Genomic DNA, 144,179 nt, shown 5'->3' on the forward strand with positions numbered 1-144,179 from the left:
TGTATGAGTGTTAGGGGTCAGTATAGATCAGTACAGGGGGGTGTGTGAGTGTGAGAAGTCAGTATAGATCAGTACAGGGGGTGTATGAGTGTGAGGGGTCAGTATAGAGGGTGTATGAGTGTGAGCTGTCAGTATAGATCAGTACAGGGGGTGTATGAGTGTGAGGGGTCAGTATAGATCAGTACAGGGGGTGTATGAGGGATCAGTATAGATCAGTACAGGGGGTGTATGAGTGTGAGGGGTCAGTATAGATCAGTACAGAGGGTGTAAGAGTGTGAGGGGTCAGTATAGAACAGTACAGAGGGTGTATGAGTGTGAGGGGTCAGTATAGATCAGTACAGAGGGTGTATGAGTGTGAGGCGTCAGCATAGATCAGTCACCAGAGGGTGTATGAGTGTGAGGGGTCAGTATAGATCAGTATAGAGGGTGTATGAGTGTGAGGGGTCAGTATAGATCAGTACAGAGGGTGTATGAAAGTGAGGGGTCAGTATAGATCAGTATAGAGGGTGTATGACAGTGAGGGGTCAGTATAGATCAGTACAGAGGGTGTATGAGTGTGAGGGGTCAGTATAGATCAGTACAGAGGGTGTATGACAGTGAGGGGTCAGTATAGATCAGTACAGAGGGTGTATGAGTGTGAGAGGTTAGTATAGATCAGTATAGAGGGTGAATGAGTGTGAGGGGTCAGTATAGATCAGTACAGAGGGTGTATAACAGTGAGGGGTCAGTATAGAGGGTGTATGAGTGTGAGGGATCAGCATAGATCAGTCACCAGAGGGTGTATGAGTGTGAGGGGTCAGTATAGAGGGTGTATGAGTGTGAGGGGTCAGTATAGAGGGTGTTTGAGTGTGAGGGGTCAGTACAGAGGGTGTATGAGAGTGAGGGTCAGTATAGGTCAGTACAGAGGGTGTATTACAGTGAGGGGTCAGTATAGATTAGTCAGTCAGCAGAGGGTGTATGAGTGTGAGGGGTCAGTATAGATCAGTCACCAGAGGGTGTATGAGTGTGAGGGGTCAGTATAGAGGGTGTATGAGTGTGAGGGGTAAGTATAGATCAGTACAGGGTTGTATGAGTGTGAGGGGTCAGTATAGATCAGTATAGAGGGTGTATGAGTGTGAGGGGTCAGTATAGATCAGTACAGGGGGTGTATGAGTGTGAGGGATCAGTATAGAGGGTGTATGAGTGTGAGGGGTCAGTATAGATCAGTACAGGGGGTGTATGAGTGTGAGGGGTCAGTATAGATCAGTACAGGGGGTGTATGAGTGTGAGGGGTCAGTATAGATCAGTATAGAGGGTGTATGAGTGTGAGGGGTCAGTATAGATCAGTACAGAGTGTATGAGTGTGAGGGGTCAGTATAGATCAGTATAGAGGGTGTATGAGTTTGAGGGGTCAGTACAGAGGGTGTATGAGAGTGAGGGTCAGTATAGATCAGTACAGAGGGTGTATTACAGTGAGGGGTCAGTATAGATCACTCAGTCAGCAGAGGGTGTATGAGTGTGAGGGGTCAGTATAGAGGGTGTATGAGTGTGAGGGGTCAGTATAGAGGGTGTATGAGTGTGAGGGGTCAGTACAGAGGGTGTATGAGAGTGAGGGTCAGTATAGGTCAGTACAGAGGGTGTATTACAGTGAGGGGTCAGTATAGATTAGTCAGTCAGCAGAGGGTGTATGAGGATGTGGGAGTGAGTATAGATCATTACAGAATGTTTCTTTTATGTTCAGACACTGGATGACACCAACGTGGCTGAGCAAAGCTTGTGCTGAGAATGTTACTATTATTATTACCACCAGTTATTATATAGTGCACACGTACTCCTCAGCGCTATACAGAGCATTTGGCCATTCACATCAGTCCCTGCCCCAGAAGAGCTTACACTCTATATTCCCTGCCACATGCTCACACACACACAGGATAATTATTTTGTGAATAGCCAAATAACCCAGCAGTATATATTTGGGGAAACCCAGAATGTTCCTGAGTGCTTCCCTGGAGTCATGGTGAAGTGATATGGATAACACTAATTCCGGCATGAATGACCATAGGACGACACAGGGAGGAATGAATGAGCTGCAGGTGAGATGAGCAGAGTCAGTGACGTGTGTACTGTGTATTAGGTAGAGACCGCGCTGCGTCACGGCCACCTTAGGCTGCACCAAGCTTGTCATTTATATATCAGCCGTTACCGCTGTCAGGTGCCACCGTATCTTGTCCAGTTATCGCTAGTGACGCTTCTTCAGCTATAACGTCCTCCTGGTGAGGGGGGTGGAGAGTATGAGGGACCAGTGATGTCATTGTACTGTGACAGTATGAGGGCACCAGTGATGTCATTGTACTGTGACAGTATGAGGGCACCAGTGATGTCACTGTACTGTGGCAGTATGAGGGCACCAGTGATGTCGTTGTACTGTGACAGTATGAGGGACCAGTGATGTCACTGTACTGTGACAGTATGAGGGCACCAGTGATGTCATTGTACTGTGACAGTATGAGGGCACCAGTGATGTCATTGTACTGTGACAGTATGAGGGAACCAGTGATGTCATTGTACTGTGACAGTATGAGGGAACCAGTGATGTCATTGTACTGTGACAGTATGAGGGCACCAGTGATGTCGTTGTACTGTGACAGTATGAGGGAACCAGTGATGTCATTGTACTGTGACAGTATGAGGGACCAGTGATGTCATTGTACTGTGACAGTATGAGGGCACCAGTGATGTCATTGTACTGTGACAGTATGAGGGCACCAGTGATGTCGTTGTACTGTGACAGTATGAGGGCACCAGTGATGTCATTGTACTGTGACAGTATGAGGGCACCAGTGATGTCACTGTACAGTGACAGTATGAGGGCACCAGTGATGTCATTGTACTGTGACAGTATGAGGGCACCAGTGATGTCATTGTACTGTGACAGTATGAGGGACCAGTGATGTCATTGTACTGTGACAGTATGAGGGACCAGTGATGTCATTGTACTGTGACAGTATGAGGGCACCAGTGATGTCATTGTACTGTGACAGTATGAGGGACCAGTGATGTCACTGTACTGTGACGGTATGAGGGCACCAGTGATGTCACTGTACTGTGACAGTATGAGGGAACCAGTGATGTCATTGTACTGTGACAGTATGAGGGACCAGTGATGTCATTGTACTGTGACAGTATGAGGGCACCAGTGATGTCATTGTACTGTGACAGTATGAGGGCACCAGTGATGTCATTGTACTGTGAAAGTATGAGGGAACCAGTGATGTCACTGTACTGTGACAGTTTGAGGGCACCAGTGATGTAGTTGTACTGTGACAGTATGAGGGAACCAGTGATGTCATTGTACTGTGACAGTATGAGGGAACCAGTGATGTCATTGTACTGTGACAGTATGAGGGCACCAGTGATGTCATTGTACTGTGACAGTATGAGGGCACCAGTGATGTTGTTGTATTGTGACAGTATGAGGGAACCAGTGATGTCATTGTACTGTGACAGTATGAAGGCACCAGTGATGTCATTGTACTGTAACAGTATGAGGGCACCAGTGATGTCATTGTACATAGGAGGGGCAGATTATTTAGGTATTATAACACAATAGGGAAGGGGGTTATTCCTACTCTGTGCTAATGTGGGACTTTTCCACATTGCGGAAGCGCAGATGGATTAAACACGCTGGGCCTGATACTCGTCAGGGCGCTTGGCCGTGGCATCCGGCTTATTAACTTATGCTAATGCCTGTATCCGCCGCCAAATATCCGATCGTCTTCTTATCCACCTCTGGTTTTCCACCGGCAACCGTCATCATTAGTACTGGGGCTTACACCCACCCGGTGGTGGGTGCAAAAATGTGGCCAGAAACAGGAGCCCCATCCAACTCTGCGCCCTCTACACTCCCACCGGACAGATCTGATCTGTGCGCGCGCCCTGTAACCGCCCAGAGACAGCCATTCAGAGAGAGAGAGGGGGTGGCTCAATCCGTCCGCACTGTCCATCGCCGTCTGTGTACGTCTGCCTGGTAAGAATGCTTTCCGCGGCGCAGACGCAGTTTGGACAGATACCTGCAGGATGCGTTCCGCATTTGGACTTACGTCAAGTTCAGAATCACACCTGCTGTTTCAACTGGCTGATAGTCTAGCGCGCAGCTCCATGTATAGGGAGTCGGGGCAGTGCTGGTTCCGCGAGAAGCACCCTAGACATGGCAGGGAGGCCAACTGGACCATCCGTGCACCATACTTAGCTTATTACTAATTTATTACACTACAGACTGATGGTTACCGGTAGCACAGGAAGACTCCGTTACGGTGGTTTTTCTAATGACAGCCGTTGGAAGCTACTACTCCTCTTGGTGAGGTCCCTGCATGCAAAGTACTAGTATTATTTCCAGCAGAATAACTATAGGGCAAAGCTTAGACACCACAAAGTCAGGAGGAGAGCCTAAGCCAAACCGTACTGCGGCTGCACGCATGGGAACTGCACTCGGCTGCGGTGCTGACACATAAACATGACAACAAGCCCCCGGCAGGACAGAGATCGGTGGTCGCCCACCCACCTTGGGATGCTCCATGCAGCTGGAAAACCCACCAATCTCCATTCCCACAGGGAACTCTCCTGTCAGACTGTGCGTTCAGAGCTGGACTTTTAGCGTCTAGAAAATGTGTCACTTTTCTGGCCACAGAGTCTTCCAAGTCAGTTTCCGACGCTCTACCAACCTCTGATGTGACTTCTGGTGGCCGAGGAGGCTGGTCTTTTGCCGGAAGCTCTTCCCGCATTCAAAGCAGACAAAAGGCTTCTCCCCGGTGTGAGTCCTCTGGTGGACCGTGAGGTGTGAGTTGACACTGAAGGTTTTGTGACACACGGGGCACTGGTAAGGTCTCTCCCCAGTGTGCGTCCTCAGGTGGACCTTGAGATGGTAGGATTTAGTGAACCTCTTACCACATACCTGACATCCGTATGGACGCTCCCCGGTGTGCGTCCTCTGATGGACTTTCAGGTGGGCGCTTTTGTGGAAGCGTTTCTCGCAGACAAGGCACTTGTATGGCCTCTCCCCCGTGTGAATCCTCTGGTGGATTTTCAGTTTGTACGAGTTGGAGAAGCCTTTGCCACAGTCCCCACATATATACGGAGCCGGGCAGCTCCTAATGATGGCAGGAGCTGCCTGCGGCGGCACGATGTAGTCCTCTCCCTCATCTTGCTGCTCACAAGCCCAGGTGGCGTGGACAGTCTGGTGGAGGAGAAGGGTCTCGCTCTCGCTGAAGCTCTGCTGACACTGCGAGCACTGGAACGGCCGGGCCTGGGTGGGGCTTGATGGGTCGTTGAAGTCGTAAGCACATTCTGATATGGGCTGACCGATCCTAAATATGGACTGGCACTTTCTGGGGCGCGGGAGCCGGATCGGCGATGGGTTGTCCCACTCCTCGAGGGAGCCGTTGTCCAGCGACAGCTCGTGTGGCTGATGATTGGTCAGGCCGTCCTCAGCTGGGCTGCTTATAAAACCGTTATCTGTGAAGGTAAAAACAACCTGTTATAGCAACTACATGAAATGTTGCGATACGGATCTTTGTACATACCGTCTGTGACCGTCGCCATGCGTTACGGCGATTCCTCAAAGTCACGGGTCAGGACTGTATGCACTGTGGGCCTGATTCAGACCCGGACGCTCTGACAGAGCGCTCGCTCTGAATCAGGGCCGGTCTTTTTATTTTTAGGATCGGCCACTCGGCCGCTCGCATAGCTGTGGGTGACCATCGCGACCACCGGGCTTGCGACGAGACCCTTGTGGTAGGGTCTCGTGGCCGCAAGCCGCCAAGAGAGATTTCGGCTCTTAACAGAGCCGTAATCTCTCCATTGACATCACTCGTGATGTCAGTGGTGCCGCCTCCAAACGGCAGGTGTTCTTTTGGGAACGCCTCCGTTTGGGCAGCCACCACCCCGGCCCGCCCACCAAAGGGGGCGAGCTGCCACTCAACATCGACAGCTTGCCCCCTTTGGTGCGAGACCCGGAGCGATGGATTGCCCGTCGCTAGCCGGGTCTCGTGCATGCGCACGACGGAGCCGACTCCGTCAGGCTCATGCGCTGTGGGCCACCATCGACCCGGTTGCGAGCGCTCAGATGTGGATTATTATAGTTCCCACCCCCCACCCCAAAATGTATATTTCATGAATGTCCGTTTGATATGAATTGGTGGCCAAAACTGTGAGCCTGATTCAGAGCCGCTCATAAGCGACCGCTCGTTCGCTCTGAGCGATGTTCGCACAACTGCGCATGAGCAAACCTGTCATTGCTGTCGGAAATCGTGCGCTCGCAAAACAGTGAGGGGTTGCTAATTTGATTGACAGAATGTACCGTTTCTGGTGGTAACAGGGGAAGGTGCTTGAAAACGGAGGAGTGGAGATCCGAACGCAGGCGTGCCTAACGGTCAAAAGGGCGTTTAATGGGAGTGCATAATTAGTAAAGCAGCGTCATCGGCCACGTCACTTGGTTGTCTTTTAGCCTGAACTGCTCGCAGTGATAGCGGTAAGAAAAACCTACCACAAGCACTGTGAGCAGTTCCGACGCCTTTCGATGTACCCGATTAATCTAATAAATACCGGAGATGACGCGTGATGCGAATGGCAAAGGGGCGTCTTTACAAAATAGCGAGCGCATTTTTCGTTCGCTCGCTCAGACATAGAGGCGTCAACAAACCGCAAAGAGCGAGCGCTCAATTTAAATAGCCGGCCCCTTTTTTGGAACGACCGGCCGCAAATAGCGTCCGGCTCTGAATCAGGCCCTGTGTCTGCATTGCATAAGCCACTTGATGAACCATGGGGCCAGGTGTTACCTACAGTAGTCTTTTGAAGACAAGACTTCATGGAAAGAGTGTTTGCCTTTCACTGTAAGGGGCCCTTGTTCAAGCCCTGCGCACAGACAGGAAAGCTGCATTTTATCAGCTTAGTTACAGTACTACATCTTTCCTGCCATAAAAACAAGAGATATGGTAAGAACTTACCTTTGTTATCTCTGTTTCTACGAAGTCCATAGGGTCCACAGGGTTGACCTTGGGGTATAGCTGGATCTGGATCCATGGGCACCACGCAGTTAAAGCTTTAGCTGCTCCCAGGATGCACTTGGGTCCGTCCTCCTCTATACCCCGCCCCCGGCCACAGCACCTCAGTTGGTAAGCAGCCAAGGCCGGAGGAGGAGACTAAACAGAGAGAAGGAAGACTGGAACACACAAGAAACCATACTCACAGAAATGGGAGACGGAAAACCGGTGACCAGCCACACAGCCCATTTGAAGCCAGGTGCGTCAGGGCGGGCGCCCTGTGGACCCTATGGACTTCGTAGAAACAGAGATAACAAAGGTAAGTTCTTACCATATCTCTTGTTTTCTACTTCAGGGTCCATAGGGGGTCCACAGGGTTGACCTTGGGGATGTCCCAAAGCAGTACAACTAAGGGCGGGGACGCTCCTGTGCTGAAAGGAGAACCCGGCGCCCAAAGGATGCATCCTGAGAGGCAAAGGTGTCAAACGCATAGAACCTCAAAAACGTTTGAATTGAAGACCAAGTGGCCGCCTTACACAGCTGAACAGCAGAAGCGCCACGTCTAGCAGCCCAAGAGGGACCCACAGAACGAGTGGAATGAGCCTTAACAGAGGCTGGCACAGGTAAGCCCTCCTGTGCATAAGCCTCACAAATAACGGAACGAAGCCAACGGGCTAACGTTTGTTTGTTGGCAGGCCAACCCCTCTTGTGAAAACCAAAGAGGATAAACAAGGAATCAGACTTCCTAACCGAAGCCGTCCGGTCTACATAAATTCTAAGCGCCCGGACCACATCTAAGGAAGTCTCACCAGCTGAAAGATCAGGGGACTGAAAAGCTGGCACAACAAGTTCCTGATTAATATGGAACTTCGAGACCACTTTGGGCAAAAACTCAGGACGAGTGCGGAGCACCGCTCTGTCCTGGTGAAAAATCAGGAAAGGAGGGCGACAGGAAAGCGCCCCCAATTCAGACACCCTCCTGGCCGAAGCAATTGCCAGGAGAAAAACCGTCTTAAATGTCAGCCACTTGAGCTCCACCGCCTCAAGAGGCTCAAACGGAGGACCCTGCAGGACCCGTAGCACCACCGCCAAGTCCCAAGGAGCCACAGGAGGCACAAAGGGAGGCTGGATCCTGAGAACACCTTGGAAAAAGGTGTTAACGTCTGGTAGTATTGCAATCCGCCGTTGAAACCACACGGACAAGGCGGACACATGAACCTTCAGAGATGCAAGGCGTAAGCCGAGATCCAATCCTGACTGAAGAAATTCCAAGATCCTAGAAACTCGGAACACCTGAGGATCATAATGTCTGGACTCACACCACTGAAAGTAAGTGTGCCACACTCTGTGATAAATCCGTGCTGAAGCAGGCTTGCGTGCCCTGAGCATGGTACCAATAACCGAACTGGAGAAGCCCCGAGACCTCAAGACGGCTGTCTCAAGAGCCACGTCGTCAAAGACAGCCGACCCAGATCCGGGTAAAGGCAGGGCCCCTGAGACAACAGGTCCCGACGCTGAGGAAGAAGGTACGGAGCGTCGATGGAGAGGCTCCTGAGATCGGAGTACCAAGGACGTCTGGGCCACGCCGGAGCTACCAGCACGAGCATGCCGCCGTCCTGCTTGAATTTCCGCAGAACCCGAGGAAGCAGGGATATCGGAGGAAACAGATACGCCAGGTGAAACGTCCATTTCACCGACAGCGCGTCCACCAGACTTGCACCTGCGTCTCTTGTCCTTGACCCGTAAACGGGCAACTTGTGATTGTGACGGGAGGCCATCAAGTCCAGCTCCGGCAGTCCCCACCTGTCCACGAGTAGCTGAAACACCTCTGGGTGAAGCGACCATTCCCCGGGATGCACGTCGTGACGGCTGAGGAAGTCCGCCTCCCAATTGAGGACTCCGGGGATGAAGACCGCCGAGATCGCTGGAATGTGACCCTCCGCCCAAGTCAGGATACGAGACACCTCCGACATCGCTGCCTGACTGCGAGTTCCGCCTTGGTGATTGATATACGCCACCGTGGTGGCGTTGTCGGACTGCACCTGTACCGCCCTTCCGTGAAGAGCGGGGCCGGACGACTGCAGGGCCCTGTATACTGCCCGCAGTTCCAGGATGTTGATGGGGAGAAGTGCTTCTTCCGCTGACCAACGACCCTGAAGCGACAAAGAGCCGGTCACTGCCCCCCAACCCCGGAGACTGGCATCCGTCGTGAGCAGGACCCAGTCTGGGATCCAAAATGGGCGCCCCTCGACCAGATGAGCTGTCTGAAGCCACCAAGCCAAAGATAGCCGAACGTCCGGAGACAACACCAGCACCTGAGAGCGGATCCGGTGAGGTAACCCGTTCCATTCTGATAGAATCAGCCCCTGCAGGGGCCGGGAATGGAACTGGGCAAATTCCACCATGTCGAATGTCGACACCATGGACCCCAGAACTCTCATAGCCGAATGGACCGACAGGCGGCAACGGCTCAGGCAACTGCGTATCCGCAGCTGTAGGGAGGCGACCTTCTCCGGAGTCAGGAAGATCCTTTGCTGACGCGAATCCAGCAGGGCTCCCAAATGAACCATCCGCTGTGATGGAATCAGGGAGGACTTTTTCCAATTTATCAACCACCTGTGTGCTTGCAGGCAAGCGATCGTCAGGTGGAGATGTTGAAGCAGTACCTCCGGGGAGCTCGCCAGCAACAGGAGGTCGTCCAGGTACGGCAGCAGCCGTACATTCTGGTTCCGAAGATGTGCGGCCATGACCGCCATAATCTTCGTGAACACCCTCGGTGCCGTGGAGAGACCAAAGGGTAGCGCCCGGAACTGATAGTGGTGTTGAAGGATAGCGAACCTCAGATACCGCTGATGTGAAGATGCTATCGGAACATGGAGGTAGGCGTCCTGGATGTCCAGGGACACCATGTAATCCCCCGGTTCCATCGCCAGAATGATGGAACGTAACGTTTCCATCCTGAACTTGGGAACTCTGAGGAATTTGTTCAGAGACTTCAAGTTGAGGATAGGGCGATGAGAACCATTGGGTTTCTGCACCAGAAACAGAGACGAATAATACCCCATCCCTCATTGTGATAGAGGAACGGGAACAATGACCCCTGCTTTCAGCAAGGACTCTATAGCCTCCTGAACCTGTAACGCCTTGGTCTTGTCCTGAGAAGGACTTGTGCAGAAAAACTGGTGGGGTGGTCTGTGCCGAAAAGACAGGGCGTACCCCTGGGAGACCACTTCTCGAACCCAGGCATCCGTGGTGGTATTGTGCCAGCACTGGGCAAATAGAAGAAGTCGGCCTCCCACTCTGAGGTCCCCCAGAGGGAGGCCCGTCCCATCAGGCCGCAGGTTTATCTTCCTGCTTGGAAGAAGGGCGCCGAGCACTCCAGGCTTGCTTCTTGGGTTTAGAGGCCGTCTTACTCGCAGACTGTCTCGGGAAGGACTGACCTTTCGCCTTACCCTGAACCCGAAAGGAACGAAAAGCCGAACTCCGAACCTTAGCAGGCAGTGCCGCCGAAGGGAGGAAGGCCAACTTGGATTTAGCCAGGGTGTCCACTATTTTGTCCAAGTCCGGACCAAATAGTAATTCCCCATTGAAAGGTAAGGCCTCCAGACCTTTCTTTGAATCAGAGTCCGCTCTCCAGGACCGCAACCATAAGGATCGGCGGGCAGACACCGCTGCAGCCGATACCCGCGAGGTCAGCAGACTAGCATCTAAAGAAGCTTCTCCAATGTAAGAAGCAGCGTCCCTCATTTGTCCCAACAACGCCCGCTGGACATCCGGAGCGTCGTCCGGGAAGGTATCTTCCAATGCATTGGCCCACCCCTCAATGGCCTTGACCACCCAGGAGATGGCCATGGACGGTCGGGCCACCGCCCCGGAGAGGGAGTAAATAGACTTTAAGCAAGTCTCAACTTTCCTGTCCGTGGGATCCTTCAGCGAGGATATCGACGGTAATGGTAAGGTGGCGCCCCGAGTTAAACGGGTGACATGGGAATCCACCGCCGGTGGAGTTTCCCATTTTTTACAATGTGCCTCAGGGAAGGGGTAATTAGAAGCCAACCGCTTCTGAGGAAGGAATCTCTTACTGGGCGCCTGCCAAGCTACCGCCATATGATCCGTCAACTGATCCGACAGGGGAAACACCGCAGAAGCCACCTTAGTTTTTTTTGAAACTAGGAAACTTCGACTTAGGAACCGGTGCCTCATCCTCTATAAGAAGAATAGCTCGCACCGCCCTAACTAGTGCTCGCACATTAATGGACGACTTGGTATCCATTTCCTGGACCGAGGCGTCCGAGTCAGTGTCATCAGGGACCTCCCCATCATCTGAGGAACCCTCTGAGTCCGATACCTGAGCAGCCCGTGTCATGAGTGGGCGTTTTGAAATCCTAGAAGGCATGTCAGTCTGCAACATTGACTGAAAAGCTGAGGAAGCGGCCGCCAAATTTTGCACGGAGTTGGAGAGCACATCCACCCAGGGTGGAGGAGTCACCATAGGGGCCTGAAAAGGTACCACAGGCTGCTGCGGCACAGGGGAAGCCTGTATATACATAGGCAACCCCGCATAGGGACCCACCGACTGAGACCCAGGAGGACTCCGCAATAACTGCGGGACACCCGGGGAATGGGGGATGGTCGGCTGGGACAACGACCTAGTAGGGAGAGCAGTCGGGACCGACAGACGGTCCGCAATAGACACCAGCACTTGAGAAAACATCGCCCACGGTGGTTCCTGCGCCAGAGAAGGTCTGGATGGGCCAGGAGCCACCTGGCATCGACTACACAGGCCATCCTGTGACAAATCCTCCCTATCTACTCCTGCAGAACAGCGTCCGCAGGAGGCCAACACCGGAGCCACTGAGCGCTCAACCTCCTCGTCTGACATGACAGAATATATTATATATCTGGCACCAGGGTAGAAGTAACTCACGCACTCACCGGTGTGCTGAACAACAGCCCACAATATGGCACTGAGTAGCACACAACTGTATGTGACGGACCTCACAAATACGTGATCTATATAAGTGAGGTCAGTAGAAACGCCCCTCCCCCACACACCTGTAGGGCTTGTAGGAGAAGTAAAGGGATAGGTATAAGCTGACAGTAAGTAGAAAATAAGCACAGACAGGCAGCACTAGCAAAAGTCACATACCATGCAGGAAGATATACTCACTGCACCTTTCCACTACAATCAACCTGCCCAGATTCAGTGTCTGGGAGGGCTATAGTGCTGTGTACGCTGTCCTTAATCAGGGGAGAGGTACACAGGGGGACCGGTCCGCGTGCTCCCTGAAGATCTGCGCTGCCACTGTGAGAAAATGGCCGCTGGAGACCTCAGAGGAGGAGTGGCCGAGTAGCTGCAGCTCAGCGACGCCAGACTCCGTGCTGAAAGGCGCGCTGAGCTGAGGGGAGGAGCCACTGACAGGGAAGGCGTCCTCCCCTGGCTAGCATATTAACCCCAGGGCTTGCCGGCATCCCGCTTGCCATATATCCCTGGTGGTCTATTCCTCCTCAGAGGGGGAGCCCGCCGCCACCGCTAGCGGCCCCCGGTCTGTCCCCTAGGACCGGGGGCAAAGGACTGCATCTGCAGGCAAAACCCGCGAGCCGCCGCTAATCGGCGACTCGCGGCTTACCTTGTCCCCGGCGACTCCGGCAGCAGTCCAGGGAGGGACCCAGAGTCCGGCTAGTACGGACTCTGGCCTCCCGCCGCGATCCCCAGTGCAGTACTGGCGTCGCGGCGCCAGCGGGGAAGGAGAGCGGCAGCGTGGGCGTCTGCATAGACAGCCCGTCGCTGCCACACTAGAGCCTCTGTTTTAAAATAAAAATCTAACAGGCTCTTTTTTTTTTTTTTTTTTTTAAATAAAAATAGAAAGCTTTTGGGGGCTGCTCCTGCAGCCCCCCTGCGCAGGTGACCCGACTCCGGCCGGGCACCAACTCAAACTGAGGTGCTGTGGCCGGGGGCGGGGTATAGAGGAGGACGGACCCAAGTGCATCCTGGGAGCAGCTAAAGCTTTAACTGCGTGGTGCCCATGGATCCAGATCCAGCTATACCCCAAGGTCAACCCTGTGGACCCCCTATGGACCCTGAAGTAGAAATACCCTTTAAGATAGGTTCCTGGGGACGTCCTAATTTACATCTACACAGATCTTGTGGGAACAAAAGAATAGTTCTTTTTTGGAAAGGGTGAAGGCTGCTGGGGGAGAGGTTAGTGTGGAACTATAAGGATCAGCAACCCACATTACTCTGGTATCACTCTACAAGGGAGTAGCTTTGTGCTAGGAGTGCTCCTCATCTTCTGTCTCCTGTGGTCTCCCTCCACGCAGATCACCTAAACCTCAGACAATTTAGGGTTCTGACTTTTTATCCTTTTCTTTTATTTGAAATCATTATGCATTTATATCTGTGTGTCTCGTTTATGCACCTGTTTTTCCTTGTAACTTACCCCTGGAGATATTTTTCAATAAATCCTAAGAATGTATCAGCGTTATCTCTGCTCTATGAATTCCCGGCCTGGAGAGGTCCATGCTACATCTGTGTAATAACTGGGAATTGTTAAGTATGATTTAGGTGTCTAGCGTTCGCAAGAGCGCTATTCTTGATACTCTCTGTGGTGGCAGCTCAAGTAAAACCCATGTCACAATCGCCCACATGTATCAGGTTGGCGTATCTAAGCGCAGACTGGGGCGTGGTGCTGTGACACCGTCAATAGGCAAGATGAATCCTGCCTGCAATCGGGGGCCACGATATCCAGACTAGAGAATGTGCAATGTTTTGGGGGACTGCATCTAGCTGCTCCAGCACATGAGAGGCTCTATATCAGCAGGTGACTGTCTGCCGTCTGCAAATGTTTTCTGCTCTTTAGTTAGGAGATCACCAAGGCTTAGCGGGGCACCATGGAGGCTGCACCAGGTGGACTGGCAGTGGACAATTCAAGCACCATTTGATGGGGGCATCCATGACAAACATGCCTCAGCAATGTGGAAGTAACCAGCCTGTGGCATTAAATATATAGGGCTACTCCCCAAGGGTACGACCATGAGTGACAGATGGAAGTTACTACTGCACACTGGATTCAGCATCACTTTATTACGATGGAACATGGGGAACAGACGAACTGCACCATCCCAGAGGAATTGCACCAACCCAGAATAACTTCACCAACCCAGAGGAACTGCACCAACCCAGAGGAGCTGCACCAACCCAGAGGAACTGCACCAACCCAGAGGAGCTGCACCAACCCAGAGGAACTGCACCATCCCAGAGGAGCTGCCCCATCCCAGAGGAGCTGCCCCATCCCAGAGGAGCTGCACCAACCCAGAGGAGCTGCACCATCCCAGAGGAGCTGCACCATCCCAGAGGAGCTGCACCAACCCAGAGGAGCTGCACCAACCCAGAGGAGCTGCAGCAACCCAGAGGAGCTGCAGCAACCCAGAGGAGCTGCACCATCCCAGAGGAGCTGCACCATCCCAGAGGAGCTGCACCAACCCAGAAGAACTGCACCAACCCAGAGCAACTGCACCATCCCAGAGGAGCTGCACCATCCCAGAGGAACTGCACCAACCCAGAGGAGCTGCACCATCCCAGAGGAGCTGCACCATCCCAGAGGAGCTGCACCAACCCAAAGGAGCTGCACCAACCCAGAGGAAATGCACCATCCCAGAGAAGCTGCACCAACCCAGAGGAACTGCACCAACCCAGAGGAACTGCACCATCCCAGAGAAGGTGCACCAACACAGAGGAGCTGCACCAACCCAGAGGAACTGCACCAACCCAGAGGAACGGCCCCAACCCAGAGGAGCTGCACCAACCCAGAGGAACTGCACCAACCCAGAGGAACGGCCCCATCCCAGAGGAGCTGCACCATCCCAGAGGAGCTGCACCATCCCAGAGGAGCTGCACCAACCCAGAGGAGCTGCATCATCCCAGAGGAACTGCACCAACCCAGGGGAGCTGCACCATCCCAGAGGAGCTGCACCATCCCAGAGGAGCTGCAAGATCCCAGAGGAACTGCACCAACCCAGAGGAGCTGCACCATCCCAGAGGAACTGCAACAACACAGAGGAACTGCACCAACCCAGAGGAGCTGCACCAACCCAGAGGTGCTGCACCAACCCAGAGGAGCTGCACCAACCCAGAGGAGCTGCACCAACCCAGAGGAGCTGCAGCAACCCAGAGGAGCTGCAGCAACCCAGAGGAGCTGCACCATCCCAGAGGAGCTGCACCATCCCAGAGGAGCTGCACCAACCCAGAAGAACTGCACCAACCCAGAGCAACTGCACCATCCCAGAGGAGCTGCACCATCCCAGAGGAACTGCACCAACCCAGAGGAGCTGCACCATCCCAGAGGAGCTGCACCATCCCAGAGGAGCTGCACCAACCCAAAGGAGCTGCACCAACCCAGAGGAAATGCACCATCCCAGAGAAGCTGCACCAACCCAGAGGAACTGCACCAACCCAGAGGAACTGCACCATCCCAGAGAAGGTGCACCAACACAGAGGAGCTGCACCAACCCAGAGGAACTGCACCAACCCAGAGGAACGGCCCCAACCCAGAGGAGCTGCACCAACCCAGAGGAACTGCACCAACCCAGAGGAACGGCCCCATCCCAGAGGAGCTGCACCATCCCAGAGGAGCTGCACCATCCCAGAGGAGCTGCACCAACCCAGAGGAGCTGCATCATCCCAGAGGAACTGCACCAACCCAGGGGAGCTGCACCATCCCAGAGGAGCTGCACCATCCCAGAGGAGCTGCAAGATCCCAGAGGAACTGCACCAACCCAGAGGAGCTGCACCATCCCAGAGGAACTGCAACAACACAGAGGAACTGCACCAACCCAGAGGAGCTGCACCAACCCAGAGGTGCTGCACCAACCCAGAGGAGCTGCACCAACCCAGAGGAACGGCACCAACCCAGAGGAGCTGCAACAACCCAGAGGAACTGCACCATCCCAGAGGAACTGCACCATCCCAGAGGAACTGCACCAACCCAGAGGAGTTGCACCATCCCAGAGGAGCTGCACCATCCCAGAGGAAATGCACCAACCCAGAGGAGCTGCACCATCCCAGAGGAACTGCACCATCCCAGAGAAACTGCACCATCCCAGAGGAACTGCACCAAGCAAGAGGAACTGCACCATCCCAGAGGAGCTGCCCCAACCCAGAGGAGCTGCACCATCCCAGAGGAATTGCACCAACCCATTGGACCTGCACCATCCCAGAGCAACTGCACCATCCCAGAGGAGCTGCAACAACCCAGAGGAACTGCACATCCCTTTGGACCTGCACCATCCCAGAGGAGCTGCTCCATCCCAGAGGAGCTGCACCAACCCAGAGGAACTGACCCAACCCAGAGGAACTGACCCAACCCAGAGGAACTGACCCAACCCAGAGGAACTGACCCAACCCAGAGGAGCTGCACCAACCCAGAGGAACTGCACCATCCCATAGGAACTGCACCATCCCAGAGAAACTGCACCAACCCAGAGGAGCTGCACCATCCCAGAGGAGCTGCACCATCCCAGAGGAGCTGCACCATCCCAGAGAAACTGCACCATCCCAGAGGAGCTGCACCATCCCAAAGGTAGCTGCACCATCCCAGAGGAGCTGCACAACCCAGAGGAACTGCACCAACCCAGAGAAACTGCACCAACCCAGAGAAACTGCACCAACCCAGAGGAGCTGCACCATCCCAGAGGAACTGCACCATCCCAGTGGAACTGCACCATCCCAGAGGAACTGCACCAAGCCAGAGGAGCTGCACCATCCCAGAGGAGCTGCACCATCCCAGAGGAGCTGCACCAACCCAGAGGAGCTGCACCATCCCAGAGGAACTGCACCAACCCATTGGACCTGCACCATCCCAGAGGAGCTGCACCATCCCAGAGCAACTGCACCATCCCAGAGCAACTGCACCATCCCATTGGACCTGCACCATCCCAGAGGAGCTGCAACAACCCAGAGGAACTGCACCATCCCTTTGGACCTGCACCATCCCAGAGGAGCTGCTCCATCCCAGAGGAGCTGCACCAACCCAGAGGAACTGACCCAACCCAGAGGAACTGACCCAACCTAGAGGAACTGACCCAACCCAGAGGAACTGACCCAACCCAGAGGAACTGCACCATCCCAGAGAAACTGCACCATCCCAGAGAAACTGCACCAACCCAGAGGAGCTGCACCAACCCAGAGGAGCTGCACCATCCCAGAGGAGCTGCACCATCCCAGAGAAACTGCACAATCCCAGAGGAGCTGCACCATCCCAGAGGAGCTGCACAACCCAGAGGAACTGCACCAACCCAGAGAAACTGCACCAACCCAGAGGAGCTGCACCATCCCAGAGGAACTGAACCATCCCAGAGGAACTGCACCATCCCAGAGGAACTGCACCATCCCAGAGGAACTGCACCATCCCAGAGGAACTGCCCCAATCCAGAGGAGCTGCACCAACCCTGAGGAACTGCCCCAACCCAGAGGAACTGCACCAACCTAGAGGAACTGCACCAACCCAGAGGAACTGAACCAATCCAGAGGAGCTGCACCATCCCAGAGGAACTGCACCAACCCAGAGAAACTGCACCAACCCAGAGGAGCTGCACCATCCCAGAGGAACTGCACCATTCCAGAGGAACTGCACCATCCCAGAGGAGCTGCACCAACCCAGAGGAGCTGCACCAACCCAGAGGAACTGCACCATCCCTTTGGACCTGCACCAACCCAGAGGAGCTGCACCATCCCAGAGGAACTGCACCAACCCATTGGACCTGCACCAACCCATTGGACCTGCACCAACCCATTGGACCTGCACCATCCCATTGGACCTGCACCATCCCATTGGACCTGCACCATCCCAGAGGAGCTGCAACAACCCAGAGGAACTGCAACAACCCAGAGGAACTGCACCATCCCATTGAACCTGCACCATCCCAAAGAGCTGCACCATCCCAGAGGAACTGCACCGACCCAACGGAACTGACCCAACCCAGAGGAGCTGCACCAACCCAGAGGAGCTGCACCATCCCAGAGGAGCTGCACCAACCCAGAGGAGCTGCACCAACCCAGAGGAGCTGCACCAACCCAGAGGAACCTCCCCAACCTAGAGGAACTGACCCAACCCAGAGAAACTGCACCAACCCAGTGGAACTGCACCATCCCAGAGGAGCTGCACCAACCCAGAGGAACTGCCCCATCCCAGAGGAGCTGCACCAACCCAGAGGAACTGCCCCATCCCAGAGAAACTGCCCCATCCCAGAGGAACTGCACCATCCCAGAGGAACTGCCCCATCCCAGAGGAACTGCCCCATCCCAGAGGAACTGCAATTTTTCCATGAGCAAACAAATGTGGCTAATTCAAGGGAAAAACCTGTAAGTGTTCAAATGATCAACTTGTATCATCTGAAAAACTAAATTAAGGGCTTCGGGAGGAGACACATGTGTCAATACTCCATCAAGCATGGCAGAGGAACAGGGCCGCAGGATCAGCACCGGAAGCACCAAAACTTAACCTTAAGGTCTGATTTTGGTGTGGCCCAGGCCAAAACATGCAGAAGAAATAAACTGGGTATGGAAGGGCGCGCTGAGCACTAGGAAAGGAAGGCCAAGGAGCGCACCGGAGATGGAAGGCCGAACGGAGCACTGGGTATGGAAGGGCGCACTGTGCATCGGAGATGGAATGGAGCGCTGAGCACCGGGGATGGAAGGGCGCGCTGAGCACCGGGAATGGAAGGTCGGGCGGAGCACCGGGAATGAAAGGCCGAGCGGAGCACAGGGGATGGAAGGCCGAGCGGAGCACCGGGGATGGAAGGCCGAGCGGAGCACCGGCGGGGATGGAAGGCCGAGCGGAGCACCGGGGATGGAAGGCCGAGCGGAGCACCGGGGATGGAAGGCCGAGCGGAGCACCGGGGATGGAAGGGCGCACTGAGCACCGGGGATGGAAGGGCGCACTGAGCCCCGGGGATGGAAGGGCGCACTGAGCACCGGGGATGGAAGGGCGCACTGAGCACCGGGGATGGAAGGGCGCACTGAGCACCGGGGATGGAAGGGCGCACTGAGCACCGGGGATGGAAGGGCGCACTGAGCACCGGGGATGGAAGGGCGCACTGAGCACCGGGGATGGAAGGGCGCACTGAGCACCGGGGATGGAAGGGCGCACTGAGCACTTGGGATGGAAGGGAGCACTGAGCACTTGGGATGGAAGGGAGCACTGAGCACCGGGGATGGAAGGGTGCACTGAGCACTTGGGATGGAAGGGTGCACTGAGCACTTGGGATGGAAGGGAGCACTGAGCACCGGGGATGGAAGGGAGCACTGAGCACCGGGGATGGAAGGGTGCACTGAGCACCGGGGATGGAAAGGCGCACTGAGCACCGGGGATGGAAGGGTGCACTGAGCACTTGGGATGGAAGGGAGCACTGAGCACCGGGAATGGAAGGGAGCACTGAGCACTGGATTGTGGGCGATTTTTGGAGAGGGCACAATATTCTCCTCACTCTGCCTCTTACTTGTTACAGAGGAGATCGATGAGCGAGGCACAGAATCAATCGTATGGCAGCTGTAAACATAGGACACAGACTCTTAGGGGCTCATGTGATAGCCTGCGAGCTGCAACCTGCTTTTGACTTTTCATTGACTGATGCTTTAAAAATACAAGCAGATTGGCCGGAACAGCGGCCGTGCCCACGTCTTGCAGGCTATCATCCCGCATCTCGCAGACTATCATCCCACATCTCGTATCCTGCATTTTGTAGGCTATCACTAAACCCCTTACTCTGCAACTATCTGCCATCAATCTATATGAAGGCCATACAGTATATTTGTTGTCTGAGTAATATGTCTGAAATATAACACGGTTGTTTATTTTTAACTAAATATGTCCTCCACAGTCTCTTACTCCTCTGCAGCAGGAAGCCATGTTGGGGGGGGGGGGAGGATTCTTTAACTTAGCAGGCAAAGTGTGACAGCCTGGCAGACTTGCAGTGCAGGGATCTGGGATGTCACAGACCTGGACATAAAGAGGAGTTACAGCCGTTTGTGAAGGAGGGGCGATAACTGATATACACTGTAACACTTTTACCTTCAGGGTTCATAGCTGAAACTTTAGATTTCGGGTCTAAGTTGTCCTTCAGGGGTTGCCTCTGGAGATTACGTCACCGCAGGAGAAGACAAGGTGAGTCGATCACTTGCCTTTCAGTATGTAATATAATGGATGCGTACCTCCCTCTTACTGTCCTCACTACTGCAGGTGATAACAGAGAATAATACAGGGGATGAGCAGGGGTCACTTACCAGTGTGCTGCTCATTCAGGATCTCCTCATCGGTTTCCTGGACATTGAGCCAAAACGGTTCAGCGTCCCCACCTATAGTGACAGAAATACTCGACCTCACGTCATCTTCGCCTGAGAAGGAGAACAAAAGAGGGATTTCACCATGTCTATCTTACGTCCATTACCTCCAGTCATTAGCACAGAAGACCCCTGTCTATAGTGTATGAATAATCAGGGCCACTGCCGCCTTACTCCTCTCTGCAAGTGGCAGTGACCCATTGGACTGAATGATAGGGAGATAGGATCCCCCTCACTTACCCAGCTCCTTCTCTCCGTCCGCATGTTCTGGGTCAGGGCAGGCCTCGAACACCAGCTCGTCTGGCTTTATGCGCAGGAAGATGTCCGGCTTTACCATGGGAACCTCTGTATGAAGAAAGAGGAGTGAAGACTTTCCCAGAGAGCTCCATATTTACTGTGATATCCGAGAGGGCTCAGACATTGGCACGCGACGTATATAATCTCTCACAGGGACTGTGGTGGTCAATAGTTGGGTGAGTGTCAACCAACAATCTCCACTCAGTAAAGTGGACCACAAACCTTAATGTTAAACCTCAAAGCTAGGGTACATCCTACAATAAACCTCTGTGGTCTATACCAGCGATGTGCAAAATATGGGACCCCAAAAGGGTCTCAGAATCTGTCAGGTGCAGAAAAGTCTCTAATTGGAGCTGGCTCTTCTAGGGGGCCAAAAACAAGGGTACACTGTCATTGGGGGTATCAGCTCAGAAAAGGTTGACTACCACTTGCCTAGACCACCTCCAAGGGTTTTCTGCAGTCTAGTCTGTCACCTGAACAGTGAGGTGTCTTGTGGACTTTGAGACGTCTCCAGAGATATATGCAGTTGCAAGCACCCCGGAATGTCTCCTACATAGTCTGCTACATTTGTGTCACCAGAGATGTGTGGTATCTATCATGCTTTGTACACACTGAGATGTCTTCTGCACTTATGTCTCTAGAGAAGTTTGGTTTCTCCAGCTGTCTGGCTTGTCTACTGCACTGAGAGGTGTCTCTTGCACTCTTGTCTCCACAGATGTAGAGTGTCACCAGCAACTGACTTCTGCTATTCTCAGGCATGTATGATGTCTCCAGCACTCTAGTATATCTCCTGCATTTATGTCTCCAGATATGCATTGGTGTATAGGCGGTCTAGAATGTTTTATTCACAGGAAGAGGTCTCCCATACTTGTGTCTCTAGAAATCTATGGCATCTCTATCAACCTAGAACACAGGTTCTCAAACTCGGTCCTCAGGACCCCAAACAGTGCATGTTTTCCAGGTCTCCTCACAGAATCATAAGTGAAATAATTAGCTCTACCTGTGGATCTTTTAAAATGTGTCAGTGAGTAATGAATACACCTGTGCACCTGCTGGATGACCTGGAAAACATGAACTGAACTGTGTGGGATCCTGAGGACCGAGTTTGAGAACCACTGATCTAGAATGTCTTCAGACATGTATAGTGTTTGAGCATGCTAGAATGCCTTAGTTATTTGCAATAAGATGTCTTCCACACTTGTATCTTCAGAGATGTACGGTGTCTTTATCCCCTTATAATGTCTCCTACACAGTGAGATGTCTCCTTTACTCATGTCTCCAGGACTCTAAAGGCCCCCATACACCTACGCGATTTCTAGACGATCACATGATTTTCGACTCAATGTACGTTCAGTCTTGTTGAAATCGTGCATTTTTTCATCCTATGCGCGCTCCCGTGGGTCCTTCAATCGTATCTTATGATCATATGTGCAGCACATATGTTCCATCGTATCGCGTTCAGAACGTGGCATTTTTTTTTTCATGCGATCCATCGTGTGGCAACACAGTCATTTCAATGACTGCTTGTCCCTATTCCCTAATGAGCGCGTGAGGCCCAGGATCGGTCATACAACAGAACCAGTGCTAAGAACAAAAAGAAATGGTGACGACGGGACTGCAGGGTAATCCGATGTGAATCGGATCGGATGCGGATCGCGTAGGTGCATGGGCCCTATATGTCTCTTACACAATGAGATCGGTATGATTTACCGCCGGACCCATGCCCGACGGTTCAAATCCAGACAGCGGCAGCCCCACAAGGATGAAAATCCTGATCGTCCCCAGGTAAGTATTCACTAACCTATTCTACCCCCTAACCCTAACCCTCCCTTAGGGGTGCCTAACCCTAATCCCCCCTCTAAGTCCCTAAACCTAACCCCCCGTCCCCGCCACCTAAACCTAAGTGCCTAACCCTAGCCTCCCCCCGGTGGTGCCTAACCCCCCCTTCCCATAGCCTAAACCTAACCTCCTGAGGGGGATGCCTAGCCCTAAGTCCTCCCATGGGAACCCTAAACCTAACCCTCCCACAACCCCCCCCCCCCCCCCGCGGCTCTCCACGCTCGGCGCCTAGAGTTAGACGCCTGTCATTTAACCATCGCCGGGATTAAGCAGTCGGGAAGCCGGCTGTCAGGATTAGGTCCGCCGGCTTCCCGACTGCATACCAGAAACTTGTATCTACATAGAGCTTTACTGTCTCAAAAGCTCAAGAATATCTGCTGACCTCATGTTTCCACAAACATGTTTTTCACACTCTAGAATGTCTCCTATACAGTTATATGACTCCTGCACTCGTATCTCTAGAATATGTTCTGCATTGTAAGGTCTCCTACACTTGTATCTCCAGAGATGGATGGTGTCTTCAACAATGTAGAATGTCTCTGGCATTGTGAGGTTTCTCCAGAGATTTATGTCACCAGCATCCTAGAATGTCAACTACACATTTAGATGTCTCCTCCAATTGAGTCTCCAAAGATGTATACACAGTTGTCTTCTAGACTTGAGATGTATGATGTCTCCAACACTCTAGAAATTCTCTGGCACTGTGAGGAGTTTCCAGAGATTTATGGTGTCACCTACACCCTAGAATGTCTGCTGCACAGTGAGATGTTTCCTGCACTTGTCACTAGAGATATATGGTGTAGCCAACACTCTAGAACAGACGTTCTCAAACTCAGTCATCAGGACCCCACACAGGTCACGTTTTCCAGGTCACCCAGCAGGTGCACAACTGTAGTCATTACTCACCGACACATTTTAAAAGTTACACAGATGGAGGTAATTAATTCACTTGTGATTCGGTGACGAGACATGGAAAACATGCACTGTTTGGAGTCCTGAGGACCTAGTTTGAGGACCTGTGCTCTAGAATGTCTACTACACAGTGAGATGTCTCCTGCACTTGTGTCTCCAGAGATGTATGGTGTCTCCAACACTCTATAATGTCTTCAATACATTGAGATGTGTCCTGCATTTGTGTCTCTCTAGATCAGGAGTCTTCAACCCGTGGCTGTGCCCGGTGGCCCGCCGGTGGTGTGAACAGGCACACCCTAATGTCACCAGTGGCGCGGTCCAGGTCTGTTTCAGTAAGTGTAGTGCGGCTCATTCATACTACCTGGCGGCGGTGTGTTTGATTTAGCAGCCAATGAGAGTCAGACAGACTCTCATTGGCTGCTGCACCCACAGCTGGAGCCAGGCTAGAGCTCACTCATGAGCTACACTTTTCGGCTCCCATAGTGGGTGAAGTGAGAAATGTCATGATGTCTCTCCCATAGTGTCCAGTGAGCCGGGAGGATGGAGGAGTGGACAGCGGCGGGCGCAGGAGCGGGGATTCACGTAAGTGTTGTTTTTGTTGTTGTCTGTGTATATGTAAGCGGCACTACATAATGGGGACCACTACTGGGGGCACTACATAATAGGGACCACTACTGGGGGCACTGCATAATGAGGACCACTACTGGGGGTACTACATAATAGGGACCACTACAGGGGGCACTGCATAATGGGGACCACTACTGGGGGCACTACATAATGGGGACCACTACTGGGGGCACTACATAACAGACACCATTACAGGGGGCACTGCATAATGGGGACCACTACTGGGGGCACTACAAAATGGGGACCACTACATAATGGGGACCACTACTGGGGGCACTGCATAATGGGGACCACTACTGGGGGCACTGCATAACAGAGATCATTACTGGGGGCACTGCATAATGGGGACCACTACTGGGGGCACTGCATAATGAGGACCACTACTGGGGGTACTACATAATAGGGACCACTACTGGGGGCACTGCATAATGGGGACCACTACTGGGGGCACTACAAAATGGGGACCAGTACTGGGGGCACTGCATAATGGGGACCACTACTGGGGGGCACTACAAAATGGGGACCACTACATAATGGGGACCACTACTGGGGGCACTGCATAACAGACATCATTACTGGGGGCACTGCATAATGGGGACCACTACTGGGGGCACTACAAAATGGGGACCACTACATAATGGGGACCACTACTGGGGGCACTGCATAACAGAGATCATAACTGGGGGCACTGCATAATGGGGACCACTACTGGGGGCACTGCATAATGGGGACCACTACTGGGGGCACTGCGTAATACAGACCACTACTGGGGGCACTGCGTAATGGGGACCACTACTGGGGGCAGTACAAAATGGGGACCACTACTGAGGGCACTGCAAAATGGGGACCTTGCATAATGGGGACCACTACTGGGGGTACTACATTATGGGGACCACTACTGGGGGCACTACAAAATGGGGACCACTACTGGGGTACTACATAATGGGGACCACTACTGGGGGCACTACAAAATGGGGACCACTACATAATGGGGACCACTACTGGGGGTACTACATAATGGGGACCACTACTGGGGGCACTGCATAATGGGGACCACTACTGGGGACACTGCATAATGGGGACCACTACTGGGGGCACTGCATAATGGGGACCACTACTGGGGGCACTGCATAATGGGGACCACTACTGGGGGCACTGCATAATGGGGACCACTACTGGGGACACTGCATAATGGGGACCACTACTGGGGGCACTGCATAATGAGGACCACTACTGGGGACACTGCAAAATGGGCACCACTACTGGGGGCACTGCATAATGGGGACCACTACTCGGGGTACTACATAATGGGGACCACTACTGGGGGCACTACAAAATGGGGACCACTACTGGGGGCACTGCATAAGGGGGACCACTACTGGGGGTACTACAAAATGGGGACCACTACTGGGGGCACTACAAAATGGGGACCACTACATAATAGGGACCACTACTGGGGGTACTACATAATGGGGACCACTACTGGGGGCACTACAAAATGGGGACCACTACATAATGGGGACCACTACTGGGGGCACTGCATAACAGAGATCATTACTGGGGGCACTGCATAATGGGGACCACTACTGGGGGCACTGCATAATGGGGACCCCTACTGGGAACACTGCATAATGGGGACCACTACTGGGGGAACTGCATAATGGGGACCACTACTGGGGGCACTGCATAATAGGGACCACTACTGGGGGCACTGCATAATGGGGAATCCTACTGGGAACACTGCATAATGGGAACCACTACTGGGGGCACTGCGTAATGGGGACCACTACTGGGGGCACTGCATAATAGGGACCACTACTGGGGGCACTGCATAATGGGGACCACTACTGGGGGCACTGCATAATGGGGACCACTACTGGGGACACTGCATAATGGGGACCACTACTGGGGGCACTGCATAATGAGGACCACTACTGGGGACACTGCAAAATGGGCACCACTACTGGGGGCACTGCATAATGGGGACCACTACTCGGGGTACTACATAATGGGGACCACTACTGGGGGCACTACAAAATGGGGACCACTACTGGGGGCACTGCATAACAGAGATCATTACTGGGGGCACTGCATAATGGGGACCACTACTGGGGGCACTGCATAATGGGGACCCCTACTGGGAACACTGCATAATGGGGACCACTACTGGGGGAACTGCATAATGGGGACCACTACTGGGGGCACTGCATAATAGGGACCACTACTGGGGGCACTGCATAATGGGGAACCCTACTGGGAACACTGCATAATGGGAACCACTACTGGGGGCACTGCGTAATGGGGACCACTACTGGGGGCACTGCATAATAGGGACCACTACTGGGGGCACTGCATAATGGGGACCACTACTGGGGGCACTGCATAATGGGGACCACTACTGGGGACACTGCATAATGGGGACCACTACTGGGGGCACTGCATAATGAGGACCACTACTGGGGACACTGCAAAATGGGCACCACTACTGGGGGCACTGCATAATGGGGACCACTACTCGGGGTACTACATAATGGGGACCACTACTGGGGGCACTACAAAATGGGGACCACTACTGGGGGCACTGCATAAGGGGGACCACTACTGGGGGTACTACAAAATGGGGACCACTACTGGGGGCACTACAAAATGGGGACCACTACATAATAGGGACCACTACTGGGGGTACTACATAATGGGGACCACTACTGGGGGCACTACAAAATGGGGACCACTACATAATGGGGACCACTACTGGGGGCACTGCATAACAGAGATCATTACTGGGGGCACTGCATAATGGGGACCACTACTGGGGGCACTGCATAATGGGGACCCCTACTGGGAACACTGCATAATGGGAACCACTACTGGGGGAACTGCATATTGGGGACCACTACTGGGGGCACTGCATAATAGGGACCACTACTGGGGGCACTGCATAATGGGGAACCCTACTGGGAACACTGCATAATGGGAACCACTACTGGGGGCACTGCGTAATGGGGACCACTACTGGGAGCACTGCATAATAGGGACCACTACTGGGGGCACTGCATAATGGGGACCACTACTGGGGGCACTGCATAATGGGGACCCCTACTGGGGGGACTGCATAATGGGAACCACTACTGGGGGGACTGCATAATGGGAACCACTACTGGGGGGACTGCATAATGGGGACCACTATTGGGGCCACTGCATAGGGGGGACCACTACTGGGGGCACTGCATAATGGGGACCACTACTGGGGGCACTGCATAATGGGGACCCCTACTGGGAACACTGCATAATGGGAACCACTACTGGGGGGACTGCATAATGGGGACCACTGCATAGGGGGGACCACTACTGGGGGCACTGCATAATGGGGATCACTACTGGGGGTACTGCATAAAGGGGACCACTACTGGGAGGACTGCATAATGGGGACCACTACTGGGAGGACTGCATAATGGGGACCACTATTGGGGCCACTGCATAGGGGGGACCACTACTGGGGGCACTATATTAGGGGCAGTTATGGGACATAATTGTTTGAGGATGGGGGCAACTATCTGACATAATTAATGGAGGTGGGACGGTTATGGGGCATAATCAGAATTGTGGGCCTGATTCAGCAAAGAACACAGTTGCTAATACGCACACATTTGGTTGATTGTTGCGTTTTGCGCATACCAGCAATTGCGATCGGAACTGCGATTGCAGAGGCAACACAGACCCAGAGCAGAGTGATTGACAGGAAGTGCCGTTTGTGGGTGGTGATGGTCGAGCGAATGCAGGCGTGCCAGTGCGTCTCAAAGTCGTTGCAAGGGCGTGCATATATTATCCACTGCGTGGCCATAAGCAGCCATAGCACTGATAGCGTGCGTGGCCATAAGCGGCCATAGCACTGATAGCGTGTGTGGCCATAAGCGGCCATAGCACTGATAGCATGCGTGGCCATAAGCAGCCATAGCGCTGATAGCGTGCGCGGCCATAAGCAGCCATAGCGCTGATAGCGTGCGCGGCCATAAGCAGCCATAGCACTGATAGCGTGCGTGGCCATAAGCAGCCATAGAACTGATAGCGTGTGTGGCCATAAGCAGCCATAGCACTGATAGCGTGCGCGGCCATAAGCAGCCATAGCGCTGATAGCGTGCGCGGCCATAAGCAGCCATAGCACTGATAGCATGTGTGGCCATAAGCAGCCATAGCACTGATAGCGTGCGTGGCTGATAGCAATTTCTGAGTAAGGTCAGGGTTTGTGCAAGTGTGCATATGGGTCCAATGTTACTCAATGTTACCGATGGTTTCGCTATGTTCCCCTGGTATACGGATGTAAGGGGAAGTGGGCGTCCGTATGTCAGGCTGCGATCGCAATGTGAATGTAAACATTTGCATATCCCCGTTGATATTAGCACCTGCGCAGCGTGCGTATAAGCAGACTAGCGATCCGTAGTAAATCAGGTCCTGTGTGAGGAGGAGGCAGCGTCTAAATACCGCAGTATAGCTTAGTGGCCCTCGGGCTTCGTTGAATTTTTTAATGTGGCTCACACTGTCTTAAAGGTTGAAGACCCCGGCTCTAGATGTATGGTTTCTCCAGCACCCTATAATGTCTCCTACACAATGTTATGTCTCTTGCATTTGTGTCTCCAGAGATGTAAGGTGTCCCCAGCACTCTATAATGTCTCCTCCAAATGAGCCTCCAGAGATGTCTCCTACACAGTTGTCTTCTGTTTTTGTGTCTCCAGAAATGTATGGTGTCACTTACACCCTAGAATGTCTTCTGCACAGTGAAATGTCTCCTCCAGTTGTGTCTCCAGAGACATACGGTGTCCCCAAGCACACTATAAGGCCTCCTACATTGTGAGATTTCTCCTGCACCAGTGTTCCAAAGATGTATGATGTCCCCAGCACCCTATCATGTGTGATGTGTCCTCCACTTGTGTCTCCAGAGACGTATGGTGTCCACAGCACCCTAGGTCTCCTACACAGTGAGATGTCTCCTGCACTCGTTTCTCCATAAACGTATGGTGTCTCTAGCACTCAATAATGCCTCCTACACAGTAAGATGTCTCTTGCACCCGTGTCTCCAGAGATGTATGGTGTCTCTAGCACTCAATAATGCCTCCTACACAGTAAGAAGTCTCTTGCACCCGTGTCTCCAGAGATGTATGGTGTCTCTAGCACTCTATGTCTCTTGCCCCCGTGTCTCCAGAGATGTATGGTGTCTCCTACAGATGAGGACCTTGCTGAGGTAACATAGGTGAGTTGGTGCTTAGACCTGGAACGAGTCACACTATGACAATTATATATTTCCCAATACTGCCTATTTTACACCATGTCCTGCTCACATGTCACTCACATTAGGAGGCCATAGGGCTTATGCAAGTCTCCATGGTGCATCCGATGGATGCGTCTAAACCTGCACTAGACGGTAATACAGGCTCTATGTACGCTGACAGTGGGCGTGTCAGTCCTTGCACACTCATACGCACGGCTGTACACCAGAGAAGGACTTGTAGCAACAATGACATAAAGCGGCTACTGCAAAAGACACGCGGGCGGCCACCGCTGGCATCAGACCCATGCCGTCACTATGTCTGTATAATGTCACCTATCCTTCCCTTTAATTAAAATGTTTCTCGGGTTTCTGAACTATCTCACGTTCACCCATATCCTTCTTCCAGACAGGTGTCCAAAACCTACGTGGTCTGTGAAGGAGGTTCCCACGCTGTAAAGCTGGGCACACACTATACTGTACAATTATCCGGCATGTAGTGTGTACACACACTATACTGTTCAATTATCCTGCGTGTAGTGTGTACACACTATAATGTACAATTATCCGGCGTGTAGTGTGTACACACTATACTGTACAATTATCCTGCGTGTAGTGTGCACACACTATACTCTACAATTATCCGGCGTGTAGTGTGCACACACTATACTGTACAATTATCCAGCTTGTAGCGTGTGCACACACTATACTGTACAATTATCCGGCATGTAGCGTGTGCACACACTATACTGTACAATTATCCGGCGTGTAGCGTGTGCACACACTATACTGTACAATTATCCGGCGTGTAGCGTGTGCACACACTATACTGTACAATTATACGGCGTGTAGTGTGTACACACTATACTGTACAATTATACGGCGTGTAGTGTGTACACACTATACTGTACAATTATACGGCGTGTAGTGTGTACACACTATACTGTACAATTATACGGCGTGTAGTGTGTACACACTATACTGTACAATTATACGGCGTGTAGTGTGTACACACTATACTGTACAATTATACGGCGTGTAGTGTGTACACACTATACTGTACAATTATACGGCGTGTAGTGTGTACACACTATACTGTACAATTATCCGGCGTGTAGTGTGTGCACACACTATACTGTACAATTATCCGGCGTGTAGTGTGCACACACTATACTGTACAATTATCCGGCGTGTAGCGTGTGCACACACTATACTGTACAATTATCCGGCGTGTAGCGTGTGCACACACTATACTGTACAATTATCCGGCGTGTAGTGTGCACACACTATACTGTACAATTATCCGGCGTGTAGCGTGTGCACACACTATACTGTGCAATTATCTGGCGTGTAGTGTGCACACACTATACTGTACAATTATCCGGCGTGTAGCGAGTGCACACACTATACTGTACAATTATCCGGCGTGTAGTGTGTACACACTATACTGTACAATTATACGGCATCTAGCGTGTGCACACACTATACTGTACAATTATCCGGCGTGTAGCGTGCGCACACACTATACTGTACAATTATCCGGCTTGTAGTGTGCACACACTATACTGTACAATTATCCGGCATGTAGTGTGCGCACACACTATACTGTACAATTATCCGGCTTGTAGTGTGCACACACTATACTGTACAATTATCCGGCATGTAGTGTGCGCACACACTATACTGTACAATTATCCGGCGTGTAGTGTGTACACACTACACTGTACAATTATCCTGCGTGTAGTGTGTGCACACTATACTGTACAATTATCCAGCGTGTAGTGTGTACACACACTATACTATACAATTATCCGGTGTAGGGTGTACACACTATACTGTACAATTATCCGGCGTGTGCACACACTATACTGTACAATTATCCGGCGTGTAGCGCGTGCACACACTATACTGTACAATTATCCGGCTTGTAGTGCACACACACTATACTGTACAATTATCCGATGTGTAGCGTGTGCACACACTATACTGTACAATTATCCAGCGTGTAGTGTGCACACACTATACTGTACAATTATCCGGCGTGTAGTGCGCACACACTATACTGTACAATTATCCAGCGTGTAGTGTACACACTATACTGTACAATTATCCGGCGTGTAGTGTGCACACACTATACTGTACAATTATCTGGCGTGTAGTGTGTACACACTATACTGTACAATTATCCAGCGTGTAGTGAGCACACACTATACTGTACAATTATCCGGCGTGTAGTGCGCACACACTATACTGTACAATTATCCGGCGTGTAGTGTACACACTATACTGTACAATTATCCGGCGTGTAGTGTGCACACACTATACTGTACAATTATCCGGCGTGTAGTGCGCACACACTATACTGTACAATTATCCGGCGTGTAGTGTACACACTATACTGTACAATTATCCGGCGTGTAGTGTGCACACACTATACTGTACAATTATTCGGCGTGTAGTGTGCACACACTATACTGTACAATTATCCGGCGTGCAGTGTGCACACACTATACTGTACAATTATCTGACGTGTAGTGCACACACACTATACTGTACAATTATCCGATGTGTAGCGTGTGCACACACTATACTGTACAATTATCCGGCGTGTAGTGTGCACACACTATACTGTACAATTATCCGGCGTGTAGTGTGCACACACTATACCGTACAATTATTTGGCGTGTAGTGTGTACACACGTAAAATCTCCGATTATGGAACATAAATCTGTCTCAGCACAGGACGGGATCCCCAAGCTCACAGTATATGAGGAGAAAAAGGTATTGTGCACATCTTACAGTGTGTATCGCCTAACCACCTACAGAGCTTCCAATAGCACACATGCGAATCTCCATCCTTCCATCACTAGGACAGATAAATAGCGCGGACTGGACGGCACACTTGTATAGGGCGTCCGCACAATACTGGAAGTTTCCTCCAGAATAAAGGGGCCCATACTGTACATCAGCAATCACAACAAAACCATAACCAGGGGGATATTTACTAAAGTGAGTGTGTTTAGACGTGGAGAAGCTGCCCATAGCAACCAATCAGATTCTAGCTATTATCTTCTACAAGGTGCTAGATAAATGTTAAGTAGAATCTGATTGGTTGCTATGGGCAACATATCCACTTGTAAAGACCTGCACTTTAGTAAATATACCCCACAGAGTCTGATTCTTTTCCCCAATGTACAATTCTGCGCCCGTACATTACAGCAATCTACAGCACCGATTGGTCTGTGAAATCCAATATGTTGGACAACATGATTTACCAATAACGATGACTTATTGGTCAGAATCGGCGATTGGTGAGCCCCATACATTGCCGATATTTATTACCCCAATCATGTGAAAAACGGGGAATTGCCAAAATCCAATTGCAGGTGTATGGAGGCCTCTACATCACATCTGACGGGAGCATTGTATAGTGCGCACTCACCGACCTCCATTTATCTGCACAGCTGTCTCACATATCTGCCAGTGGTCTCTGCTGCTGTCCCGCTCTGTATCCTCCTAATCTCCCCTGGTGATTGAAAGGCCGGAACCACAATTTCTTCATTAAGGTGGAAACGAGAAACCACCTTGGGAAGGAAGCCTGGGCACATTCTAAGAACAGCTCTGTCCTAATGAAAGATCAAAAAGGGGAAGCGATATGAAAGCGCCCCTAAATCCAATACCCTACGGACAGATGCCATAGCTAGAAGAAACAGTCTTCGCAGTGAGCCACTTGACATCTACCGATTTCAGGGGTTCGAGTGGAGGTTCCTGAAGTGCGTGGAGCACCACTGACAAATCCCACGGAGCCACAGAAGGGACAAAGGGTGATTGTATACATAGAACACCTTGTAGGAAGCTGTAAACATCCGGTAGAGGAGCAATTCTGCGCTGGAACCAGATGGACAGAGCAGAGAAATGCACTTTCAGAGATGCTAGGTAGAGTCCAAGATCCAGTCCAGCCTGAAGAAAGGCAAGTATTCTAGAAACCTTAAAAACTTGAGGGTCATAGTTTCTAGAGGGCACACCACTGGAAATATGTATGCTATACCCGGTGATAAATCCTGGCAGATGTCGGTTTACGTGCTCTGATCATGGTCTGGACCACAGAGCTATAAAATCCCTTAGACCCTAGGATGGATGTCTCAAGTGCCAAGCCGTTAAAGACAGACGGGCCAGGTTCGGATGTAGACAGGGACCCTGAAACAACAGGTCTGGTCGAAGAGGAAGTTGAAGAGGAGTGTCTATGGAGAGACTGTGCCCCCTTCCTGTTTGAACTTCCGAAGAACCTGAGGAAAAAGGGAGACTGGAGGGAAGAGGTACGCCAAATGGAAGGTGCACCTCACAGATAATACACCCACTCCCCTGCATGTACGTCATGACGGCTGAGAAAATCCGTTTCCCAATTGAGAATTCCTGGGATGAACACTGCGGAGATGGCTGGGAGATGGCATTCGGCCCATGTAATAATGCGGGACACTTCTGACATTGCTGTCCGACTTCGAGTGCTTCCTTGGTGATTAAGGTAGGCCACTGCATTGCAGAGTGAATTGACACTCAATGACTGTGCAGTAGTCTGCGCACCAGGTGCTGTAATACCGAGATTTTGTCTGCTGTTAGGAAGATTTTCTGAACCCGAAAGTCTAGGAGGGCTCCCAGATGTACCATTCTTTGAGAAGGAATCAAGGAAGACTTTTTCCAGTGTTTCCAGTTTATAACCGTGCGTTTGTAGAAAGGCAATGGTTATTTGTAGAGGGCGGTGAAGAATTTCTGGGGAGCTGGCCAACAGCAAGAGATCGTCTAAGTATTGGAACAGTCCCTTGATGATGAAGGTAAGCTGCCATAACTGCCATGATCTTGGTAAAGACCCGAGGAGCCGTAGTAAGGCCAAAAGGCAGAACTTTAAATTGATAATGTTGCTGTGTTTAGCAAACTGGAGATATTGTTGATGAGAAGGCGCTATAGGTACATGTAGCTAAGCGTCATGAATGTCCAGAGACACCAAAAAGTCCCCAGGCTCCATAGCTAGCATAATAGAGTGGAGGGTTTCCATACGAAACCTGGGCTTGAGGTTGAGGATAGGCCGATGAGACCCGTTGGGTTTCTGAATTAAGAAAAGGGTAGAATAATAGCCCTTCCCTCGCTGTACGGATGGGACCGGAATTATTACCCCCGAGAGCAGTAAGGACTGAATGAACTTTTAGAGCAGCAGGGCCTTGCTTGGATCCAATGAAAGTCCTGTGCAAAAGAACTGCTGGGTGGGGGGGGGCTCAGGAAGGATAGGGCATATACGTAGAAGACCACTTCTCTTACCCAGGCGTCTGATTTGGTCCGACGCCAGAACTGGGCGAATTGAAGAAGTCGGCCACCCACCCTGGAAGCTCCCAGGGAGAGGCCTGCCTCGTCAGGCTGAAGGTTTTTCCTCAGGTTTGGTAGTTGGACGTCTTGTAGCCCAGGTCTGTTTGGTCCTAGGCTTGGAGGCCTTAGTGGATGCCTGATGCCTTGGAAAGGACTGACCTCCTGCTTTTCCTTGAGGACGAAAGGACCGAAAGGATGACATCCGAGGATTTGCATTATATGCAGAGGGCAAGAACGCCGTCTTGGAAGCTGCCACGGTAGTCACAATTTTGTCCAATTCTGGGCCAAACAGGATCTCCCCACAATAAGATTACAATGCCTTTTTAGAGTCCGAATCTGCCTTCCGTCAGCAAAGCCAAACAATACAGCAGGATACTACTGAGGTGGCAGATGCCTTGGAAGCTAGGAGAGCCATATCCAGAGCTGCTTCACCTAAATAGGAGGCTGCATCCCTAATGTGAGATATATAGGACAGCTGTTCCCTCGAAGAATCAGAGGGAAATGTATCTTCTAGGGCTCTAGGGCCCAACTCTCAATGGCTTTTGCCACCCAGGCTGTAGCCCTAGCAGGACGAGTAATCGCTTCTGTAAGAGAGTATACAAATTTGAGACAAGCTTCCATCCTTCTATCCGTGGTGTGTCCTTTAAGGAGGAAGTTACAGTACGGATAGGTAAGGTAGCGTTCTTAACTAGACATGTCACGTGGGAGAGATCTGTGTCTTCTGCCTCTCCAGATGATAACTCAGAATCTGATAGCTGGGAGGACTGGGAAGATAACACAGAACGCTTAGTAGGGTTACTAGGTAAGGGTCTCTCCTTTTACAGCATTTGGTGAAAGGCTGTAGATGTACTGACCAGACTCTGCACTGAGGTAGAACAAAGGCCCTCATTCAGAGCCGTACGCTCTGAGCAGAGCGCACGCTCTGAATGAGGGCCGGCCTCCATGAAAATGGAGCGTCCTTCTGGACGCTCGTATAGCTGTGGGTCACCACCCACAGGCTATACGAGCGTGCATTTTGATGGCCGCGATGGTCGAGACCATCGCGACCATCGAAATTGCGAGCCGGAGCCTGCGGTTGAGGTTTTCAACCGCAAGCTCCGGAGTGATTTTGGCTCTATCAGAGCCAAAATCACTCCCACTGACATCACTAGTGATGTCAGTGGGCCGGCTTCTGACGGGAGGCGTTCCCGTGAGAACGCCCCCGTCAGGGAGGCACGCCCCCGGCACGCCTACCAAAGGGGGCGTGCTGTCAATCAACATCGACAGCACGCCCCCTTTGATCAGACACAACGAGCGAAGGACTTTACTTCGCTCATCGCGTCTGGCGCATGCGCACGACGGAGCTCCCTCCGTCGTGCGCATGCTCAGTCCATAACATCGACCCACTTGCGAGCGGACAGCCGCTTGCGAGTGGGTCTGAATCAGGCCCAAAGTGTCTACCCATGGGGGAGGCAAAGGATTTGCAGGGAGCACCATCCCATAGGGGGAGCTACCACAGGGACCGCTAGGTGGTCCGCAATTTTTGCCAGTACCTGTGAAAAGGTAGCCCAGGGTGGGTCCTGAGGAGAGGACTGCGGGGCTGATGGGCCCATGATGCACAAAGACCACCCTGAATGAGGTCCTCTGTAGCTAAGCCTGCTGAGCAGGATGTATAAGACACCAGAGAGGGAGCAGCAGGCTGCTTGTTATTCTTGCCTCTGCCAGACATAGCTGCAAGAAAAACTTTAACACACAATCTGGCACAGTGCAGTGAGCAACTCAGATGTATGTGTAATATGGCACAGTGTAGTGCGCCACTGCAATGTATAGTATGTGATAGCCCTCACACATATAGGGAGATGTGAGGTACAATGAACCCCCTATACCTTAGTATGTCAGGGTTATAGTGGAATAAAGGGAAAGGTATAAGCTGACAGTATAGAAAATAGAGATCAGCGCTGGCACAAGTCACATACAAACGCAGAATATACGATATAACCGCAATGGGCACTAACATCAACTACACCGACCGCAGTGGCTGGTAGGATATAGTGCTGTATAACCTGGCCCTTGGGAGAGGTATACAGGGAGACTAGACCCAGCGTTCCCAGAGGCCTGAATGCAGAAAATGGCTGCCGCGCATCTCTGAGGGGGCGGAGGGTGAGGGAGGAGCAGCAAGACTGTAGTGTAATGGTGCCCTGAGCTTGGGGAGGGGCCACAGGGAGAGCGCCTTCTCCCCTATGCTGACATTAACCACCGGGTCCACTGGCCTTAAATTGTGGCCTGCGCCAGTGTTTGTATTGACCTGGTGGTCTAGTGTTGGTATCCGGTCCCACCTACACCCCATTGTCTCCCTGCATACATGTCTCATATATATATATATATATATATATATATATATATATATATATATATACTGTATATCTATTTCTGTATATCTATCTTTCTCATGTATACATTATATCCAGTGTGTGTGTGTGTGTGTGTGTGTGTGTGTGTGTGTGTGTGTGTGTGTGTGTGTGTGTATGTATATATATATATATATATATATATATATACACACACACACACACACAGGACCTCATTCAGAGTCGGTCGTTGCGGCCGCACGCTCGTACACCACCGATGTTCGCTATACTGCGCATGCGTAAAGTTCGCAATGCGCGTGCGCAAACTAGCCGCTACGATCAGAAATTTCTCTCTCCTTGAACACAGCCAGGTCGGTAGTTTGAGTGACAGATTGAGGCGTTTGTGGGTGGTAACAGGGGAAGGTGCTTGAAAACGGGGGAGTGGAGATCCGAACGCAGGCGAACGGCGTTTTATGGGAGTGCATACGGTTTATGGGAGTGCATAATTAACAAAGTAGCGTCATGGCACATGTGACATGGGAGGTTTGTACACTGACATGATCGTAGAGCTTAAGAGAGGGTATGGTCAACCTTAAGCTCTACGACCAGTTCCGATGGTTCCCGATGGTCTCGATTAATCCTTATATGCCCGGAAATTACGTGCAATGCGTACGAGAAGGGGGCGTATTTTTTTGTCTTCCGACCGCTTCCTCCCCTTGGTCGGCCAATTACCGATCCGAACTTAGGGACGCAACTTGCGAGGGAATCATTTGCATATCCGGCCCCTTTTTCCGTACGACCATGCGGCCGCTTCGACCGACTCTGAATGAGGTCCACAAACACTACCGTTTGGGGTCACCCAGACAATTTCGTGTTTTGCATGAAAACTGTCTTTTATTTATCTAATGAGTTGTAAAATGAATATAACTTATAGTCAAGACATTGGCAAGGTTAGAAATAATGATTTTTATTTGAAATAATAATTTTGTTCTTCAAACTTTGCTTTCGTAAAGAATGCTCCTTTTGCAGCAATTACAGCATCGCAGACCTTTGGCATCTAGCTGTTAATTTGTTGAGTAATCTGAAGAAATGTCACCCCATGCTTCCTGAAGCATCTCCCACAAGTTGGATTGGCTTGATGGGCACTTCTTGCGTACCATACGGTCAAGCTGCTCCCTCAAGAGCTCAATGGGGGTGAGATCTGGTGACTGTGCTGGCCACTCCATTACAGACACAATACCAGCTGCCTGCTTCTTCCCTAAATAGTTCTTGCATAATTTGGAGATGTGCTTTGGGTCATTGTCCTGTTGGAGGTGGAAATTGGCTCCAATCAAGTGCTGTTCACACGGTATGGCATGGCGTTACATAATGGAGTGATAACCTTCCTTATTCAATATCCCTTTTACCTTGTACAAATCTCCCACTTTACCAGCACCAAAGCAGCCCCAGGCCATCACATTACCTCCACCATGCTTGACAGATGGCATTAAACACTCTTCCAGCATCTTTTCACTTGTTCTGCGTCTCACAAATATTCTTCTGTGTGATCCAAACACCTCAAACTTCGATTCGTCTGTCCATAACACTTTCTTCTAATCTTCCTCTGTCCAATGTCTGTGTTCTTTTGCCCATATTAATCTTTTCCTTTTATTGGCCAGTCTCAGATATGGCTTTTTCTTTGCCACTTTGCCTAGAAGGCCAGCATCCCGGAGTTGCCTCTTCACTGTAGACGTTGACACTGGCGTTTTGCTGGTGCCATTTAATGAAGCTGCCAGTTGAGAACTTGTGAGGCGTCTATTTCTCAAACTAGAGACTCTAATGTACTTGTCTTCTTGCACAGTTGTGCACCGGGGCCTCCCACTTCTCTTTCTACTCTAGTTAGAGCCTGTTTGTGCTGTTCTCTGAAGGGAGTAGTACACACCATTGTAGGAAATGTTCAGTTTCTTGGCAGTTTCTCACATGGAAAAGCCTTCATTTCTAAGAACTAGAATAGACTGTCGAGCTTCACATGAAAGTTCTCTTTTTCTGTCCATTTGGAGAGTATAATCGATCCCACAAATGTGATGCTCCAGATACTCAACTAGCTCAAAGGAAGGCCAGTTTTATGGCTTCTCTAACAAGCAAACCTGTTTTCAGCTTTGCTAACATGATTGCACAAGGGTTTTCTAATCATCCATTAGTCTTCTAAAGCGCTTAGTAAACACAATGTACCATTAGAGCACTGGAGTGATGGTTGCTGGATTGGGCCTCTATACACCTATGTAGATATTCCTTTAAAAACCAGACGTTTGCTACTAGTATAGTCTTTTACCACATTAACAATGTATAGAGTGTATTTCACATTAATTTAATGTTATCTTCATTGAAAAAAACAGCGCTTTTCTTTCAAAAATAAGGAAATTTCTAAGTGACCCCAAACTTTTGAACGGTTGTGTATATATAATTGCAAGCACCTGTCAGTCGTTGGTACAAGAGCTTTAGATACAAAGAACAGGGTCCCTGATGCTGGGCAAAAGGGCCAGGCAATAGGCTGGGGTATGGGCTAAGCTAGGGTCCACAGGTACTCTGTGCTGCTGTTTGAAGACTGCCAGCATTATATTACCTGTGCAACCTGCCTGTGATCCGAGTCACAAAGTATTCATAATATATATATATATATATATATATATATATCCATATATATATATATATATATATATATATATATATATACACACACACATATATATACAGTGTAACTTATTTGCAGGGTAAGAGGGTAGACTAGCTGCTAGTGCCCTGGAAGCATGAGCAACTGGTATTGAGGGTGGCTCACATGTATTTATGGGTTGGCCATTTAGGGGAGGCGAAAACTCAGCAGTGTATCCAGTTATGGTTCTTTTGGCCAGGCATTCACGCAGAAGTAAAAAAAATATTGTTAGGAGTACCCAGTGTGCCAAAAGATAGAGCCCCGAACGGAGTTTAGAGCGCCCTTGGTTTCCCTACCTATCATTTCGGTGCCTTTTAAGCGAATTGGTACGGATGCGATAGGGCCGGTGGAAACATCTGCCGGAGGGCATCAGTATATACTAGCGGTGGTGGACTATGCAACCAGGTACCCGGAGGCCATACCACTACGTAATATGAAATCTGGGACTATTGCCCGGGAACTACTGATGATGTGGACTCGACTAGGAAAGCCCCATAGTGTCAGGTACGCATTGAAGATACACTCCAGGCCAAAAACAAGGAGCGGCAGACTTAGTAGTACGATATCAGGATGCGTTCTCAGCCCTCCCAGGGAAAACCAGAATCATACAACATGATATTATCACTCCACCTGGGGTAGAGCTAAAACAAAGACCATATCGTATTCCTGAAGCCAAACGGGCGGCGGTAAAACGGGAGGTGTAGAAGACGCTGGGCCTAGGGGGTTACAGCGGAATCAAGCAGTGAGTGGAGTAATCCCATTATCTTGGTCCCTAAATCTTTGGGAGCTTTAAGATTTTGCAACGATATCTGCAAATTAAATAATGTTTCCCAGTTTGACACTTACTGTAACCTATGTACCCTATGCCCCAATTGAGAAACTAATTGAAAACGTAGCAAAAAGTCAGAATCTCACCACTCCTGACCTAACATAAGGGAACTGGCAAATCCCTGTGACTAAAAATGCCAAGGCGAAAAACAGCCTTCTCCACCCCAGAGGGTCTATTTCAATATAAGGCGCTACATTTCGGGTTACATGGAGCCCCAGCGACTTTCCAAAGAGCTATGAACAAGTTTCTCCAGCCTCATAGGGAGTAAGACGCCGCTTATCGGGATGATTTGCCGTTTTTAGCTCTGATTGGAAATCGCACCTTCCAAAAGTGGAGGCGGTATTCCAGTCTCTGCGGGCACACGGGTTCACCGCTAACCCAGAACCAAAATGCAAGTCACAACTATCGCAGGTTTATACGTGACTCAGCCACTAGGGCGGCACCGCTGCCTGAATGTCTGAAGAAACAGTCCCCAGATAAAATGGTGTGGTCTAAGGGCCTGATTCAGCAAGGATCGCAACTGATAAAGTGTACGCAGATGGGCGTTTGTTTCTCACGGCGCATGCAAGGCAGTGCGCGAAGGCACCACTGCGATCAGGTCTACAATCGCAGTGACCACACAGACCCATCGCAGAGTGAATGACAGGACGTGTCGTTTGTGGGTGGAGATCGGGGGTTGGTCGGAGTAACACAGGCGTGCCAGAGAGTTTGAACGCCGTTGCAGGGGCGTGCATAAATTAGGCACTGTGACGGCATACACAGCCTGAGCTCTCACTGCGCGCAGGAAAGCTAGCAATTTAGTGGTAGAGTCAGAACGGCCTAAAATGTGCGAGTGGCTCCGATGTACCTCCATGTTGCCGATGTTTTGGCTGGATTGCAAGGTATTACGGATGTGCGAGAGGGAAAGTGGGCAGTAGAGTCGCTAAGATATTATTTGTTGGGAAGAGAATACAAATTAATCACAGGCCATGCGCCCTTTTAGTGGATGTACCCGAACAAGGAAGTAAATGTTCGTGTGACCCGCTGGTTTCTGGCCTTACAGCCATTCAAATTTGAGGTGCAGCATCTTCCGGGGAAACAGTGCTTCAATGCAGATGCCCTTTCCAGGAAGTTTGTGGGTCCCCATCCGCCAACAACCCTGTAGTGAAGCTAGGGGAGTAGGAGGAAGGGGGTGAAGAAGGGGAACTCTGGAAGCTGGTGGAGGTTTACACCCGGACAGATGGCACAAATAGATGTAGGCAAGCCAGAGAGCTCACCTGGAAAATTCTTAGCTTCACCAGGGTGGTTGAAGCTAAGGGGGGAGGAGTGTGGCAGGGGAATGGGTATGAAAGGGTTCGATTCCCGTCAGTGGCAGCTCGACAGGAGCAGAGTGCGACGCAGCGGAAGCCCGACAGCGCTGGAAATCCCGATCGTGGAAAGGTAAGTATCCACTACCCTAACCTAACCCCCCTAACCCTCCTTAGGGGTGCCTAACCCTAACTTCCCCCCCAAGTGCCTAACCCTAATCCCCCCTCTAAGTGCCTGACCCTAACCACCCCCTTCCCCGCTACCTAAACCTAAGTCCCCCGGGGTGGTGCCTTACCCTGTCCCCCCCGGGAGCCCTAAACCTAACCCTCCCTCCCCCCCCGCGGCTGTCACTCGCGACGCCCGGCATCACTACGATCGTGATGCCGGGCGCCGGTCTCCCGTCGTCGGGGAAATGCGGGCGTCTACATCTAGATGCTGGGCAAGCCGGCCAGGCAAAAGACTGGGGTTTGGGCTATGCCAAGGACCATACGTACTCTGTACCAACTGTGCTAAGAAGATGCTAACCGGTTATCCTGTGACCTGTGCTGTTGTTTGAAGAACTTGTAAACTGTCTGTATTACCTGATCTGTGCAACCTGCATTGTCCTGAGCAACCTGCCTGTGGTGGAAAATAAAAGGGAGTTGGATTCTACTCTGTCTATGTGATCCTTGTCACAATATACATACATTATTTACATTATATATATATATATATATATATATATATATATACGCCATGGGTCTATATCACTGAGATGCCAGCTGGTAATAACAACCATTAACCACAGCATACGCCACCATCACTTATCACACTGCATTCACAACTTCCATATTCTGTTCACCTAGCACACAGATTAATAGTGACTTCCACATTCCAATCAGTCAGAGCATATTGAATTCACTGCGACTTCCACATTCTGATCACCTAGCACAGATTCACAGTGACGTCCACATTCCAATCACCTAGCACAGATTCATAGTGACTTCCACATTCTGATCACCTAGCACATTGCATTCACTTCCACATTCTGATCACCTAGCACACTGCATTCATAGTGACTTCCACATTCCAATCACCTAGCACACTGTATTCATAGTGACTTCCACATTCTGATCAACTAGCACACTGCATACACAGTGACTTCCACATTCTGATTACCTAGCACACTGCATTCACAGCATCTTCCACATTCTGATCACCTAGCACACTGCGTTCACAGCATCTTCCACATTCCAATCACCTAGCACACTGCATTCACAGCATCTTCCACATTCTGATCACCTAGCACACTGTGTTCACAGCATCTTCCACATTCCAATCACCTAGCACACTGCATTCACAGCATCTTCCACATTCTGATCACCTAGCACACTGCATTCAGAGACTTCCACATTCCAATCACCTAGCACACTGCATTCACAGAGACTTCCACATTCTGATCACCTAGCACACTGCATTCATAGTGACTTCCACATTCTGATCACCTAGCACATTGGATTCACAGTGACTTCCACATTCCAATCACCAAGCACACTGCATTCACAGCATCTTCCACATTCCAATCACCTAGCACACTGCATTCACAGCATCTTCCACATTCCGATCACCTAACACACTGCATTCATAGTGACTTCCACATTCCAATCACCTAGCACACTGCATTCATAGTGACTTCCACATTCCAATCACCTAGCACACTGCATTCATAGTGACTTCCACATTCCAATCACCTAGCACACTGCATTCATAGTGACTTCCACATTCTGATCACCTAGCACATTGCATTCACAGTGACTTCCACATTCCAATCACCTAGCACACTGCATTCACAGCATCTTCCACATTCCGATCACCTAGCACACTGCATTCATAGTGACTTCCACATTCCGATCACCTAGCACACTGCATTCATAGTGACTTCCACATTCCGATCACCTAGCACACTGCATTCACAGCATCTTCCAAATTCTGATCACCTAGCACACTGCATTCACAGTGACTTCCACATTCTGATCACCTAGCACACTGCATCACAGCATCTTCCACATTCTGATCACCTAGCACACTGCATTCACAGTGACTTCCACATTCCGATCACCTAGCACACTGCATTCACAGCATCTTCCACGTTCCGATCACCTAGTACACTGCATTCATAGTAACTTCCACATTCTGATCACCTAGCTCACTGCATTCACAGCATCTTCCACATTCTGATCACCTAGTACACTGCATTCACAGTGACTTCCACATTCCAATCACCTAGCACACTGCATTCACAGTGACTTCCACATTCTGATCACCTAGCACACTGCATTCACAGCATCTTCCACATTCTGATCACCTAGCACACTGCATTCACAGTGACTTCCACATTCTGATCACCTAGCACACTGCATTCATAGTGACATCCACATTCTGATCACCGAGCACACTGCATTCACAGAGACTTCCATATTCTGATCACCTAGCACACTGCATTCTCAGTGACTTCCACATTCTGATCACCTAGCACACTGCATTCACAGCATCTTCCACATTCCGATCACCTAGCACACTGATTTCACAGCGACTTCCTCATTCTGATCACCTAGCACACTGCATTCATAGTGACTTCCACATTCCGATCACCTAGCACACTGCCTTCACAGCATCTTCCACATTCTGATCACCTAGCACACTGCATTCATAGTGACTTCCACATTCTGATCACATAGCACACTGCATTCATAGTGACTTCCACATTCTGATCACCTAGCACACTGCATCACAGCATCTTCCACATTTCAATCACCTAGCACACTGCATTCATAGTGATTTCCACATTCCAATCACCTAGCACACTGCATTCACAGTGACTTCCACATTCCAATCACCTAGCACACTGCATTCATAGTGACTTCCACATTCCAATCACCTAGCACACTGCATTCACAGTGACTTCCACATTCCAATCACCTAGCACACTGCATTCATAGTGACTTCCACATTCCAATCACCTAGCACACTGCATTCACAGTGACTTCCACATTCCAATCACCTAGCACACTGCATTCACAGCATCTTCCACATTCTAATCACCTAGCATACTGCATTCATAGTGACTTCCACATTCAAATCACCTAGCACACTGCATTCACAGAGACTTCCATATTCTGATCACCTAGCACACTGCATTCTCAGTGACTTCCACATTCTGATCACATAGCACACTGCATTCTCAGTGACTTCCACATTCTGATCACCTAGCACACTGCATTCACAGCATCTTCCACATTCCGATCACCTAGCACACTGATTTCACAGCGACTTCCTCATTCTGATCACCTAGCACACTGCATTCATAGTGACTTCCACATTCCGATCACCTAGCACACTGCCTTCACCGCATCTTCCACATTCTGATCACCTAGCACACTGCATTCATAGTGACTTCCACATTCTGATCACCTAGCACACTGCATTCATAGTGACTTCCACATTCCAATCACCTAGCACACTGCATTCACAGTGACTTCCACATTCAAATCACCTAGCACACTGCATTCACAGCATCTTCCACATTCTAATCACCTAGCATACTGCATTCATAGTGACTTCCACATTCTAATCACCTAGCACACTGCATTCACAGTGACTTCCACATTCAGATCACCTAGCACACTGCATTCACAGAGACTTCCATATTCTGATCACCTAGCACACTGCATTCTCAGTGACTTCCACATTCTGATCACCTAGCACACTGCATTCACAGAGACTTCCATAATCCAATCACCTAGCACACTGTATTCACAGTGACTTCCACATTCTGATTACCTAGCACACTGCATTCACAGCATCTTCCACATTCCAATCACCTAGTACACTGCATTCATAGTAACTTCCACATTCTGATCACCTAGCACACTGCATTCATAGTGACTTCCTCATTCTGATCACCTAGCACACTGCATTCACAGTGACTTCCACATTCCAATCACCTAGAACACTGCATTCACAGTGACTTCCACATTCTGATCACCTAGCACACTGCATTCACAGCATCTTCCACATTCTGATCACCTAGCACACTGCATTCACAGTGACTTCCACATTCTGAACACCTAGTACTCTGCATTCATAGTGACTTCCACATTCTGATCACCTAGCACACTGCATTCACAGTGACTTCCACATTCTGATCACCTAGCATACTGCATTCACAGCATCTTCCACATTCCGATCACCTAGCACACTGATTTCACAGCGACTTCCTCATTCTGATCACCTAGCACACTGCATTCATAGTGACTTCCTCATTCTGATCACCTAGCACACTGCATTCACAATGACTTCCACATTCCAATCACCTAGCACACTGCATTCACAGTGACTTCCACATTCTGATCACCTAGCACACTGCATTCACAGCATCTTCCACATTCTGATCACCTAGCACACTGCATTCACAGTGACTTCCACATTCTGAACACCTAGTACTCTGCATTCATAGTGACTTCCACATTCTGATCACCTAGCACACTGCATTCACAGTGACTTCCACATTCTGATCACCTAGCATACTGCATTCACAGCATCTTCCACATTCCGATCACCTAGCACACTGATTTCACAGCGACTTCCTCATTCTGATCACCTAGCACACTGCCTTCACAGCATCTTCCACATTCTGATCACCTAGCACACTGCATTCATAGTGACTTCCACATTCTGATCACATAGCACACTGCATTCATAGTGACTTCCACATTCTGATCACCTAGCACACTGCATCACAGCATCTTCCACATTCCGATCACCTAGCACACTGCATTCATAGTGACTTCCACATTTCAATCACCTAGCACACTGCATTAATAGTGACTTCCACATTCTGATCATCTAGCACATTGCATTCACAGTGACTTCCACATTCCAATCACCTAGCACACTGCATTCACAGTGACTTCCACATTCCAATCACCTAGCACACTGCATTCACAGCATCTTCCACATTCTGATCACCTAGCACACTGCATTCATAGTGACTTCCACATTCTGATCACCTAGCACACTGCATTCATAGTGACTTCCACATTCCAATCACCTAGCACACTGCATTCACAGTGACTTCCACATTCAAATCACCTAGCACACTGCATTCACAGCATCTTCCACATTCTAATCACCTAGCATACTGCATTCATAGTGACTTCCACATTCTAATCACCTAGCACACTGCATTCACAGTGACTTCCACATTCAGATCACCTAGCACACTGCATTCACAGAGACTTCCATATTCTGATCACCTAGCACACTGCATTCTCAGTGACTTCCACATTCTGATCACCTAGCACACTGCATTCACAGAGACTTCCATAATCCAATCACCTAGCACACTGTATTCACAGTGACTTCCACATTCTGATTACCTAGCACACTGCATTCACAGCATCTTCCACATTCCAATCACCTAGTACACTGCATTCATAGTAACTTCCACATTCTGATCACCTAGCACACTGCATTCATAGTGACTTCCTCATTCTGATCACCTAGCACACTGCATTCACAGTGACTTCCACATTCCAATCACCTAGAACACTGCATTCACAGTGACTTCCACATTCTGATCACCTAGCACACTGCATTCACAGCATCTTCCACATTCTGATCACCTAGCACACTGCATTCACAGTGACTTCCACATTCTGAACACCTAGTACTCTGCATTCATAGTGACTTCCACATTCTGATCACCTAGCACACTGCATTCACAGTGACTTCCACATTCTGATCACCTAGCATACTGCATTCACAGCATCTTCCACATTCCGATCACCTAGCACACTGATTTCACAGCGACTTCCTCATTCTGATCACCTAGCACACTGCATTCATAGTGACTTCCTCATTCTGATCACCTAGCACACTGCATTCACAATGACTTCCACATTCCAATCACCTAGCACACTGCATTCACAGTGACTTCCACATTCTGATCACCTAGCACACTGCATTCACAGCATCTTCCACATTCTGATCACCTAGCACACTGCATTCACAGTGACTTCCACATTCTGAACACCTAGTACTCTGCATTCATAGTGACTTCCACATTCTGATCACCTAGCACACTGCATTCACAGTGACTTCCACATTCTGATCACCTAGCATACTGCATTCACAGCATCTTCCACATTCCGATCACCTAGCACACTGATTTCACAGCGACTTCCTCATTCTGATCACCTAGCACACTGCCTTCACAGCATCTTCCACATTCTGATCACCTAGCACACTGCATTCATAGTGACTTCCACATTCTGATCACATAGCACACTGCATTCATAGTGACTTCCACATTCTGATCACCTAGCACACTGCATCACAGCATCTTCCACATTCCGATCACCTAGCACACTGCATTCATAGTGACTTCCACATTTCAATCACCTAGCACACTGCATTAATAGTGACTTCCACATTCTGATCATCTAGCACATTGCATTCACAGTGACTTCCACATTCCAATCACCTAGCACACTGCATTCACAGTGACTTCCACATTCCAATCACCTAGCACACTGCATTCACAGCATCTTCCACATTCTAATCACCTAGCATACTGCATTCATAGTGACTTCCACATTCTAATCACCTAGCACACTGCATTCACAGTGACTTCCACATTCTGATCACCTAGCACACTGCATTCACAGAGATTTCCATATTCTGATCACCTAGCACACTGCATTCTCAGTGACTTCCACATTCTGATCACCTAGCACACTGCATTCACAGAGACTTCCACATTCCAATCACCTAGCACACTGCATTCACAGAGACTTCCATATTCTGATCACCTAGCACACTGCATTCACAGTGACTTCCACATTCCAATCACCTAGCACACTGCATTCACAGCATCTTCAACATTCTAATCACCTAGCACACTGCTTTCACAGCATCTTCCACATTCTAATCACCTAGCACACTGCATTCATAGTGACTTCCTCATTCTAATCACCTAGCACACTGCATTCATAGTGACTTCCACATTCCAATCACCTAGCACACTGCATTCATAGTGACTTCCTCATTCTGATCACCTAGCACACTGCATTCACATTTAGAGGCAGAGGATCATGTCCCTGAGAATTTAGTGTTACCTGCAACCTAACATGTAAGCTGCCATTAAGTCCTCATGGCAACTAATAATAACATGAGTAAGCAGGGAGATCTATCAGACCATTGTCTCACTCTGTGGGTTCTACTGAATATTACATAAAACAAACAATATTACCCCCTTCCAATGCAAAACTCAATGACAGTCAGCCCATGTTTATCCCATCCTTGCCCCAAACTTAGAAAGAAGCATAAACCAGGGAACCTAATGTGCCCGGACCATAGAAATGCGTCAGACCGTGTATGAAATCCTGCTATATGCTGTGGTATTACGAGGGGTACTAGGTGATTATAAATATTTGTGGATCCACATACTGGGGGACAGAAATCATGAGGCGTTAATATCTCTCCACTTTCCTTATTGTTCGTCCGCATACTGCCCATGAAACAAGACAACACTTACTACGATACAATGCCAAGCCAAATCTATGCCGGCAACAGTCCAAAATATAAAAGTGTCCTCATCATGAAGGGGCTGATATAACTCACTGATAGCTGCACTCTCTCTTACCCAAACTAGATTTCTAATTGTCTATAACATGGTTCATCTTAGGAAACTGCATTTGTGCGGAGCTCTGAGTGAGGTATTATAGCATTTGCCCACATAGGATGTGCTATACGGATATGGTCTGTCATGGTGAAAGATATGTTATACGGATATGGTATAAAAGGTAAATGTCTGTCACGTCATAGGATGTGTTATATGTATAAGGTGAGAGATAAAGATGAGGTAACTGTCTTAGAAGAGGAAGTGCTATACGGATATGGTGAGGAACAGAGATGAGGTAACTGTCACATAAGAGGATGTGCTATACGGATATGGTGAGGGATAGAGGGAGGTAACTGTCACAGAAGAGGATGTGCTATACGGATATGGTGAGGGATAGAGATGAGGTAACTGTCACAGAAGAGGATGTGCTATACGGATATGGTGAGGAATAGAGATGAAGTAACTGTCACAGAAGAGGATGTGCTATACGGATATGGTGAGGAATAGAGATGAGATAACTGTCACAGAAGAGGAAGTGCTATACGGATATGGTGAGGAATAGAGATGAAGTAACTGTCACAGAAGAGGATGTGCTATACGGATATGGTGAGGGATAGAGGAAGGTAACTGTCACAGAACAGGATGTGCTATACGGATATGGTGAGGGATAGAGATGAGGTAACTGTCACAGAAGAGGATGTGCTATACGGATAAGGTGAGGGATAGAGATGAGGTAACTACCACAGAAGAGGATGTGCTATACGGATATGGTGAGGGATAGAGATGAGGTAACTACCACAGAAGAGGATGTGCTATACGGATATGGTGAGGGATAGAGGGAGGTAACTGTCACAGAAGAGGATGTGCTATACGGATAAGGTGAGGGATAGAGATGAGGTAACTGTCACAGACGAGGATGTGCTATACGGATATGGTGAGGGATAGAGATGAGGTAACTGTCACAGAAGAGGATGTGCTATACGGATATAGTGAGGAAGGGAGATGAGGTAACTGTCACAGAAGAGGATGTGCTATACGGATATGGTGAGGAATAGAGATGAGGTAACTGTCACAGCAGAGGATGTGCTATACGGATATGGTGAGGAATAGAGATGAGGTAACTGTCACAGAAGAGGATGTGCTATACAGATATGGTGAGGAATAGAGATGAGGTAACTACGACAGAAGAGGATGTGCTGTACGGATATGGTGAGGGACAGAGATGAGGTAACTGTCACAGAAGAGGATGTGCTATACGGATATGGTGAGGGATAGAGATGAGGTAACTGTCACAGAAGAGGATGTGCTATACGGATATGGTGAGGAACAGAGATGAGGTAACTGTCACAGAAGAGGATGTGCTATACGGATATGGTGAGGGATAGAGGGAGGTAACTGTCACAGAAGAGGATGTGCTATACGGATATGGTGAGGGATAGAGATGAGGTAACTGTCACAGAACAGGATGTGCTATACGGATATGGTGAGGGATAGAGGGAGGTAACTGTCACAGAAGAGGATGTGCTATACGGATATGGTGAGGGATAGAGATGAGGTAACTGTCACAGACGAGGATGTGCTATACGAATATGGTGAGGGATAGAGATGGGGTAACTGTCACAGAAGAGGATGTGCTATACGGATATGGTGAGGAATAGAGATGAAGTAACTGTCACAGAAGAGGATGTGCTATACGGATATGGTGAGGAATAGAGATGAAGTAACTGTCACAGAAGAGGATGTGCTATACGGATATGGTGAGGGATAGAGATGAGGTAACTGTCACAGAAGAGGATGTGCTATACGGATATGGTGAGGAATAGAGATGAGGTAACTGTCACAGAACAGGATGTGCTATACGGATATGGTGAGGAATAGAGATGAGATAACTGTCACAGAAGAGGAAGTGCTATACGGATATGGTGAGGAATAGAGATGAAGTAACTGTCACAGAAGAGGATGTGCTATACGGATATGGTGAGGGATAGAGGAAGGTAACTGTCACAGAACAGGATGTGCTATACGGATATGGTGAGGGATAGAGATGAGGTAACTGTCACAGAAGAGGATGTGCTATACGGATAAGGTGAGGGATAGAGATGAGGTAACTACCACAGAAGAGGATGTGCTATACGGATATGGTGAGGGATAGAGATGAGGTAACTACCACAGAAGAGGATGTGCTATACGGATATGGTGAGGGATAGAGGGAGGTAACTGTCACAGAAGAGGATGTGCTATACGGATAAGGTGAGGGATAGAGATGAGGTAACTGTCACAGACGAGGATGTGCTATACGGATATGGTGAGGGATAGAGATGAGGTAACTGTCACAGAAGAGGATGTGCTATACGGATATAGTGAGGAAGGGAGATGAGGTAACTGTCACAGAAGAGGATGTGCTATACGGATATGGTGAGGAATAGAGATGAGGTAACTGTCACAGAAGAGGATGTGCTATACAGATATGGTGAGGAATAGAGATGAGGTAACTACGACAGAAGAGGATGTGCTGTACGGATATGGTGAGGGACAGAGATGAGGTAACTGTCACAGAAGAGGATGTGCTATACGGATATGGTGAGGGATAGAGATGAGGTAACTGTCACAGACGAGGATGTGCTATACGGATATAGTGAGGGATAGAGATGAGGTAACTGTCACAAAAGAGGATGTGCTACACGGATATGGTGAGGAACAGAGATGAGGTAACTGTCACAGAAGAGGATGTGCTATACGGATATGGTGAGGGATAGAGGGAGGTAACTGTCACAGAAGAGGATGTGCTATACGGATATGGTGAGGGATAGAGATGAGGTAACTGTCACAGAAGAGGATGTGTTATACGGAAATAGTGAGGAAGGGAGATGAGGTAACTGTCACAGAAGAGGATGTGCTATATGTATATGGTGAGGAATAGAGATGAGGTAAATGTCACAGAAGAGGATGTGCTATACGGATATGGTGAGGAATAGAGATGAGGTAACTGTCACAGAAGAGGATGTGCTATATGGATATGGTGAGGGATAGAGATGAGGTAACTGTCACAGAAGAGGATGTGCCATACGGATATGGTGAGGAACAGAGATGAGGAAACTGTCACAGAAGAGGATGTGCTATACGGATATGGTGAGGGATAGAGATGAGATAACTGTCACAGAAGAGGATGTGCTATATGGATATGGTGAGGGATAGAGATGACGTAACTGTCACAGAAGAGGATGTGCTATACGGATATGGTGAGGATTGAGATGAGGTAACTGTCACAGAAGAGGATGTGCTATACGGATATGGTGAGAGATAAAGATGAGGTAACTGTCACAGAAGAGGATGTGCTACACGAATATGGTGAGGAACAGAGATGAGGTAACTACCACAGAAGAGGATGTGCTATACGGATATGGTGAGGGATAGAGATGAGGTAACTACCACAGAAGAGGATGTGCTATACGGATATGGTGAGTGATAGAGATGAGGTAACTGTCACAGAAGAGGATGTGCTATACGGATATGGTGAGGGATAGAGATGAGGTAACTACCACAGAAGAGGATGTGCTATACGGATATGGTGAGGGATAGAGATGAGGTAACTACCACAGATGAGGATGTGCTATACGGATATGGTGAGGAATAGAGATGAAGTAACTGTCACAGAAGAGGATGTGCTATACGGATATGGTGAGGGATAGAGATGAGGTAACTGTCACAGAAGAGGATGTGCTATACGGATATGGTGAGGAATAGAGATGACGTAACTACCACAGAAGAGGATGTGCTATACGGATATGGTGAGGGATAGAGATGAGGTAACTGTCACAGAAGAGGATGTGCTATACGGATATGGTGAGGGATAGAGATGAGGTAACTGTCACAGAACAGGATGTGCTATACGGATATGGTGAGGGATAGAGATGAGGTAACTGTCACAGAAGAGGATGTGCTATACGGATATGGTGAGGAATTGAGATGAGGTAACTGTCACAGAAGAGGATGTGCTATATGGATATGGTGAGGGATAGAGATGAGGTAACTACCACAGAAGAGGATGTGCTATAAGGATATGGTGAGGGATAGAGGAAGGTAACTCTCATGTCATGAATCCCCATAATAATCACCTGAGTTGGGGCTCTCCCACGTCGCAGGATGCTGAGACTTCTGGGACTCTGAATTATCTTCCACCACTTCCCGAATCCACAATGAGATGTCTGGGTTAAAAACGGGTGCTCCTGGGGAAAGACACACGGTAAGTCCTATGGTGGGTAGTCCTGTGAGTGTGCCAACAGTGAGGCTCTGTGTGAGTGTGCCAACAGTGAAGCTGAGTGTGAGTGTGCTGAGTATAACAGTGAGGCTGTGTGTGAGTGTGCTGAGTATAACAGTGAGGCTGTGTGTGTGAGTGTGCTGAGTATAACAGTGAGGCTCTGTGTGTGAGTGTGGTGAGTATAACAGTGAGGCTGTGTGTGAGTGTGCTGAGTATAACAGTGAGGCTGTGTGTGAGTGTGCTGAGTATAACAGTGAGGCTGTGTGTGAGTGTGCCGAGTAGAAAAGTGAGGCTCTGTGTGTGAGTGTGCTGAGTATAACAGTGAGGCTGTGTGTGTGAGTGTGGTGAGTATAACAGTGAGGCTCTGTGTGTGAGTGTGCTGAGTATAACAGTGAAGCTGTGTGTGAGTGTGCTGAGTATAACAGTGAGGCTGTGTGTGAGTGTGCTGAGTATAACAGTGAGGCTGTGTGTGAGTGTGCTGAGTATAACAGTGAGGCTGTGTGTGAGTGTGCTGAGTATAACAGTGAGGCTGTGTGTGAGTGTGCTGAGTATAACAGTGAGGCTGTGTGTGAGTGTGCTGAGTATAACAGTGAGGCTGTGTGTGTGAGTGTGCTGAGTATAACAGTGAGGCTGTGTGTGAGTGTGCTGAGTATAACAGTGAGGCTGTGTGTGAGTGTGCTGAGTATAACAGTGAGGCTCTGTGTGTGAGTGTGCTGAGTATATCAGTGAGGCTGTGTGTGAGTGTGCTGAGTATAACAGTGAGGCTGTGTGAGTGTGCTGAGTATAACAGTGAGGCTGTGTGTGAGTGTGCTGAGTATAACAGTGAGGCTGTGTGTGAGTGTGCTGAGTATAACAGTGAGGCTGTGTGTGAGTGTGCTGAGTATAACAGTGAGGCTGTGTGTGAGTGTGCTGAGTATAACAGTGAGGCTGTGTGTGAGTGTGCTGAGTATAACAGTGAGGATGTGTGTGAGTGTGCTGAGTATAACAGTGAGGCTGTGTGTGTGAGTGTGCTGAGTATAACAGTGAGGCTGTGTGTGAGTGTGCTGAGTATAACAGTGAGGCTGTGTGTGTGAGTGTGCTGAGTATAACAGTGAGGCTCTGTGTGAGTGTGCTGAGTATAACAGTGAGGATCTGTGTGAGTGTGCTGAGTATAACAGTGAGGCTCTGTGTGTGAGTGTGCCGAGTATAACAGTGAGGCTGTGTGTGAGTGTGCTGAATATAACAGTGAGGCTGTGTGTGTGAGTGTGCTGAGTATAACAGTGAGGCTGTGTGTGTGAGTGTGCTGAGTATAACAGTGAGGCTGTGTGTGAGTGTGCCGAGTATAACAGTGAGGCTGTGTGTGAGTGTGCCGAGTACAACAGTGAGGCTGTGTGTGTGAGTGTGCTGAGTATAACAGTGAGGCTGTGTGTGTGAGTGTGCTGAGTATAACAGTGAGGCTGTGTGTGTGAGTGTGCTGAGTATAACAGTGAGGCTGTGTGTGAGTGTGCTGAGTATAACAGTGAGGCTGTGTGTGAGTGTGCTGAGTATAACAGTGAGGCTGTGTGTGAGTGTGCTGAGTATAACAGTGAGGCTGTGTGTGAGTGTGCTGAATATAACAGTGAGGCTGTGTGTGTGAGTGTGCTGAGTATAACAGTGAGGCTGTGTGTGAGTGTGCTGAGTATAACAGTGAGGCTGTGTGTGAGTGTGCTGAGTATAACAGTGAGGCTGTATGTGAGTGTGCTGAGTATAACAGTGAGGCTGTGTGTGAGTGTGCTGAGTATAAAGTGAGGCTGTGTGTGAGTGTGCTGGGTATAACAGTGAGGCTGTGTGTGAGTGTGCTGAGTATAACAGTGAGGCTGTATGAGAGTGTGCTGAGTATAACAGTGAGGCTGTGTGTGAGTGTGCTGAGTATAACAGTGAGGCTGTGTGTGAGTGTGCTGAGTATAACAGTGAGGCTGTGTGTGTGAGTGTGCTGAGTATAACAGTGAGGCTGTGTGTGAGTGTGCTGAGTATAACAGTGAGGCTCTGTGTGTGAGTGTGCTGAGTATAACAGTGAGGCTGTATGAGAGTGTGCTGAGTATAACAGTGAGGCTGTGTGTGAGTGTGCTGAGTATAACAGTGAGGCTGTGTGTGAGTGTGCTGAGTATAACAGTGAGGCTGTGTGTGAGTGTGCTGAGTATAACAGTGAGGCTCTGTGTGTGAGTGTGCTGAGTATAACAGTGAGGCTGTGTGTGAGTGTGCTGAGTATAACAGTGAGGCTGTGTGAGTGTGCTGAGTATAACAGTGAGGCTGTGTGTGAGTGTGCTGAGTATAACAGTGAGGCTGTGTGTGAGTGTGCTGAGTATAAAGTGAGGCTGTGTGTGAGTGTGCTGAGTATAACAGTGAGGCTCTGTGTGTGAGTGTGCTGAGTATAACAGTGAGGCTGTGTGTGAGTGTGCTGAGTATAACAGTGAGGCTGAGTATAACAGTGAGGCTGTGTGTGAGTGTGCTGGGTATAACAGTGAGGCTGTGTGTGAGTGTGCTGAGTATAACAGTGAGGCTGTGTGTGAGTGTGCCGAGTATAACAGTGAGGCTCTGTGTGTGAGTGTGCCGAGTATAACAGTGAGGCTCTGTGTGTGAGTGTGCCGAGTATAACAGTGAGGCTGTGTGTGAGTGTGCCGAGTATAACAGTGAGGCTGTGTGTGAGTGTGCCGAGTATAACAGTGAGGCTCTGTGTGAGTGTGCTGAGTATAACAGTGAGGCTGTGTGTGAGTGTGCTTAGTATAACAGTGAGGCTGTGTGTGTGAGTGTGCTGAGTATAACAGTGAGGCTGTGTGTGAGTGTGCTGAGTATAACAGTGAGGCTCTGTGTGTGAGTGTGCTGAGTATAACTGTGAGGCTGTGTGTGAGTTTGCTGAGTATAACAGTGAGGCTCTGTGTGTGAGTGTGCTGAGTATAACAGTGAGGCTCTGTGTGTGAGTGTGCTGAGTATAACAGTGAGGCTGTGTGTGAGTGTGCTGAGTATAACAGTGAGGCTGTGTGTGAGTGTGCTGAGTATAACAGTGAGGCTGTGTGTGGGTGTGCTGAGTATAACAGTGAGGCTCTGTGTGTGAGTGTGCTGAGTTTAACAGTGAGGCTGTGTGTGAGTGTGCTGAGTATAACAGTGAGGCTCTGTGTGTGAGTGTGCTGAGTATAACAGTGAGGCTGTGTGTGAGTGTGCTGAGTATAACAGTGAGGATCTGTGTGAGTGTGCTGAGTATAACAGTGAGGATGTGTGTGAGTGTGCTGAGTATAACAGTGAGGCTGTGTGTGAGTGTGCTGAGTATAACAGTGAGGCTGTGTGTGAGTGTGCTGAGTATAACAGTGAGGCTGTGTGTGAGTGTGCTGAGTATAACAGTGAGGCTGTGTGTGAGTGTGCTGGGTATAACAGTGAGGCTCTGTGTGTGAGTGTGCTGAGTTTAACAGTGAGGCTGTGTGTGAGTGTGCTGAGTTTAACAGTGAGGCTGTGTGTGAGTGTGCTGAGTATAACAGTGAGGCTCTGTGTGTGAGTGTGCTGAGTATAACAGTGAGGCTGTGTGTGAGTGTGCTGAGTATAACAGTGAGGATCTGTGTGAGTGTGCTGAGTATAACAGTGAGGATGTGTGTGAGTGTGCTGAGTATAACAGTGAGGCTGTGTGTGAGTGTGCTGAGTATAACAGTGAGGCTGTGTGTGAGTGTGTTGAGTATAACAGTGAGGCTGTGTGTGAGTGTGCTGAGTATAACAGTGAGGCTGTGTGTGAGTGTGCTGGGTATAACAGTGAGGCTCTGTGTGTGAGTGTGCTGAGTATAACAGTGAGGCTGTGTGTGAGTGTGCTGAGTATAACAGTGAGGCTGTGTGTGAGTGTGCTGAGTATAACAGTGAGGCTGTGTGTGAGTGTGCTGAGTATAACAGTGAGGCTGTGTGTGAGTGTGCTGAGTATAACAGTGAGGCTGTGTGTGAGTGTGCTGAGTATAACAGTGAGGCTGTGTGTGAGTGTGCTGAGTATAACAGTGAGGCTGTGTGTGAGTGTGCTGAGTATAACAGTGAGGCTGTGTGTGAGTGTGCTGAGTATAACAGTGAGGCTGTGTGTGAATGTGCTCAGTATAACAGTGAGGCTCTGTGTGGGGTATTGGTGGGAGAGCACCTCAGTGTGGGCTATTGGTGGGAGGGCACCTCAGTGTGGGCTATTGGTGGGAGGGCACCTCAGTGTGGGGTATTGGTGGGTGGGCACCTCAGTGTGGGCTATTGGTGGGAGGGCACCTCAGTGTGGGCTATTGGTGGGAGGACACCTCAGTGTGGGCTACTGGTGGGAGGACAACTCAGTGTGGGCTACTGGTGGGAGTACACCTCAGTGTGGGCTACTGGTGGGAGGGCACCTCAGTGTGGGGTATTGGTGGGAGGACACCTCAGTGTGGGGTATTGGTGGGAGGACACCTCAGTGTGGGGTATTGGTGGGAGGACACCTCAGTGTGGGGTATTGGTGGGAGGACACCTCAGTGTGGGGTATTAGTGGGAGCTCTACCTCAGTGTGGGGTATAGGTGGGAGGGCACCTCAGTGTGGGCTATTGGTGGGAGGGCACTTCAGCGTGGGCTATTGCTGGGAGGGCACTTCAGTGTGGGCTATTGGTGGGAGGGCACCTCAGTGTGGGCTATTGGTGGGAGGGCACCTCAGTGTGGGCTATTGGTGGGAGGGCACCTCAGTGTGGGCTATTGGTGGGAGGGCACCTCAGTGTGGGCTATTGGTGGGAGGGCACCTCAGTGTGGGCTACTGGTGGGAGGACACCTCAGTGTGGGCTACTAGTGGGAGGACACCTCAGTGTGGGCTACTAGTGGGAGGACACCTCAGTGTGGGCTATTGGTGGGAGGACACCTCAGTGTGGGCTATTGGTGGTAGGGCACCTCAGTGTGTGGAATTGGTGGGAGGACACCTCAGTGTGGAGTATTGGTGGGAGGAAACCTCAGTGTGGAGTATTGGTGGGAGGGCACCTCGGTGTGGGGTATTGGTGGGAGGGCATCTCAGTGTGGGGTATTGGTGGGAGGACACCTCAGTGTGGGGTATTGGTGGGAGGGCACCTCAGTGTGGGGTATTGGTGGGAGGATACCTCAGTGTGGGGTATTAGTGGGAGCTCTACCTGAGTGTGGGGTATAGGTGTGAGGGCACCTCAGTGTGGGGTTTTGGTGGGAGGGCACCTCAGTGTGGGGTATTGGTGGGAGGACACCTCAGTGTGGGGTATTGGTGGGAGGACACCTCAGTGTGGGGTATTGGTGGGAGGACACCTCAGTGTGGGGTATTAGTGGGAGCTCTACCTCAGTGTGGGGTATAGGTGTGAGGGCACCTCAGTGTGGGGTATTGGTGGGAGGGCACCTCAGTGTGGGGTATTGGTGGGAGGACACCTCAGTGTGGGGTATTGGTGGGAGGACACCTCAGTGTGGGGTATTAGTGGGAGGGCACCTCAGTGTGGGGTATTGGTGGGAGGACACCTCAGTGTGGGCTATTGGTGGGAGGGCACCTCAGTGTGGGCTATTGGTGGGAGGGCACCTCAGTGTGGGCTATTGGTGGGAGGGCACCTCAGTGTGGGCTATTGGTGGGAGGGCACCTCAGTGTGGGCTACTGGTGGGAGGGCACCTCAGTGTGGGGTATTGGTGGGAGGACACCTCAGTGTGGGGTATTGGTGGGAGGACACCTCAGTGTGGGGTATTGGTGGGAGGACACCTCAGTGTGGGGTATTGGTGGGAGGACACCTCAGTGTGGGGTATTAGTGGGAGCTCTACCTCAGTGTGGGGTATAGGTGGGAGGGCACCTCAGTGTGGGCTATTGGTGGGAGGGCACTTCAGCGTGGGCTATTGCTGGGAGGGCACTTCAGTGTGGGCTATTGGTGGGAGGGCACCTCAGTGTGGGCTATTGGTGGGAGGGCACCTCAGTGTGGGCTATTGGTGGGAGGGCACCTCAGTGTGGGCTATTGGTGGGAGGGCACCTCAGTGTGGGCTATTGGTGGGAGGGCACCTCAGTGTGGGCTACTGGTGGGAGGACACCTCAGTGTGGGCTACTAGTGGGAGGACACCTCAGTGTGGGCTATTGGTGGGAGGACACCTCAGTGTGGGCTATTGGTGGTAGGGCACCTCAGTGTGTGGAATTGGTGGGAGGACACCTCAGTGTGGGGTATTGGTGGGAGGAAACCTCAGTGTGGAGTATTGGTGGGAGGGCACCTCGGTGTGGGGTATTGGTGGGAGGGCATCTCAGTGTGGGGTATTGGTGGGAGGACACCTCAGTGTGGGGTATTGGTGGGAGGGCACCTCAGTGTGGGGTATTGGTGGGAGGATACCTCAGTGTGGGGTATTAGTGGGAGCTCTACCTCAGTGTGGGGTATAGGTGTGAGGGCACCTCAGTGTGGGGTATTGGTGGGAGGGCACCTCAGTGTGGGGTATTGGTGGGAGGACACCTCAGTGTGGGGTATTGGTGGGAGGACACCTCAGTGTGGGGTATTGGTGGGAGGACACCTCAGTGTGGGGTATTAGTGGGAGCTCTACCTCAGTGTGGGGTATAGGTGTGAGGGCACCTCAGTGTGGGGTATTGGTGGGAGGGCACCTCAGTGTGGGGTATTGGTGGGAGGACACCTCAGTGTGGGGTATTGGTGGGAGGACACTTCAGTGTGGGGTATTAGTGGGAGGGCACCTCAGTGTGGGGTATTGGTGGGAGGACACCTCAGTGTGGGCTATTGGTGGGAGGGCACCTCAGTGTGGGCTATTGGTGGGAGGGCACCTCAGTGTGGGCTATTGGTGGGAGGGCACCTCAGTGTGGGCTATTGGTGGTAGGGCACCTCAGTGTGTGGAATTGGTGTGAGGGCACCTCAGTGTGGGGTATTGGTGGGAGGGCACCTCAGTGTGGGGTATTGGTGGGAGGACACCTCAGTGTGGGCTATTGGTGGTAGGGCACCTCAGTGTGTGGAATTGGTGGGAGGACACCTCAGTGTGGGGTATTGGTGGGAGGAAACCTCAGTGTGGAGTATTGGTGGGAGGGCACCTCAGTGTGGGGTATTAGTGGGATGGCACCTCAGTGTGGGGTATTGGTGGGAGGGAATCTCAGTGTGGGGTATTGGTGGGAGGACACCTCAGTGTGGGGTATTGGTGGGAGGATACCTCAGTTTGGGGAATTAGTGGGAGGGTACCTGGGTGCGGGGTATTAGTGGGAGGGCAACTCAGTGTGGGGTATTAGTGGGAGGGCACCTCGTTGTGGGGTATTAGGGGGAGGACACCTCGGTGCGGGGTATTAAGGGGAGGGCACCTCGGTGCGGGGTATTAGGGGGAGGGCACCTCAGTGAGGGGTGGCGTTATCCCTTACCTGCTGTAATGTTATTATTCTGCTCCTTCCGTCTCTCTGCAGCCTGTGCCGCCCCTTTTATCTCTTCCACCCGCAGGAGTTGCGCTGGGTTGAGGATGGTGTAACCTGTGGGAGACAGGAGACAGGTGTGGGGTCAAGGATGTGCTGCGTGACAGGGATCATATCTATGTGTCCGTCTGATGTTCTGGGTCAGGCAGTATATACACCCTGAGCGACTGGTGGCAGTATATTCCTATATACTCCTGTCTGTTCCATGTGACATCAGACACGTGAATTACAGCCATGAGTGCACATTGTGGGTCACCTAGAGACGGACACGTATGTGCTCAGCATGTATGACGGGAAAAGAATGCACAGAAAGAAGATTACTGACATGTACATGTATAGCCTGACAAACAAACTAATAACGTGTGCCTGGGGAACATCATGCCCGCTAAGCGAGTACACTCACCCCGCGGTATAGAATAGTATAGTGAAGGGAAAGCAGAGAGATAGTGTAGTGATAGCATAGAGATAGTGTAGAGATAGCATAGAGATAGCGTAGTGATAGTGTAGAGATAATATAGAGATAGTGTAGAGATAACATAGAGATAGTGTAGAGATAACATAGAGATAGTGTAGTGATAATATAGAGATAGTGTAGAGATAATATAGAGATAGTGTAGAGATAACATAGAGATAGTGTAGAGATAACATAGAGATAGTGTAGTGATAGCATAGAGATAGTGTAGTGATAACATAGAGATAGTGTAGTGATAACATAGAGATAGTGTAGTGATAACATAGAGATAGTGTAGTGATAGCATAGAGATAGTGTAGAGATAGCATAGAGATAGTGTAGTGATAGCATAGAGATAGTGTAGTGATAATATAGAGATAGTGTAGTGATAACAGAGATAGTGTAGTGATAGCATAGAGATAGTGTAGTGATAGCATAGAGATAGTGTAGAGATAACATAGAGATAGTGTAGTGATAGCATAGAGATAGTGTAGTGATAGCATAGAGATAGTGTAGTGATAATATAGAGATAGTGTAGTGATAACAGAGATAGTGTAGTGATAGCATAGAGATAGTGTAGTGATAGCATAGAGATAGTGTAGAGATAACATAGAGATAGTGTAGTGATAACAGAGATAGTGTAGTGATAACATAGAGATAGTGTAGTGATAACATAGAGATAGTGTAGTGATAACATAGAGATAGTGTAGTGATAGCATAGAGATAGTGTAGTGATAGCATAGAGATAGTGTAGTGATAGCATAGAGATAGTGTAGTGATAGCATACAGATAGTGTAGTGATAACATAGAGATAGTGTAGTGATAGCATAGAGATAGTGTAGAGATAACATAGAGATAGTGTAGAGATAACATAGAGATAGTGTAGTGATAACAGAGATAGTGTAGTGATAACATAGAGATAGTGTAGTGATAACATAGAGATAGTGTAGTGATAACATAGAGATAGTGTAGTGATAGCATAGAGATAGTGTAGTGATAGCATAGAGATAGTGTAGTGATAACATGGAGATAGTGTAGTGATAACATAGAGATAGTGTAGTGATAACATAGATATAGTGTAGTGGTAGCATAGAGATAGTGTAGTGATAGCATAGAGATAGTGTAGTGATAGCATAGAGATAGTGCAGAGATAACATAGAGGTAGTGTAGTGATAACATAGAGATAGTGTAGTGATAACATAGAGATAGTGTAGTGATAACACAGAGACAGTGTAGTGATAACATAGAGATAGTGTAGAGATAGCATAGATATAGTGTAGTGATAGCATAGAGATAGTGTAGTGATAGCATAGAGATAGTGTAGTGATAGCATAGAGATAGTGTAGTGATAACATAGAGATAGTGTAGTGATAGCATAGAGATAGTGTAGTGATAGCATAGAGGTAGAGTAGTGATAACATAGAGATAGTGTAGTGATAGCATAGAGATAGTGTAGTGATAACAGAGATAGTGTAGTGATAGCATAGAGATAGTGTAGTGATAACATAGAGATAGTGTAGTGATAACATAGAGATAGTGTAGTGATAGCATAGAGATAGTGTAGTGATAACATAGAGATAGTGTAGTGATAGCATAGAGATAGTGTAGTGATAACATAGAGATAGTGTAGAGATAACATAGAGATAGTGTAGTGATAACATAGAGATAGAGTAGTGATAGCATAGAGATAGTGTAGTGATAGCATAGAGATAGTGTAGTGATAACATAGAGATAGTGTAGAGATAACATAGAGATAGTGTAGTGATAACATAGAGATAGAGTAGTGATAGCATAGATAGAGTAGTGATAGCATAGAGATAGTGTAGTGATAACATAGAGATAGTGTAGTGATAACATAGATATAGTGTAGTGATAGCATAGAGATAGTGTAGTGATAACATAGAGATAGTGTAGTGATAGCATAGAGATAGTGTAGAGATAACATAGAGATAGTGTAGAGATAACATAGATAGTGTAGTGATAGCATAGAGATAGTGTAGTGATAACATAGAGATAGTGTAGTGATAGCATAGAGATAGTGTAGTGATAGCAAAGAGATAGTGTAGTGATAGCATAGAGATAGTGTAGTGATAACATAGAGATAGTGTAGTGATAACATAGAGATAATGTAGTGATAACATAGAGATAGTGTAGAGATAACATAGAGATAGTGTAGTGATAACATAGAGATAGTGTAGTGATAGCATAGAGATAGTGTAGTGATAACATAGAGATAGTGTAGTGATAACATAGAGATAGTGTAGTGATAACATAGAGATAGTGTAGTGATAGCATAGAGATAGTGTAGTGATAACATAGAGATAGTGTAGTGATAGCATAGAGATAGTGTAGTGATAACATAGAGATAGTGTAGTGATAACATAGAGATAGTGTAGTGATAACATAGAGATAGTGTAGTGATAGCATAGATATAGTGTAGTGATAGCATAGAGATAGTGTAGTGATAGCATAGAGACTGTGTAGTGATAACATAGAGAAGGTGTAGTGATAGCATAGAGATAGTGTAGTGATAACTTAGAGATAGTGTAGTGATAGCATAGAGACTGTGTAGTGATAACATAGAGATAGTGTAGTGATAACATAGAGATAGTGGCCCTCATTCAGAGCCGTACGCTCTGAGCAGAGCGCACGCTCTGAATGAGGGCCGCCCTCCATAAAAATGGAGCGTCCTCCTGGACGCTCGTATAGCTGTGGGTCACCACCCACAGCCTATACGAGCGTGCAGTCTGATGGCCGCGATGGTCGTGACCATCGAAACTGCGAGCCGTAGCCTGCAGTTGAGGTTTTCAACCGCAAGGCCCGGAGTGATTTGGGCTCTATCAGAGCCAAAATCACTCCCACTGACATCACTAGTGATGTCAGTGGGCCGGCTTCTGACGGGAGGGGAACGCCCCCGTCAGCGAGGCACGCCCACCAAAGGGGGCGTGCTGTCAATCAACATCGACAGCACGCCCCCTTTGATCAGACACAACGAGCGAAGGACTTTCCTTCGCTCGTCGCGTCTGGCGCATGCGCACGACGGAGCTCCCTCCGTCGTGTGCATGCTCAGTGCAGACCATCGACCCACTTGCGAGCGGACAGCCGCTTGCGAGTGGGTCTGAATCAGGGCCAGTGTAGTGATAGCATAGAGATAGTGTAGTGATAACATAGAGATAGTGTAGTGATAGCATAGAGATAGTGTAGTGATAGTATAGAGATAGTGTAGAGATAACATAGAGATAGTGTAGTGATAACATAGAGATAGTGTAGTGATAACATAGAGATAGTGTAGTGATAGCATAGATAGAGTAGTGATAACATAGAGATAGTGTAGAGATAACATAGAGATAGTGTAGTGATAACATAGAGATAGTGTAGTGATAACATAGAGATAGTGTAGTGATAGCATAGAGATAGTGTAGTGATAGTATAGAGATAGTGTAGAGATAACATAGAGATAGTGGAGAGATAACATAGAGATAGTGTAGTGATAACATAGAGATAGTGTAGTGATAGCATAGAGATAGTGTAGTGATAGCATAGAGATAGTGTAGTGATAGCATAGAGATAGTGTAGTGATAACATAGAGATAGTGTAGTGATAACATAGAGATAGTGTAGTGATAGCATAGAGATAGTGTAGTGATAGTATAGAGATAGTGTAGAGATAACATAGAGATAGTGTAGTGATAGTATAGAGATAGTGTAGAGATAACATAGAGATAGTGGAGAGATAACATAGAGATAGTGTAGTGATAACATAGAGATAGTGTAGTGATAGCATAGAGATAGTGTAGTGATAGCATAGAGATAGTGTAGTGATAGCATAGAGATAGTGTAGTGATAACATAGAGATAGTGTAGTGATAACATAGAGATAGTGTAGTGATAGCATAGAGATAGTGTAGTGATAACATACAGATAGTGTAGTGATAGCATAGAGATAGTGTAATGATAACATAGAGATAGTGTAGAGATAGCATAGAGATAGTGTAGTGATAACATAGAGATAGTGTAGTGATAGCATAGAGATAGTGTAGTGATAACATAGAGATAGTGTAGTGATAACATACAGATAGTGTAGTGATAGCATAGAGATAGTGTAATGATAACATAGAGATAGTGTAGTGATAACATAGAGATAGTGTAGTGATAACATAGAGATAGTGTAGTGATAGCATAGAGATAGTGTAGTGATAGCATAGAGATAGTGTAGTGATAACATACAGATAGTGTAGTGATAACATAGAGATAGTGTAGTGATAGCATAGAGATAGTGTAGTGATAACATAGAGATAGTGTAATGATAACATAGAGATAGTGTAGTGATAGCATAGAGATAGTGTAGTGATAGCATAGAGATAGTGTAGTGATAGCATAGAGATAGTGTAGTGATAACATAGAGATAGCATAGAGATAGTGTAGTGATAACATAGAGATAGTGTAGTGATAGCATAGAGATAGTGTAGTGATAGCATAGATAGTGTAGTGATAGCATAGATAGTGTAGTGATAACATAGAGATAGTGTAGTGATAGCATAGAGATAGTGTAGTGATAGCATAGATAGTGTAGTGATAGCATAGAGATAGTGTAGTGATAGCATAGATAGTGTAGTGATAACATAGAGATAGTGTAGTGATAACATAGAGATAGTGTAGTGATAACATAGAGATAGTGTAGTGATAGCATAGAGATAGTGTAGTGATAACATAGAGATAGTGTAGTGATAACATAGAGATAGTGTAGTGATAGCATAGTTGATAGTGTAGTGATAACATAGAGATAGTGTAGTGATAACATAGAGATAGTGTAGTGATAGCATAGAGATAGTGTAGTGATAGCATAGAGATAGTGTAGTGATAACTTAGAGATAGTGTAGTGATAGCATAGAGACTGTGTAGTGATAACATAGAGATAGTGTAGTGATAACTTAGAGATAGTGTAGTGATAGCATAGAGACTGTGTAGTGATAACATAGAGATAGTGTAGTGATAACATAGAGATAGTGGCCCTCATTCAGAGCCGTACGCTCTGAGCAGAGCGCACGCTCTGAATGAGGGCCGCCCTCCATAAAAATGGAGCGTCCTCCTGGACGCTCGTATAGCTGTGGGTCACCACCCACAGCCTATACGAGCGTGCAGTCTGATTGCCGCGATGGTCGTGACCATCGCGACCATCGAAACTGCGAGCCGGAGCCTGCGGTTGAGGTTTTCAACCGCAAGGCCCGGAGTGATTTTGGCTCTATCAGAGCCAAAATCACTCCCACTGACATCACTAGTGATGTCAGTGGGCCGGCTTCTGACGGGAGGCGTTCCCTTGGGAACGCCCCCGTCAGGGAGGTACGCCCCCGGCACGCCCACCAAAGGGGGCGTGCTGTCAATCAACATTGACAGCACGCCCCCTTTGATCAGACACAACGAGCGAAGGACTTTCCTTCGCTCGTCGCGTCTGGCGCATGCGCACGACGGAGCTCCCTCCGTCGTGCGCATGCTCAGTGCAGACCATCGACCCACTTGCGAGCGGACAGCCGCTTGCGAGTGGGTCTGATTCAGGGCCAGTGTAGTGATAGCATAGAGATAGTGTAGTGATAACATAGAGATAGTGTAGTGATAGCATAGAGATAGTGTAGTGATAACATAGAGATAGTGTAGTGATAACATAGAGATAGTGTAGTGATAACATAGAGATAGTGTAGTGATAGCATAGAGATAGTGTAGTGATAGCATAGAGATAGTGTCGTGATAGCATAGAGATAGTGTAGTGATAGCATAGAGATAGTGTAGTGATAATATAGAGATAGAGTAGTGATAACAGAGAGATAGTGTAGTGATAACATAGAGATAGTGTAGTGATAGCATAGAGATAGTGTAGTGATAACATAGAGATAGTGTAGAGATAACATAGAGATAGTGTAGTGACAGCATAGAGATAGTGTAGGGATAACATAGAGATAGTGTAGGGATAACATAGAGATAGTGTAGAGATAACATAGAGATAGTGTAGTGATAGCATAGAGATAGTGTAGGGATAACATAGAGATAGTGTAGGGATAACATAGAGATAGGATAGTGATAACATAGAGATAGTGTAGTGATAGCATAGAGATAGTGTAGTGATAACATAGAGATAGTGTAGGGATAACAGAGATAGTGTAGTGATAACCTAGAGATAGTGTAGTGATAACCTAGAGATAGTGTAGGGATAACATAGAGATAGGATAGTGACAGCATAGAGATAGTGTAGTGATAGCATAGAGATAGTGTAGAGATAACATAGAGATAGTGTAGAGATAACATAGAGATAGTGTAGTGATAGCATAGAGATAGTGTAGGGATAACATAGAGATAGTGTAGGGATAACATAGAGATAGTGTAATGATAACAGAGATAGTGTAGTGATAGCATAGAGATAGTGTAGTGATAACATAGAGATAGTGTGGTGATAACATAGAGATAGTGTAGTGATAACATAGAGATAGTGTAGTGATAGCATAGAGATAGTGTAGTGATAGCATAGAGATAGTGTAATGATAACATAGAGATAGTGTAGTGATAGCATAGAGATAGTGTAGTGATAGCATAGAGATAGTGTAGAGATAACATAGAGATAGTGTAGTGATAGCATAGAGATAGTGTAGGGATAACATAGAGATAGAATAGTGATAACATAGAGATAACAAGAGATATGGTAAGAACTTACCTTTGTTATCTCTGTTTCTACGAAGTCCATAGGGTCCACAGGGTTGACCTTGGGGATATAGCTGGATCAGGATCCATCGGCACCACACAGTTAAGCTTTTAGCTCCCAGGATGTACTTGGGTCCTCCTCTATACCCCGCCCCCGAGCCACAGGCACCTCACTTGGTAAGCAGCCTAGGCCGGAGGAGAATATGGAACAGAGAGAAGGAAGACTGGAACACACAAGAAACCATACTCACAGAAAAAGGAGACGGAAATACCGGTGACCAGCAACACAGCCCATTAGAAGCCAGGTGCGTCAGGGCGGGCGCCCTGTGGACTCTATGGACTTCGTAGAAACAGAGATAACAAAGGTAAGTTCTTACCATATCTCTTGTTTTCTACTTCAGGGTCCATAGGGGGTCCACAGGGTTGACCTTGGGGATGTCCCAAAGCAGTTCAACTAAGGGCGGGGACGCTCCTGTGCAGAAAGGAGAATCCTGCGCCCGAAGGATGCATCCTGAGAGGCAAAGGTGTCAAACGCATAAAATCTTAGAAACGTTTGAACCGAAGACCAAGTGGCTGCCTTACACAGCTGAACAGCTGAGGCACCACGTTTAGCAGCCCAAGAAGGGCCCACAGAACGAGTGGAATGAGCCTTAACAGAGGCTGGAACAGGTAAATGCTTTCGTATCTAAGCCTCCCTAATAACAGAACAAAACCAACGGGCCAAAGTCTGGTTGTTGGCAGGCCAACCCCTCTTATGAAAACCAAAGAGGACAAACAAGGAGTCGGACTTTCGAACAGAAGCAGTCCGATCAACATAAACTCTGAGAGCACGGACAATGTCCAACGAAGTCTCCCCTGCTGTAAGATCAGGGGACTGAAAGGCTGGGACCACCAGTTCCTGATTGATATGGAACTTAGAGACAACCTTAGGTAAACACTCAGGACGAGTGCGAAGCACTGCTCTGTCCTGGAGAAAATAATTAAGAAGGGGGGACTACATGAAAGTGCCCCCAACTCGGAAACCAGCCTTGCTGAAGCAATAGCCAGGAGAATCCTGAGAACACCCCGGAAAAAAAGTCTGTACGTCCGGTAACATAGCAATTCTACGTTGGTACCAAACCGATAAAGCAGACACGTGCACCTTCAGAGAGGAAAGGCGTAAACCTAAGTCCAAACCCGACTGAAGAAAAGCCAGAATCCTTGAAACTCTGAATACCTGAGGATCATAAGTTTCTGGACTCACACCACTGAAAGTACGTGTGCCACATTCTATGGTAAATCCTTGCAGAAGCAGGCTTGCGTGCCCTCAGCATGGTGGAAATAACGGAACTAGAAAAGCCCCGGGACCTTAAGACGGCCGTCTCAAGAGCCACGCCGTCAAAGACAGACGACCCAGATCCGGGTAAAGGTAGGGCCCCTGAGACAACAAGTCCTGCCGCTGAGGAGGAAGGTACGGAACGTCGATGGACAGACTCTGTAGGTTGGAGTACCACGGACGTCTTGGCCACGCTGGGGCCACCAGTACCAGAGTGCCTCCGTCCTGCTAGAACTTGCGCAGGACCCAAGGCAGAAGGGATATCGGAGGAAACAGATATGCCAGCTGAAACGTCCATCTGACCTACAGAGCGTCCACCAGACTGGCGCCGTCGTCCCTTGTCCTTGACCTGTACACGGGCAACTTGTGATTGTGACGAGAGGCCATCAAGTCCATCTCCGGCAGTCCCTACTTGTCCATGAGTAGTTGGAATACCTCTGGATGAATCGACCATTCCCCTGGATGCACGTCGTAATGGCTAAGGAAGTCTGCCTCCCAATTGAGGATTCCGGGAATGAAGACTGCAGAGATCGCAGGAAAGTGGCACTCCGCCCAGGTTAGGATGTGAGACACTTCTGCCATCGCAGCCCGGCTGCGAGTTCCTCCCTGGTGATTGATGTACGCCACCGTGGTGGCGTTGTCTCACTGCACTTGCACCGCCCTTCCGTGAAGAGTGGTGCCGGCCGACTGCAGAGCCCTGTACACGGCTCTTAGTTCCAGAACATTGATGGGGAGAGCCGCTTCCTCCGCTGTCCAAAGACCCTGAAGTGACAAGGAGCCTGTCACCGCCCCCCAACCCCGAAGACTGGCATATGTCGTGAGCCGAACCCAGTCCGGGATCCAAAAGGGGCGAACCTCGAGGAGGTGAGCTGTTTAAAGCCACCAATTCAGGGACTGTCGTACATCCGGAGATAGCACCAGGGTCTGTGACCGGATCCGGTGAGGCAACCCATTCCAGTTTGCTAGAATCAGCCTCTGCAGAGGCCTGGAGTGAAACTGGGCAAATTCCACCATGTCGAATGCCGACACCCTGGAACCCAGCACTCTCATTGCCGAGTGTACCGAAAGACTGGCACAATCCAGGCAACTGCGTATCCGCAACTGTAGGGAAGATACCTTTTCTAGAGTTAGAAAGATCCGCTGCTGATGAGAGTCTAAGAGGGCCCCCAGATGGACCATCTGCTGAGATGGGATCAGGGATGACTTCCTCCAATTTATTAACCACCCGTGCATCTGCAGACAAGCCACCGTCAGTTGGAGATGTTGCAGCAGAACCTCCGGAGAGCTTACCAGCAATAGGAGGTCGTCCAGATACGCTAACAACCGTACCCCCTGGTTCCGAAGGTGGGCAGCCATAACTGCCATCACCTTGGTGAACACCCTCGGCGCTGTGGAGAGCCCGGAACTGGTAGTGACGGTGCAACAGAGCGAACCGCAGACACCTCTGATGTGACGTTGCTATCGGCACATGGAGGTAAGCGTCCTGGATATCCAGGGAGACCATGTAATCCCCTGGTTCCATAGCCAGAATTATGGAACACAAGGTTTCCATTCTGAACCTGGGAATCCTGAGAAACCTGTTCAAAGACTTTAAATTTAGAACGGGTCGATGGGAGCCATTGGGTTTCTGTACCAGAAACAGCAGAATAGTACCCCATCCCATGCTGAGATTGTGGAACAGGTACAATGACCCCTGCAGTCAGCAAGGAGTCTATAGCTTCCCTGATCAGCATAGCCTTGGCTATGTCCTGAGAAGGACTCGTGCAGAAAAACTAGTGAGGCGGTCTGCGCCGAAAAGACAGGGCGTACCCCTGGGAGACCACTTCTCGCACCCAGGCATCGGTGGTGGTATTGAACCAGCTCTGGGCGAAATGAAGAAGTCGGCCTCCCCTCTGGGATCCCCCAGAGGGAGGCCCGTCCCATCAGGCGGAAGGCTTATCTTCCTGTTTGGAAGAGGGACGCCTGGCACTCTAAGCTTGTTTCTTGGACCTAGCCAGTCTATCCACGATCCTATCAAAGTCTGGACCAAAAAGTAATTCCCCATTAAAAGGTAAGGCCTCCAGGCCCTTGTTTGAATCAGCGTCTGCTCTCCAGGACCTCAGCCATAAGGAGCGGCGGGCATGCACAGCCGCAGCCGACCCCCTAGAGGTTAGCAGACTAGCGTCCAAGGAAGCTTCTCCAATATAAGAAGCCGCATCACTCATCTGTCCTACTAATGCCCTCTGGACTTCCTGAGTATCCTCAGGAAAAGTGTCCCCTAAGGCATTGGCCCAACCCTAATGGCCTTAGCCACCAGGAAATGGCCATGGACGGGCGAGCAATTGCTCCCGAGAGGGAATAAATAGACTTAAGGCAAGCCTCAACCTTTCTGCCCGTGGGATCCTTTAACGAGGAAACTGACGGTATTGGCAGCGTAGCACTCTTAATAAGGCGTGTGACATGGGAATCCACCGCCGGTGGAGCTACCCACTTCCTACAATGCGCCTCCGGGAATGGATAATTGGAAGCCAACCTCTTTTGAGGCACAAATCTCTTACTGGGTGTCTGCCAAGCCACCGCCATATGATCCGTTAATTGATCAGATAGGGGGAATACCGCCGAAGTCACCTAGGGAATTTCTACTTAGGATCAGGTGCCTCATCCTCTATTAGGAGAATGGCACACACCGCCCTAACCAGAGCTCGTACATTAATAGACGACCGAGATTCCAACTCCTGAGCCGAGGTGTACGAATCGGAGTCGTCCTGGACATCACCCTCATGCACGCTTAGACGCCCCTGCAGACCTGTCATTGTGCAGCATCGACTGAAAAGTCGAAGATGCAGCTGCCAGACTCTGGACTGAACTGGAGAGCACGTCCACCCATGGTGGAGGAGCTGCCACATTGGCCTGGAAAGGCACCACAGACTGTTGTGTAGAAGGAGTGGCCTGAAAATAGATAGGCAACCCTGAATAAGGGTCCACAGTCTGTGACCCAGAGGAACTCTGCAATAATTGTGGGGTACACTGGTAATGGGAAATGGTAGGCTGGGACAGAGTCCTCGTAGGGACAGCAGACGGAGCCGCAAGGCGGTCCGCCAGAGACATCAGCACCTGTGAAAACATAGCCCATGGTGGCTCCTGTGTCATAGGGGGTCTGGATTGACCAGGAGTCAACTGACACCGCTCATCAAGGCCATCAAGAGATGCCTCTTCCCTATGTGATCCCGCAGAGCAGCGCCTGCAGGAAAACAACACTGGAGTCCCGGAGTGCTCAACTTCACCCTCAGACATAACCAAATATAATGTACAGACAAAATATATATGGCAATAGAGGAAAAAAGAACTGCACTTCCCTGTGTGCTGAACAACAGTCCTGAAAATGGCACTGTGTAGCACACAACTGTATGTGACAGACCTCACAAATACTTGATTTATATATGTGAGGTTAGTAGAAAAGCCCCTCCTCCACACCTGTAGGGCTAAGGAAGAAGGAAAGAGATAGATATAAGCTGACAGTAATAAGAGAAAAATACAGACAGCAGCACTAGCAAAAGTCACATACCATGCAGGAAGATATACTCACTGCATCTTTACACTACACTCAACCGCCCAGATTCAGTGTCTGGGAGGGCTATAGTGCTGTGTACGCCGTCCTAACAGGGGAGAGGTACACAGGGGGACCGGTCCGCGTGCTCCCTGAGGGATCTGCGCTGCCACATGTAGAAAAAAATGGCCGCCAGAGACCTCAGAGGAGGAGTGGCCGAGTGAACTGCAGCTCAGGGACGCTAGACATGCAGGCTGAAAAGCGCGCTGAGCTGAGGGGAGGAGCCGCTGAACAGGGAAGGCTTCCTCCCCTGGCTGGCCATAACCCCAGGGATGCTGGCTTCCCGCTTGCCGGTTATCCCTGGTGGTCTAGTGGTCCCACGGGTTATGGGGGGGCCCGCCGCCACTGCCAGCAGCCTCCGGTCTGTCCCCAGGACCGGAGGCTAAAGGACTGCATTTAAGGTATTCCGCGCGCCGCCGCTAGCCAGCGACGCGCGGCTTACCTGAATCCCCGGCGACTCGGGCAGCAGTCCTGGGAGGTAGACAGAGTCCGGCTAGTACGGACTCTGTCCTCCCGCCGCGATCCCCAGATCAGTACTGGCGTCGCGGCGCCAGTCGGGGATCAGAGCGGCAGCGTGGGCGTCTGTACAGACAGCCCTTCGCTGCCGTCTGTAGTAAAAAGAGAAACTAAAAAAAATAAAATAAAAAGCTTCTGGGGGCTGCTCCTGCAGCCCCCCTGCGCGGTGACCGACTCCGGCCGGGCACCAGCTAACACTGAGGTGCCTGTGGCTCGGGGGCGGGGTATAGAGGAGGACCCAAGTGCATCCTGGGAGCTAAAAGCTTAACTGTGTGGTGCCCATGGATCCTGATCCAGCTATATCCCCAAGGTCAACCCTGTGGACCCCCTATGGACCCTGAAGTAGAAAGTGAAGTGATAGCATAGAGATAGTGTAGAGATAACAGAGATAGTGTAGTGATAGCATAGAGATAGTGTAGTGACAGCATAGAGATAGTGTAGTGATAGCATAGAGATAGTGTAGTGATAACATGGAGATAGTGTAGTGATAGCATAGAGATAGTGTAGTGATAGCATAGAGATAGTGTAGTGATAACATAGAGATAGTGTAGTGATAACATAGAGATAGTGTAGTGATAGCATAGAGATAGTCTAGTGATAACATAGAGATAGTGTAGTGATAGCATAGAGATAGTGTAGTGATAGCATCGAGATAGTGTAGTGATAACAGAGATAGAGTAGTGATAACATAGATAGTGTAGTGATAGCATAGATAGAGTAGTGATAACATAGAGATAGTGTAGTGATAGCATAGAGATAGTGTAGTGATAACATAGAGATAGTGTAGTGATAACATAGAGATAGTGTAGTGATAACATAGAGATAGTGTAGAGATAACATAGAGATAGTGTAGTGATAGCATAGAGATAGTGTAGTGATAGCATAGAGATAGTGTAGTGATAGCATAGATAGAGTAGTGATAACATAGAGATAGTGTAGTGATAGCATAGAGATAATGTAGTGATAACATAGAGATAGTGTAGTGATAGCATAGAGATAGTGTAGTGATAGCATAGAGATAGTGTAGTGATAACATAGAGATAGTGTAGTGATAATAGAGATAATGTAGTGATAGCATAGAGATAGTGTAGTGATAACATAGAGATAGTATAGTGATAACATAGAGATAGTGTAGTGATAACATAGAGATAGTGTAGTGATAACATAGAGATAGTGTAGTGATAGCATAGAGATAGTGTAGTGATAACATAGAGATAGTGTAGTGATAGCATAGATAGAGTAGTGATAACATAGAGATAGTGTAGTGATAGCATAGATAGAGTAGTGATAACATAGAGATAGTGTAGTGATAGCATAGAGATAGTGTAGTGATAGCATAGAGATAGTGTAGTGATAACATAGAGATAGTGTAGTGATAGCATAGAGATAGTGTAGTGATAGCATAGAGATAGTGTAGTGATAGCATAGAGATAGTGTAGTGATAACATAGAGATAGTGTAGTGATAGCATAGATAGAGTAGTGATAACATAGAGATAGTGTAGTGATAGCATAGATATAGTGTAGTGATAGCATAGAGATAGTGTAGTGATAACATAGAGATAGTGTAGTGATAGCATAGAGATAGTGTAGTGATAGCATAGAGATAGTGTAGTGATAACATAGAGATAGTGAAGTGATAACATAGACATAGTGTAGTGATAGCATAGAGATAGAGTAGTGATAACATAGAGATAGTGTAGTGATAACATAGACATAGTGTAGTGATAACATAGACATAGTGTAGTGATAGCATAGAGATAGTGTAGTGATAGCATAGAGATAGTGTAGTGATAACATAGAGATAGTGTAGTGATAACATAGAGATAGTGTAGTGATAACATAGAGATAGTGTAGTGATAATAGAGATAATGTAGTGATAGCATAGAGATAGTGTAGTGATAACATAGAGATAGTATAGTGATAACATAGAGATAGTGTAGTGATAACATAGAGATAGTGTAGTGATAGCATAGATAGAGAAGTGATAACATAGAGATAGTGTAGTGATAGCATAGAGATAGTGTAGTGATAACATAGAGATAGTGTAGTGATAACATAGAGATAGTGTAGTGATAGCATAGAGATAGTGTAGTGATAGCACAGAGATAGTGTAGTGATAACATAGAGATAGTGTAGTGATAACATAGAGATAGTGTAGTGATAGCATAGAGATAGTGTAGTGATAGCACAGAGATAGTGTAGTGATAGCACAGAGATAGTGTAGTGATAACATAGAGATAGTGTAGTGACAGCATAGAGATAGTGTAGTGATAACTTAGAGATAGTGTAGTGACAGCATAGAGATAGTGTAGTGATAGCATAGAGATAGTGTAGTGATAACAGAGATAGTATAGTGATAACATAGAGATAGTGTAGTGACAGCATAGAGATAGTGTAGTGACAGCATAGAGATAGTGTAGTGACAGCATAGAGATAGTGTAGTGACAGCATAGAGATAGTGTAGTGATAGCATAGAGATAGTATAGTGATAGCATAGAGATAGTGTAGTGATAACATAGAGATAATGTAGTGATAGCATAGAGATAGTGTAGTGATAGCATAGAGGTAGTCTAGTGATAGCATAGAGATAGTGTAGTAATAGCATAGAGATAGTGTAGTGATAACACAGAGATAGAGTAGTGATAGCATAGAGATAGTGTAGTGATAGCATAGAGATAGTGTAGTGATAGCATAGAGATAGTGTAGTGATAACATAGAGATAGAGTAGTGATAGCATAGAGATAGTTTAGTGATAACATAGATAGTGTAGTGATAGCATAGAGATAGTGTAGTGATAGCACAGAGATAGTGTAGTGATAACATAGAGATAGTGTAGTGATAGCATAGAGATAGTGTAGTGATAACATAGAGATAGTGTAGTGATAGCATAGAGATAGTGTAGTGATAGCATAGAGATAGTGTAGTGATAGCATAGAGATAGAATAGTGATAACATAGAGATAGTGTAGTGATAGCATAGAGATAGTGTAGTGATAGCACAGAGATAGTGTAGTGATAACATAGAGATAGTGTAGTGATAGCATAGAGATAGAATAGTGATAACATAGAGATAGTGTAGTGATAGCATAGAGATAGTGTAGTGATAGCATAGAGGTAGTGTAGTGATAGCATAGAGATAGTGTAGTGATAACAGAGATAGAGTAGTGATAACATAGAGATAGTGTAGTGATAGCATAGAGATAGTGTAGTGATAGCATAGATAGTGTAGTGATAGCATAGAGATAGTGTAGTGATAACATAGAGATAGTGTAGTGATAGCATAGATAGTGTAGTGATAGCATAGAGATAGTGTAGTGATAGCATAGAGTTAGTGTAGTGATAACATAGAGATAGAGTAGTGATAGCATAGAGATAGTGTAGTGATAACATAGAGATAGTGTAGTGATAGCATAGAGATAGTGTAGTGATAGCATAGATAGTGTAGTGATAGCATAGAGATAGTGTAGTGATAGCATAGAGATAGTGTAGTGATAGCATTGAGATAGTGTAGTGATAGCATAGAGATAGTGTAGTGATAACATAGAGATAGAGTAGTGATAGCATAGAGATAGTGTAGTGATAACATAGAGATAGTGTAGTGATAGCATAGAGATAGTGTAGTGATAGCATAGATAGTGTAGTGATAGCATAGAGATAGTGTAGTGATAGCATAGAGTTAGTGTAGTGATAGCATAGAGATAGTGTAGTGATAACATAGAGATAGAATAGTGATAACATAGAGATAGTGTAGTGATAGCATAGAGACAGTGTAGTGATAGCATAGAGATAGTGTAGTGATAGCATAGATAGTGTAGTGATAACATAGAGATAGTGTAGTGATAGCATAGAGATAGAATAGTGATAACATAGAGATAGTGTAGTGATAGCATAGAGACAGTGTAGTGATAGCATAGAGATAGTGTAGTGATAGCATAGATAGTGTAGTGATAACATAGAGATAGTGTAGTGATAGCATAGAGATAGTGTAGTGATAGCATAGAGATAATGTAGTAATAACATAGAGATAGTGTAGTGATAGCACAGAGATAGTGTAGTGATAACACAGAGATAGTGTAGTGATAACATAGAGATAGTGTAGTGATAATATAGATAGTGTAGTGATAACATAGAGATAGTGTAGTGATAGCATAGAGGTAGTCTAGTGATAGCATAGAGATAGTGTAGTAATAGCATAGAGATAGTGTAGTGATAACACAGAGATAGAGTAGTGATAGCATAGAGATAGTGTAGTGATAGCATAGAGATAGTGTAGTGATAGCATAGAGATAGTGTAGTGATAACATAGAGATAGAGTAGTGATAGCATAGAGATAGTTTAGTGATAACATAGATAGTGTAGTGATAGCATAGAGATAGTGTAGTGATAGCACAGAGATAGTGTAGTGATAACATAGAGATAGTGTAGTGATAGCATAGAGATAGTGTAGTGATAACATAGAGATAGTGTAGTGATAGCATAGAGATAGTGTAGTGATAGCATAGAGATAGTGTAGTGATAGCATAGAGTTAGTGTAGTGATAGCATAGAGATAGTGTAGTGATAACATAGAGATAGAATAGTGATAACATAGAGATAGTGTAGTGATAGCATAGAGACAGTGTAGTGATAGCATAGAGATAGTGTAGTGATAGCATAGATAGTGTAGTGATAACATAGAGATAGTGTAGTGATAGCATAGAGACAGTGTAGTGATAGCATAGAGATAGTGTAGTGATAGCATAGATAGTGTAGTGATAACAGAGAGATAGTGTAGTGATAACAGAGAGATAGTGTAGTGATAACATAGAGATAGAGTAGTGATAGCATAGAGATAGAGTAGTGATAACAGAGAGATAGTGTAGTGATAACAGAGATAGAGTAGTGATAACATAGAGATAGTGTAGTGATAACAGAGATAGTGTAGTGATAGCATAGAGAGTGTATTGATAGCATAGAGATAGTGTAGTGATAGCATAGAGATAGTGTAGTGATAGCATAGAGATAGTGTATGGATAACATAGAGATAGAGTAGTGATAGCATAGAGATAGTGTAGAGATAACATAGAGATAGAGTAGTGATAACATAGAGATAGTGTAGTGATAACATAGATAGAGTAGTGATAACATAGAGATAGTGTAGTGATAGCATAGAGATAGTGTAGAGATAACAGAGATATAGTAGTGATAACAGAGATAGTGTAGTGATAGCATAGAGATAGTGTAGAGATAACATAGAGATAGTGTAGTGATAACATAGAGATAGTGTAGTGATAACATAGAGATAGAGTAGTGATAATATAGAGATAGAGTAGTGATAACATAGAGATAGTGTAGTGATAACATAGAGATAGTGTAGTGATAGCATAGAGATAGTGTAGTGATAACATAGAGATAGTGTAGTGATAACAGAGATAGTGTAGTGATAGTGTAGTGATAGCATAGAGATAGTGTAGTGATAACATAGAGATAGTGTAGTGATAACATAGAGATAGAGTAGTGATAGCATAGATATAGTGTAGTGATAACATAGAGATAGTGTAGTGATAACATAGAGATAGTGTAGAGATAACAGAGATAGTGTAGTGATAGCATAGAGATAGTGTAGTGATAGCATAGAGATAGTGTAGTGATAGCATAGAGATAGTGTAGTGATAACATAGAGATAGTGTAGTGATAGCATAGAGATAGTGTAGTGATAGCATAGTGTAGTGATAGCATAGAGATAGTGTAGTGATAACATAGAGATAGTGTGGTGATAGCATAGAGATAGTGTAGTGATAACATAGAGATAGTGTAGTGATAGCATAGAGACTGTGTAGTGATAACATAGAGATAGTATAGCGATAGTGTAGTGTTAACATAGAGATAGTGTAGTGATAACAGAGATAGTGTAGTGATAGTATAGAGATAGTGTAGTGATAGCATAGAGATAGTGAAGGGCCCTCACTGTACTACGCCACGCCCTCACTGTATTACGTCATTCTCTCACTGTCCTACGCCACGCCTGCACCGTACTACGCCACACCCCTACTGTACTATGTCACGCCCTAACTCTATTACACCACGCCCTCACTGTCCTACGCCACACCCTCATTGTACTACGCCACACCCTCACTGTCCTATGCCACGCCCTCACTGTCCCACGCCATACACTCACTGTCCTATGCCACGCCCTCAGTCTATTACGTCATGCTCTCACTGTCCTACGCCACGCCTGCACCGTACTACGCCACACCCCCACTTTACTATGCCACGCCCTCACTCTATTACACCACGCCCTCTCTTTTACACCACACCCTCACTGTCCTACGCCACACCCTCACTGTCCTACGCCACCCTCACTGTCCTACGCCACACCCTCATTGTACTACGCCACGCCCTCACTGTCCTATTCCACGCCCTCACTCTATTACATCATGCTCTCACTGTCCTACGCCACACCCTCACTGTACGATGCCACGCCATCACTCTATTACACCACGCCCTCACTGTCCTACGTCACGTCCTCACTCTACTACGTCTATCTTCGTCAATTCACAATGTATTATTATTAAGATTTAGTTGTCGATAATATATTTGTCCTTTTGGTCCACTTAGCTCTGTCATGTTTTCTGTTGAGACAGTAGGCTTACAACTTTTGAATAGGGGTTTATGCACGCATGTGCACATGCGTATATTTATTATGCTGTGATAAAATATGAGATATGGTAAGAACTTACCTTTGTTATCTCTATTTCTACGAAGTCCATAGGGTTCCACAGGATACCTTGGGGTATAGGTGTATAGGTGTGACGTCAGTCATCGGGCACCATAGAGTTAAGCTTTCAGCCTCCCAGGATGCACTAGGGTCCCCCTCCTATACCCCGCCCCCGAGCCAAGGCAACTCAGTTAGTTACCAAGCCATAGGCCGGAGGAGGAGAAGGAAGAGAGAGAAAGAAGATCTGGATACACACAAGAATCACATTCTCACCAGAGGGAGACGGAAAAACCGGTGACCAGAACAAAGCCCATCTGCAGCACAGGTGCGACAGGGCGGGAGTCCTGTGGAACCCTATGGACTTCGTAGAAATAGAGATAACAAAGGTAAGTTCTTACCAGATCTCATATTTTCTACTTCAGGGTCCATAGGGTATCCACAGGATACCTTGGGGATGTCCCAAAGCAGTATCCTTTAAGGGTGGGGATGCTCCTGTGCTGAAAGGAGAATCCGCCGCCCGAAGGAAGCATCCTGAGAGGCGAAGGTGTCAAACCTGTAATACCTCACGAAGGTATGGACAGAGGACCAAGTAGCAGCCTTGCAGATCTGGACTGCAGAGGCACCACGTCGAGCTGCCCACGAAGGACCCACATACCTAGTGGAATGAGCCTTCAAAGTAGGAGGAACCGGCAGACCTTCATGAAGATAAACTTCAGAAATAGCCATACGGATCCAGGCTGCCAAAGTTTGCTTTGAAGCAGGCCAACCCTTTTTACGGAAGCCATAGAGGACAAACAAGGCGTCCGACTTCCTAAATGAAGAAGTGCGGTCAACATAAGTCCTTAAGGACCGCACAACATCCAAAGTGGCCTCACTCACTGAAAGGCCAGGTGAGTTAAAGGCCGGAACAACTATTTCCTCGTTAACATGAAACTGGGAAACAACTTTGGGAAGAAATTCAGGCCGAGTGCGGAGCACTGCCCTGTTCCCATGAACAGCCGAGTCAGGTCCGAGTGAAGACAAGGACCCTGCGACAGAAGGTCCGGTCGTAGCGGCAACCGCAGAGGACTATCCATGGACAGACCCTGAAGGTCTGAGAACCAGTGCCGTCTGGGCCACGCGGGAGCTATCAACAGGAGCATCCCTCCTTCCTGTTTGAATTTCCGGATTACCCGTGGAAGAAGGGAAACCGGAGGAAACAGGTAAGCGAACCGGAACATCCACCGGACGGACAGAGCATCCACCAGAGACGCCTCTTCGTCTCTTGTGCGAGACCCGTACACCGGCAACTTGTTGTTGTGCCGGGACACCATGAGGTCGATCTCTGGAAGACCCCACTTGTCCACCAGCAGTTGAAAAACGTCCGGGTGCAGGGACCATTCCCCCGGATGAACGTCCTGGTGACTGAGAAAGTCCGCCTCCCAATTTAGCACTCCCGGGATGAAGACAGCTGATATGGCCGGAAGATTGCGCTCCGCCCATACCAGGATCCGAGACACCTCTACGAGAGCTGCCCGACTTCGGGTTCCTCCTTGCCGGTCTATGTAGGCCACGGTTGTAGCGTTGTCCGACTGGACCTGCACTGGGCGACCCTGGAGAACCCGATGTGCCTGCTGGAGGGCATTGAAGACCGCACAGAGTTCCAAGATATTTATTGGAAGCTCCGCTTCTGTCGGAGTCCACCTGCCCTGGAACAAGTGTGGACCCGAAACTGCTCCCCAGCCCCGAAGACTGGCGTCCGTCGTCAACAGGACCCAATTTGGTACCCAGAGCGAACATCCCTTGCTCAGATGGGTCGTCTACAACCACCAGGCAACGGACAGGCGAACCTCTGGGGTGAGCACTATCGTCTGGGACTTTAGAGACTGAGGCAGCCCGTTCCACTTGGACAGGATCAGGTGCTGCAGAGGTCTGGAGTGAAACTGGGCATATTCCACCATGTCGAACACCGACACCATGGAGCCCAGTAACCTCATCGCCGAGTGTAGAGACACCCGGCGGCTGTGCAGACAACTGCGCACCCTCGACTGTAAAGCAGAGATCTTTTCCCCCATCACAAAGATCCTTTGCTGTCCCGAGTCCAGAGTGGACTTCTGCCAGTTTATTAACCAGCCGTGCCGTTGCAGTAGCGCAATGGTCAGGTCCAAGTGGCGCAGAAGGAGCTCCGGAGATCCTGCCACTAATAAAAGGTCGTCCAAGTACGGCAACATGCGGACTCCCTGCAGCCGCAGAGAAGCCGCCATGACCGCCATCACCTTGGTGAACACACGCGGTGCTGTCGCCAGGCCAAAAGGCAATGCCCGAAACTGAAAGTGGTCACTGCGGATTGCAAACCTGAGGAACTGTTGATGGCGCAAAAGAATAGGGACATGCAGGTAAGCGTCCTGTATGTCCAATGACACCATGTAGTCCCCAGGTTCCAGCGCCAGAATGATGGACCGTAGGGTCTCCATCCGAAACTTCGGCACCCGCAAAGACTTGTTGAGAGCTTTGAGGTTGAAAATCGGACGATACGACCCATTGGGTTTCTGCACCAAAAAGAGATTGGAATAGAAACCCTGGCCCCTCTGGGAGAATGGAACAGGCACTATAACTCCAGCCTGGAGCATAGTGTGCAAGACCTTCCGCAGCTCCGTGGCCTTGTACCGGTCTGATGGTAGACCCGTGGTGAAAAATCGAGCCGGGGGTCTGTGCCGGAAAGATAGGGCGTACCCGTGGGAGACCACCTCGAGAACCGAAGTGTCTGTCGTGGTGACCGATCAACACCGGGCGAACTGCAGCAGGCGGCCTCCCACTTTGGAATCCCCCAAAGGGAGGCCCGGACCGTCAGGCCGCAGGCTTGTCATCTGGCTTAGGGGCCGGACGTCTGGTACTCCATGCCTGCTTCCGGGGCTTGGCCGATTTCTTGGGACCAGCCTGTCGGGGAAAAGACTGTGGTTTGGGCCTGTCCTGGGCCCTATAAGACCAAAAGGACGATGGTCCTGAACCAGAAGGAACAGCGGCAGACGGGAGACATGCCGATTTGGCTGCCGCCAGCGTGGCCACAATCTTGTCCAGATCTGGACCGAAGAGAACTTCTCCGTTAAAGGGCAACGCCTCCAAACCCTTTTTGGAATCTGCGTCCGCCTTCCAGGATCGCAACCACAAGGTGCGACGAGCAGCCACCGCTGCTGAAGAAATTCGAGACACCAGGGTACTAATGTCTAAGGCCGCCTCGTTGATATAAGTGGCCGAATCACGGAGATTACCAATCAACTCTGTCTGTTCAGCCGGACAGTCAGAATTGAAGGACGCCTCCAACGAATCCGCCCAGCGCTCCATAGCTCTGGCAACCCAGCAAATGGCCATAGCCGGCCGCGCTGCCCCCCCCCCCGCAAGGGAATAAGCGGACTTCAGGCAGATCTCCACCTTGCGGTCCGCAGCATCCTTAAGGGAGGACATGGATGGCATTGGTAATGTGGCACTACGGACAAGACGTGTCACATGAGAATCCACCTGTGGAGGGGATTCCCACTTAGCAAAATAATTATCCGCGAACGGATAAGCCACTGCCAGGCGCCTCTGCGGCTGGTATCGCTTGCCAGGCTGTTTCCACGCCTCCTCTAAATGGTCCACCAACTGACCCGAAAGAGGAAAGACTGTGGCGTCACCCTTCACATCCTTAAAAAAGGCATACTTGGATTTAGCCGCTGGGGGAACTTCGTCCTCAATCACCAAGGCTGTGCGGACCGCCCGAATAAGTCCAGGAATATACACCTTGGACCTAGCGTCTGCGTCCTTAGTATGGAGAGGTTCCTGATCGTAAGGATCCAGAATCTCCCCATCATCAGACGTCCCTTCGTCATCCTCATAAGGAGCGGACAGAGACGCCACCGGCCGTTTATGAGGCCGCATCACAGACTCCCCTTGCAATACATCCAAGTGCTGTACAGAACTCGTCAGGGAGTTAACCCACGCCGGCTCCTGAGAAACCGGGAGAGGGGAAATAGGGAGACTGCGGGGTACCACCAATTGTCTTGGGAAACCCTGCATGGGTGACGACACCACTGATTGCTGGGACAAACCCATCTGCGTAAACGCGGGCTGCGGAGCTAACTGGCCCACTAAGGTTGTAAGCGCCTGACCGAAACAAGCCCAGGGCGGCTCCTGTACCGGTGCTGTAACCGTAATAGGCCGCGCCATTGACAAACACTGCCGGCAGAGGCCCTCCGCGCTACCCTCACCCTCCGCTAAAGATACTTTACACGTAGTACACTGTAGGCGGAGAGGAAAGTCACTTTCAGACATGATGGTACAAAGTATGTGACCCCTCTCACCAATTGTTTTTAAAAAGGCGAGAGACCACCCTGCAGCACCGCACCGCAAGGGCTTTAGCAGAAAGAACAGGGACAGTAATAAAGCTGACAGTCAGAATAGAAGATACAGGCAGCAGCGCTAGCACAGTCACATACAATGCAAAGAAACTCAATTCCTGCACTAACCAGCGCTGATAAATCAACTACACAGACACAGAGTCTGGTAGGACACAGCGCTGCATACACAGACCTGACCACAGCAGAGGAGAGGTATGCGGGAGGACCCAGACCACGATGCTTCCGTCCAGGCTTCCAGCAGCGTTCACCATGCGTTCAGGAAGATGGCCACCGAGGAGCAGAGAGGAGGCTGGCCTGGGGGAGGAGCGCTGCTACAGGACCAGTCGGCAGAGTGCAGAGAGGGCTGTGTGCAGCGGGGGAGGCGCCGGCTGTGAGACAGGGAAGGCGCGCTCCCCTGGCATGCATTTAACCCCTGGGACACCGCAGCGCTACCGCTCTGCTGCGGTCCGCTGTCCCAGGGGGTAGTGGAAAGCGCAGGTTCAGTACCTGGCTCCACGCTGCAGCCAGTCCCCAGGGAGCCCCCTGCCTGGGGACTCTGGACCATGTAACAGCGGGGACCCACCGCGGGACCCCACTGATTACCTTGCTGTCCCCCTTGAATCCGGCCATGGTCCGGAACATCTGGGGTCACCGCTAGCTGTGACCCCAGATGCTCACCAGCATCCCCGGATCGGTACCGGCGTTCTGGTACCGGCGGGGTGTAGGGAAGACAGCATGGACGTCAGGACTGACGGTCCATGCTGTACATCCAGATGTGCAGCCACAGCTGCATGCAGAAAAGCTTCAGGGGCTCTTCTAGCCCCCACTCCAACAGGTGCACCCGACTCCGGCCGGGCACTAAACTAAACTGAGGTGCCTTGGCTCGGGGGCGGGGTATAGGAGGGGGACCCTAGTACATCCTGGAAGGCTGAAAGCTTAACTCTATGGTGCCCGATGACTGAAGTCACAACTATACACCTATACCCCAAGGTATCCTGTGGATACCCTATGGACCCTGAAGTAGAAATATAAATATACACATGCGATGCATATATAATGATTTTTTGTTCCCTTTCATTACTTGATAATTCATTGATAATGGAATACAAGTAGAATTTATTAGAATATTTATTGAATTAGTTCCTGATATTGTTAAAGATATATGTTTTTATATATTTTTTGTTTTGTATATATACACGAGTTGAAACATCATTATAGGTCTGACTAAGACAAATCATTATGGGTTAAAAACAACTACCCTATTATCCAATGATCTCCATCTGGATACTATATATATGATTAATGAAACATAGGAGAGCATTTCAGCTTGAAAAAGGATACAGGAGTATCCGAAACGCGTTGCTGTGCTCTCTTCACTCACATTATTGGAACTTCTCCCTATTCTAATATTTAAGAACTTTGGGCCTGATTCAGACCCACTCACGAGCGGCTGTCCGCTCGCAAGTGGGTCGATGGTGTGCACTGAGCATGCGCACAACGGAGGGAGCTCCGTCGTGCGCATGCGCCAGACGCGACGAGCGAAGGACTTTCCTTCGCTCGTTGTGTCTGATCAAAGGGGGCGTGCTGTCGATGTCGATTGACAGCACGCCCCCTTTGGTGGGCGTGCCGGGGGCGTGCCTCCCAGACGGGGGCGTTCCCAAGGGAACGCCTACCGTCAGAAGCCGGCCCCACTGACATCACTAGTGATGTAAGTGGGAGTGATTTTGGCTCTGATAGAGCCAAAATCACTCCGGGCCTTGCGGTTGAGAAACTCAACCGCAGGCTCCGGCTCGCAGTGGCGATGGTCAAGACCATCGCGACCATCAACCTGCACGCTCGTATAGGCTGTGGGTGGTGACCCACAGCTATACGAGCGTCCAGGAGGACGCTCCATTTTTATGGAGGACGGCCCTCATTCAGAGCTGAATGAGGGCCTTTGTCTGCCGCTGACTACTGCTTGGCTTGGATAAGAGGTATCATCCTTTACCGCAAACCAGCGGCTCTACTATCAGCTTCTCTTGCTGGCTTTAACAGACGGGAGATACATCTACGCACCGCCAGCTTACATCTTTATTTACAGCGTCGATTGCTCCCTTCAAACAGGAGAGACGGAAGGTATCATCCCTCATATTAGCTGGTGGCTCTGCTATCAGTTCCCACTGCTGGGCTAATTAGACGGGAGGCCACTTCCTTTCACCGCTAGCCGGAGTCTCCGCTAAACAGCTTCCACTGCTCGCTCTGAGGTTGAGCGTTTTTCATCACACGTGGATTTCAGACAGAGGTTTATACCGGCCAGAGAGGAATAGTGCCCCGCTATACTACCACTGTATCAGCTGCTGGCTCCCGACTTTGAGCCATATAAGGACTACTAGTCTCATGATTAGAGACTGTGGCCCTGATTCAGAGCCGGACGCTCTGACCAGAGCGCTCGCTCTGAATCAGGGCCCACTTCCATTAATATGGAGCGTCCTCCTGGACGCTCGTATAGCTGTGGGTCACCACCCACAGCATATACAAGCATGCAGGATGATGGTCGCGATGGTCTTGACCATCGCGACCATCGCCACTGCGAGCAAAAGCCTGCGGTTGAGATTCTCAACCGCAAGGCCCGGAGTGATTTTGGCTCTATCAGAGCCAAAATCACTCCCACTGACATCACTAGTGATGTCAGTGGGGCCGGCTTCTGACGGTAGGCGTTCCCTTGGGAACGCCTCCGTCTGGCAGGCACGCCCACCAAAGGGGGCGTGCTGTCAATCAACATTGACAGCACGCCCCCTTTGATCAGACACTACGAGCGAAGGAAAGTCCTTCGCTCGTCGCGTCTCGCGCACGACGGAGTTCCCGGACAGCCGCTCGCGAGTGGGTCTGAATCAGGCCCTGTGTTGCCTCATTCTCAGGTACACTATTGACTTTGTTATTGTTTGTTCACATTGTTGCAGCTGATGCTGTGTAGTGAACTGATTACTATCAGGACTTTCATTTTGCTATACAGTGTCCGATTGTTGCCAGTCTTACAGCTAAAGCTGACTAAACTACTCGGGACTTTGCTACAACAATTGATTGGTCTTTTACTGTGATGGGCGCACAATAAAGTCCCATTACTAATAGGGAGACTTACCTAACAAGTTTTAGTGTTATCTCTATATGCTAGAGCCCCTATTAGGCTCTCCAGTCATTTTGGTATTATCCTTTCCCAGAGGTGTTAGTGGAGACTTATTATTGGAGCCTGATCAACTCCTCTATTTGTTTCCTCTCCTTGTGCAATTCTGTATAGTGGAGTCCTATACAGTGTTCTCCTTTTTTATGTGTATACATGGTACCATATTTCACTGTGTTTTTTAGGGAATTAAATTGATTTATTGACAGAATACGCGGTTGTGTTTCTTGTCTCAACAGTAATATCAGAGCGCAGTATATTTTCTCTTAATTCACAATGTACGTCTAACCCTAATGAGCCCCGCTAAGGCTATGCCCCTATTTAGCTGAACCTGTCGCCTACTTACACCGAAAACAACTACTTTATTGGGGCCCATTAATGTACTAGGAACCAGCAGCTATTAGGCCCTATGAGGATGTAGTAATAACACCGCCTGTCGGGATGCCGGTGATCATAATGCCAGCGCCGGAATCCCGACACCGGTCAGATTCCCGGCACCATCATCCCGACCTCCAGCATCCCGATGGCAAGTCGTGGGTTTAGGGTGAGGGTTAGGCACAGGGGGGGTTAGGTATAGGCAGCGGGGTAGGTGGGTTAGGGGCAAGGAGAGGGGGTAGGGTTAGAGTACTTACCGACACCTGTCGGTATCCTAACCCTGTCAGGATGCTGGCGTCAGGATTCTGCCCGCCGGCATCCCGTACCCAGCCCGGCCATAAGAACGTCTGCCCCCAGTGTGTGTAATAGATGGGGTGCTCCTTCTCAGAGGTCCATGGTCTGAGACCCTTTTGTGACGGCGCGGTCATGTGTCCGCGCAGCTCGCGATTCTCTATCCTCAGCCGCAGCTACAGTTCGTACGATGACTTCAGTTACCCTCTGTGACCCGTCACTTGCCCCGTACTGAATTGCCGCAACCGGCCCTGATTTTGTAGCCAGCTACCATGGTGTCTGAGTCTTATGGTCCGTCGTTTGCTGTTCAGCGTGACCCCGGCCGGCCGGCACATAAGCCTCTCACCCATCGCCAGCAGCGCCGCGTGGATCTCCCGCATCACATTCCTGTACAGCTCCTTCTGCCAGTCCTCCAACACCCCCCACTCCTCGGCGGAGAAACAGGCCGCCACGTCGTGGAAGGTCACCAGGGCCTGGAAAAGAAGAAGGGGGGGGGACATGGCGGCCTCAATGTTAAAGACGTACTCCAACCCTCACGCCAGCATCTCATGTCGCTTAGTTATCACGATAGAAATGATGACACTATGTGTCGCTCTCTTACCCGAACCGACACCTGCTGGTGCAGGACGGCGGCGTCCACAGGACAGAAGCTGGGATCAGCCGGTTCCGACATGTCCACCGCGGCACTGGGGAGTAATACACAGGTTACGTCATCAGCAGAGCCGGCAATTCCCTGGCTAGATGCTGTCCTCACCCACCAGCGCTGATGGCGTACTGGCTCAGGCCTGGATGCAATGCCGACATTTACTCAGTTGAGCGATTATTTGTTACTGCACATGCGCAAAAAGTCCTGAAAACACTAATGGCGCACGTGTTCCCCGAGTCTACGCGGAGTCCGCTGTTACATACCTCGTACAAAAGCACCGGCATTAGGGCTTGCAAAGGCAGGAACGTTCCTGGGCAGTGTCTGGGAACTGGCCTGAAGTGTGTGATACGGAGAGTGTCACAGGCGTGTTATGGCAGTGTCGCAGGCGTGTTATGGCAGTGTCGCAGGCGTGTTATGAAAGTGTCGCAGGCGTGTTATGGCAGCGTCGCAGGCGTGTTATGGCAGCGTCGCAGGCGTGTTATGGCAGTGTCGCAGGCGTGTTATGGCAGTGTCGCAGGCGTGTTATGGCAGCGTCGCAGGTGTGTTATGGCAGTGTCGCAGGCGTGTTATGGCAATATCACAGGCGTGTTATGGCAGTGTCGCAGGCGTGTATTGGTAGTGTCGCAGGTGTGTTATGTCAATGTCACAGGCGTGTTATGGAAGTGTCACAGGCGTGTTATGGCAGTGTCACAGGCGTGTTACAGGGAGAGTGTCACAGGCAAGTTATGGCAGTGTCACAGGCGTGTTATGGCAGTGTCACAGGCGTGTTATGGCAGTGTCACAGGCGTGTTATGGCAGTGTCACAGGTGTGTTAGGAAAGTGTCACAGGCATGTTATTGCAGTGTCACAGGCGTGTTATGGCAGTGTCACAGGCGTGTTATGGCAGTGTCACAGGCGTGTTATGGCAGTGTCACAGGTGTGTTAGGAAAGTGTCACAGGCGTGTTATGGCAGTGTCACAGGCGTGTTATGGAAATGTCACAGGCGTGTTATGGCAGTATCACAGGCGTGTTATGGCAGTATCACAGGCGTGTTATGCCAGTGTCACAGGCGTGTTATGGCAGTGTCACAGGCGTGTTAGGAAAGTGTCACAGGCGTGTTATGGCAGTGTCACAGGCGTGTTATGGCAGTGTCACAGGCGTGTTATGGAAATGTCACAGGCGTGTTATGGCAGTATCACAGGCGTGTTATGGCAGTATCACAGGCGTGTTATGCCAGTGTCACAGGCGTGTTATGGCAGTGTCACAGGCGTGTTAGGAAAGTGTCACAGGCGTGTTATGGCAGTGTCACAGGCGTGTTATGGAAATGTCACAGGCGTGTTATGGCAGTGTCACAGGCGTGTTATGGCAGTGTCACAGGCGTGTTATGCCAGTGTGACAGGCGTGTTATGGAAGTGTCACAGCCGTGTTATGGAAGTGTCACAGGCGTGTTATGGAAGTGTCACAGGCGTGTTATGGCAGTGTCACAGGAGTGTTACAGGACTGTCACAGGCATGTTATATGTTATGGCAGTGTCACAGGCGTCTTATGGGAGTGTCACAGGGGTGTTATGGCAGCGTCACATGTGTGTTAGGAAAGTGTCACAGGGGTGTTATGGTAGTGTCGAAGGCGCGTTATGGCAGTGTCACAGGCGTGTTACAGGGAGTGTCACAGGCAAGTTATGGCAGTGTCACAGGCGTGTTATGGCAGTGTCACAGGCGTGTTATGGCAGTGTCAAAGGCGTGTTATGGCAGTGTCACAGGCGTGTTATGGCAGTGTCACAGGCGTGTTATGGCAGTGTCACAGGTGTGTTAGGAAAGTGTCACAGGCGTGTTATGGCAGTGTCACAGGCGTGTTATGGAAATGTCACAGGCGTGTTATGGCAGTATCACAGGCGTGTTATGCCAGTGTCACAGGCGTGTTATGGAAGTGTCACAGCCGTGTTATGGAAGTGTCACAGGCGTGTTATGGAAGTGTCACAGGCGTGTTATGGCAGTGTCACAGGCGTGTTATGGCAGTGTCACAGGAGTGTTACAGGAGTGTCACAGGCATGTTATATGTTATGGCAGTGTCACAGGCGTCTTATGGGAGTGTCACAGGGGTGTTATGGCAGCGTCACATGTGTGTTAGGAAAGTATCACAGGGGTGTTATGGTAGTGTCACAGGTGTGTTATGGTAGTGTCACAGGCGTGTTATGGCAGTGTCGCAGGCGTGTTATGGCAGTGTCGCAGGCGTGTTATGAAAGTGTCGCAGGCGTGTTATGGCAGCGTCGCAGGCGTGTTATGGCAGCGTCGCAGGCGTGTTATGGCAGTGTCGCAGGCGTGTTATGGCAGTGTCGCAGGCGTGTTATGGCAGCGTCGCAGGTGTGTTATGGCAGTGTCGCAGGCGTGTTATGGCAATATCACAGGCGTGTTATGGCAGTGTCGCAGGCGTGTATTGGTAGTGTCGCAGGTGTGTTATGTCAATGTCACAGGCGTGTTATGGAAGTGTCACAGGCGTGTTATGGCAGTGTCACAGGCGTGTTACAGGGAGAGTGTCACAGGCAAGTTATGGCAGTGTCACAGGCGTGTTATGGCAGTGTCACAGGCGTGTTATGGCAGTGTCACAGGCGTGTTATGGCAGTGTCACAGGTGTGTTAGGAAAGTGTCACAGGCATGTTATTGCAGTGTCACAGGCGTGTTATGGCAGTGTCACAGGCGTGTTATGGCAGTGTCACAGGCGTGTTATGGCAGTGTCACAGGTGTGTTAGGAAAGTGTCACAGGCGTGTTATGGCAGTGTCACAGGCGTGTTATGGAAATGTCACAGGCGTGTTATGGCAGTATCACAGGCGTGTTATGGCAGTATCACAGGCGTGTTATGCCAGTGTCACAGGCGTGTTATGGCAGTGTCACAGGCGTGTTAGGAAAGTGTCAAAGGCGTGTTATGGCAGTGTCACAGGCGTGTTATGGAAATGTCACAGGCGTGTTATGGCAGTGTCACAGGCGTGTTATGGCAGTGTCACAGGCGTGTTATACCAGTGTCACAGGCGTGTTATGGAAGTGTCACAGCCGTGTTATGGAAGTGTCACAGCCGTGTTATGGAAGTGTCACAGGCGTGTTATGGAAGTGTCACAGGCGTGTTATGGCAGTGTCACAGGAGTGTTACAGGACTGTCACAGGCATGTTATATGTTATGGCAGTGTCACAGGCGTCTTATGGGAGTGTCACAGGGGTGTTATGGCAGCGTCACATGTGTGTTAGGAAAGTGTCACAGGGGTGTTATGGTAGTGTCGAAGGCGCGTTATGGCAGTGTCACAGGCGTGTTACAGGGAGTGTCACAGGCAAGTTATGGCAGTGTCACAGGCGTGTTATGGCAGTGTCACAGGCGTGTTATGGCAGTGTCAAAGGCGTGTTATGGCAGTGTCACAGGCGTGTTATGGCAGTGTCACAGGCGTGTTATGGCAGTGTCACAGGCGTGTTATGGCAGTGTCACAGGTGTGTTAGGAAAGTGTCACAGGCGTGTTATGGCAGTGTCACAGGCGTGTTATGGAAATGTCACAGGCGTGTTATGGCAGTATCACAGGCGTGTTATGCCAGTGTCACAGGCGTGTTATGGAAGTGTCACAGCCGTGTTATGGAAGTGTCACAGGCGTGTTATGGAAGTGTCACAGGCGTGTTATGGCAGTGTCACAGGCGTGTTATGGCAGTGTCACAGGCGTGTTATGGCAGTGTCACAGGAGTGTTACAGGAGTGTCACAGGCATGTTATATGTTATGGCAGTGTCACAGGCGTCTTATGGGAGTGTCACAGGGGTGTTATGGCAGCGTCACATGTGTGTTAGGAAAGTATCACAGGGGTGTTATGGTAGTGTCACAGGTGTGTTATGGTAGTGTCGAAGGCGTGTTATGGCAGTGTCACAGGTGTGCGTCTGCCATAGACTGGTGTAAGTGTGGATGGAGGTCGCAATGGTGTTGGAGTGTTTGGAACCACGGGCGAATTTGCACTGTCTGTGGGTAGTGAAAGTGGCCGACTAAGAGCATTTGCATATTATTGATACTGCCACTCCGCAAAAACAAACTGCATGGCAGCATGGTGGGGGCAGTAAGATAGGGGGGCAGTAAGATAGGGGGGCAGTAAGATAGGGGGGCAGTATGATGGCAGTAGTTTGTTGGGGGAAGTATGATGGGGGCAGTATGATGGAGGGCAGTATGATGGGAGTAGTTTGATGGGTGGGCAGTATGATGGGGGGCAGTATGATGAGGGGGCAGTATGATGGGGGGCAGTATGATGGGGGGCAGTATGATGGGGGGGAATAAGATGAGGCAGTATGATGGCAGTAGTTTGTTGGGGGGCAGTATGGAGGGCAGTATGATGGGGGGGCAATATGATGAGTGGGCAGTATGATGGCAGAAGTTTGTTGGAGGGCAGTATGATGGGGGGGCAATATGATGAGTGGGCAGTATGATGGCAGTAGTTTGTTGGGGTGCAATATGATACGGCAGTATGAAGGGGGGGCCGTATGATAAAGGGGCAGTATGATGGGAGTAGTTTGATGGGGGGCAGTATGATGAGGGGGCAGTATGATGGGGGGGCGTATGATGGGAGTAGTTTGATGGGGGCAGTATGATGAGGTGGCAGTATGATGAGGGGGCAGTAAGATGGCAGTAGTTTGCTGGGGGCCAGTATGATGAGGGGGCAGTAAGATGATGCAGTATGATGAGGGGGCAGTAAGATGAGGCAGCATGATGAGGGGGCAGTATGATGGCAGTACTTTGATGGGGGTCAGTATGATGAGGGGGCAGTATGATGGGAGTAGTTTGTTTGGGGTAAGTATGATGGGGGGGCAGTATGATGAGAGTAGTTTGATGGGGGGCAGTATGATGAGGGGGCAGTATGATGGGGGAAGTATGATGAGGGGGCAGTATGATGAGGGGGAGTAAGATGAGGCAGTATGATGAGGGGGCAGTATGATGGCAGTAGTTTGTTGGGGGGCAGTAAGGAGGGCAGTATGATGGGAGGGCAATATGATGAGGGGGCAGTATGATGGCAGTAGTTTGTTGGAGGGCAGTATGATGGGGGGCAGTATGATGAGGGGGCAGTATGATGGCAGTAGTTTGTTGGGGGACAGTATGGAGGGCAGTATAATGGGGGGGCAGAATGATAAAGGGGCAGTATGATGGGAGTAGTTTGATGGGGCAGTATAATGAGGGGCAGTAGGATGGGAGTAGTTTGATGGGGAGCTGTATGATGGAGGGCAGTAAGATGGGGGCAGTATGATGGCAGTAGTTTGATGGGGACAGTATGATGGGGTTGGCAGTATACTGGGGGGCAGGATGAAGGTAGTAGTATGATGGGGGGCAGTATGATAATGGGGAGCACTATAATGAGGGGCACCATGTTGGGAGCACTATAATGAGGGGCACCATGTTGGGGAGCAGTATAATGAGGGGCAGTATAATGATGGATGGTAGTATGATGGGGGCTCTATAATGAGGGGTACCATGTTGGGGGGCAGTATGAGGGGCACCATGTTGGGGGGCACTATAATGAAGGGCACCATGCTGGGGGCAGTATAATGAGGGGCACCATGTTGGGGGGCAGTATGAGGGGCACCATGTTGGGGGGCACTATAATGAAGGGCACCATGCTGGGGGCAGTATAATGAGGGGCACCATGTTGGGGGACAGTATGAGGGGCACCATGCTGGGGGGCACTATAATGAAAGGCACCATGCTGGGGGCAGTATAATGAAGGGCACCATGGTGGGAGGCAGTACAGTGATGGAGGGCAGCATGATGTTGGGCACTGTGATGGGGCACCATGGTGGGGGGCAGTATGATGTTGGCAGTATAATGATGGGGCACCATGGTGGGGGGCAGTATGATGTTGGCAGTATAATGAAGGGGCACCATGGTGGGGGGCAGTATGATGTTGGCAGTATAATGAAGGGGCACCATGGTGGGGGGCAGTATGATGTTGGCAGTATAATGAAGGGGCACCATGGTGGGGGGCAGTATGATGTTGGGCACAGTTATGGTGGCAGTATAATGAGGGGGCACAGAACTTACCTGTCCAGCTCAGCAGATTTTCTTCTCCTGGGTTTTCTCTTCCAAAGCAGAGAACATTAGGCAAAAGCTGATCTCTTATACGCATGCGCCGGAGAAAGTGACTGGAAGCCGTTCGCATGCGCCGTACACAGGGTCGGCTAGCTAGCGCGCATGCGCTGTACGGCGTGCTCTCCTTAGGCTGCGCCTGCGCGCCGCTGTGTTTCCTGTGATGGCTGCGGCGCCATCTTAGTTAGGGGCAATGCCTGGTGACTGTCTGCTAGCTATCATTAATATCAGCCCAACTTCTCCCCATATAGTTAGTGCAGAGCCTCCAGCATGACCCGTTCCTTAGGTACAACATAGTCTGCTCCTGGGCTTCCCTCTTATCTATGACTGCAGCCACCTGTGGGGAAACACCCCAGCGCTACACGCCCGTCTCATCCGTTACCCAGCGCTACACGCCCGTCTCATCCGTTACCCAGCGCTACACGCCCGTCTCATCCGTTACCCAGCGCTACACGCCCGTCTCATCCGTTACCCAGCGCTACACGCCCGTCTCATCCGTTACCCAGCGCTACACGCCCGTCTCATCCGTTACCCAGCGCTACACGCCCGTCTCATCCGTTACCCAGCGCTACACGCCCGTCTCATCCGTTACCCAGCGCTACACGCCCGTCTCATCCGTTACCCAGCGCTACACGCCCGTCTCATCCGTTACCCAGCGCTACACGCCCGTCTCATCCGTTACCCAGCGCTACACGCCCGTCTCATCCGTTACCCAGCGCTACACGCCCGTCTCATCCGTTACCCAGCGCTACACGCCCGTCTCATCCGTTACCCAGCGCTACACGCCCGTCTCATCCGTTACCCAGCGCTACACGCCCGTCTCATCCGTTACCCAGCGCTACACGCCCGTCTCATCCGTTACCCAGCGCTACACGCCCGTCTCATCCGTTACCCAGCGCTACACGCCCGTCTCATCCGTTACCCAGCGCTACACGCCCGTCTCATCCGTTACCCAGCGCTACACGCCCGTCTCATCCGTTACCCAGCGCTACACGCCCGTCTCATCCGTTACCCAGCGCTACACGCCCGTCTCATCCGTTACCCAGCGCTACACGCCCGTCTCATCCGTTACCCAGCGCTACACGCCCGTCTCATCCGTTACCCAGCGCTACACGCCCGTCTCATCCGTTACCCAGCGCTACACGCCCGTCTCATCCGTTACCCAGCGCTACACGCCCGTCTCATCCGTTACCCAGCGCTACACGCCCGTCTCATCCGTTACCCAGCGCTACACGCCCGTCTCATCCGTTACCCAGCGCTACACGCCCGTCTCATCCGTTACCCAGCGCTACACGCCCGTCTCATCCGTTACCCAGCGCTACACGCCCGTCTCATCCGTTACCCAGCGCTACACGCCCGTCTCATCCGTTACCCAGCGCTACACGCCCGTCTCATCCGTTACCCAGCGCTACACGCCCGTCTCATCCGTTACCCAGCGCTACACGCCCGTCTCATCCGTTACCCAGCGCTACACGCCCGTCTCATCCGTTACCCAGCGCTACACGCCCGTCTCATCCGTTACCCAGCGCTACACGCCCGTCTCATCCGTTACCCAGCGCTACACGCCCGTCTCATCCGTTACCCAGCGCTACACGCCCGTCTCATCCGTTACCCAGCGCTACACGCCCGTCTCATCCGTTACCCAGCGCTACACGCCCGTCTCATCCGTTACCCAGCGCTACACGCCCGTCTCATCCGTTACCCAGCGCTACACGCCCGTCTCATCCGTTACCCAGCGCTACACGCCCGTCTCATCCGTTACCCAGCGCTACACGCCCGTCTCATCCGTTACCCAGCGCTACACGCCCGTCTCATCCGTTACCCAGCGCTACACGCCCGTCTCATCCGTTACCCAGCGCTACACGCCCGTCTCATCCGTTACCCAGCGCTACACGCCCGTCTCATCCGTTACCCAGCGCTACACGCCCGTCTCATCCGTTACCCAGCGCTACACGCCCGTCTCATCCGTTACCCAGCGCTACACGCCCGTCTCATCCGTTACCCAGCGCTACACGCCCGTCTCATCCGTTACCCAGCGCTACACGCCCGTCTCATCCGTTACCCAGCGCTACACGCCCGTCTCATCCGTTACCCAGCGCTACACGCCCGTCTCATCCGTTACCCAGCGCTACACGCCCGTCTCATCCGTTACCCAGCGCTACACGCCCGTCTCATCCGTTACCCAGCGCTACACGCCCGTCTCATCCGTTACCCAGCGCTACACGCCCGTCTCATCCGTTACCCAGCGCTACACGCCCGTCTCATCCGTTACCCAGCGCTACACGCCCGTCTCATCCGTTACCCAGCGCTACACGCCCGTCTCATCCGTTACCCAGCGCTACACGCCCGTCTCATCCGTTACCCAGCGCTACACGCCCGTCTCATCCGTTACCCAGCGCTACACGCCCGTCTCATCCGTTACCCAGCGCTACACGCCCGTCTCATCCGTTACCCAGCGCTACACGCCCGTCTCATCCGTTACCCAGCGCTACACGCCCGTCTCATCCGTTACCCAGCGCTACACGCCCGTCTCATCCGTTACCCAGCGCTACACGCCCGTCTCATCCGTTACCCAGCGCTACACGCCCGTCTCATCCGTTACCCAGCGCTACACGCCCGTCTCATCCGTTACCCAGCGCTACACGCCCGTCTCATCCGTTACCCAGCGCTACACGCCCGTCTCATCCGTTACCCAGCGCTACACGCCCGTCTCATCCGTTACCCAGCGCTACACGCCCGTCTCATCCGTTACCCAGCGCTACACGCCCGTCTCATCCGTTACCCAGCGCTACACGCCCGTCTCATCCGTTACCCAGCGCTACACGCCCGTCTCATCCGTTACCCAGCGCTACACGCCCGTCTCATCCGTTACCCAGCGCTACACGCCCGTCTCATCCGTTACCCAGCGCTACACGCCCGTCTCATCCGTTACCCAGCGCTACACGCCCGTCTCATCCGTTACCCAGCGCTACACGCCCGTCTCATCCGTTACCCAGCGCTACACGCCCGTCTCATCCGTTACCCAGCGCTACACGCCCGTCTCATCCGTTACCCAGCGCTACACGCCCGTCTCATCCGTTACCCAGCGCTACACGCCCGTCTCATCCGTTACCCAGCGCTACACGCCCGTCTCATCCGTTACCCAGCGCTACACGCCCGTCTCATCCGTTACCCAGCGCTACACGCCCGTCTCATCCGTTACCCAGCGCTACACGCCCGTCTCATCCGTTACCCAGCGCTACACGCCCGTCTCATCCGTTACCCAGCGCTACACGCCCGTCTCATCCGTTACCCAGCGCTACACGCCCGTCTCATCCGTTACCCAGCGCTACACGCCCGTCTCATCCGTTACCCAGCGCTACACGCCCGTCTCATCCGTTACCCAGCGCTACACGCCCGTCTCATCCGTTACCCAGCGCTACACGCCCGTCTCATCCGTTACCCAGCGCTACACGCCCGTCTCATCCGTTACCCAGCGCTACACGCCCGTCTCATCCGTTACCCAGCGCTACACGCCCGTCTCATCCGTTACCCAGCGCTACACGCCCGTCTCATCCGTTACCCAGCGCTACACGCCCGTCTCATCCGTTACCCAGCGCTACACGCCCGTCTCATCCGTTACCCAGCGCTACACGCCCGTCTCATCCGTTACCCAGCGCTACACGCCCGTCTCATCCGTTACCCAGCGCTACACGCCCGTCTCATCCGTTACCCAGCGCTACACGCCCGTCTCATCCGTTACCCAGCGCTACACGCCCGTCTCATCCGTTACCCAGCGCTACACGCCCGTCTCATCCGTTACCCAGCGCTACACGCCCGTCTCATCCGTTACCCAGCGCTACACGCCCGTCTCATCCGTTACCCAGCGCTACACGCCCGTCTCATCCGTTACCCAGCGCTACACGCCCGTCTCATCCGTTACCCAGCGCTACACGCCCGTCTCATCCGTTACCCAGCGCTACACGCCCGTCTCATCCGTTACCCAGCGCTACACGCCCGTCTCATCCGTTACCCAGCGCTACACGCCCGTCTCATCCGTTACCCAGCGCTACACGCCCGTCTCATCCGTTACCCAGCGCTACACGCCCGTCTCATCCGTTACCCAGCGCTACACGCCCGTCTCATCCGTTACCCAGCGCTACACGCCCGTCTCATCCGTTACCCAGCGCTACACGCCCGTCTCATCCGTTACCCAGCGCTACACGCCCGTCTCATCCGTTACCCAGCGCTACACGCCCGTCTCATCCGTTACCCAGCGCTACACGCCCGTCTCATCCGTTACCCAGCGCTACACGCCCGTCTCATCCGTTACCCAGCGCTACACGCCCGTCTCATCCGTTACCCAGCGCTACACGCCCGTCTCATCCGTTACCCAGCGCTACACGCCCGTCTCATCCGTTACCCAGCGCTACACGCCCGTCTCATCCGTTACCCAGCGCTACACGCCCGTCTCATCCGTTACCCAGCGCTACACGCCCGTCTCATCCGTTACCCAGCGCTACACGCCCGTCTCATCCGTTACCCAGCGCTACACGCCCGTCTCATCCGTTACCCAGCGCTACACGCCCGTCTCATCCGTTACCCAGCGCTACACGCCCGTCTCATCCGTTACCCAGCGCTACACGCCCGTCTCATCCGTTACCCAGCGCTACACGCCCGTCTCATCCGTTACCCAGCGCTACACGCCCGTCTCATCCGTTACCCAGCGCTACACGCCCGTCTCATCCGTTACCCAGCGCTACACGCCCGTCTCATCCGTTACCCAGCGCTACACGCCCGTCTCATCCGTTACCCAGCGCTACACGCCCGTCTCATCCGTTACCCAGCGCTACACGCCCGTCTCATCCGTTACCCAGCGCTACACGCCCGTCTCATCCGTTACCCAGCGCTACACGCCCGTCTCATCCGTTACCCAGCGCTACACGCCCGTCTCATCCGTTACCCAGCGCTACACGCCCGTCTCATCCGTTACCCAGCGCTACACGCCCGTCTCATCCGTTACCCAGCGCTACACGCCCGTCTCATCCGTTACCCAGCGCTACACGCCCGTCTCATCCGTTACCCAGCGCTACACGCCCGTCTCATCCGTTACCCAGCGCTACACGCCCGTCTCATCCGTTACCCAGCGCTACACGCCCGTCTCATCCGTTACCCAGCGCTACACGCCCGTCTCATCCGTTACCCAGCGCTACACGCCCGTCTCATCCGTTACCCAGCGCTACACGCCCGTCTCATCCGTTACCCAGCGCTACACGCCCGTCTCATCCGTTACCCAGCGCTACACGCCCGTCTCATCCGTTACCCAGCGCTACACGCCCGTCTCATCCGTTACCCAGCGCTACACGCCCGTCTCATCCGTTACCCAGCGCTACACGCCCGTCTCATCCGTTACCCAGCGCTACACGCCCGTCTCATCCGTTACCCAGCGCTACACGCCCGTCTCATCCGTTACCCAGCGCTACACGCCCGTCTCATCCGTTACCCAGCGCTACACGCCCGTCTCATCCGTTACCCAGCGCTACACGCCCGTCTCATCCGTTACCCAGCGCTACACGCCCGTCTCATCCGTTACCCAGCGCTACACGCCCGTCTCATCCGTTACCCAGCGCTACACGCCCGTCTCATCCGTTACCCAGCGCTACACGCCCGTCTCATCCGTTACCCAGCGCTACACGCCCGTCTCATCCGTTACCCAGCGCTACACGCCCGTCTCATCCGTTACCCAGCGCTACACGCCCGTCTCATCCGTTACCCAGCGCTACACGCCCGTCTCATCCGTTACCCAGCGCTACACGCCCGTCTCATCCGTTACCCAGCGCTACACGCCCGTCTCATCCGTTACCCAGCGCTACACGCCCGTCTCATCCGTTACCCAGCGCTACACGCCCGTCTCATCCGTTACCCAGCGCTACACGCCCGTCTCATCCGTTACCCAGCGCTACACGCCCGTCTCATCCGTTACCCAGCGCTACACGCCCGTCTCATCCGTTACCCAGCGCTACACGCCCGTCTCATCCGTTACCCAGCGCTACACGCCCGTCTCATCCGTTACCCAGCGCTACACGCCCGTCTCATCCGTTACCCAGCGCTACACGCCCGTCTCATCCGTTACCCAGCGCTACACGCCCGTCTCATCCGTTACCCAGCGCTACACGCCCGTCTCATCCGTTACCCAGCGCTACACGCCCGTCTCATCCGTTACCCAGCGCTACACGCCCGTCTCATCCGTTACCCAGCGCTACACGCCCGTCTCATCCGTTACCCAGCGCTACACGCCCGTCTCATCCGTTACCCAGCGCTACACGCCCGTCTCATCCGTTACCCAGCGCTACACGCCCGTCTCATCCGTTACCCAGCGCTACACGCCCGTCTCATCCGTTACCCAGCGCTACACGCCCGTCTCATCCGTTACCCAGCGCTACACGCCCGTCTCATCCGTTACCCAGCGCTACACGCCCGTCTCATCCGTTACCCAGCGCTACACGCCCGTCTCATCCGTTACCCAGCGCTACACGCCCGTCTCATCCGTTACCCAGCGCTACACGCCCGTCTCATCCGTTACCCAGCGCTACACGCCCGTCTCATCCGTTACCCAGCGCTACACGCCCGTCTCATCCGTTACCCAGCGCTACACGCCCGTCTCATCCGTTACCCAGCGCTACACGCCCGTCTCATCCGTTACCCAGCGCTACACGCCTGTCTCATCCGTTACCCAGCGCTACACGCCTGTCTCATCCGTTACCCAGCGCTACATCCGTTACCTAGCGCTACACGCCTGTCTCATCCGTTAACTAGCGCTACACGCCTGTCTCATCCGTTACCTAGCGCTACACGCCTGTCTCATCCTTTACCTAGCGCTACACGCCTGTCTCATGCTACCGACATCTGTCTCATCCGTTACCTAGCGCTACACGCCTGTCTCATCCGTTACCTAGCGCTACACGCACCTGTCTCATCCGTTACCCAGCGCTACACGCCTGTCTCATCCGTTACCCAGCGCTACACGCACCTGTCTCATCCGTTACCCAGCGCTACACGCCTGTCTCATCCGTTACCCAGCGCTACACGCCTGTCTCATCCGTTACCCAGCGCTACACGCCTGTCTCATCCGTTACCCAGCGCTACACGCCTGTCTCATCCGTTACCCAGCGCTACACGCCTGTCTCATCCTTTACCCAGCGCTACACGCCTGTCTCATCCGTTACCCAGCGCTACACGCCTGTCTCATCCGTTACCCAGCGCTACACGCCTGTCTCATCCGTTACCCAGCGCTACACGCCTGTCTCATCCGTTACCCAGCGCTACACGCCTGTCTCATCCGTTACCCAGCGCTACACGCCTGTCTCATCCGTTACCCAGCGCTACACGCCTGTCTCATCCGTTACCCAGCGCTACACGCCTGTCTCATCCGTTACCCAGCGCTACACGCCTGTCTCATCCGTTACCCAGCGCTACACGCCTGTCTCATCCGTTACCCAGCGCTACACGCCTGTCTCATCCGTTACCCAGCGCTACACGCCTGTCTCATCCTTTACCCAGCGCTACACGCCTGTCTCATCCGTTACCCAGCGCTACACGCCTGTCTCATCCGTTACCCAGCGCTACACGCCTGTCTCATCCGTTACCCAGCGCTACACGCCTGTCTCATCCTTTACCCAGCGCTACACGCCTGTCTCATCCGTTACCCAGCGCTACACGCCTGTCTCATCCGTTACCCAGCGCTACACGCCTGTCTCATCCGTTACCCAGCGCTACACGCCTGTCTCATCCTTTACCCAGCGCTACACGCCTGTCTCATCCGTTACCCAGCGCTACACGCCTGTCTCATCCGTTACCCAGCGCTACACGCCTGTCTCATCCGTTACCCAGCGCTACACGCCTGTCTCATCCGTTACCCAGCGCTACACGCCTGTCTCATCCTTTACCCAGCGCTACACGCCTGTCTCATCCGTTACCCAGCGCTACACGCCTGTCTCATCCGTTACCTAGCGCTACACGCCTGTCTCATCCGTTACCTAGCGCTACACGCCTGTCTCATCCGTTACCTAGCGCTACACGCCTGTCTCATCCGTTACCTAGCGCTACACGCCTGTCTCATCCGTTACCTAGCGCTACACGCCTGTCTCATCCTTTACCTAGCGCTACACGCCTGTCTCATCCTTTACCTAGCGCTACACGCCTGTCTCATCCGTTACCTAGCGCTACACGCCTGTCTCATCCGTTACCTAGCGCTACACGCCTGTCTCATCCGTTACCTAGCGCTACACGCCTGTCTCATCCTTTACCTAGCGCTACACGCCTGTCTCATGCTACCGACATCTGTCTCATCCGTTACCTAGCGCTACACGCTTGTCTCATCCGTTACCTAGCGCTACACGCACCTGTCTCATCCGTTGCCTAGCGCTACACGCCTGTCTCATCCGTTGCCTAGCGCTACACGCCTGTCTCATCCGTTGCCTAGCGCTACACGCCTGTCTCATCCTTTACCTAGCGCTACACGCCTGTCTCATCCGTTACCTAGCGCTACACGCCTGTCTCATCCGTTACCTAGCGCTACACGCCTGTCTCATCCGTTACCTAGCGCTACACGCCTGTCTCATCCGTTACCTAGCGCTACACGCCTGTCTCATCCTTTACCTAGCGCTACACGCCTGTCTCATGCTACCGACATCTGTCTCATCCGTTACCTAGCGCTACACGCTTGTCTCATCCGTTACCTAGCGCTACACGCACCTGTCTCATCCGTTGCCTAGCGCTACACGCCTGTCTCATCCGTTACCTAGCGCTACACGCCTGTCTCATCCGTTGCCTAGCGCTACACGCCTGTCTCATCCTTTACCTAGCGCTACACGCCTGTCTCATCCGTTACCTAGCGCTACACGCCTGTCTCATCCGTTACCTAGCGCTACACGCCTGTCTCATCCGTTGCCTAGCGCTACACGCCTGTCTCATCCTTTACCTAGCGCTACACGCCTGTCTCATCCGTTGCCTAGCGCTACACGCCTGTCTCATCCGTTGCCTAGCGCTACACGCCTGTCTCATCCGTTGCCTAGCGCTACACGCCTGTCTCATCCTTTACCCAGCGCTACACGCCTGTCTCATCCGTTACCCAGCGCTACACGCCTGTCTCATCCGTTACCCAGCGCTACACGCCTGTCTCATCCGTTACCCAGCGCTACACGCCTGTCTCATCCGTTACCCAGCGCTACACGCCTGTCTCATCCGTTACCCAGCGCTACACGCCTGTCTCATCCGTTACCCAGCGCTACACGCCTGTCTCATCCGTTACCCAGCGCTACACGCCTGTCTCATCCGTTACCCAGCGCTACACGCCTGTCTCATCCGTTACCCAGCGCTACACGCCTGTCTCATCCGTTACCCAGCGCTACACGCCTGTCTCATCCGTTACCCAGCGCTACACGCCTGTCTCATCCGTTACCCAGCGCTACACGCCTGTCTCATCCGTTACCCAGCGCTACACGCCTGTCTCATCCGTTACCCAGCGCTACACGCCTGTCTCATCCGTTACCCAGCGCTACACGCCTGTCTCATCCGTTACCCAGCGCTACACGCCTGTCTCATCCGTTACCCAGCGCTACACGCCTGTCTCATCCGTTACCCAGCGCTACACGCCTGTCTCATCCGTTACCCAGCGCTACACGCCTGTCTCATCCGTTACCCAGCGCTACACGCCTGTCTCATCCGTTACCCAGCGCTACACGCCTGTCTCATCCGTTACCCAGCGCTACACGCCTGTCTCATCCGTTACCCAGCGCTACACGCCTGTCTCATCCGTTACCCAGCGCTACACGCCTGTCTCATCCGTTACCCAGCGCTACACGCCTGTCTCATCCGTTACCCAGCGCTACACGCCTGTCTCATCCGTTACCCAGCGCTACACGCCTGTCTCATCCGTTACCTAGCGCTACACGCCTGTCTCATCCGTTACCTAGCGCTACACGCCTGTCTCATCCGTTACCTAGCGCTACACGCCTGTCTCATCCGTTACCTAGCGCTACACGCCTGTCTCATCCGTTACCTAGCGCTACACGCCTGTCTCATCCTTTACCTAGCGCTACACGCCTGTCTCATCCGTTACCTAGCGCTACACGCCTGTCTCATCCGTTACCTAGCGCTACACGCCTGTCTCATCCGTTACCTAGCGCTACACGCCTGTCTCATCCGTTACCTAGCGCTACACGCCTGTCTCATCCTTTACCTAGCGCTACACGCCTGTCTCATGCTACCGACATCTGTCTCATCCGTTACCTAGCGCTACACGCCTGTCTCATCCGTTACCTAGCGCTACACGCACCTGTCTCATCCGTTACCTAGCGCTACACGCCTGTCTCATCCGTTACCTAGCGCTACACGCCTGTCTCATCCGTTACCCAGCGCTACACGCCTGTCTCATCCGTTACCCAGCGCTACACGCCTGTCTCATCCGTTACCCAGCGCTACACGCCTGTCTCATCCGTTACCCAGCGCTACACGCCTGTCTCATCCGTTACCCAGCGCTACACGCCTGTCTCATCCGTTACCCAGCGCTACACGCCTGTCTCATCCTTTACCCAGCGCTACACGCCTGTCTCATCCTTTACCCAGCGCTACACGCCTGTCTCATCCGTTACCCAGCGCTACACGCCTGTCTCATCCGTTACCCAGCGCTACACGCCTGTCTCATCCGTTACCCAGCGCTACACGCCTGTCTCATCCGTTACCCAGCGCTACACGCCTGTCTCATCCGTTACCCAGCGCTACACGCCTGTCTCATCCGTTACCCAGCGCTACACGCCTGTCTCATCCGTTACCCAGCGCTACACGCCTGTCTCATCCGTTACCCAGCGCTACACGCCTGTCTCATCCTTTACCCAGCGCTACACGCCTGTCTCATCCGTTACCCAGCGCTACACGCCTGTCTCATCCGTTACCCAGCGCTACACGCCTGTCTCATCCGTTACCCAGCGCTACACGCCTGTCTCATCCGTTACCCAGCGCTACACGCCTGTCTCATCCGTTACCCAGCGCTACACGCCTGTCTCATCCGTTACCCAGCGCTACACGCCTGTCTCATCCGTTACCTAGCGCTACACGCCTGTCTCATCCGTTACCTAGCGCTACACGGCTGTCTCATCCGTTACCTAGCGCTACACGCCTGTCTCATCCGTTACCTAGCGCTACACGTCTGTCTCATCCTTTACCTAGCGCTACACGCCTGTCTCATCCGTTACCTAGCGCTACACGCCTGTCTCATCCGTTACCTAGCGCTACACGCCTGTCTCATCCGTTACCTAGCGCTACACGCCTGTCTCATCCTTTACCTAGCGCTACACGCCTGTCTCATGCTACCGACATCTGTCTCATCCGTTACCTAGCGCTACACGCCTGTCTCATCCGTTACCTAGCGCTACACGCACCTGTCTCATCCGTTACCTAGCGCTACACGCCTGTCTCATCCGTTACCTAGCGCTACACGCCTGTCTCACCCGTTACCTAGCGCTACACGCCTGTCTCACCCGTTACCCAGCGCTACACGCCTGTCTCATCCGTTACCCAGCGCTACACGCCTGTCTCATCCGTTACCCAGCGCTACACGCCTGTCTCATCCTTTACCCAGCGCTACACGCCTGTCTCATCCGTTACCCAGCGCTACACGCCTGTCTCATCCGTTACCCAGCGCTACACGCCTGTCTCATCCGTTACCCAGCGCTACACGCCTGTCTCATCCGTTACCCAGCGCTACACGCCTGTCTCATCCGTTACCCAGCGCTACACGCCTGTCTCATCCGTTACCCAGCGCTACACGCCTGTCTCATCCGTTACCCAGCGCTACACGCCTGTCTCATCCGTTACCCAGCGCTACACGCCTGTCTCATCCGTTACCCAGCGCTACACGCCTGTCTCATCCGTTACCCAGCGCTACACGCCTGTCTCATCCGTTACCCAGCGCTACACGCCTGTCTCATCCGTTACCCAGCGCTACACGCCTGTCTCATCCGTTACCCAGCGCTACACGCCTGTCTCATCCTTTACCCAGCGCTACACGCCTGTCTCATCCGTTACCCAGCGCTACACGCCTGTCTCATCCGTTACCCAGCGCTACACGCCTGTCTCATCCGTTACCCAGCGCTACACGCCTGTCTCATCCTTTACCCAGCGCTACACGCCTGTCTCATCCGTTACCCAGCGCTACACGCCTGTCTCATCCGTTACCCAGCGCTACACGCCTGTCTCATCCGTTACCCAGCGCTACACGCCTGTCTCATCCTTTACCCAGCGCTACACGCCTGTCTCATCCGTTACCCAGCGCTACACGCCTGTCTCATCCGTTACCCAGCGCTACACGCCTGTCTCATCCGTTACCCAGCGCTACACGCCTGTCTCATCCGTTACCTAGCGCTACACGCCTGTCTCATCCGTTACCTAGCGCTACACGCCTGTCTCATCCGTTACCTAGCGCTACACGCCTGTCTCATCCTTTACCTAGCGCTACACGTCTGTCTCATCCTTTACCTAGCGCTACACGCCTGTCTCATCCGTTACCTAGCGCTACACGCCTGTCTCATCCGTTACCTAGCGCTACACGCCTGTCTCATCCGTTACCTAGCGCTACACGCCTGTCTCATCCTTTACCTAGCGCTACACGCCTGTCTCATGCTACCGACATCTGTCTCATCCGTTACCTAGCGCTACACGCTTGTCTCATCCGTTACCTAGCGCTACACGCACCTGTCTCATCCGTTGCCTAGCGCTACACGCCTGTCTCATCCGTTACCTAGCGCTACACGCCTGTCTCATCCGTTGCCTAGCGCTACACGCCTGTCTCATCCTTTACCTAGCGCTACACGCCTGTCTCATCCGTTACCTAGCGCTACACGCCTGTCTCATCCGTTACCTAGCGCTACACGCCTGTCTCATCCGTTACCTAGCGCTACACGCCTGTCTCATCCGTTACCTAGCGCTACACGCCTGTCTCATCCTTTACCTAGCGCTACACGCCTGTCTCATGCTACTGACATCTGTCTCATCCGTTACCTAGCGCTACACGCTTGTCTCATCCGTTACCTAGCGCTACACGCACCTGTCTCATCCGTTGCCTAGCGCTACACGCCTGTCTCATCCATTACCTAGCGCTACACGCCTGTCTCATCCGTTGCCTAGCGCTACACGCCTGTCTCATCCTTTACCTAGCGCTACACGCCTGTCTCATCCGTTACCTAGCGCTACACGCCTGTCTCATCCGTTACCTAGCGCTACACGCCTGTCTCATCCGTTGCCTAGCGCTACACGCCTGTCTCATCCTTTACCTAGCGCTACACGCCTGTCTCATCCGTTGTCTAGCGCTACACGCCTGTCTCATCCGTTGCCTAGCGCTACACGCCTGTCTCATCCTTTACCTAGCGCTACACGCCTGTCTCATCCGTTACCTAGCGCTACACGCCTGTCTCATCCGTTACCTAGCGCTACACGCCTGTCTCATCCGTTGCCTAGCGCTACACGCCTGTCTCATCCGTTGCCTAGCGCTACACGCCTGTCTCATCCGTTGCCCAGCGCTACACGCCTGTCTCATCCTTTACCCAGCGCTACACGCCTGTCTCATCCGTTACCCAGCGCTACACGCCTGTCTCATCCGTTACCCAGCGCTACACGCCTGTCTCATCCGTTACCCAGCGCTACACGCCTGTCTCATCCGTTACCCAGCGCTACACGCCTGTCTCATCCGTTACCCAGCGCTACACGCCTGTCTCATCCGTTACCCAGCGCTACACGCCTGTCTCATCCGTTACCCAGCGCTACACGCCTGTCTCATCCGTTACCCAGCGCTACACGCCTGTCTCATCCGTTACCCAGCGCTACACGCCTGTCTCATCCGTTACCCAGCGCTACACGCCTGTCTCATCCGTTACCCAGCGCTACACGCCTGTCTCATCCGTTACCCAGCGCTACACGCCTGTCTCATCCGTTACCCAGCGCTACACGCCTGTCTCATCCGTTACCCAGCGCTACACGCCTGTCTCATCCGTTACCCAGCGCTACACGCCTGTCTCATCCTTTACCCAGCGCTACACGCCTGTATCATCCGTTACCCAGCGCTACACGCCTGTCTCATCCGTTACCCAGCGCTACACGCCTGTCTCATCCGTTACCCAGCGCTACACGCCTGTCTCATCCGTTACCCAGCGCTACACGCCTGTCTCATCCGTTACCCAGCGCTACACGCCTGTCTCATCCGTTACCCAGCGCTACACGCCTGTCTCATCCGTTACCCAGCGCTACACGCCTGTCTCATCCGTTACCCAGCGCTACACGCCTGTCTCATCCGTTACCCAGCGCTACACGCCTGTCTCATCCGTTACCCAGCGCTACACGCCTGTCTCATCCGTTACCCAGCGCTACACGCCTGTCTCATCCGTTACCCAGCGCTACACGCCTGTCTCATCCGTTACCCAGCGCTACACGCCTGTCTCATCCGTTACCCAGCGCTACACGCCTGTCTCATCCGTTACCCAGCGCAACACGCCTGTCTCATCCGTTACCCAGCGCAACACGCCTGTCTCATCCGTTACCCAGCGCTACACGCCTGTCTCATCCGTTACCCAGCGCTACACGCCTGTCTCATCCGTTACCCAGCGCTACACGCCTGTCTCATCCGTTACCCAGCGCTACACGCCTGTCTCATCCGTTACCCAGCGCTACACGCCTGTCTCATCCGTTACCCAGCGCTACACGCCTGTCTCATCCGTTACCCAGCGCTACACGCCTGTCTCATCCGTTACCCAGCGCTACACGCCTGTCTCATCCGTTACCCAGCGCTACACGCCTGTCTCATCCGTTACCCAGCGCTACACGCCTGTCTCATCCGTTACCTAGCGCTACACGCCTGTCTCATGCTACACACACCTCTCTCATCCGTTACCTAGCGCTTCACGCCTGTCTCATCCGTTACCTAGTGCTACACGCACCTGTCTCATCCGTTACCTAGCGCTACACGCCTGTCTCATCCGTTACCTAGCGCTAAACGCCTGTCTCATCCGTTACCTAGCGCTACACGCCTGTCTCATCCGTTACCTAGCGCTACACGCCTGTCTCATCCGTTATCTAGCGCTACACGCCTGTCTCATCCTTTACCTAGCGCTACACGCCTGTCTCATCCGTTACCTAGCGCTACACGCCTGTCTCATCCGTTACCTAGCGCTACACGCCTGTCTCATCCGTTACCTAGCGCTACACGCCTGTCTCATCCTTTACCTAACGCTACACGCCTGTCTCATCCGTTACCTAGCGCTACACGCCTGTCTCATCCGTTACCTAGCGCTACACGCCTGTCTCATCCGTTACCTAGCGCTACACGCCTGTCTCATCCTTTACCTAGCGCTACACGCCTGTCTCATCCTTTACCTAGCGCTACACGCCTGTCTCATCCGTTACCTAGCGCTACACGCCTGTCTCATCCGTTACCTAGCGCTACACGCCTGTCTCATCCGTTACCTAGCGCTACACGCCTGTCTCATCCGTTACCTAGCGCTACACGCCTGTCTCATCCTTTACCTAGCGCTACACGCCTGTCTCATCCGTTACCTAGCGCTACACGCCTGTCTCATCCTTTACCTAGCGCTACACGCCTGTCTCATCCTTTACCTAGCGCTACACGCCTGTCTCATCCGTTACCTAGCGCTACACGCCTGTCTCATCCGTTACCTAGCGCTACACGCCTGTCTCATCCTTTACCTAGCGCTACACGCCTGTCTCATCCTTTACCTAGCGCTACACGCCTGTCTCATCCGTTACCTAGCGCTACACGCCTGTCTCATCCGTTACCTAGCGCTACACGCCTGTCTCATCCTTTACCTAGCGCTACACGTCTGTCTCATCCTTTACCTAGCGCTACACGCCTGTCTCATCCGTTACCTAGCGCTACACGCCTGTCTCATCCGTTACCTAGCGCTACACGCCTGTCGCATCCGTTACCTAGCGCTACACGCCTGTCGCATCCTTTACCTAGCGCTACACGCCTGTCTCATGCTACCGACATCTGTCTCATCCGTTACCTAGCGCTACACGCCTGTCTCATCCGTTACCTAGCGCTACACGCACCTGTCTCATCTGTTACCTAGCGCTACACGCCTGTCTCATCCGTTACCTAGCGCTACACGCCTGTCTCATCCGTTACCTAGCGCTACACGCCTGTCTCATCCGTTACCTAGCGCTACACGCCTGTCTCATCCTTTACCTAGCGCTACACGCCTGTCTCATCCGTTACCTAGCGCTACACGCCTGTCTCATCCGTTACCTAGCGCTACACGCCTGTCTCATCCGTTACCTAGCGCTACACGCCTGTCTCATCCTTTACCTAGCGCTACACGCCTGTCTCATCCGTTACCTAGCGCTACACGCCTGTCTCATCCGTTACCTAGCGCTACACGCCTGTCTCATCCTTTACCTAGCGCTACACGCCTGTCTCATCCTTTACCTAGCGCTACACGCCTGTCTCATCCGTTACCTAGCGCTACACGCCTGTCTCATCCGTTACCTAGCGCTACACGCCTGTCTCATCCTTTACCTAGCGCTACACGCCTGTCTCATCCTTTACCTAGCGCTACACGCCTGTCTCATCCGTTACCTAGCGCTACACGCCTGTCTCATCCGTTACCTAGCGCTACACGCCTGTCTCATCCGTTACCTAGCGCTACACCTAGCGCTACACACACCTGTCTCATCCGTTACCTAGCGCTACACGCCTGTCTCATCCGTTACCTAGCGCTACACGCCTGTCTCATCCTTTACCTAGCGCTACACGCCTGTCTCATGCTACACACACCTGTCTCATCCGTTTCCTAGCGCTACACGCCTGTCTCATCCATTACCTAGCGCTACACGCACCTGTCTCATCCATTACCTAGCGCTACACGCCTGTCTCATCCGTTACCTAGCGCTACACGCCTGTCTCATCCGTTACCTAGCGCTACACGCCTGTCTCATCCGTTACCTAGCGCTACACGCCTGTCTCATCCTTTACCTAGCGCTACACGCCTGTCTCATCCGTTACCTAGCGCTACACGCCTGTCTCATCCGTTACCTAGCGCTACACGCCTGTCTCATCCGTTACCTAGCGATACACGCCTGTCTCATCCGTTACCTAGCGCTACACGCCTGTCTCATCCGTTACCTAGCGCTACACGCCTGTCTCATCCGTTACCTAGCGCTACACGCCTGTCTCATCCTTTACCTAGCGCTACACGCCTGTCTCATCCTTTACCTAGCGCTACACGCCTGTCTCATCCGTTACCTAGCGCTACACGCCTGTCTCATCCGTTACCTAGCGCTACACGCCTGTCTCATCCGTTACCTAGCGCTACACGCCTGTCTCATCCGTTACCTAGCGCTACACGCCTGTCTCATCCGTTACCTAGCGCTACACGCCTGTCTCATCCGTTACCTAGCGCTACACGCCTGTCTCATCCTTTACCTAGCGCTACACGCCTGTCTCATCCGTTACCTAGCGCTACACGCCTGTCTCATCCTTTACCTAGCGCTACACGCCTGTCTCATCCTTTACCTAGCGCTACACGCCTGTCTCATCCGTTACCTAGCGCTACACGCCTGTCTCATCCGTTACCTAGCGCTACACGCCTGTCTCATCCTTTAGCTAGCGCTACACGCCTGTCTCATCCTTTACCTAGCGCTACACGCCTGTCTCATCCGTTACCTAGCGCTACACGCCTGTCTCTTCCGTTACCTAGCGCTACACGCCTGTCTCATCCTTTACCTAGCGCTACACGCCTGTCTCATCCGTTACCTAGCGCTACACGCCTGTCTCATCCGTTACCTAGCGCTACACGCCTGTCTCATCCTTTACCTAGCGCTACACGTCTGTCTCATCCTTTACCTAGCGCTACACGCCTGTCTCATCCTTTACCTAGCGCTACACGCCTGTCTCATCCGTTACCTAGCGCTACACGCCTGTCTCATCCGTTACCTAGCGCTACACGCCTGTCTCATCCTTTACCTAGCGCTACACGCCTGTCTCATGCTACCGACATCTGTCTCATCCGTTACCTAGCGCTACACGCCTGTCTCATCCGTTACCTAGCGCTACACGCACCTGTCTCATCCGTTACCTAGCGCTACACGCCTGTCTCATCCGTTACCTAGCGCTACACGCCTGTCTCATCCGTTACCTAGCGCTACACGCCTGTCTCATCCGTTACCTAGCGCTACACGCCTGTCTCATCCTTTACCTAGCGCTACACGCCTGTCTCATCCGTTACCTAGCGCTACACGCCTGTCTCATCCGTTACCTAGCGCTACACGCCTGTCTCATCCGTTACCTAGCACTACACGCCTGTCTCATCCTTTACCTAGCGCTACACGCCTGTCTCATCCGTTACCTAGCGCTACACGCCTGTCTCATCCGTTACCTAGCGCTACACGCCTGTCTCATCCTTTACCTAGCGCTACACGCCTGTCTCATCCTTTACCTAGCGCTACACGCCTGTCTCATCCGTTACCTAGCGCTACACGCCTGTCTCATCCGTTACCTAGCGCTACACGCCTGTCTCATCCTTTACCTAGCGCTACACGCCTGTCTCATCCTTTACCTAGCGCTACACGCCTGTCTCATCCGTTACCTAGCGCTACACGCCTGTCTCATCCGTTACCTAGCGCTACACGCCTGTCTCATCCGTTACCTAGCGCTACACCTAGCGCTACACACACCTGTCTCATCCGTTACCTAGCGCTACACGCCTGTCTCATCCGTTACCTAGCGCTACACGCCTGTCTCATCCTTTACCTAGCGCTACACGCCTGTCTCATGCTACACACACCTGTCTCATCCGTTTCCTAGCGCTACACGCCTGTCTCATCCATTACCTAGCGCTACACGCACCTGTCTCATCCATTACCTAGCGCTACACGCCTGTCTCATCCGTTACCTAGCGCTACACGCCTGTCTCATCCGTTACCTAGCGCTACACGCCTGTCTCATCCGTTACCTAGCGCTACACGCCTGTCTCATCCGTTACCTAGCGCTACACGCCTGTCTCATCCGTTACCTAGCGCTACACGCCTGTCTCATCCGTTACCTAGCGCTACACGCCTGTCTCATCCGTTACCTAGCGCTACACGCCTGTCTCATCCGTTACCTAGCGCTACACGCCTGTCTCATCCGTTACCTAGCGCTACACGCCTGTCTCATCCTTTACCTAGCGCTACACGCCTGTCTCATCCTTTACCTAGCGCTACACGCCTGTCTCATCCGTTACCTAGCGCTACACGCCTGTCTCATCCGTTACCTAGCGCTACACGCCTGTCTCATCCGTTACCTAGCGCTACACGCCTGTCTCATCCGTTACCTAGCGCTACACGCCTGTCTCATCCGTTACCTAGCGCTACACGCCTGTCTCATCCGTTACCTAGCGCTACACGCCTGTCTCATCCGTTACCTAGCGCTACACGCCTGTCTCATCCTTTACCTAGCGCTACACGCCTGTCTCATCCGTTACCTAGCGCTACACGCCTGTCTCATCCTTTACCTAGCGCTACACGCCTGTCTCATCCTTTACCTAGCGCTACACGCCTGTCTCATCCGTTACCTAGCGCTACACGCCTGTCTCATCCGTTACCTAGCGCTACACGCCTGTCTCATCCTTTAGCTAGCGCTACACGCCTGTCTCATCCTTTACCTAGCGCTACACGCCTGTCTCATCCGTTACCTAGCGCTACACGCCTGTCTCTTCCGTTACCTAGCGCTACACGCCTGTCTCATCCTTTACCTAGCGCTACACGCCTGTCTCATCCTTTACCTAGCGCTACACGCCTGTCTCATCCGTTACCTAGCGCTACACGCCTGTCTCATCCGTTACCTAGCGCTACACGCCTGTCTCATCCGTTACCTAGCGCTACACGCCTGTCTCATCCGTTACCTAGCGCTACACCTAGCGCTACACACACCTGTCTCATCCGTTACCTAGCGCTACACGCCTGTCTCATCCGTTACCTAGCGCTACACGCCTGTCTCATCCTTTACCTAGCGCTACACGCCTGTCTCATGCTACACACACCTGTCTCATCCGTTACCTAGCGCTACACGCCTGTCTCATCCGTTACCTAGCGCTACACGCCTGTCTCATCCGTTACCTAGCGCTACACGCCTGTCTCATCCGTTACCTAGCGCTACACGCCTGTCTCATCCTTTACCTAGCGCTACACGCCTGTCTCATCCGATACCTAGCGCTACACGCCTGTCTCATCCGTTACCTAGCGCTACACGCCTGTCTCATCCGTTACCTAGCGCTACACGCCTGTCTCATCCTTTACCTAGCGCTACACGCCTGTCTCATCCTTTACCTAGCGCTACACGCCTGTCTCATCCGTTACCTAGCGCTACACGCCTGTCTCATCCGTTACCTAGCGCTACACGCCTGTCTCATCCTTTACCTAGCGCTACACGCCTGTCTCATCCGTTACCTAGCGCTACACGCCTGTCTCATCCGTTACCTAGCGCTACACGCCTGTCTCATCCGTTACCTAGCGCTACACGCCTGTCTCATCCGTTACCTAGTGCTACACGCCTGTCTCATCCGTTACCTGGCGCTACACGCCTGTCTCATCCGTTACCTGGCGCTACACGCCTGTCACATCCGTTACCTGTCACATCCGTTACCTAGCGCTACACGCCTGTCTCATCCGTTACCTAGCGCTACACGCCTGTCTCATCCTTTACCTAGCGCTACACGCCTGTCTCATCCGTTACCTAGCGCTACACGCCTGTCTCATCCTTTACCTAGCGCTACACACGCCTGTCTCATCCGTTACCAAGCGCTACACACCTGTCTCATCCGTTACCTAGCGCTACACACACCTGTCTCATCCGTTACCTAGCGCTACACACCTGTCTCATCCGTTACCTAGCGCTACACACACCTGTCTCATCCGTTACCTAGCGCTACACACCTGTCTCATCCTTTACCTAGCGCTACACACACCTGTCTCATCCGTTACCTAGCGCTACACACCTGTCTCATCCTTTACCTAGCACTACACACGCCTGTCTCATCCGTTACCTAGTGCTACACACCTGTCTCATCCTTTACCTAGTGCTACACACGCCTGTCTCATCCATTACCTAGTGCTACACAGGTGTCTCATCCTTTACCTAGCACTACACACGCCTGTCTCATCCGTTACCTAGTGCTACACACCTGTCTCATCCTTTACCTAGCGCTACACACACCTGTCTCATCCGTTACCTAGTGCTACACACCTGTCTCATCCGTTACCTAGTGCTACACACGCCTGTCTCATCCGTTACCTAGTGCTACACACCTGTCTCATCCTTTACCTAGTGCTACACACGCCTGTCTCATCCGTTACCTAGTGCTACACAGGTGTCTCATCCTTTACCTAGCGCTACACACGCCTGTCTCATCCGTTACCTAGTGCTACACACCTGTCTCATCCTTTACCTAGCGCTACACACACCTGTCTCATCCGTTACCTAGTGCTACACACCTGTCTCATCCTTTACCTAGCGCTACACACACCTGTCTCATCCGTTACCTAGTGCTACACAGGTGTCTCATCCTTTACCTAGCGCTACACACCTGTCTCATCCGTTACCTAGTGCTACACACCTTTCTCATCCGTTACCTAGTGCTACACAGGTGTCTGCATTCATACATTAGGGGGGAGCCCCGGAGCAGAGCTTTGTACCTGATGGAACCGGTCATGTTGGAGGGTAGGATAGTGTTATTATCCCCCTGCTGCTCATACAGGAGATCATAGTGCCAGTCATCATGGGGGCTGACCACTTATACATAGCATATTATTATATACATGGGGGCTGACCACTTATACACAGCATATTATTATATACATGGGGGCTGACCACTTATACACAGCATATTATTATATACATGGGGGCTGACCACTTATACACAGCATATTATTATATACATGGGGGGTGACCACTTATACACAGCATATTATTATATACATGGGGGCTGACCACTTATACACAGCATATCATTATATACATGGGGGCTGACCACTTATACACAGCATATTATTATATACATGGGGGCTGACCACTTATACACAGCATATCATTATATACATGGGGGCTGACCACTTATTCACAGCATATCATTATATACAGGGGGGCTGACCACTTATACACAGCATATTATTATATACATGGGGGCTGACCATTACACACAGCGTATTATTATATACATGGGGGCTGACCACTTATACACAGCATATTATTATATACATGGGAGCTGACCTCTTACACAGCATATTATTATATACATGGGGGGTGACCACTTATACACAGCGTATTATTATATACATGGGGGCTGACCACTTATACACAGCGTATTATTATATACATGGGGGCTGACCACTTATACACAGCGTATTATTATATACATGGGGGTGACCACTTATACACAGCATATTATTATATACATGGGGGGTGACCACTTATACACAGCGTATCATTATATACATGGGGGCTGACCACTTATACAGCATATTATTATATACATGGGGGCTGACCACTTATACACAGCATATTATTATATACATGGGGGCTGACCACTTATACACGGCATATCATTATATACATGGGGGCTGACCACTTATACACAGCATATTATTATATACATGGGGGCTGACCATTACACACAGCATATTATTATATACATGGGGGCTGACCACTTATACAAAGCATTTCATTATATACATGGGGGCTGACCACTTATACACAGCGTATTATTATATACATGGGGGCTGACCACTTATACACAGCGTATCATTATATACATGGGGGCTGACCACTTATACACAGCATATTATTATATACATGGGGGCTGACCACTTATACACAGCATATTATTATATACATGGGGGCTGACCTCTTATACACAGCATATTATTATATACATGGGGGGTGACCACTTATACACAGCATATTATTATATACATGGGGGTGACCACTTATACACAGCATATCATTATATACATGGGGGCTGACCACTTATACACAGCATATCATTATATACATGGGGGCTGACCACTTATACACAGCATATTATTATATACATGGGGGCTGACCACTTACACACAGCATATTATTATATACATGGGGGCTGACCACTTATACACAGCATATTATTATATACATGGGAGCTGACCTCTTACACATCATATTATTATATACATGGGGGCTGACCACTTATACACAGCATGTTATTATATACATGGGGGCTGACCACTTATACACGGCATATCATTATATACATGGGGGCTGACCACTTATACACAGCATATCATTATATACATGGGGGCTGACCACTTATACACAGCATATCATTATATACATGGGGGCTGACCACTTATACACAGCACATTATTATATACATGGGAGCTGACCTCTTACACAGCATATTATTATATACATGGGGGCTGACCACTTATACACAGCATATTATTATATACATGGGGGCTGACCACTTATACACGGCATATTATTATATACATGGGGGCTGACCACTTATACACAGCATATTATTATATACATGGGGGCTGACCATTACACACAGCATATTATTATATACATGGGGGCTGACCACTTATACAAGGCATTTCATTATATACATGGGGGCTGACCACTTATACACAGCGTATTATTATATACATGGGGGCTGACCATTACACACAGCGTATTATTATATACATGGGGGCTGACCACTTATACACAGCATATTATTATATACATGGGGGCTGACCTCTTATACACAGCGTATCATTATATACATGGGGGCTGACCACTTATACACAGCATATCATTATATACATGGGGGCTGACCACTTATACACGGCATATTATTATATACATGGGGGCTGACCACTTATACACAGCGTATCATTAAATACATGGGGGCTGACCACTTATACACAGCATATTATTATATACATGGGGGCTGACCATTACACACAGTGTATTATTATATACATGGGGGCTGACCACTTATACACAGCATATTATTATATACATGGGGGCTGACCACTTATACAGCATATTATTATATACATGGGGCTGACCACTTATACACAGCATATTATTCTATACATGGGGGCTGACCACTTATACACAGCATATTTTTATATACATGGGGGCTGACCACTTATACACAGCGTATCATTATATACATGGGGGCTGACCACTTATACACAGCATATTATTATATACATGGGGGCTGACCATTACACACAGCGTATTATTATATACATGGGGGCTGACCACTTATACACAGCATATCATTATATACATGGGGGCTGACCACTTATACACAGCATATCATTATATACATGGGGGCTGACCACTTATACACAGCATATTATTATATACATGGGGCTGACTACTTATACACAGCATATCATTATATACATGGGGCTGACCACTTATACACAGCATATTATTATATACATGGGGGCTGACCACTTATACACAGCATATTATTATATACATGGGGGCTGACCACTTATACACAGCATATTATTATATACATGGGGGCTGCCCACTTATGCACAGCATATTATTATATACATGGGGGCTGACCATTACACACAGCGTATTATTATATACATGGGGGCTGACCACTTATACACAGCATATTATTATATACATGGGGGCTGACCACTTATACAGCATATTATTATATACATGGGGGCTGACCACTTATACACAGCATATTATTATATACATGGGGGTTGACCACTTATACACAGCATATTATTATATACATGGGGGCTGACCATTACACACAGCGTATTATTATATACATGGGGGCTGACCACTTATACACAGCATATTATTATATACATGGGGGCTGACCACTTATACAGCATATTATTATATACATGGGGGCTGACCACTTATACACAGCATATTATTCTATACATGGGGGCTGACCACTTATACACAGCGTATTTTTATATACATGGGGGCTGACCACTTATACACAGCATATCATTATATACATGGGGGCTGACCACTTATACACAGCATATCATTATTTACATGGGGGCTGACCACTTATACACAGCATATCATTATATACATGGGGGCTGACCACTTATACACAGCATATCATTATATACATGGGGGCTGACCACTTATACACAGCATATTATTATATACATGGGGGCTGACCACTTATACACAGCATATTATTATATACATGGGGGCTGACCACTTACACACAGCATATTATTATATACATGGGGGCTGACCACTTACAGCATATCATTATATACATGGGGGCTGACCACTTATACACGGCATATTATTATATACATGGGGGCTGACCACTTATACACAGCATATTATTATATACATGGGGCTGACTACTTATACACAGCATATCATTATATACATGGGGGCTGACCACTTATACACAGCATATTATTATATACATGGGGGCTGACCACTTATACACAGCATATTATTATATACATGGGGGCTGACCACTTATACACAGCATATTATTATATACATGGGGGTGACCACTTATACACAGCGTATCATTATATACATGGGGGCTGACCACTTATACACAGCATATTATTATATACATGGGGGCTGACCACTTATACACAGCATATTATGTCCCCTTATTCTGTCCTAGTCCCCTGACCCTCACATGGGCGGACGCGGGAGGGGATGCACCTAGATTGGTCAATAATAAAAAAGGACGACATTCAGAAGGTCAACTGGTTCTGAATGTCAACAGTCAATAGGTCGGCATGGTCGTTAGGTCGACCATTGTTCAATAGACATGTATTTATGTCGACAGAGTTAAATGGTCTACAGTCAAAATGATGACACGTGGTTATTTCATGATTTTAGGGTCAGGCTATATAACAATATAACCATGTGTCAACATTTCAATGCTAAATTTCGACCTTTCAACTGTGTTGACCATTTCATCCCGTCAACCAAAATACACGTCTACAAAATGATGGTCGACCTAATGTCCATGCCGAGATTTTGAATGTCGACATTCACAACCAGTCAACTTTCTGATGTTGACCTTAAACTGTCAACGTTTTTTATCACACCCATATGTACTGAGGGGCTGATTCAGCATTGCACTGCTGAACGAAGATTCCCGATTATTGGGAATGTGCGCGTGGGCAGACTGGCTCCTGCTTAGTCACACGCAGCCCCTTCTATGCCTTTGTCTGATTGACAGGCAGAGGCATTTAAAGGGCTGTGCAGGGACAGCCTGCGTTTCCGGAAATGGGGGCGAGTCAGCCCCGTTTTGCGGGAGTGGCGAGGCCAGGGACTGCGTCAAAGCACTTTCCTAGCCTCGCAAGCCGGCTAGGCTGGCCTGCGCTGTCCACCATGGCGACCATGTGGCCTCGTCCCACTGCTGGGATCGAAAATGCAAGGGGGAAGAGGGAGCTATGGGTGGGGTTGCTTTGAGAAACATGGAGGAGGGGGGTTGCACAGGGGGGAGCTGCAAGGACAGTTACATGGAGGAGGGGGCTGCAGTGACAGACACATGGAGGAGGGGGCTGCAGTGACAGACACATGGAGGAGGGGGCTGCAATGACAGACACATGGAGGAGGGGGCTGCAGTGACAGACACATGGAGGAGGGGCTGCAATGACAGACACGTGGAGGGGGCTGCAATGATACATGGAGGAGGGGGCTGCAATGACAGACACATGGAGGAGGGGGGCTACAATGACAGACACATGGAGGAGGGGGCTGCAATGACAGACGCATGGAGGAGGGGCTGCAATGACAGATGCATGGAGGAGGGGGCTACAATGACAGACACATGGAGGAGGGGGCTACAATGACAGACACATGGAGGAGGGGAATGCAATGACACATGGAGGAGGGGGCTGCAATGAGTGCTGTAAATTGTTCTTTAAATTAATTATAATTGCAAAAAATATATACATTACTTTTCCTTGGATTTCTATGTATTATTTTTGCAAACAACGTAATAAGTGGGCGGGCTGGGGGCGTTGCTGCCGGCATTGCTGCCCAGACGGAGGCGTTCCCATGGGAACGCCTACCATCTGGGACCGGCCCCACTGACATCACTAGTGATGTCAGTGGGAGTGCTTTTGGCTCTGATAGAGCCAAAAGCACTCCTGGGCTTGCGGCAGCGAGACCCTACCGCAGGGTCTCGTCGCAAGCCCGATGGTCGCGATGGTCTTGACCATCGCGACCATCATTTTGGCTGCTCGCTATAGCTGTGGGTGGTCACCCACAGCTATGCGAGCGGCCAAGAGGCCGCTCCAAAAGGGAGCAGGGACGGCCCAGATTCAGAGCGAGCCCTCTGTCACAGCGTCCGGCTCTGAATCAGAGCCCAAGTACGTTATTTTGATCCAACTGCTTTAAACAAGGGACCGCTCGGTAATTATTTTGGCTTAGTGGTGCCATGAAATGAAAAAGTTTGGTTAGCACTGGTATAGTGGGTACATGATATAAGGAGCTATGGGGAGTTAGAGTTTCAAGATCACTACAATAAGTTAATGTGAGAACGTTTTGCAATAAACTGAACAAGAACTTAGGGGGTCATTCAGACCCACTCGCAAGCGGCAGTACGCTCGCAAGTGGGTCGATGTTCCCCACTGCGCATGCGCACGATGGAGGGTGCTCCGTCGTGCACATGCGCGAGACCCGGACTGCGACAGCCAAGCTGTTGCTCCGGGTCTCGCACCAAAGGGGGCGTGCTGTCGATAGTGACTGACAGCACGCCCCTTTTGGTGGGCGTGCCGGGGGCGTGGCGGCCAGACGGAGGCGTTCCCATGGGATAGAACCAAAATCACTCCGGGGCTTGTGGCTGGGAAACCCTACAGCAGGGTTTCCATCGCAAGTCCGATAGTCAAGACCATCGCGACCATCTTTTTGGACGCTCGTATATGCTGTGGGTGGTGACCCACAGCTATACGAGCGTCCAGGAGGACACTCGATTTTAATGAAGGAGGGCCCTGATTCAGAGCGAGCGCTCTGGTCAGAGCGAGCGGCTCTGAATCAGACCCTTAATTAATATTTCATGTCAACGTGAAGACTGACAAAAGATTTAAAATAATTGAGGTTACCCTGCCATACTATGCCTAATTGTGCTATATAAGGATTGTATTATATGTCACCATCATGGGAAGGGACGATAATAAAACACAGGGCCTGATTCAGAGCCGGACGCTCTGACCAGAGCGCTCGCTCTGAATCAGTGCCCTGCTACCTAAAAATGGAGCGGCCTCCTGGCCGCTCGCATAGCTGTGGGTGACAGCATATGCGAGCGGCCAAAAAGATGGTCGCAATGGTCAAGACCATCGCGACCATTGGGCTTGCGACGAGACCCTGCGGTAGGGTATCGGTGACCGCAAGCCCAGGAGTGATTTTGGCTCTATCAGAGCCAAAATCACTCCCACTGACATCACTAGTGATGTCAGTGGGGCCGGAACCAGACGCTAGGCGTTCCCATGGGAGCGCCTCCGTCTAGCAGCCACGCCCCCGGCACGCCCACCAAAGGGGGCGTGCTGTCAGTCACCATCGACAGCACGCCCCCTTTGGTGCGAGACCCGGAGTGACAGCTTGGCTGTCGCTGTCTGGGTCTCGCGCATGCACACGACGGAGCTCCCTCCGTCGTGCACATGCGTATTGGGGTAACATCGACCCACTTGCGAGCGTCCTGCGCTCGTGAGCGGGTCTGAATGACCCCCACAGTGTATAAGCTGTCAGACAATCCTTTGCTAAAACCAAATATAATATATGCACACTCAGCAAAGGTAACGGTTGTAGTATATGAATGATAAGTGAGATTATTGTTTCTATAGTATTTATAACCTGAAATACTAATAGAGACTGTGTAATAAGATTCAATGGGATGGGTATGAAATCCCGGCTGTCGGGATCCGCTGGTCAGAATACAGACAGCGTCACAGTGACAGCCAGAATCCCGACAGCCATAGAGAAGAGCGGTATTTTTTTATCCCCTTCCCTAACCCCCTACCCTAAGGCCTATTTCACACCTCCTTTTGGGGCGGCCCCACTGACATCACAAGTGATGTCAGTGGGAGAGATTTCGGCTCTGTTAGAGCTGAAATCTCTCTGGGGCTTGCGACAATGAGACCCTACCATAAGGGTCTTGTCGCAAGCCTGATGGTCGCGATGGTCTTGACCATCTTCCTGGCCGCTCGCTATAGCTATGGGTGGTCACCCACAGCTATGCGAGCGGCCAGGAGGCCGTTCTAAAAAAAAGAAAAAAAGACCGGCCCCGATTCAGAGCGAGCGCACTGTTAGAATGTCCGGCTCTGAATCAGGGACCTAGTCCCCACAGTGGTGCGGCTGCTAAACCGGGAATAGTGCGGTGGCTGATCCGTGCTCCGCAGCTGTCTGTGTAAGGTCTGATTCACAGATGGTTGGTAATGATGCCGATCTCTCAATAGTGGTCACGGGAATATGTAGCGTACGAGCGGTGAGACGCCCACTATCGGGCTGCGTGGTCTGCACATTTGTGATGGAGACTGTAAACACTCCAACATCGACCCAACATCGGTCGCACCATCGGCATTTCCGGTAGCCTAGGGTCTACTCTACCTACTCTCCTCTAATCCAACTAAACATGGAAACGTGGCCTCTGACGCACTGTATTTGTGATTGGGAACGTGCAGCGCCCGTCTCAGACCTATAACACGCCCATGGAACGCCCCCTTTTTACAATCACTTTAGGTCACCTCCCAGTAATACGTCTACAGATCACAAACTGGACTTATTGAGCTTTATCCTGACCCAATTATGTTTATAGGGGTTAGCCTCACTCCATCCCAGCACTGAGGTCATGAGCGCAATTCCTCATGAAGGCTCTATCTGTTTGGAGTCTCTATGTACTCTCCACGGGTTGCCCGAGTTCCTGCTGGTGCTCCAATTTCCTCCCACAATCCAAACACATACTGGCAGGTTCATTGGCTTCTGACTAAAAACAAATTGACCCTTGTGTGTTGGCGTCCATGTGATACGGAAGACGGATTGTAAGCTCTGCTGGGACTGCTGTGATGACTGAAATGTTCTCTGTACAGCGCTGCAGAATATATATGCCTAGGAGCATTTGTATACTGTCAGCTTGTGCACCATACCGGAGCCAGCTCTAACCAATTTAGGGCCTGATTCAGAGCCGCTCGTAAGCGGCAGTACGCTCGTTCCGAGCGATGTTCGCACTTCTGCGCATGCGTACGGTTTATAATACGCATGCGCGAACCAGTCAGTGCAGCCGAAAATCGTTTGTTCGCTATATAGCGAATGCCTGCTACTTTGAGTGACAGGAGTTAGGCGTATGTGGGTGGTAACAGGGGAAGGTGCTTGAAAACGGGGAGTGGAGATCCGATCGCAGGCGTGCTTAAAGGTCAAAACGGGCGTTTTATGGGTGTGCATAATTAATCCAGCAGCGTCATTGACCACGTCACTGGGTTATTTTATAGCCAGAACTGCTCGCAATATAGCGGTAGGAAAAACCAACCACAAGAATAGCGAGCAGTTCATACGCTGGTCGATGTACTCGATTAATCTAATAAATAGCGGACATGACGTAGGATGCGAGCGGCCAGGGGGCGTAGTTATCCAAAAAACGACCGAAAGTTTTGTTCGCTTGTTCAGACCTAGAGGTGTGAACAGACCGCAAAGAGCGAACGGTTCATTTGAATAGCCACCCCTATTTTCTGGCCGAGCGAGCGCTAATTGCCTCCGGCTCTGAATCAGGCCCTTAGTGCCTTATGCAAGAAATAATCCTACTACCAAGATTAATGTTGCATTTAATATGAAAATTGCACTCCAATTATTTCCTATTAAACCCAAACAATTTGAATATAATTTAATTTAATGTAGATTAACACTACTGTTCTCCCCTGACAGAACCCCTCTCCCCTCACTCATCACAGCATCCATCACCAGCACAGCACCCATCACCCCTCACCCAGCACAGCACCCATCACCCCTCACCCAGCACAGCACTGCTCTCCCATCACAGCACCCCACTCCCAGCACAGCACCCATCACCCCTCACCCAGCACAGCACTGCTCTCCCAGCACAGCACCCATCACCCCTCACCCAGCACAGCACCCCTCTCCCATCACAGCACCCTTCACTGCACAGCACCCCACTCCCAGCACAGTACCCAGGGGCGGATTGGCAGTTACATTCTGCGGGGAAAATCCCGGTGGGCCGATTGGTTGTGGGGCCGCTTTTCCATTGAGGCCCCGCCCCCTTATCCCCGTCACCCGCGCCCGCTGGGTCCTGACACAGACTCACTATTTTTTTACAGGCACCCGGGCTGGCTGACTGTCAGCTCTGCCTCTGCCTTGCCGCGCCTGAGCCTCTCTCGCGAGGCCAGCATGGCCTATTTAAACCCCGCCCAGCATGCCTTTGTCGTCACACGCCGCAGAGGAGTGAAGAAGAAAAGAAGTGGAGCGGCCTGCGGGTGACAGCGGCGGAGGTAAATTGTGGCGCCGGCGGGAATGGGAGGACGCCCAGGCAGTCTGTCTCTCTCTACTCTTCCCTCCCCAGGCTGTGAAGTGTCAAGTTTAATTTCACAGCCTGGGGAGAGGGCAGAGAGGAGAGGAGACATTCTGGCTAGCTGCAGTGCAGGACATTGGGGCTAGGTCCATCAGGAAAGACTCGGGATGTCTGGGGTGGAGGCCCTTCTAAGGGGGAGAGGAGATGATCTGTCTAAGGGGAAAGGGGGATGAAGTGTCTAAGGGGGAGGGGGTGAGGAGAGATGATCTGTCTAAGGGGGAGGTGGTGAGGGGAGATGATCTGTCTATGGGGGAGGTGGTGAGGGGAGATGATCTGTCTAAGGGGGAGAGGAGATGATCTGTCTAAGGGGAAAGAAGTGTCTAAGGGGGAGGGGGTGAGGAGAGATGATCTGTCTAAGGGGGAGGTGGTGAGGGGAGATGATCTGTCTATGGGGGAGGTGGTGAGGGGAGATGATCTGTCTATGGGGGAGGTGGTGAGGGGAGATGATCTGTCTATGGGGGAGGTGGTGAGGGGAGATGATCTGTCTAAGGGGGAGGTGGTGAGGGGAGATGATCTGTCTAAGGGGGAGGGGATGAGGGGAGATGATCTGTCTATGGGGGAGGTGGTGAGGGGAGATGATCTGTCTAAGGGGGAGGGGGTGAGGGGAGATGATCTGTCTAAGGGGGAGGTGGTGAGGGGAGATGATGTGTCTAAGGGGGAGGTGGTGAGGGGAGATGATCTGTCTATGGGGAAGGTGGTGAGGGGAGATGATCTGTCTATGGGGGAGGTGGTGAGGGGAGATGATCTGTCTAAGGGGGAGGTGGTGAGGGGAGATGATCTGTCTATGGGGGAGGTGGTGAGGGGAGATGATCTGTCTAATGGGGAGGTGGTGAGGGGAGATGATCTAAGGGGGAGGTGGTGAGGGGAGATGATCTGTCTAAGGGGGAGGTGGTGAGGGGAGATGATGTGTCTAAGGGGGAGAGGGTGAGGGGAGATGATCTGTCTATGGGGGAGGTGGTGAGGGGAGATGATCTGTCTAAGGGGGAGGTGGTGAGGGGAGATGATCTGTCTAAGGGGGAGGTGGTGAGGGGAGATGATCTGTCTAAGGAGGAGGTGGTGAGGGGAGATGATCTGTCTAAGGGGGAGGTGGTGAGGGGAGATGATGTGTCTAAGGGGGAGAGGGTGAGGGGAGATGATGTGTCTAAGGGGGAGGTGGTGAGGGGAGATGATCTGTCTATGGGGGAGGTGGTGAGGGGAGATGATCTGTCTAAGGGGGAGGTGGTGAGGGGAGATGATCTGTCTAAGGGGGAGGTGGTGAGGGGAGATGATCTGTCTAAGGGGGAGGTGGTGAGGGGAGATGATCTGTCTAAGGAGGAGGTGGTGAGGGGAGATGATCTGTCTATGGGGGAGGTGGTGAGGGGAGATGATCTGTCTATGGGGGAGGTGGTGAGGGGAGATGATCTGTCTAAGGGGGAGGTGGTGAGGGGAGATGATCTGTCTATGGGGGAGGTGGTGAGGGGAGATGATCTGTCTAAGGGGGAGGTGGTGAGGGGAGATGATCTGTCTATGGGGGAGGTGGTGAGGGGAGATGATCTGTCTAAGGGGGAGGTTGTGAGGGGAGATGATCTGTCTAAGGGGGAGGGGGTGAGGGGAGATGATGTGTTTAAGGGTGAGGGGAGATGATGTGTTTAAGGGTGAGAGGGTGAGGGGAGATGATGTGTTTAAGGGTGAGAGGGTGAGGGGAGATGATGTGTTTAAGGGTGAGAGGGTGAGGGAAGATGATCTGTCTAAGGGGGAGGTTGTGAGGGGAGATTATGTGTCTAAGGGGGAGGGGGTGAGGGGAGATGATCTGTCTAAGGGTGAGAGAAGATGATCTGTCTATGGGGGAGGTGGTGATGGGAGATGATGTGTTTAAGGGTGAGGGGGGAGGGGAGATGATGTGTCTAAGGGGGAGGGGAGATGATGTGTCTAAGAGGGAGGGGGTGAGGGGAGATGATGTGTCTAAGGGGGAGGGGGTGAGGGGAGATCTGCTGAACTGGGGGGAGATGGACTTTCTGTGGGGGAGGGGGGATGCTATACTGAGATGATCTGTCTGTGGGGTGGGCTCATTTTGTTCTAAGGAGATATGATAGTTCTGTGGGGGAGGGGGGATGCTATACTGAGATGATCTGTTCTAAGGGGAGATGATATTTCTGTGGGGAGGGGTCTGCTATACTAGGTGGAGATGATCTGTCTGTGGGGAGGGGCTCTGCTACACTAGGGGTGCGGGAGATGATGATCTGTGGGGAGGGGGGTATTCTGTGCTAAGGGGAGATGACCTGTGTGTGAGGAAGAAGGGCTATTCTGTGCTAGGGCAGGGAGACGCCACTGAGGAGACGCAGGATGATGGCGCTGGGGAGGCGCAGGATGATGGCGCCTGGGAGACGCAGGAGGATGGCACTGTGTGGAGACACAGGCGGATGGTGCCAGAGAGAATTGGGGGTGGCACTGGAGAGGCGCAGGGGGATAGCGCTGAAGAAACACGTAAGGGGATAGGCTGGAGACACACCAAGGTGATGATCCTGGACACACACATAGAGGACGGTAGGACTGCTGGTACTATTAGAAGAAAACACTGGGGCACAGCAATCTTCAGTAAGATAACAATTCTAATGCAAATAGAACCAAATGAGCAAATATATTTTATTAATATTAAATTGTTCAATATAGGAAACTCCCATCTTGTCCTGTCCCAAAACATCTGTTACTATGTATTATCTGGTTGAACCTCTGTTGCATGATGATGACATTGGCTTTATTGCTACACAATCAGGCGGCTTCCGGACCATGTGATCTCAGCATGAATAGTGATCACCAACTCAAAACACTGCCTGTCCAAGAAGGATCAATATCTTCAGAGGTTCTCCGCAGCAGAGAGATCATATAGGTAAGAAAATACTCATTCACCTGCTCGCTGTGCTTATTCACTGGAGAGAGGGATTGGGGGAATGGCTATCATCTCCTGGAGCTGGGGACATTTCTCATTAGACCACACCCCTTGTAATTAGGCCACACCCACTTTTCCGGGCGCACGCCTACGGTGCGCGCACATAGGGCCTCTTCCACATTTTTTCCCAGGGCCACTTTTAATTCCCAATCCGCCCCTGACAGTACCCATCACCCTCTCCCAGCACAGCACCCTTCACTGCACAGCACCCCACTCCCAGCACCCCTCTCCCAGCACAACACCCAGCACTACACCCAGCACCCCTCTCCTAGCACAGCACCCCTCTCTCCTCACTCAGCACAGCAGGGGGTGACCTGCATTCCCGGAAACAGGGGCATGTCGCCCTCATTCTCGGGGAGTGTTGGGGCCAGGGTCTGCATCCGTGGACACAGACTTCCCGGCTTCATAAGCCATCAGGACCTGGTCAGGCTGTGGTAAGCTTCAGCTACAGTAGCCTGGCCAAAGTAAATACCATTGCAACCGATGGTCACGATTGTTCCGATGGTGATTCCAGGCTTTAGTCACAGAGCTGAGATCGCAGATGACTGTTTCCTACGGACACCTCCTGCTGTATTGGCGATTAACGGAAGTGCACAACGGCTTGTGTGCGGCTCTGCAGTTCCATCCATCTCTGGATCAGGCCCTTAAATCCCTCGCGGGTCTGGAATAAATGATACTTTGTCAAGAGACTCAAGGCCTGATTCACTACGGAAAGTAACTGTGAATGCAATAGCCATTACGCACGCAGTTCAACTGCGATAGTATGCTAATTCACTGTGATCACTATGCCATCGCAGCACAACATAAGGACGCCCACCTTACCTTAACACTTCCGTAATGTTTAGCAAGACTGTGAAACCATCTGTACCATCATAGCCTCACACACACTTCCACAAGCTCTGACCTTACTAACTTCCACGCACGCTATCAGGCCTCAGGCTGCTTAGGTCATTGCAGGGGATCATTTATGCACGCCCCTGTAACAGCATTCAAACACACTGGCACACCTCCATTCGGGCCAACCCCCACCTCTCACCACCCCCAAACGGTACTTCCTGTCAATCACTCTGCGATGGGTCTGTGTAGTCACTGAGATCGCTGTCCCAATTGCAATAGCTAGTTTGCGCACGCATTCGCAGTACGCAACAATCGTCTGATTGCATGCATATTAACAACCGCGTTCATTGCTGTATCAGGCCCTCAGACGACACAACAAGATGACAGCTTGTCGTCAGGATACAATGTAACAAAAATTAGAATCTTTGTAATGATATGACAGCGCGGTTCCTTTGGAGAAAATCATTCAAATAACAAGTTATATTGTATCATTGTTGTCTGCAGCCAAAGTCACTATGGAAATGCAGTGATTTCACTACCCCCAATCTCCTGTTACTGGTGCAAAAGTCCTCTCACAACCAACGCGTTTCCATCTATGATCTTTCTCAGGAAAGTGACAAGCATAAAGACGACCTTTGTGAGTATACATTTTATATGTTATAAGCGCCTTAAGATTACTACCTATATTTTTATTGTATATGTTTTATTTTCTTGTATTTGGGTAGAAATTTTTGAAGCTGCTATTATTAGTTTTGCGCCCCATTTGTTCCAATAACTTCCTTTTAGTTAATCATTTGCACATCGTTTAAAAAAATGTCTAAAACAACCAGCGATGCGCGCGCCCCCTGGTCGTTTAGACATCTATCGTCGGGCAAACATGCTGGACAATCTGACGATAACGTCAGGCTCAGCATGTTTGCAGATGATGGATGAGCCTGCACTGAATGACTGCTCGCTCAATGCAGGCTCATCACACACTGACACATGACTGCACGAATACAATGTCGTGAATGTGGGTGGTTTTTTTTTTTTCCGGCTACGCGCAAAGCTGTGGGAGCCCACCCACAGCTTGTGCGAGTGGCCAGGAGACCGTCGCGATTATCGCGACCATCGGGCTTGCGACGAGAGCCTGGGGTAGGGTCTAGCTGCCGCAAGCCTGAGTGGACTTCCTGCTAATAGAGCAGGAAGTCCACTACTGACATCAATAGTGATGTCAGTAACCCCCCCTACAAACGCCAGGAGTTTCTAAGCTTGTCCGCCCACAAAACGGGGTGAGCTGTCAATCAACATCGACAGCCGCCCCGTTGCGAACCCCGCAGCGACTGAGGTTCAGTCGCTCAGCGGGGCTCACACACCCGCACGCCAGACGTGGCGTGTGAGCAGTGGGCATCCATCGGGCCGCTTGCGAGCGGCTCTGAATCGGGCCCTCTGTGTATGAGTGGAACTTGGCCCATTAAAATGCAGAGTTTGTGCATCAAATATCGCTGTGCACAGAACTGTGTATTGGACATTAATAGGACCGTATATAAATGAGTCTGACCATATTGTGTTACTGTGTGTAATAGATAATTCCCACTGTGGGAAATAGTCCCTACTGTATATACAAGTACCACATACTTTATGCTAATTCTTATAATAGATCTATTTTTATAAATTCATGAGATTAATTACTAAGGGGTCTCAATTAGATATTTTATAAATGAGCACAACAAATCCCTATTCTTTTAGTGGAGATATATGAAAAGCTAATTTTTAATTATACTAACAAATCATTTATGTACAAAAGAGTGCCCCCCGAAGGGATCACTGTACTGATGATCGGTTTTTCCAATTATTGATACTTTTTGAGTTCTAGTTACTCGATTCCAGGGAGCACCTCCAGCATATAAAATGATGATATAAGATATGATATATATTCTACCTATTGCTGGTTTTACTTATAGCTGTGAAATATAACACTGGTTATTATTCCTGTGCGGGATATTCTGGTTTCTTTGGGATAAGTGTTGGAAATAGTAACAAAGGTAATCACTTATTATATCACTTTCCAGGTTTGTTTATTATTCATGTATTTTTTACCATGTGGGGGGTAGAGCAGTAGAAGTGGTTCAGTGCAAAGGGGACATTAGTGGGCGACATAGGGCTCACTGGTAGTGCGCATGCACCTGAGAAAATAAAATCAATAAGTCACATATGCACGGATACAGCAGTGAGATCCATCTACGCATCTGTTAAAAATTGAATGTGTAAAATAAAAAAAAAGCTGCCCCCCCCCCCCCAAACACAACCAGCACCAGGCTTTTAACAGCCAGTCCTGGTTGTGTTTAAATACAGGGGAAAAATTACGTAGGAGTCCCCCGTACTTAAGCAGAACCAGCCCTGGTTGCCAAACTGCGGGGGACAAATGATGTAGGGGTCCCCCGTATTCAACCACACTGGGCTCTGAGCCGGCCCTGGTTCTGGAAATACAGAGGGGAAAAATATGCATAGCATCCCCCCGTCTTTACGAGAACCAGCACCGGACCCTTTCTAGCAGGGGGGTGATGCCACGGCCTGGGGAGCCCTTTCACCGGGCCCCCCAGCCAAAGCATCACCCCTGGCAGCTATTCAGCCCAGGCCAGGGATCCCTGGGGACCCCCCACTAAAGGCACACAGATGCAGCACTCTCACAGAGTGAGATTGCTATCACTCACAAAATGACGGAGCTGCTAATTCGCACTCTGTGAGTGCTGAATTTGCAGTTAACCACATGGTGTCATGGCATACCATATCTGCATTACGCAAGGAACACGTCCATTAAGGCATTAGCCTTAATTATTGTAATTTCATGTTTTAATAAAATTTTACATTTCTACAGTGTGTGTTCTGTGTTTTTTTTTTTAATACTGCTTTTGCTGTGGAACTACAGGTACCAGCAGGCCCGTAATGCCCCGCATGCTGATACTTGTGGTTCTCCAAGTACCAGCATGCAGGGGAGGCTTGCTGGGAACTGTAGTTCCACAGCAAAAGGCAATATTTGAACTATTTACTGGCACCACACTTTACATAATCAACCCGGCACCCACCACTCCACGGGTGCCGGGGATAGTCCCGGGCTATCAGCCTGGTGGTGCCCTGGAGAGGTGGAACCCTTTATTGGGGGAGTCCCAGCTTCCCAGGATGACTAGCGATCAGGGGTGATGCTGCGGCTGGGGGGCCCGGTGAAAGGGCTCCACTGGCTGTGGCATCACACCCCCCCGCTAGAGTCGGGTGCTGGTTCCGGTAAATACAGGGGGACCCTACTATTTTTTCCCCCTGTATTTCCAGAACCAGGACCGGCTCAGAGCCCATTGCTGGTTGCACTGAATATGGGGGACCCCTACGTCATTTGTCCCCCGTATTTTGGCAACCAGGACTGGTTCTGAAAAGCCTGGTGCTGGTTGTGCTTAATACCGGGGACCCCGTTATTTGTCCCCTGTATTTAGCACAACCAGTACTGGGTCTCCAAAGCCCGATGATTATTTTTTTTTTGTCGGGCGGGGCCACATTTTTTTTCTTTTAAACAAAGAAACAGGTATCACGGATCTTCCAGATCCAAGCCTGCATTCTGTGTGCTGCTACCTCCCCCGGGTCATAACGCCTGCCCCACAGCTGACACACCACCACCACTAAGGCCCGCTACCATCCCCGGGTTCTTGCAGCAGCTAACCCCCACGCCTTTCCCCCGGGTCCCGCTTTAGCTAATGGCTGCTTCTTTCCCTCGAGCCCACCACCGCTAAAGCCCGCAAACGACGGCCATCTTTGTGCACCCAAGTGAGTGGAGGAGGCTCCTACTGCGGGCTGCACAAAAAGTTGAAAATTCCTATCTATTCAATGGCGCATTCTTGAGGTAATCATTTAAAAACTGTAACTTTCTAATTTACCTGAACCCAAAAGCAGGTACCCCACTATAGACGCTTCCTGCGGCTGTTTCATATTTACACACAGCAGCCGCGCCCAAAGACAATAAGTTTATATAAGAAGTTTGTGTATTACGCTGAGCCACACGTCCTTGCTAACTGCCCAGTAATCCCATATACGCCATGCTAATTACCACACCACTTGTTCCCTGTATAATACCTAGAAAATAAGAGATATGGTAAGAACTTACCTTTGTTATCTCTGTTTCTACGAAGTCCATAGGGTCTACAGGGTTGACTTTGGGGTACAGCTGGATCTGGATCCACAGGCACCACGCAGTTAAAGCTTTTGCTGCTCCCAGGATACACTTGGGTCCATCCTCCTCTATACCCCGCCCCCGAGCCACAGGCACCTCAGTTGGTAAGCAGCCAAGGCCAGAGGAGAAGACGAAGCAGAGAGAAGGAAGAATGTAACACACAAGAAACCATACTCACAGAAATGGGAGATGGAAAACTGGTGCCAAGCCACACAGCCCATATGAAGCCAGGTGCGTCAGGGCAGGTGCCCTGTGGACCCTATGGACTTTGTAGAAACAGAGATAACAAAGGTAAGTTCATACCATATCTCTTGTTTTCTACTTCAGGGTCCATAGGGGTCCACAGGGTTGACCATGGGGATGTCCCAAATAAGTCCAACTAAGGGCGGGGACGCTCCTTTGCTGATAGGAGAACCCGGCACCCAAAGGATGCATCCTGAGAGGCAAAGGTGTCAAACGCATAGAACCTCAACAATGTCTGAATGGAAGACCAGGTGGCCACCTTACATAGCTGAACAGCAGAGGCGCCACGTCTAGCAGCCCAAGAAGGACCCACAGACCGAGTGGAATGAGCCTTAATGGAGGCTGGAACAGGTAAACCCTCCTGTGCATAAGCCTCACAAATAACAGAACAAAGCCAATGGGCTAAAGTTTGTTTGTTGGCAGGCCAACCCCTCCTGTGAAAACCAAAGAGGACAAACAAGGAATCAGACCTCCTAACGGAATCAGTCCGGTCCACAGAAATTCTGAGAGCACGGACTACACCCAAGGAAGCCTCACCAGCTGAAAGAGCAGGTGACCAAAAAGCTGGCACAACAAATTCCTGATTATGTGGAACTTAGAAACCACTTTAGGTAGAAACTCAGTATGAGTGCGAAGCACCACTCTGTCCTGGTGAAATATCAGAAAAGGGGGACGACAAGAAAGCGCCCCAGTTCTGACACCCTCCTGGCAGAGGCAATTGCCAGGAGAAAAACAGTCTTAAACGTTAACCACTTGAATTCCACCGACTCAAAAGGTTCAAAAGGAGGACCCTGCAGGGCAGGAGGCACAAAGGGAGGCTGGATTCGAACACCACCTTGGAAAAAAGTGTGAACATCTGGCAGTGTAGCGATCCTTCGTTGGAACCACACAGACAGCACGGACACATGCACCTTCAGGGAGGCAAGACGTAAGCCTAGGTCCAAACCTGACTGAAGAAATTCTAAAATCCTAGAAACACGGAACACCTGAGGATCATGGTTTCTGGACTCACACCACTGAAAGTAAGTGTGCCACACTCTTTGGTAAATCCATGCGGAAGCAGGCTTGCGTGCCCTGAGCATGGTACTAATAACCGAACCTGAGAAGCCCCGAGACCTTAAGACGGCTGTGATAAATGTAGGGGGAAGGGATGCGCTAATCTATAGTATACTGATAGGAGTTATTGCAGCTGGGTGTAAATGAGGGCACTACAAATCCTCATTAAGTATAAATGGTTAATAAAAAAAAAGGGGGGAACACTCAGCGCATTCAACACCTGGATTGGTCCAATCAGTGGTGGATTAATCATGTTATACTACTACAGTAAATAACCACCTATAGATAAATTGATAAATGGATAATAAATCAACGTGTATTACATCAATTGGTAATTAGATCACATCGATACTACCTCCAATTCATCTGCATTGATATTGGCAATGCGATAGATATAGTATATTAATTAAATGAATACATATAAATATAAATGAAACACAGAGTGAATATTTCTATAAAAATCAATGTTTGTTAATAATGTTTTATTAAACCATACTAATGTGGCTGATAAGAGAACTATAATCGTATTAAAGGACTAGTACCGGTATACAACATAGATAGACAAACAGGCAATACATATAAATATATATATATATATATATATATAAAACAGTCTTATACACCTCGATTCGGTGGATGATTACCTTAGTCTTCCTGATGCAGTCCGGATGTGTACAGATGCGATCTCTCTCCGGATGGAGTCCTAATGAGTCCCTTGGGGTTGGTGTGTCTGCCGGCAGACTTACTTGATGCACCACAGTGAGTGCATTGTTGCTCGTGCAGCTCGTGGGGGGATCGACTTTTCTGTAATCGACACGTTTCGCCTTAAGGCTTCCTCAGGATAACAGAGCCACGTCGTCAAAGACAGCCGACCCAGATCCGGGTAAAGGCAGGGCCCTTGAGACAACAGGTCTTGACGCTGAGGAAGAAGGTACGGAGCGTCGATGGAGAGGCTCCTCACATCGGAGTACCAAGGACATCTGGGCCACGCTGGAGCCACCAGCACGAGCGTGCCGCCGTCCTGCTTGAATTTCCACAGGACCCGAGGCAGCAAGGATATCGGAGGAAACAGATATGCCAGCTGAAATGTCCATTTCACCAATAGTGCGTCCACCAGACTTGCGCCTGCATCTCTTGTCCTTGACCTGTACACGGGCAACTTGTGATTGTGTGATGGGAGGCTATCAGGTCCAGCTCCGGCACTCCCCATCTGTCCACGAGTAGTTGAAATACCTCTGGATGAAGCAACCATTCCCCGGGATGCACGTCATGACGGCTGAGGAAGTCAGCCTCCCAATTGAGGACTCCGGGGATGAAGACTGCCGAGATTGCTGGAATGTGGCACTCCGCCAAAGCCAGGATGCGAGGCACCTCCGACATCGCAGCATGACTGCGAGTTCCTCCCTGGTGGTTGATGTATGCCACCGTGGTGGCGTTGTCGGATTGCACTTGAACCACCCTTCCGTGAAGATCGGTGCCTGACGACTGCAGGGCCCTGTACACGACCCGTAGTTCCAGAACGTTGATGGGGAGAAGTGCTTCTTTCACAGTCCAACGTCCCTGAAGTGACAACGAGCCTGTCACTGCCCCCCAACCCCAGAGACTGGCATCTGTTGTGAGCAGAACCCAGTCCGGGATCCAAAAGGGGCGCCCCTTGAATAGATGAGCAGTCTGAAGCCACCAAGCTAGAGACTGCCGAACCTCCAGGGACAACACCAGCATCTGAGACCGGATCCGGTGAGGTAGCCTGTTCCATTCAGATAGAATCAGCCCCTGCAGGGGCCTGGAATGGAACTGGGCAAATTCCACCATGTCGAATGCCAACACCATTGACCCCAGAACTCTCATTGCCGAGTGGACCGACAGTCGGCAACTGCTCAGGCAACTGTGTATAGCTGCAGGGAGGAGACCTCCAGAGTCAGGAAGATCCTTTGCTGACGAGAATCTAGCAGGGCTCCCAAATGAACCATCCTTTGGGATGGAATCAGGGAGGACTTTTTCCAATTTATCAACCACCCGTGCGCTTGCAGACAAGTGATCGGCAGGTGAAGATGTTGAAGCAGAACCTCCGGAGAGCTCGCCAGCAACAGGAGGTCGTCTAGATACGGCAGCAGCCGTACATTCTGATTCCGAAGGTGGGCGGCCATGATCGCAATTCACTTTGGTGAATACCCTTGGAGCCTTGGAGAGGTCGAAGGGTAACGCCCGAAACTGGTAGTGATGTTGCAGTATAGCAAACCTCGGAAACCACTGGTGTGAAGGTGCTATAGGAACCTGGAGGTAGGCGTCCTGGATATCCAGGGAGACCATGTAATCCCCAGGTTCCATCGCCAGAATGATGGAACGTAACGTTTCCATCCTGTACTTGGGAACTCTGAGGAATTTGTTCAGAGACTTCAAATTGAGGATAACCCGATGAGAACCATTTGGTTTCTGCACCAGAAAGAGTAGAGTAGCATCCCATCCCCCGTTGTGACTGAGGAATGGGAACAATGACCCCTGCTTTCAGCAAGGACTCTATAGCTTCCTGATTCTGCAAAACTTTGGTTTTGTCCTGAGAAGGACTCGTGCAGAAAAACTGGTGGGGCGGTCTGTGCCGAAAGGACGGGGCGTACCCCTGGGAGACCACTTCTCAAACCCAGGCATCCATGGTAATATTGTGCCAGCAAATTGAAGAAGTCAGCCTCCCAATCTGGGGTCCCCCAGAGGGAGGCCCGTCCCATCAGGCAGCAGGTTTATCCTCCTGCTTGGTTGGTAGAAGAGTGCCTAGCGCTCCATGCCTGCTTCTTGGGCTTAGAGGCGGCCTTGGTTGCCGAGTGCCGCGGGAAGGACTGACCCTTGGTCTTACCCTGAACCCGAAAGGACTGAAAGGCAGAGCTCCTGACCTTAGGATGCGATGTAGTCGAAGGAAGGAAAGCTGACTTGGATTTAGCCAGAGTATCCACTATTTTGTCCAAGTCTGGACCAAATAATAACTCCCCATTAAAGGGTAAGGCCTCCAGGCCCTTCTTAGAATTTGTGTCAGGTCTCCAGGACCTCAGCCACAAGGACAGACGAGCAGAAACAGCTGCCGCCGAAACTCTAGAGGTCAGCAGGCATGCGTCCAATGACGCCTCCCAAATATAGGACGCCGCATCTCTCATCTGTCCAATTAACGCTCTCTGGACATCCGGAGCATCGTCTGGAGAGGTATCCTCTAATGCGTTGGCCCAGCTCTCAATGGTTTTAGCCACCCAGGAAATGGCCATAGACGGACAGGCCACTGCCCCTGAGAGTAGATAGACTTTAAACATGTCTCCACCTTCCTGTCCGTGGGATCCTTGAGGGAGGAGATAGACAGTAAAGGCAATGTAGCGCTTTTGATTAAGCGGGTGACATGAGAATCCACCGCCGGTGGGGTTTCCCATTTCCTGCAATGAGCCCCGGGAAACGGATAATTGGATGCCAGCCATTTTTGTGGCTGGAATCTCTTACTGGGCAACTGCCAAGCCCCCTCCATATGATCCGTCAACTGGTCAGACAGGGGAAAATCCGTCGAAGTCACCTTAGCCTTCTTAAAATTAGGATACTTTGACCTAGGGGCCAGTGCATCATCCTCTATGTGCAGGATGGCCCACACCGCTCTAACCAATGCCGGCACATTAATGGAGTACTTAGTCTCTATATCTTGAGCCATGGCGTCCGAGCCAGTGTCCTCATGTACCTCCCCGTCATCTGAAGACACGTCCGTGTCCGTTAAATGCGCAGCCTAGGCAGCCAGCACTGGGCACTTAGATGCCTTTTGAGGCATGTCACCCTGTAACATTGACTGAAAAGCCGAAGATGAGGCCGCCAAACTCTGTACAGAGCTGGAGAGTACATCCACCCAGTGTGGAGGAGCAGTCTGAGGAAAACCCCTGAAAAGGCACCACAGACTGTTGCGACACTGGGGTAGACTGAACATACATAGGCAACCCCGTATACTGCCCAACAGTCTGAGACCCAGGGGGAGACTGCAATAACTGCGGAATACCCGGGGAATGGGGGATGGTCGGCTGGGGCAACGCCCTAATAGGGATAGCATTCGGGATCGCTAGACGGTACGCAATTGACACCAGCACCTGTGAAAACATCACCCAAGGAGGGTCCTATGAACGTAGGGGGTTGAGAGAGTCCAGGCAATAGCTGGCACCGCCCGCACAGACCGTCCTGTGATAAATCCTCCCTCTCCACTCCCGCAGAACAGTGTCTGCAGGAGAACAACACAGGAGCCACAGAGCGCTCAATCTCCTCATCAGACATGACAAAATATATATTCTATATATATATATGTATCACAATAGAGAAGTATGGTGTTTAACACCTGCGCACTCACAAGAATGCAACACAACAGCCCACAATATGGTACTGAGTAGGACACAACTGTATGTGACTGACCTCACAAATACGTGATATATATACGTGAGGTCCACAGAAAAACTCCCCCCACACACCTGTTGGGCCGTAGGAGAAGGAAAGGGATAGGTATAAGCTGACAGTAAGTAGAAATTAGCACAGACAGGCAGCACTAGCAAGTCACATACCATGCAGGAAGTTATACTCACTGCACCTTTCCACTACAATCACCCTCCCAGATTCAGTGTCTGGGTGGGCTATAGTGCTGTGTACATTGTCCTTTAACAGGGGAGAGGTACACAGGGGGACCGGTCCACGCGCTACCTGAGAGTTCTGCGCTGCTGCCAGAAGATGGCCGCCGGAGACCTCAGAGGAGGAGTGGCCGCATGTAGAGAGCAGCTCAGCGTCGCCAGTACACGTGAGCAAAGGCGCGCTGGGCTGAGGGGAGGAGCTGCTAAACCAGGGAAGGCTCTCTCCCCTGGCTAGTGATTAACCCCAGGGACGCTGGTTCCCTTCCAGCCATTACTCCCTGGTGGTCCAGTGGACGCGCGAGGTATGCCTTGAGAGGGGGAGCCTGCCGCCACAAACTAGAGCCGCCGGTCTGTCCCCAGAGACCGGCAGCTAAAGACTGCCTTTACCCACGAGCAATGCAAGTCAGCACTACTCGCGGCTTACCTGTCCCCGTTGATCCGACTGCAGTCGTGGGAGGTCCCAGAGCCCTGCTAGTACAGACTCCGGGGTCCCGCTGCGATCCTCAGAGCTTTACTGGCGTTGCAGCGCCAGCGGGGTGTAGGAGCGGCAGCGTGGACGTCCTAATGGACAGTCTGGTGCTGCCACTCTGAAGTGTGTAAAAAACAAGAGATATGGTAAGAACTTACCTTTGTTATCTCTGTTTCTACGAAGTCCATAGGGTCCACAGGGTTGACCTTGGGGGTATAGCTGGATCTGGATCCACGGGCACCATGCAGTTAAAGCTTTTCTGCTCCCAGGATGCGCTCGGGTCCGTCCTCCTCTATACCCCGCCTCCGAGCCACAGCAGCTCAGTTGGTAAGCAGCCAAGGCCGGAGGAGGAGACTAAACAGAGAGAAGGAAGACTGGAACACACAAGAAACCATACTCACAGAAATGGGAGACGGAAAACCGGTGACCAGCCACACAGCCCATATGAAGCCAGGTGCGTCAGGGCGGGTGCCCTGTGGACCCTATGGACTTCGTAGAAACAGAGATAACAAAGGTAAGTTCTTACCATATCTCTTGTTTTCTACTTCAGGGTCCACAGGGTTGACCTTGGGGATGTCCCAAAGCAGTTCAACTAAGGGCGGGGACGCTCCTGTGCTGAAAGGAGTACCCGGCGCCCGAAGGATGCATCCTGAGAGGTGAAGGTGTCAAACGCATAGAACCTCAAAAACGTTTGAATGGAAGACCAAGTGGCCGCCTTACACAGCTGAACAGCGGAGGCGCCACGTCTCGCAGCCCAAGAGGGACCCACAGAACGAGTGGAATGAGCCTTAACAGAGGCTGGCACAGGTAAACCCTCCTGTGCATAAGCCTCACAAATAACTGAACGAAGCCAACCCCTCTTGTGAAAACCGAAGAGGACAAACAAAGAATCAGACTTCCTAACCGAAGCAGTCCGGTCCATGTAGATTCTAAGTGCCCGGACTACATCTAAGGAAGCCTCACCAGCGGAAAGATCAGGTGACTGAAAAGCTGGCACGACAAGCTCCTGATTAATGTGGAACTTGGAAACCACTTTGGGCAAAAACTCAGGACGAGTGCGGAGCACCGCTCTATCCTGGTGAAAAATCAGAAAAGGGGGGCGACAGGAAAGTGCCCCCAACTCTGCCACCCTCCTGGCAGAAGCAATTGCCAGGAGAAAAACGGTCTTGAACGTCAGCCACTTGAGCTCCACCAACTGAAGAGGCTCAAACGGAGGACCCTGCAGGACCCGCAGAACCACCGCCAAGTCCCAAGGAGCCACAGGAGGCACAAAGGGAGGCTGGATCCTGAGAACACCTTGGAAAAAGGTGTGAACATCCGGCAGTATTGCAATCCGCCGTTGAAACCACACGGACAAGGCGGACACATGAACCTTCAGAGATGCAAGGCGTAAGCCGAGGTCCAATTCTGATTGAAGAAATTCCAAGATCCTAGAAACTCGGAACACCTGAGGATCATAATGTCGGGACTCACACCACTGAAAGTAAGTGTGCCACACCCTGTGATAAATCCGTGCTGAAGCAGGCTTGCGTGCCCTGAGCATGGTACCAATAACCGAACTGGAGAAGCCCCGAGACCTCAAGACGGCTGTCTCAAGAGCCACGCCGTCAAAGACAGCCGACCCAGATCCGGGTAAAGGCAGGGCCCTTGAGACAACAGGTCCCGATGCTGAGGAAGAAGGTACGGAGCGTCGATGGAGAGACACCTCAGATCGGAGTACCAAGGACGTCTGGGCCACGCCGGAGCCACCAGCACGAGCGTGCCGCCGTCCTGCTTGAACTTCCGCAGAACCCGAGGAAGCAGGGATATCGGAGGAAACAGATACGCCAGGCGAAACGTCCATTTCACCGACAGCGCGTCTACCAGACTGGCGCCTGCGTCTCTTGTCCTTGACCCGTAAACGGGCAACTTGTGATTGTGACGGGAGGCCATCAAGTCCAGCTCCGGCAGCCCCCACCTGTCCACGAGTAGCTGAAACACCTCTGGGTGAAGCGACCATTCCCCGGGATGCACGTCATGATGGCTGAGGAAGTCCGCCTCCCAATTGAGGACTCTGGGAATGAAGACTGCCGAGATCGCTGGAATGTGACACTCCGCCCAAGCAAGGATGCGAGACACCTCCGTCCTGCGAGTTCCTCCTTGGTGGTTGATATACGCCACCGTGGTGGCGTTGTCGGACTGCACCTGAACCGCCCTTCCGTGAAGAGCGGGACCGGATGACTGCAGGGCCCGGTATACTGCCCGCAGTTCCAGAATGTTGATGGGAAGAAGAGCTTCTTCCGCAGACCAACGACCCTGAAGTGACAACGAGCCGGTCACTGCCCCCCAACCCCGAAGACTGGCATCCGTCGTGAGCAGGACCCAGTCCGGGATCCAAAAGGGGCGCCCCTCGACCAGATGAGCTGTTTGAAGCCACCAAGCCAAAGACTGCCGAACCTCCAGGGACAACACCAGCAACTGAGAGCGGATCCGGTGAGGTAACCCGTTCCATTCCGATAGAATCAGCCCCTGCAGGGGCCGGGAATGGAACTGGGCAAATTCCACCATGTCGAATGTTGACACCATGGAGCCCAGAACTCTCATAGCCGAATGGACCGACAGGCGGCAACTGCTCAGGCAACTGTGTATCCTCAGCTGCAGGGAGGAGACCTTCTCCGGGGTCAGGAAGATCTTTTGCTGACGAGAATCCAGCAGGGCTCCCAAATGAACCATCCGCTGAGATGGAATCAGGGAGGACTTTTTCCAATTTATCAGCCACCCGTGCGCTTGCAGGCAAGCGATAGTCAGGTGGAGATGTTGAAGCAGTACCTCCGGGGAGCTCGCCAGCAACAGGAGGTCATCCAGATACGGCAGTAGCCGTACATTCTGGTTCCGAAGATGTGCGGCCATGACCGCCATAATCTTCGTGAACACCCTCGGTGCCGTGGAGAGACCAAAGGGTAGCGCCCGGAACTGATAATGGTGTTGAAGGATAGCGAACCTCAGATAGCACCTTCGCACCAGCGGTATCGGAACATGGAGGTAGGCG

The 144,179-nt window shown here is 50.7% G+C and overlaps 1 protein-coding gene across 1 annotated transcript; it reads right to left on the reverse strand.

Annotated features, from left to right (window-relative positions):
- Window positions 1-4,648: 4,648 nt before the first annotated feature.
- LOC148523428 (zinc finger protein 777-like) lies at window positions 4,649-95,270 on the reverse strand. Its single transcript, XM_088473307.1, has 8 exons — window positions 95,152-95,270; window positions 89,084-89,168; window positions 88,829-88,955; window positions 61,011-61,115; window positions 53,553-53,663; window positions 20,593-20,697; window positions 20,296-20,406; window positions 4,649-5,490 (listed from the first exon to the last, which is right to left on the reverse strand). The coding sequence occupies exons 2-8, from the start codon at window positions 89,153-89,155 to the stop codon at window positions 4,649-4,651; spliced, it is 1,473 nt and encodes a 490-aa protein (XP_088329433.1). The 5' UTR covers window positions 89,156-89,168; window positions 95,152-95,270.
- Between the last annotated feature and the right edge of the window lie 48,909 nt (window positions 95,271-144,179).

Source organism: Taudactylus pleione, unplaced genomic scaffold (assembly GCF_031769625.1).
Source record: "Taudactylus pleione unplaced genomic scaffold, aTauple2 ptg000134l, whole genome shotgun sequence".
NCBI lineage: Eukaryota > Metazoa > Chordata > Amphibia > Anura > Myobatrachidae > Taudactylus > Taudactylus pleione.

What these genes read in the sequence shown, in the direction of transcription:
- LOC148523428 (XM_088473307.1), bottom strand. Translation starts at nt 89,155, where the DNA reads ATGTCGGAACCGGCTGATCCCAGCTTCTGTCCTGTGGACGCCGCCGTC. An exon ending in GTGGGAGAGCCCCAACTCAG is followed by an intron (nt 20,698 to 53,552) that starts GTGATTATTATG and finishes TTCTTCATACAG; the next exon opens with AGGTTCCCATGGTAAAGCCG. An exon ending in GGACGGAGAGAAGGAGCTGG is followed by an intron (nt 20,407 to 20,592) that starts GTAAGTGAGGGG and finishes TCTCCTTCTCAG; the next exon opens with GCGAAGATGACGTGAGGTCG.